This window comes from Thamnophis elegans, chromosome 14 (genome assembly GCF_009769535.1).
Source record: "Thamnophis elegans isolate rThaEle1 chromosome 14, rThaEle1.pri, whole genome shotgun sequence".
NCBI classification, from domain to species: domain Eukaryota; kingdom Metazoa; phylum Chordata; class Lepidosauria; order Squamata; family Colubridae; genus Thamnophis; species Thamnophis elegans.
Genome location: NC_045554.1, coordinates 2715649 through 2841366, shown reverse-complemented (window position 1 = coordinate 2841366; position 125718 = coordinate 2715649). Strand labels below are relative to the sequence as shown.

The window sequence follows — 125718 nt, the reverse complement described above, 5'->3', positions numbered from 1 at the left end:
GGGTGGATCTCCTCTAGGACTGACCGGTTAGATGGCCTTGCAATCCTTCTTCTTTTCCCCTCCATCGTTCCCAGCATGAGGCTCTTCTCCAGGGAGTCCTTCTTCCTTCTCATCAGGTGGCCAAAGCATTTGAGTTTCCTCTTCAGGATCTGGCCTTCTAAAGAGCAGTCAGGGTGGATCTCCTCCAGGACTGACCGCTTGGATGGCCTTGCAGTCCAAGGGACTCAATGCAGGAGTCTTCTTCTCCAGCACCAGAGTTCAAAGGCCTCCATTCTTTGGCGCTCAGCCTTCCTTATGGCCCAACTTTACGAAGGAAGGAAGGTTATATTGAGAGGGAGGGTCTGAGCATTTGGCCACCACACGTGCCCCCAACACAAATGACGTTGAACTGGCCTCGCCAGCCGCACGCATCCCAGCCCCCTGAGCTCAAACACAACCCCTAATGCGGCCCTCCATGCAGTAGAGTTTGCCCGCCCTGCTGCAGGCCATTGGTTTGCCAACAGGGTAGCATCCTAACACACCGCCACGCCTGAAGGAAGGCGCGAATTGCCCTTACAGTCACCGCAAGCAGCCGGAAGAGAGACTGCGGCTCTGTTGCTCGCCCGAGGCTTTGTCTTCCCTCCCTGCCCCCCTGGCGCAATTGCAGGGCTCCGGGAATCTATTAGGAAGCCCCCATGCCTCTTCCTCCAGAGGGAACGGTTGGCAATTCATCTGCCGATGTCAAGAGAACAGGTGGCAGCCGGGCACCTGGCCTTGAGTTCGCTTTTCCCATGATGAATAGGCTGTTTACTGGTTCTCGGGAGCTGCTGCGGCAGGCCAGCTCCGAACTATAATAACAAACCTCACTGCAACCTTCGGCTGCAAAGCAAAGGAGTGGGGGCGTGATGAATGGCTTTGCGTGGGGACAGTGGGGGGGGGGGAATTGAAGATCTCCTGCTAGACTGCCTGGTGCCCACCCCCTCCTCGGATACCCCATCCCTTGGAATTATCTTCAGCGCCAGTGTGAACCGCTCCGTCTACGATGGGTTGAGCTGTGGGGGGCAAAAAAGAACCCCGAGAAAGCCAGTAATCATAAAATTGAGGTCAATATTTCTCGCTGTGATCATCTCGCTGGCAAACCGATATGAATTATGGGGTCTTTCTTTTCCCCCTTCCTTCCTTCCTTCCTTCCTTCCTTCCTTCCTTTCAACAAGATGAGAATTTCAGGTGAGGAGAGATTTAGGAGGCAGCCAAGTTTTAAATCCCGTTTTAAAGTGCTCTTTGAAGAATTTCTGGACCTTCTGACAGAACGTGGTCCTTCACACTGTGATGCTTTCAAAGGAAGAAGACGGGCCCACGATGGAGCAGAGATTAATGGAAGGGCTTGGGAAGGGGCTTAAATCAGGGGGGGGGTCCAACCTTGGCGACTTTTAAGACTTATGGACTTCAATTCGCAGAATTCCCCAGCCAGCCATGCTGAGGGCCACGTTCTACAAGAAGATTCAGAAATCCTTCAAATGGGATCGTTCCCAGACTTTAAAGGGGGAGAATCATTAAGAGAGTCCATGTTCTTACCTTCATGGCGAAGGACAGTGTGTAGGTCAGCTAGCGTTGTGGCCTGCTGGCGGCCAGAAGAGCTGGCAGCAGAGTCGGACAGTGAGGAGGTTGGGGAGGAACATGGGCCAGTCCTGGGGGGGCGAGGAAAGCTCAGACGAGGGCTCTGCGTCGGAGGCAGAGAGGGAGCTAGACAGCAGTGAGGCAGAGGAACAGCTGGAGCCTGTTCCCAGTGTGCGCATCAGCAGAGCTGCCGGAAGACAAGACCGACTTAGAAAGCAGGGTCGAATTGGGAGTAAAGCCACACCTTGGAGGTGATTGGCCCCTCCCATAGGGAACAAAAGAGGAGCGAATGGGGAGGGGGCTTTTGCAGGAAACAATCTGTTCCTTCAGTCTGGAAAGGTCTGTTTGTGACTATAAGAGACTCTGTGCCAAGTGTGGTCTTGTCCTGCATTTGGAAACTAGTTATCTGACAGCTCTCCAAGCGAGATAAGGTTCGTCTTGATAAATATTCCACTGAAAGGCTGTTTGCCAAGCCGTGCTGACTGTGAATGAAAGGAATTCACAGTCGTGTAAATAAAAGGGTACCAAGATTTTGCTTCTTGCTTTCTAAGGAAGCCTGGGTCAGAACAGCTAGAAGGACTTTCCCTGTAGTGCTGCTATCGAAAAAGGCTGATTTCGTGGCTTCTCAGCTTCGTGAGTCGTGCTGATCAATCACATTAAAAATGTAGAAGGATGTATGAGTATATATGGTCCTTAAAAGGACCTGTCCCATCCCCAACAGGCTCCAGATGTTCTTCTGCCTCCCTGATGTCTGACTCCGAAGGCAGCTGATAACTGTCAGACGGCTCTGGCCCCCCTCTCTGCCTTCGACACAGAGCCCTCCTCAGAGCCTTCCCCAGACTCCAGGACTGGCCCAGGTTCCTACCCAACCCTCCTCACTGTCCGGATCTGCTGCCAGCTCCACTGGCCACTGGTGGGACACAACACTTGATGGGTTCCCATACTTGGATAGCCTATCTTGGCTAACTTTCAGCTGTCCCTGTAGTTCCACTTCCACCTAGTTCCACAATCCTTGGCGGATTGTTCCACAATCCTTGGCGGCCGGCCAGCTGCCCTTTCCTACCTGTTCTGTCCATGGAGTCAAATTACACACACATACTACCTCTAGTGCTGCAGCCACCCTCCCTGCCTTTGGGCCTCATCCTGCGGAGCGGAATTAAGATGCTACGAGAGTCTCCCGTCGTCTCGTCGAAGGATATTGTATGCTAATGCGTCATTTCCCCCGGGGCCCTAGCCAGAGACTTCAGGATGTGTGTTCTTGGGTCTGCATCTCTAATGAAGGCACATTGTTGGTTGTTTTCCCACTTGCGGAGAAAGCGCCGCGTTCTCACCCTGGCTTTTTGTTCTTATTTCAAGAAATGGAAAACCAGAAAAAACTTAAATTTTGCAGGATCCAATCTGGGTCGGTCGACGGGACCGGGAGGTTTTGTCTTCCAAGCTTTCGGACTAGTGCTGGAGCCCATCCTCAGGGAACCTCTCTCTGGCAGATTGTGCGCTAGTCTTTGTGTGGCATTTATACGGCTCCTGTTGTGTGTGGCCTTTTAGTTGTTGATTGGGGTGTTGATAGCCGGCTGTTAAGTCGTTGGCTGTTGTTTCATTGTACTTCCAAGCCTCCTACATAGTTGATAACCTAGGGGTAAATCAGCACTCTTGTTGACTGATGAGGGGCCTGTTTCCCAGGCTTCCATTACTTCCCTGGCTGTTTTTGTGCTTGCTCATCCGACAATCTTGGTAGCAGCAAAATTGAACGTATGTCCTTATTTGTTGCAATGCGAGGCTACCAATGATGAATAGACCTATTTTTTCTCAAGGTTGGGTGGGATGAGAAGGTCAGTTGGGGGTTAGGGTATGACACTGAAGGAATTTGTAACTTTTAATAGCAGTGACCTAAAATTTGATGTAAAAAACCGCCGAGGCACTAAGATCCTCAGTGCCTAGAGAGACACACGTAGAGAGAGAGAGACACTTAATCCTTCAGTAAGGAACTCTTATTATCCTCTCCAAATGTGTCTTCCACGCTTGATGATTCATTGAAAAGCACGGAAATCTGTGCCTTGCATCTCACACTACAAATCCAAAGGTAAGTCAGATAAAACAGCTCGGCGGATTCCCATAGGTGTCTTGACAAAAAACACAGCGGTATCAACATAGCAGCGTGTAAGTCACAACGCCATCAGGGCAAATGGCATCTGACACACATTTAGACGGTGTGCTCCCCCCCTTTTTCAACCCTCCCCCCAGAACACCCAGCGACTATTCTGCTCACACCTAAGGCAGGGACCTCTTTATTTTTATCATAAGAAAATTCCAATAGGAAACAAACGCAGCAACACAAACAATAATTCTTACTTTTATTGATGAGGGGTTTATTGTTTCTAATCATTTGGAACATTAGAAATGAATAGATATAAAAGATATAATACAGGGGTGTCCAAACTCGTGACCCAACAGTATATCGTAAGAGCCGAGCACAGTGGGTAGAGTGCAGCACTGCAGGCTACTTCAGCTGACTGTTATCTGCAGTTCGGCGGTTCAAATCTCACCAGGCTCAGGGTTGACTCAGCCTTCCATCCTTCCGAGGTGGGTGAAATGAGGACCCGGATTGTTGTTGGGGGCAAATATGCTGACTCTGTAAACCGCTTAGAGAGGGCTGAAAGCCCTATGAAGCGGTAGATAAGTCTAACTGCTAACTGCTATTGCTATTTAAGTACTATTGCTATAATTGATCTGTTACATAGGTTTTCACCAAGAAGTCATTCCTCTAATTTTCAAGGTTCCAACTTTGTAATAGAGATTTATCACCTTCTTATGGAAGCCATAATAATAGCGTTCATTGGATGTTTTTGTCCCAAAGGTGCTTTTTCAAGAGGCAACTGGACTCTCTTTTTCTTTGGAAACATTTTGCCTCTCGGATGAAGAAGCAAAATGTCTTCGAAGAAAAAATAGAAAGTCCAGTAGCCTCTTGAAAAAGCATCTTTGGGTGACTTCAATGACTGAAAATCTCCATAGACCTTGGTTATTTTCATTGAACAGGAGGTGTCAACCCAGCTGCAAGAGCTGAGCTTGATTAGTAAACAGAAATATGACGGCTTGTTTAACAAACTATGGGCAAGATCAATCCTATAATACGGGTTTGCAGTCTGTTTCACTTTGAACCATGCGACCGAGCCTCCCATTGTCTTCATCTCGTACTCATAAGAGCTGAGGTGGCGCAGTGGTTAGAGTGCAGTACTGCAGGCCACTTCAGCTGACTGCTCTCTGCAGTTCGGCGGTTCAAATCTCACCGGCTCAAGGTTGACTCAGCCTTCCATCCTTCCGAGGTGGGTGAAATGAGGAGCCAGACTGTGGGGGCGATATGCTGACTCTGTAAACTGCTTAGAGAGGGCTGAAAGCCCTATGAAGCGGTATATAAAGTCTAACTGCTATTTCTATACTTCATGGGTGCGGAAGTGTCTCGATGCCTGGTGGCCACACCACGCAAAGCTAACTTCCACCTCTTCTTTTTATTTTGTAGCTGGAGATAGAACTTCAGATGCTGAAGAAGCAAGCCTTCACTGTGGAGCCCAGCAACTTCCTCGCCAAAGGAGAGCTGGATACGCTGAGGTGAATGTCCTCCTTTTTACTCATAGTGATAGAGCTGAGGAGAAGAGATGGAGTTAAGTCTCTTCCAACTCCATGATTGCTCCTAGGAGAACTTCTGCCCCAACCTGGGGATCGATATAACGTTCAGTATATCATAATCAGATACTGATTATGATTACAGTAATGATAATAACCGACATTCAGGGAATAGAATAAAAAGTAGAGCAGAATAGAATAAGGAATAGAATAGGGAATGGAATGGAATAGAATAAGGAATAGAATATAATAGAGTTAGAGCAGAATAGAATAGAATAAGGAGTAGAATAGAATAGAGAATGGAATAGAATAGAATAAGGAATGGAATATAATAGAGTTAGAGCAGAATAGAATAGAATAAGGAGTAGAATAGAATAGAGAATGGAATAGAATAGAATAAGGAACAGAATAGAATAGAATAGGGAATGGAATAGAATAGAATAGAATAGAATAGATAGAACGGAATGCAATAGAATAAGGAATGGAATAGAATAGAATTAGAGCAGAATAGAATAGAATGAGTAGAATAGAATAGGGAATGGAATAGAATAAGGAATAGAATAGAACAGAATGGAATAGAATAGAATTAGAGCAGAATAGAATAGAATAAGGAGTAGAATAGAATAGGGAATGGAATAGAATAAGGAATAGAATAGAATAGGGAATGGAATAGAATAGAATAGATAGAACAGAATGGAATAGAATAAGGAATAGAATAGAATAAGGAGTAGAATAGAATAGGGAATGGAATAGAATAAGGAATAGAATAGAACAGAATGGAATAGAATAGAATTAGAGCAGAATAGAATAGAATAAGGAATAGAATAGAATAGGGAATGGAATAGAATATGGAATAGAATAGATAGAATGGAATCGAATAAGGAATGGAATAGAATAGAATTGGAGCAGAATAGAATGGAATAGAATAAGGAATAGAATAGAATTCTTTATTGGTGCATATGGTCTCAGTATACATAAGGAGAATAAAATACATTCATCAAGAATAAAAAGATACAACCCTTAGTGATAGTCAAGGTTATAAGCTATCAAATCGTAGTAGGAAACAAATAAAAAGGATAGAAATTGAAAGATACAAAAACATGGTTATAGTCATAAATGGGAAGAGAGAGGTACCAGGAAGGAAGAGAAGAATAATAGTAATACAGTCTTAGTAAATTATTGACAATGTTGTGGGAATTATTTTTTTAGCAGAGTGATGGCATTCGCGGAGGGGGGGGGGAACTGTCCTTGTGTCTAGTTGTCTTGGTGTGCAGTGCCCTATAGCGTCATTTTGAAGGTAGGAGTTGAAACAATTGATGTCCAGGATGTGAGGGGTCTGTAGATATTTTCCCAGCCCTCTTTTTGACTCGTGCAGTGTGCAGGTCCTCGATGGAAGGCAGGTTATTAGCAATGGCGCTTTTTCTGCAGTTCTGATTCTCCTCTGAAGTCTCTGTCTGTCTTGTTGGGTTGCAGAGCCAAACCAGTGATGGAGATGCAGGTGACAGACTCAATATCAGTATAACATCAGTATATCATAATCAAATACTGATTATGATTACAATAACGATTGTTGTTGTCCTTCTGGACCCACAGCTGACTTTTGACCACCATCTCTCAGCTGTGACCAGGGGGGCATTTGCCCAGGTTCGCCTGGTGCGCCAGTTGCGGCCCTACCTGAATCGGGAGGCCCTCACAACAGTCACTCGAGCCCTTGTGATCTCCAGGCTGGAATACTGTAATGTGCTCTACATGGGGCTGCCCTTGAAGAACATCCGGAGACTTCAGCTAGTCCAGAATGCGGCCGCGCGAGTGATCATGGGCGCACCACGGTTCACCCACATAACACCGATCCTCCGCGAGCTGCACTGGCTACCTGTCGATCTCCGGGTGCACTTCAAGGTCCTACTCACCACCTATAAAGCGCTCCATGGTAGTGGATCTGGCTATTTGAGAGACCGCCTTCTGCCAATTACCTCCCTTCGTCCCATAAGATCGCATAGAGTTGGCCTCCTCCGTATTCCATCCGCCAGTCAGTGCCGACTGGCGACTACCCGGAGGAGAGCCTTCTCTGTTGCGGCTCCGACACTATGGAACAATCTCCCCGTGGAGATTCGTACCCTCACCACCGTCCAGGCCTTCCGCACAGCCCTCAAGAACTGGCTAGCCCGTCAGGCCTGGGGATAAGTCTATTTTCGCCCCTCCCGAATGTTGAGTGAATGTTGAGTTTTATTGTTTAATTTACTTTTGTTCACATTTCTTTTTGTACTGTCCTACACTCCCTTTCCTTTGTGATTGTAAGCCGCCCTGAGTCCCCTCAGGGAAAAGGGCGGCCTATAAATGTCCAATAAAAAATAAATAAAAATAAATAAACGATGATAAGCAACATTCAGGGCCTTGGTAACTTTTCCCACTGCTGTCATTTCAATAGACAAAAGCCACATGTTCAAGAACATCAGTAACGTGACAAATGCCATGGGATCCTGCCCAGGATCCCGCTTCCACCCCAAACTAGCAAGGATCCCAGACCGAGATTAATGACTTTGGAAGCCAGAGAGAGAGAGAGGCCTTACCGAATCCACAGGCATCCTTTGTCTCTTCCAGTTCTGCCATCCCACTAATTAGATGAACTCGGATGCCACTTATAGATGATGGATTACTTTCTCAATTTATGGCGTGCCAAGCTGACAGGTAGATTGCCTCTCGAAATAAAATTATCCGGCTTTCATTTTGAGAGTTAGTAGGGCGGGGGGGACCCTTCTGAAGCAGCAGGAGTTCGGTGAAAGAGTATACAATTTGCACCGCTCACATTTTAAACTTTGCAATAGTGGCGGATATCTGTAGCTTAAGTGTAGGACGTGCTGGAGAAGAAGACTCCTCCTGCATTGAGTCCCTTGGACTGCAAGGCCATCCAACCGGTCAGTCCTGTAGGAGGTCAACCCTGACTGCTCTTGAGAAGGCCGGATCCTGAAGAGGAAACTCAAAGTCTTTGGCCACCTGATGAGAAGGAAGAAGGACTCCTTGGAGAAGAGCCTCATGCTGGGAACGATGGAGGGCAAAAGAAGAAGGACTACAAGGCCATCCAACTGGTCAGTCCTAGAGGAGATCCACCCTGGCTGCTCTTTAGAAGGCCAGATCCTGAAGAGGAAACTCAAAGACTTTGGCCACCTAATGAGAAGGAAGAAGGACTCCCTGGAGAAGAGCCTCATGCTGGGAATGATGGAGGGCAGAAGAAGAACTGCAAGGCCATCCAATCGGTCAGTCCTAGAGGAAGTCAACCCTGACTGCTCTTTAGAAGGCCAGATCCTGAAGAGGAAACTCAAAGACTTTGGCCACCTAATGAGAAGGAAGAAGGACTCCCTGGAGAAGAGCCTCATGCTGGGAACGATGGAGGGCAAAAGAAGAAGGACTGCAAGGCCATCCAACCGGTCAGTCCTAGAGGAGATCAACCCTGGCTGCTCTTTAGAAGGCCAGATCCTGAAGAGGAAACTCAAAGACTTTGGCCACCTAATGAGAAGGAAGAAGGACTCCCTGGAGAAGAGCCTCATGCTGGGAAGGATGGAGGGCAAAAGAAGAAGGACTACAAGGCCATCCAACTGGTCAGTCCTAGAGGAGATCAACCCCTGACTGCTCTTTAGAAGGCCAGATCCTGAAGAGGATACACAAAAGACTTTGGCCACCCGATGAGAAGGAAGAAGGACTCCCTGGAGAAGAGCCTCATGCTGGGAACGATGGAGGGCAAAAGAAGAAGGACTACAAGGCCATCCAACCGGTCAGTCCTGGAGGAGATCCACTCTGACTGCTCTTTAGAAGGCCAGATCCTGAAGAGGAAACTCAAATTCTTTGGCCACCTAAGGAGAAGGAAGAAGGACTCCCTGGAGAAGAGCCTCATGCTGGGAAGGATGGAAGGCAAAAGAAGAAGGACTACAAGGCCATCCAACCGGTCAGTCCAGGAGGAGATCCACCCTGGCTGCTCTTTAGAAGGCCAGATCCTGAAGAGGAAACTCAAATTCTTTGGCCACCTAAGGAGAAGGAAGAAGGACTCCCTGGAGAAGAGCCTCATGCTGGGAAGGATGGAGGGCAAAAGAAGAAGGGGACGGCAGAGGAGGAGGTGGCTGGATGGAGTCACCAAAGCAGTTGGCATGAGCTTCAATGGACTCTAGAGGATGGTAGAGGACAGGAAGGCCTGGAGGAATGTTGTCCATGGTGTTGCGATGGGTCAGACGCGACTTCGCAACTACCAACAACAACAGGTGTAGGATGAGGGTGTACATTAAGCTGCAATTTACAAGGATGTATTGCTCGGCCGATACTCAAGAATCTAACCAACTAAAGTTCAAACCTGAATCGACACCAGATCAGGGTCAACAGACTTCAAGGAGTGTTTGACTTGGGTTGCTCGTGGCAACGCAAGGATTCCAAGCTTCTGACATGTTTAACTCCACCATCTAGCTTTGCCTGCCCTTCTACACTTGGGTTCCTACAGGGCAAATCCAACAAATCTTAGCTCCTACACCATGGGTCGGCAACCTTAAGCCATTGGGACCCATTTCTCGCACAAAAGAAAACATCGGGAGCCACACAAACCCTTTCAGTTCCTGACTATTTCCCGAGCAGCCACAAAAGTAGCGTATGTAGTCGAATTGCGCATTCTTTTTCCTTCTGAAACCTCTCTTGGATTTATCTACGGTTGGCCTACCGGAGGTCAAAAGGCTCAATAAATCGCATGCCGGCGGGTGTCGCACATTGGCGGTTGAGACGCATATTTTTGAGTGACAGATGGACGAAAGGGCCACATGCAGCTCCAGAGCCACGGTTTGCTAAATCCTGTCTTACGCCCTACTAGCAGATGTTCTCCAAGCCGCTCCATGTTTCCTAAAGCAGAAAATGGCTTCTTCCCTCTCCCAGCAGTGGAAAAAAAAAAGAAAGACGTTGTGTAAATTCTCACCCATTCGGCCCTCCCAATAGCTATCTCTCCGGCTGGTGCTTCCCGCAGTTTACATTCGTGGCGAGATAGTTGATGGATGATTTAAAGGCCAAGCAATTCATCGCTCATCAACTCCCTGACATGCTTTCTGCTTTCGTTCCGTGAGACCTGAAGAGGAATTAAAATGCGAGCCAACTAGCTCTTACACATTATCATTTGTGGTTTGGGCATCATGCGCGACATCTCAGTGTGCAACCACTGCGGGGGACGTGGCCACCCTGTGTCTCCCCTCCCCTCCCCTTTTCCTTCTGCTTCAAATGCTGGAAGCTTTCCATTCTTTCCGGTTGGCACTGATGGGCTTCTTCATGTCTTCTTAGCTATCTCCTCCTGTTAGGCCATCAGCCTTCCTTGATTGATGGCGGTTTGTTCCCTTATTATTTTTCCTGGCTGCCTTTTGAGCAGAGATAAATAAGGAAGCACCGATAAGGAATGGCATGAGATCTGTCGGTAGGGTAGCCATCGATGAGATTTCAGCAGGAACTCCTGCTGTCGTGTGCTGTTTCCTGAATAAGGGAGGAATGATAAAGGGAACCGCTCCACAAATGGGTAGACAAACCCTCCTAAAAGCGATGTGCAGAATTTGATAGTTCTTCTGAAGGGGCATAGCCGAGCCCATGGTGTAAAGGAATGGGTTTCAACCTCGGGAATTACCATAATAAGATCAGTAGACTTCAAATTCCAGAATTCCCCAGCCAGCATGCTTTGCTTACATTTCCCAGCAAGTATCAAACATCAAAACCACTGGTAAAATTCAACTTTGTTTTACTACAGGTTCTGTTGGCGTGGCTTGGTGGGCGTGGCAGGGGAAAGGATACTGCAAAATCTCCATTCCCTCCCCACTCTGGGGCCAGCCAGAGGTGGCATTTGCCGGTCCAACTAAACCCAGAATCCAGATTCTGTTCCTTCTGGGTTGTGTGATTCAGGGGTGAAATCCAGCAGGTTCTGACAGGTTCTGGAGAACCGGTAGCAGAAATTTTGAGTAGTTCACAAAACCGGTAGTGGAAATTTTGAGTAGTTCGGAGAACCGGTAGCAGAAATTTTGAGTAGTTCGGAGAACCGGTAGCAGAAATTTTGAGTAGCTCGGAGAACCGGTAGCAGAAATTTTGAGTAGTTTGGAGAACCAGTAGCAGAGATTTTGAGTAGTTTGGAGAACCAGTAGCAGAAATTTTGAGTAGTTCGGAGAACCGGTAGCAGAAATTTTGAGTAGCTCGGAGAACCGGTAGCAGAAATTTTGAGTAGTTCGGAGAACCGGTAGCAAAAATTTTGAGTAGTTTGGAGAACCGGTAGCAGAAATTTTGAGTAGTTTGGAGAACCGGTAGAAGAAATTTTGAGTAGTCCGGAGAACCGGTAGCAGAAATTTTGAATAGTCCGGAGAACCGGTAGCAGAAATTTTGAGTAGTTCGGAGAACTGGTAATAGAAATTTTGAGTAGTTCGGCAAATGCCACCTCTGGCTGGCCCCTAGAAGGGGGTAGGAATGGAGATTTTGCAGTGTCCTTCCCCTGCCATGTCCACCAAGCCCACAGAACCAGTAGTAAAAAAAGTTGAGTTTCACCACTGTTGTAGTTCCAAGCAATAGACAGTTGAAGCCAAATATTCTTTCCCACTGTCTGAAGTTGTTCCTTCCTTAATTACTGGACAAGGCTGGAGATCAACCTCTTGCCATGATCATCTTCCTTCCGTCCTGGAGAGATGGTTTCCAGGGTGCTCAGGTAAATTAATATCGTCTCGCCTTCCACGATTAGTAGGGGATTTTGCAGGATACCTTTGGAGCTCCGCCCACCTGCTGGACCCATTGTGAGTAGACATCAATTCAACCCTCTCCCAATAATTGAAGTGCACCAGCTGTTATCAGCAGGCACAATAGAGCTGAGGACCAGCTATTGTTTCCCCATTTCATCTTCCATCCATGGTTCCACCGGAGACTCATTCTGATGAAAAGTAGGACGAAAGAGGATGCACACTTAGAAATTGCTGTTGGGAAACTGGAGGGAGGAGTCAAGCAATGGCCTAGCGCGGAGCCTTTGAGTAAGCCACATAAGGCGCCAGTTTGATTCTCCTCCCGAGATCCATGAATCCCTATCCGGTCGTTCCTAGGCAAAGGAGGGCAGTCTGGGGCAAGATTCTTGTAACCTAGGCAATAAGCAATAAAGTTACTGATTTTATCTATTCACAACAGGGAGGGATGGCATTCAGCAGGTTCTGACCAGTTCTGGAGAACCGGTAGCAGAAATTTTGAGTCGTTCGGAGAACCGGTAAATGCTACCTCTGACTGACCCACAACCCCATCTATTCTCTGCCTCCTGAGTCCCAGCTGATCGGGAGGAAATGGGGATTTTGCAGTATCCTTCCTCTGGAGTGAGGAGGGAATGGGGATTTTGCAGTATCCTTCCCCTGGAGTGGGGAGGAAATGGGGATTTTGCAGTATCCTTCCCCTGGAGTGGAGAGGGAATGGAGATTTTTGCAGTATCCTTCCCCTGGAGTGCGGAGGGAATGGAGATTTTGCAGTATCCTTTCCCTGGAGTGGGAGGAAATGGGGATTTTGCAGTATCCTTCCCCTGGAGTGAGGAGGGAATGGAGATTTTATAGTATTCTCCTGGTGTGGGGTGGGAATGGAGATTTTATAGTATTCTCCTGGAGTGGAGAGGGAATGGAGATTTTGCAGTATCCTTCCCCTGGAGTGGAGAGGGAATGGAGATTTTGCAGTATCCTTCCCCTGGAGTGGAGAGGGAATGGGGATTTTGCAGTATCCTTCCCCTGGAGTGGAGAGGGAATGGAGATTTTATAGTATTCTCCTGGAGTGGGGTGGGAATGGAGATTTTATAGTATTCTCCTGGAGTGGAGAGGGAATGGAGATTTTGCAGTATCCTTCCCCTGGAGTGGAGAGGGAATGGAGATTTTATAGTATTCTCCTGGAGTGGGGTGGGAATGGAGATTTTATAGTATTCTCCTGGAGTGGAGAGGGAATGGAGATTTTGCAGTATCCTTCCCCTGGAGTGGAGAGGGAATGGAGATTTTGCAGTATCCTTCCCCTGGAGTGGAGAGGGAATGGAGATTTTATAGTATTCTCCTGGAGTGGGGTGGGAATGGAGATTTTATAGTATTCCCCTGGAGTGGGGAGGGAATGGAGATTTTGCAGTATCCTTCCCCTGGAGTGAGGAGGGAATGGAGATTTTATAGTATTCTCGTGGAGAGGGAATGGAGATTTTGCAGTATCCTTTCCCTGGAGTGGAGAGGGAATGGAGATTTTGCAGTATCCTTCCCCTGGAGTGGAGAGGGAATGGGGATTTTGCAGTATCCTTCCCCTGGAGTGGAGAGGGAATGGAGATTTTGCAGTATCCTTCCCCTGGAGTGAGGAGGGAATGGAGATTTTATAGTATTCTCCTGGAGTGGAGAGGGAATGGAGATTTTGCAGTATCCTTCCCCTGGAGTGGAGAGGGAATGGAGATTTTGCAGTATCCTTCCCCTGGAGTGGAGAGGGAATGGGGATTTTGCAGTATCCTTCCCCTGGAGTGGAGAGGGAATGGAGATTTTGCAGTATCCTTCCCCTGGAGTGCGGAGGGAATGGAGATTTTGCAGTGTCCTTCCCCTGGAGTGGGGAGGGAATGGAGATTTTGCAGTATCCTTCCCCTCCCATGCCCACCAAGCCATGCTGTGCCAACCAAGCCGTGCCCACCAAACCACTAGTAAAAAAAATGAATCCCACCACTGATTCACAAGTGATTTTGGGTTGTTTTCACCTGATCCTTGGCTGTGTGTTGGATGTAGTTTTTTCGTTTCTGCCCACTGCCCCGATGCCCAGTTCCTTCTCTGGTCTCTGCCAATATTCCCATTGCTAAATATATATATAAATATATATATTTTTGGACCAGGGAGGTACACACCAAACTAGTGCGAACCTGTAGCTGCCTACCTACATGAACATTGGATGGTTAAAATCACACCCACACCCACATACACATATATTTGCACAACTCACACCCGCAATGCAGCCCCTGGAGAATTCAGGCATCCAGGTTAATTTCCACCTCCCTCAAAAAAAAATGTGTATTCACATCCAATGCACGAGAGGTTTTATATATGTGTGTGTATATATATATATATCTTTTGTCTTCTGTTTCTTTTAATATGGAAAGTAAATTATCTTTTAAGGAAGCTTAAAAGACTTTATCTACATCTCTGCCCACCTAGCCCCCTCCTCCCCCTCTCCCAATCCTGCTTCGGAGAACAAAGCGTTCTTTTAATCACACTTTTTCTTTTATAGCGGTTATATGTGAAAATTCTCTTTCTCAACATTATTACTTCTGAGGAAACAACACAAAGTAATATTAACGCTGCCAGTCCTTCACCTCCACCTGGCCTCCCATAAATCACATTAGCCCCTCTTGGTGATGTCCGTAGCGAGAGGCCGCTTCGGGCCTTTGATAGCGTAACAGGTTCTTTTCCACCCAGGAGGATGAAAAACTGTTTCTGTTGGGTTATTATTATTGTTGTTTTTTAAAAATTTGCCGGGAGTTAAAAGGAACATTTTGAACCGGAATAAATAAAAAACACGCGGTAAATCCTCCCTGTCAGCTACGGATTTGGAAAATGGATGGTTTTGACTAAGAAGAGAGCAGAGCCGGACGAGACCTTGGAGGTCCTCTAGTCCAGCCCCCCCCGCTCAAGCAGGAGGTACCATTTCAGTCCAGTCACTTCTTGAAAACCTCCAGTGATGAAGCACCCGCAGCTTCTGGTGGCAAGCAGTTCCACTGGTTAATTGTCCTCACTGTTAGGAATTTCCTCCTTAATTCTAGGTTGCTTCTCTCCTTGATTAGTTTCCACCCATTGCTTCTTGTCCTGCCCTTGTGTGCTTTGGAGAATAGCTTGACTCCCTCTTCTTTGGGGCAACCCCTGAGATATCAGAAGACCTGCGTTTCTCGCCGTGACTTTGCAACAGACGAACAGAGTGACAAGAGTCGGAAGGGACCTTGGAGGTCTTCTAGTCCAACCCCCTGCTCAAGCAGGAAACCCTACATCACTTCAGTCAAAGGGTTGTCCAATCTCTTGTTAAAAACCTCCAGTGTTGGAGCATTCACAGCTTCTGGAAGCCACTGTCTATTGGAGATGTTCAATCATCCAGCTCAGAACTCAAGAAGCTCCTTAATTCCAGCTTGCTCCTCTCCTTGATTAGTTTCCACCCATTGCTTCTTGTCCTGCCCTCAGGTGCTTTGGAGAATAGCTTGACTCCCTCTTCTTTGGGGCAACCCCTGAGATATTGGAAGACTGCTATCATGTCTCCCCTAGTCCTTCTTTTCATTAAACTAGACATGCCCAGTTCCTGCAACTGTTCTTCGTATGTTTCAGCCTCCAGTCCCCTAATCCTCTTTGTTGCTCTTCTCTGCCCTCATTCTAGAGTCTCCACATCTTTTTCACATCATTCCAGGTGTGGCCTTACTAAGGTTTTTATAAAATGATACTTAATACGTCACGTGATTTTCATTTTATACTTCTGTTTATACAACCAAGAATTGTATTAGCTTTTTTTAAAATTATTATTGGCTGCTGTGGGGCTGATCAGAAAGCCACGTTCTTCTCCGGTTTCTGAGCCACCTTTAATGGCCCTCGTTTGAGTCTTCGTTTCTCCCTCTTGATGTTCTTCAGAGCGCCCAGGAAAGCACTATTGGCGAGTCCTCGCTTAGAATAACAGACTTGGAAGGGACCTTGAAGGTCTTCTAGTCCAACCCCCTGCTTAGGCAGGAAAGCCTACGCCACTTCGGACAAATGGATATCCAAACATCTTCTTAGAAACTTCCAGTGTTGGGGCATTCCCAACTTCTGGTGGCAAGTTGTTTTTAATTGTCCTCACTGTCAGGAACTTTAGTCCTAAGTTGCTTCTCTCTTTGATTAGTTTCCACCCATTGCTTCCCATGATGTAGGAGGGAGGCTGAGCCTGAAAGTGGGGCCATTGTTTCTTGTCCTATCAGGTGCTTTGGAGAATAGCTTGACTCCCTCTTCTTTGGGGCAACCCCTGAGATATTGGAACACTGCTATCATGTCTCCCCTGGTCCTTCTTTTCTCCATCAGCTCTGATGTTCTTTAGAGGCTCCAGAAAAGCACCATCGAAGACTCACTTGTGGATCTGAGCAAAGCCAGTGCCATTAAATGGAGATTAGATTGGACTTCATCCCCCTCCCGTAGGGCCTTTCCTGTGTTTTCATAATTAAACCTTCATTAGCTTAATTAGCCCTCTTGAGGTTCAGAGGAGACACATTATTTCAGGGACGTGACACAGCTGCATAAAATCACCTCCCCAACGCAGGTAACTTGAGTTTCCAGGAGGATTCAGCTTGAGGGTCGCACTCAACTTCTGGAAAGCCTGCTTAATTCCACTTGGGTGAGAAACCCCGGGAGGTTAAAATGAGCATCCTGACTCCAGGTTTTTCACAAAAGAATAGAATAACAGTGTTGGAAGGGACCTTGGAGGTCTTCTAGTCCAACCCCCTGCTTAGGCAGGAAACCCTACACCACTTCAGACAAATGATTGTCCAATCTCTTCTTAAAAACTTCCAGTGTTGGGGCATTCACAACTTCTGGAGGCAAGTTGTTCCACTAGTTAATTGTTCTAATTGTTCTAAGTTGCTTCTTTCCTTGATTGGTTAATTGTTCTAACTGTTCTAAGTAGCTTCTCTCCTTGATTGGTTAATTATTCTAATGGTTCTAAGTTGCTTCTCTCCTTGATTGGTTAATTGTTCTAATTGTTCTAAGTTGCTTCTCTCCTTGATTAGTTTCCACCCATTGCTTCTTGTCCTGCCCTCAGGTGTTTTGGAGCATAGCTTGACTCCCTCTTCTTTGGGGCAACCCCTGAGATATTGGAAGACTGCTATCATGTCTCCCCTAGTCCTTCTTTTCGTTAAACTAGACATATCCAGTTCCTGCAGAGTAAACTACAATATCTAAATTCACAAGGATGCAAAAAAAACCACCACCCGTTAAGGGCTAATTAAGACAACGTCAAATCTTTCTCTTCCAGGTTAAAGGTTGAGGAACTGGAAACTGAGCGAAGGAGGTTAGAAGAGGAGAACCGATCCCTGGAAGCAAAACTGGAACAAATCACGCTTCAGGTAACGTCTTAGGATGCTTGATTTGTCTTGATGAGAGGGACCGAAATATTGTCCATATTTTATGCTCTTTTTTTGGGGGGGGGGTGTTTCCTCCTGAGATTAATTTCAAGAAGCCGAGTCTTATCTCATGCTATTGAGAAAATTACAAGAGTTTACCATGCCTCATATTTACCATAGGGATGCGGTAGCTCAGTGGCTAAGACGCTGAGTTTGTCGATAAGAAAGGTCGGCAGTTTGGCGGTTCGAATCCCTAGCGCTGCGTAACCAAGTGAGCTCCCGTTCCTTGTCCTAGCTTCTGCCAACCTAGCAGTTCGAAAGCACGTTAAAAATGCAAGTAGAAAAATAGGAGCCACCTTTGGTGGGAAGGGAACAGCGTTCCGTGCGCCTTCGGCGTTGAGTCATGCCAGCCACATGACCACAGAGATGTCTTTGGACAGCGCTGGCTCTTCGGCTTTGAAACAGGGATGAGCAGCGCCCCCTAGAGTCGGGAACGACTAGCACATATGTGTGAGGGGAAACTTTACCTTTCTTACTATGCTTTTCTTAGGAAATTGAATGTTCTAAAGATTCTTGAATATTTTCTGTTGCTTGTATAAATGAACTCTTTTGTGTTCAGATGTCTGTAAGTTGTTTCTAATGTCCATGATGCAGTTGAATTGATGGAGGGGCCTCCATGGATGCAGCTAGGAGCAGCATCCCATAATTTCTTCCACAATCTGCCTTTGACAGGCTGTGACGCCTTAATCATGGAGCGAACTACCTGCTGGTTTAGATTTGAAAAGGTGGAATTGCAGGTTGCTGCTTCTAAGAACATTTGCTCTGTCTGTCTGTCACACAACACACTTTGTAAGTGACAAAGGATGTTGTAAGGCAGATAAAAGCAGATGGCTGGGTTCACATAATTGACTAGGTGTGGTTAGTTTTAATCTTGGTTAGGTGGTGATTTTTTGGTGGCCTAATATCTTATATGAACTCAGACCAATTTGTTTACGACTCAATGTTGCTTGCAAACCCAAATTTGGCGCACAGAAACCACACAGATCTTCTGCCTCCCGCATTCCAGAATATTCTTGAACAAAGGTGTTACATCTTCCCTAGTTATCGCTCGAAAATATCTTAAGTCCCTACCGTCAGGTTTCCGAAAAACCCTAATGGATTCATGAGCCTCAAGCCAAGTTTCAAAAGAAAACCACTCCTTTATTAGGAGCACCATTTTGGCAATACCCTAATGCAGTCAGATCTAAGCGTCATTTGAATTATAGCTGAACTTTACTCCTGTTTCCTCCCTTCCCTCAGTCTGTGACATAAATCACATTCACCAATGAGGTGTACCCCTCCCAAGTCTGCTGCGGTAATCTGAGATCCGACTCAAGCGGAAACTATGCTTGGAATGTGCTCCCCCCCCCTTTCCTCACCATGGCAACTTTATGAGTTGACACCTATACCTGTCTGTACCTTCTATGTTAACACTCCTTTACTCCAGGGGTCTTCAAATATGACAAAATCTGGCTGAGGAATTCTGGGGAGTTGAAATCTCAAAGTTGGCCAAGTCTGCAGACTCCTGATCTACTCCGTAACACTTTTATTCAATTTATTAAAAAGGACATTTTTTTATAACAAATGGATCTACATCCCCACCATCTCAACCAGTCTGGAATATCGGAGGCGAATATTGGCATCACCCTGTTTTTTCTATTCCAAGAAAAGACAGCAGGATCCAAGGAAAAAGTTCCAGAGGGATACGAATGGGATGCAAGATCTTCTCCTGGTCTTCTAATCTTCTTGCTGCTATTACTTACGTCTTGTATGAATACCTCCTTAGACCTCTTACAGGGGTGCAACTAAATCTCTCCTTCCTAACCTGCTTACTCTACTCATGTAGACCTACGGACATAGTCAGGGGTGTTGAACTCAAGGCCCACGGGCCAAATCCAGCCCACGGGGTGCTTAGTTATGGCCCACAGGGCCACCCTGGGAACAGTGAAGGAATGCCCCCCCCCCAGTGCCTCTGCCAGCGAAAGCGGGCTCCCGGGCTCCGTTTTCAGCTGCGAGGGCCTCCTGCAACCTTCTGCACGCAGCCCTCCCAAGCTCCTTTTTCCCTGGCAGAGGGTTGCAGGAGACGTTTGCAGCCGAAAACCGAGCCTGGGAGCCCGTTTTGACGGGCAGAACTAAGTTCGACACCCCTGGACATAGTCTTGTGTTTGTATCCAGAAAAATCAGGTTGTCAGGGTTCTGAGGATGCCCTAATTAAATCATGAGCCTCGAGCCAAGCTTCAAAAACAACTGTCGGCAGGTACCCAAGTGAAGCCAGCTCTGTCCCCATGTAATATACGGCCCAATTATGACCCCGTTCCCCCCCACTTATCCCAGAGTGTCTTAAATCACAACAGAGCACTTTTGCATGCTGTAGAGATCACGCCCCTCCGGATGTTGCAGGTATCCTAGGATACAGCCTTGAGAAAGGTATGCGTGGAATGTGCTTCTGGTTGTGGCTGCCGTGCTGATCCGTCAGTCCCCCCCCGGCCTATGGCAACTTGAGAGCAGGCCAGGGATGCTTTGCCAGTTGACACAGGCTAGTTTTCATTCTTACCCATCGGAACTGACTTCCATGTCATCCCAGTAGCTTACAGAACAATTGCTGGTTATCCACAACCCTGACATGTGATGCCTACCGTCTCGCATGTTAGAGGATTGGGAGGTGGGCTGTGGTCACACCAAAGGGCTTTCTCTTCTGGTTTGCCGCTGCTTGTCCTTGTTGAGAGTCTCATCTCATCTTCGGTACATCCACGTTACACCTATCCTCCGCGAGCTGCACTGGTTACCGATTGGTCTCCGGATACGCTTCAAGGTGCTAGTCGTCACTTATAAAGCCCTTCATGGTATTGGACCTGGATACTTGAGAGACCGCCTGCTGCCAATTACCTCCCAAAGGCCTTCTCTGTGGCGGCTCTGGCCCTTTGGAACGAGCTCCCCGCAGACATTCGGACCCTCACCTCTCTCCAGGCCTTCCGAAAAGCCGTTAAAACCTGGCTGTGTCGGCAGGCCTGGGGTCGATGAGTTCCCTTCCCCTCTCGAATCGTGTGGCTGTTGGTTGTTTTAAATTCCCTGTACTTTTTGTTGTAGTTTTGTGTTTCCCTTCCCCTCGTTGGGCTTGTGCGCCGCCCCGAGTCCCGTTGGGAATAGGGCGGCATATAAATAAAATGAACCTCGAAAATGAACCTCGAACCTTCCAGAAGACCTTTGATAATCTTGTCCGTGCTGGTGGCCCCAGCAGCTATCGCTGCTCAGGGAGTCTCATCTATGCTCCGAGCACGACTTTTATCTCAGGTCTGCTGAAGTTAAGCGAACATCCTCGCATTTGTCTGTTCTGGATGAGCGGCCGTATATATTCCTTCTCGGCCAAGTGTAATTTTGTAAACCTCCGCGCCTTGTTTTCCGGGCTCAGAAATCTTTCGACCATTAAACCTCTTTTTGTGAAGATGGATATCGTGCTGGTGGTTGTGCCTTTTGGCCTTTTCTCTACGTCCCCTGGTCTTCTTTGCTTCCAGATTTATTTCCAAAATCTGTACTGATGGACGAGGGCTCATCAGTCAAGGGCTCTGTGTTAAAAGTGTTTTGCTAAGCATAATTCATAACTATGAGCCACAGTGGTGCAATGGCTAGAGTACATTACTGCAGGCTACTTCTGCTGACTGCCGGCTGCCTGCAATTTGGCAGTTTGAATCTCACCAGGCTCAAGGTTGACTCAGCCTTCCGTCCTTCCGAGGTGGGTAAAATGAGGAGCCAGATTGATGGGGGGCAAGAGGCTGGCTCTGTAAGCCACTTAGAGAGGGCTGTAAAAGCACTGTGAAGTGGTATATAGGTCTAAGTGCCAAGTGGGAATGAATGAATGAATGAATGAATGAATGAATGAATGACTGAAGGAAGGAAGGAAGGAAGGAAGGAAGGAAGGAAGGAAGGAAGGAAGGAAGGATGGGTCATGGTGGCGCAGTGGTCAGAGTGCAGTACTGCAGGCTACTTCTGTTGATTTCCAGCTGCCTGCAATTTGGCAGTTCGAGTCTCACCAGGCTCAAGGTTGACTCAGCCTTTCGTCCTTCCGAGGTGGATAAAATGAGGACCCGGATTGTTGGGGGCAAGAGGCTGGCTCTGTAAACCGCTTAGAGTGGCTTGTAAAGCTCTGTGAAGCGGTATATAAGTGCTATTCCTGGCCCTTCCTTCCTTCCTTCCTTCCTCCCTTCCTTCCTTCTTTCTTCCCTCCCAGAGGTTAGAATGCAGTCTTGCAGTCTAACTCTGCCCATTGCCAGCAGTTCGATCCTGACTCAGCCTTCCCTCCTTCCAAGGTCAGTAAAATGAGGACCCGGATTGTTGGGGGGGCAAGAGGCTGACTCCGTAAACCGCTTAGAGAGGCCTGTAGAGCACTGTGAAGCGGTATATAAGTGCTCTTGCTGTTGCCATAACTCATTCCTAGTCCCACCAGGACGACAAGGGAGGTCACGATTATTCCCATTTTACAGGTGGGGATCTCAGTCTGAGAAGACAAATGACTTGTCAACGGGTGGATCTGTTGGCCAAGCTGGAGTTTGACCTTCAAGCGAAGAAACGATTCCTTTCCTCCAAACCCTTTGGAGGAAGAACGGATGCCCGCCGCTCGCCACCATCACGTCACTAAGGGACAAGCCCTACCCTGGGAACACGTCCCGCCATGACGCCACTTCTTTTAAGCCTTCGCTTGGAAGGAGACCACCGAGGGCCCTCTCCATAACCCCATTTTATCCAGCGGACACGTCAAGATATGTCTTTCTTATGGCTCAAAGACTTGGGCAATCTCCATTTCAATCAGTCGTTGACTTGATAGCACCGAAGAGAGGCGTGTGCCTGCAACGTACATCTTAAGGACATTTGTTGAGCTACTGGCTGGGGAACATCAATTTGCACTCATACAGGTGGTGGTGTGGAGTTTGGGGGCCGGAGTATTGTGTGGTGGGAGTCTTTATATCTACCCCCCACCGTATTAAATAAAAGGTTGATGGTCCCATCCAGCAATAGGCCTTGTAAGATTCATGTGCTGGTTTTATTTTATATATAACGGGACAGATGCAGAAGGGAACAAAGGGGGACGAGCCATCTACACAGAACACAAACGCACCTGCAAAACTCACGCTGATGGAGCTTCCTCTTTCTTTCCTATGTAACAGCCGCTTTCCCGTTGAGAGCACAGGTCTCGTTTGCATTAAATCCACCCTTAACCTGCTCAGAAGGCTCTCGTGTTTCTTCTTTCTCCCAGATGTGCCACACATGGAATCCTAGGACTGGAAAGGGGACCTCAGAGGTCTTCCAGTCCAACCCCCCTCCCCCCCTGCTCAAGGCAGGAGACCTTATACCAGTGATGGCAAAACTTTTCGGCACCGAGTGGGTGCTCAGTTGGGCTGGGCGTGCATGTGCAGTTTCCTTCCTTCCTTCCTTCCTTCCTTCCTTCCTTCCTTCCTTCCTTCCTTCCTTCTCTCTCTGCCTCTCTCTCTCTTGCTTTCTCCTCCTGTTCCATCAAGAAGGGCTTCATTTGATTTCAGACACTGCATTGATTTTTGCCTTGACACCTATTAGAGGTGAATCAAATCTTTCTTTTATTGCCAATTCCCAGAGATTTGGGGGAAGGGGAGGGAGGGCGGTGGTGGGGGACGCAAGGAATGACAGCTCTGCTCAAACAGGGAATCGAGAGCTCCGGAGTGCTTTTGCCAAGCAACGGCTTAGCGGTGAAGCCTGTCACCTGTTTCTCCTTTAATTGGGTTGCCGTCTTCAGAAGGGAGATGAAAGTTGCGGGTTTGATGTTTTGATGCCCAGGTCTCCACGGACCACTTTAGAATAGCTCTTAGTTCCTCTGCAGGTTACAAGCTCATTTGTTTCACGTTTCATATCATGTCCTTGATAGGAGAAGGTGTCCATCCCCTGTTTGAGAAGTGGAATGGAATAGAATATTGGAATAGAATAGAATAGAATATTGGAATAGAATAGAATATTGGAATAGAATAGAATAAGGAAGAGAAGAGAAGAGAATATTTGAATATTATTATTTATTAAATTTTATTGTTATTTATTTATTATTTATTAAATTTATAGGCCGCCCAATCCTGAAGGACTCCGGGCGGATAGGATAGAATAGAATAGAATATTTGAATAGAATAGAATAGAATATTGGAATAGAATAGAATAAGAAATAGAATAGAATAGAATAGAACCGAGAATAGAATAGTGTAGAATAGAACCGAGAATAGAATAAGGAATAGAATAGAGTAGAATAAGGAATGGAATAGAACAGAGAATAAAATAGAATAAAATATTTGAATAGAATAGAATAGAATATTGGAATAGAATAGAATAAAGAATAGAATAGAATAAAGAATAGAATAGAATAGAACAGAGAATAGAATGGAATAGTGTAGAATAGAATAGAATCGAGAATAGAATAAGGAATAGAATAGAATATTGGAATAGAATAGAATAAGAAATAGAATGAAATAAAGAATAGAATAGAACAGAGAATAGAATGGAATAGTGTAGAATAGAATAGAACCGAGAATAGAATAAGGAATAGAATAGAATAAGGAATAGAATAGAATAGAGCATAGATAGAATACAGTGTTCTTACTGAGGCTTCCCAAGAGCACGAAGCAAACTCCCGGTCCTGACAAAAAACCTTTTTATTAATTGACTGTGAATTCGGCTCATACATCCAGTCTTTTGAGGGAGGATTTACAGTCACAGACCTTCTCTGGCTTGGAGAGCAGCCAGGCCGATATCTGCAAAACTTGGCCAGGAGCCTCGGAGAGTCACGAACCAATGAAGCGAACTGATTGTCTCCTGCAAACTCCACTCCCCTTTCGCTCCTCTTTTACTTCCTCATTCATTGTCCACCTGTGGTTTTACTCTCAAGCCAACCCTTGTTCCTTAGCTATTCCCTAATCAGCAGCAATTCTCACAAGGGGGGGTGGCGAGAAAGGTCGTAACACGGGGCAAAATGCACTTCATGAACGTATCGCTTAACGGCAGGCATGTTGGGCGGAATGGGGGTTGTGCACGGAGGACTCCCTTCATTTGCGCTCTAAACGGAGATGGGACTATAAGATTGCGACGGCCGTTATCCAGACCTCTTTTCCTCCAGTTTTGTAACTGGTTGTCCGCTGTGACGCACGCACGCTCCCGGTGCCTTCCTGGTCTGCAAGAGAAGGAGAGAGAATAAGAAGAGGCTCACATGATTTAACCTGGCTTTTGAATCAATCACCCGCTAGCAGCCGTCCAGAAAGAGGACGCCGGAAAGACTCAAATTGGCCCTTCAGGGCTCGCCGCTTCATTTCATTTCGTTCCTTTTTATTTCGTTTCTTCATTCTGTTTGTATCCCGCTCGTAATCTAATTGACTCACGGCAGTTCATTTGCTTCCAGGGGAATCTAATTCAAGATCCATATTCACTCCTAAATAAAATAAAAAGGTTCCGGGTCCCCCCTCCCTCCTTCCCGAGTCATCCGGGGGCCTCCTTCGTTGAAATACAGCTCGCTGCTGACACCTTGAAGCCTTTCCCCCCCCCCCCACACTAAATATCTCATTCTGGTCTCACCTGCAACTTCGGCATCTCACGCGGCTGGGAATCGACGTAGGCACTCTCACCTTGCTAAAAATAATCTGCCGGTGGAATTTCATGGCTCTGGAGTAGGTGTGGAGGGGAATATTAATCTTCAGCTGACATACAGGGATGGAGCTGGTTGGAGAGGCCTGTTGAGGTTCCTCAGGCTTGCCTTCCGAAGTTGTGGGTGCTCCCATCACCGGAGGGTTTTCGGAAGAGACTAGGCAGCCCCTTGTCGAATAGTGGGGGTGTCAGGGCCTCTGTCAATCCCCAGCAAAGAAAAACCCAGATTTAAAGAAAAGGTATTATTTCTAGGAAAGAACTGAATGCAGCAAAGATCAGGCAAGATCTGAAGCAACATACGTGCGAAGAAACACATTGAAATAAACCCAGAGCTCAACCCTCTGGAAGGCACCCAGAGTTCAATCATCGGCCAGGAAGGTGTTTTGGGAAACTCTCCATACTCCTGCTCCATGCATGCCAATCCCAGGAAGGTTGGCCTTGAAGGTGGTAAACAACCCAAGCTGGCCTCTCTGAATCCAGGCCTTCTCATCGCTTCTCAGAAATTCCATTCTCACCTCCTGCACGCTTCCCCTCCCAAATACTCAATGCTCCCCCCACCCCCATTTCCATAGCAATAGCAATAGCAGTTAGACTTATATACCGCTTCATAGGGCTTCCAGCCCTCTCTAAGCGGTTTAAAGAGTCAGCATATCGTCCCCAACAACAATCCGGGTTCTCATTTTACCCACCTCGGAAGGATGGAAGGCTGAGTCAACCCTGAGCCGGTGAGATTTGAACAGCCGAACTGCCGAACTAGCAGTCAGCTGAAATAGCCTGCAGTGCTGCATTTAACCACTGCGCCACCTCAGCTCTTGGCAGCTGGCAGCAAGCTTGAAAGAAAGCGAAGATGCGGGCTGTGACAGTAGGGTCTTATGCTCAAGCAAAGGGTAGGACTAGAAGACCTCCAAGATCCCTTCCAAACTGTGTCATTCTGTTATCTTTACCTGTCCCGCTAAGTTTATGGAATGATCTGATATTCAGCTCCTTCCCGAGTCTGGGTTGAGTTGAAGATTTTTTAAAAAAAATAGTTGAGTGGTTAGAAGAATTAATGGTCCACTGTTTGTTTTTCCTTCTGTCTCGCTCCAAGCTTGGTATTAGCAAGTGATGAAACCGATATTGATGTTGGTTGAGAGCAAGTCTGAATAACCCCTGATTGCCTTCGGACTCTTGGCTTGTGACAGACAGCTTGAATTATGTCTGGGGGGCTCCGTCCACCTCCTCTCCACCACCACCCCGTCGTCTCTTGCCACCCCCTTGGTTACTGACACCTCACTGCAGGCAGCATCGATTTTTCCTTCATCCCTATAAAAGTTTGTCGCGTGGATATTACTCACTGCCCAGATCTTTGCAGCTCATAAAAATATATATATACATCTCAGGTTACTGGAAGACCAGAGGTTTTGTGAGTCCCTGGGTGGTGGCACCCCGTTGTACCCTAAAACTTTGTCCAGAATTGAAAACCACGGAGCTTAACAGGGGAAGGGGAAGTGAAACCATTGAAACCGCAGGGGACTGTGGGAGAAGAGCAGGGAAAACTGGGGTGTCAAACTCAAAGACCGGGGGCCGGATCCCCCCCGCGGGGTACTTAGATCTGACCCGGAGGGACACCCTGGAAACAGTCCATTTTCGCTGGCAGACCTCTCGGGCCACCACAGGCACCCCTGACACAAGTGATGTATAGCTGGCCACCCCCCACCCTGCCCCCCACCCCGAGGTCAAACACAACGCTGATGCGGCCCTCAATGAAATCGAGTCTACATCAAGGCTGCATAGCGATAAATCCAGCAGGGTAAATCTAGGAGTTTTGGAAGTAGAGGATCCAGTTAATGAGTCCAGAAAGAATGCAAGGAATCTTGGGAATTTCAAACGTCGGCACTCCAAACTTCAGGAACTCAATGTTTGTCCCCGACAAAGCCCCCCCCCCCCCCCCAGCGTCTCCTTAAGTCTCATTCCACAGGTGTGCCTTGTGAAGATGGGCCGGGACACTCTTCTCCCAAGTAGCCTGTTCAGTCTGCGCTGTTCTCGCCTTCTCTCCACTCTCCGTGCTCTCGGATCAGGAGGAGGTGGCCCTTCAGGTCCCAGGAAGGTTTTAAAGTCAGAGGCACGTTGGTTTAACGGGCTCCGTATGCTTCCAAAGGAACTCGGCGTAGTTGGGACAACTTCTAGCGTGCTTGCAACCAGTCGATAGAATGAAGAACTCTGGTTACTGCTCAGAAGCATCGGCCTGAATGAGATGGCGCGGGAAGTAAGCAGCCGAGGTGGCGCAGTGGTTAAATGCAGCACTGCAGGCTACTGCTAGATCAGCGGTTCAAATCTCACCGGCTCAGGGTTGACTCAGCCTTCCATCCTTCCGAGGTGGGTAAAATGAGGACCCGGATTGTTGGGGGCAATATGCTGACTCTCTGTAAACCGCTTAGAGAGGGCTGAAAGCCCTATGAAGCGGTATATAAGTCTACTGCTATTGCAGCATGGTCTTGAAAATTTCCAACTTTACGAACAGTACGTGATACACAATAATTTATTTTGCCATTGCAAGATACTCTGCTTTGGTATCCCTCCTGACATTTCCCAGAATATTATTTTAGCTGGATTCCCATCCAGGAGACAATTACCTTCATCCTCTTTATCACACCTGTTAGAGAAGGTTGCAAAACCACACGGTAATACATATTATTAGGCTTTTTTTTTTTCCCCTTCTGATGCCGGATTGAAAATATGCTTCCGGGGATTGCTTGCAGTCTTCTTTCTTTGTTTGTCTAGTACGAGATATTTTTATGATTTTTCTCTTGTCTACCCGACTTTTCAAATCCGTTGAGGTTGTTTTGCAAGGAGCTGTAGATTCCAATCCGAGCAGTGGCTGAAAGAAAAGGTTCTTTTTTTCAACCAAATAATTCCTGCGTTTCAGTTTTCAATCACTTAAGACCCTGCTTGAAAGATAATTTTTTTTTCCTGTAATATCTTTACGGCAGGAGTGTCTTAAGCTTGGCAACCTTAAGATGCTGACTGGGGAATTCTGGGAGTTGAAGTCCACAAGTTTCAAGGTTGCCAAGCTTGCACACATCTGCTTTATGGTGTCAGGTGATACTAGATTAGAATTGAAAAACACACGGCACCATTCTCTGTGCTAATTTAATAGACTATTGTACAGCGTTCTGACCCAGGCTTCCCGAGAGCATGAAGCAAACTCCTGGTCCCGACAAAAACCCCTTTTATTAATGGACTGTGAATTCTGCTCCTTCACATCCAGCAAAGTCTTTCAAAGGAGGATTTACGGTCACAGACCTTATCAGGCTTGGAGAGCTGCCAGGTTGATATCTGCAAAACTTGGCAAGGAGTCTTGGAGAGTCCCGAACCAATGAAGCGAAATAATTGTCTCCTGCAAACTCCACTCCCCTTTCGTCCCTCTTTTATTTCCTCTGGGAGGGGCCATTCACCGTCCACCTGTGGCCTTACTCCCAAGTCGAGCCCTATTCTTTAGCTGTTCCCTTCGTCTGGCAACTCTGCGCATGCGCACACTGGGAACAGGGTCCAGATGTTCTCCTGCCCCACTGATGTCTGACTTTGAAGGCACCTGATAACTGTCAGATGGCCCTGGCCCCCTTTCTGCCTCCAACACAGAGCCCTCCTCAGAGCCTTCCCCAGACTCCAGGATTCGCCCAGGTTCCTCCCCAACCTCCTCACTCTCCGAATCTTCTTTCAGCTCTGCTGGCCACTGGTGGGCCACAACATACAGGTAGTCCTTGAGTTACAACAACAAGTCGTCCTTGGCATACAACAACAGTTCGTTTAGTGACGGCTCTAAGTTACAACAGCACTGAAAAAAGGTGATTTATGACCGTTGCAGCATCCTTGTGGTCATGTGGTCAGCCTTCAGACAACCGACTCATATTTATGACAGCATCACACGACCCTCCTTTGCGACCTTCTGAGTTGATGGGGATGCCAGATACATCTTGACAAACGTCTCAGCTACAAAAATGTCGGGTTCGGTGGTGGTTTGCACATTGAGAAGCACCTGCAACAAAAGTCCTTCTTTCAAGGTGTCCTTCTGGGTCAGCCTATCAACACTTATCCCGTGTGTGTGTGTGTGTGTATGCCTCGCACACGCACACAAGCAGCTGCACAACCGACCCTCTCTCCTGCTTTTGAGAATTAGAACAGGCTGCATGGCAACCAGGCATGGGCTCAATCAGTATGCACTGATGCAAACAGGCAGACGGTTGGAACGAGAGCACCTTGGTTAAAAGATTAGGTTGATGAGGACTAATTACAAATTATCAGGAGCTAAAAATACCCAGCAGGGGATCAGAGAATTGTTGGGTTGTTGTTGTTTTTTTTAAAAAGAAGGAGGAATATAAGCAGGGGAACAGGGGAGGCAGGCATGGGGCCTCTCCGACAGACCCTTCCAGAGAAGGATTTATTTGGATGGACGCGTTGAGGTCTGCGTGTTTGTCCTTTCAATTAATACCTTTGCCTTTTGTACGTCGTGTTTGAGGGGCTGCCACAAAGAAGAGGGGCGTCAAATTATTCTCCAAAGCACCAAAGGGCAGGAGCCTTCCCTTCCCTATCCTACCCCACTCTACTTTACTCTATATCCTTCCCTACCCTACTCTGATGTACTCTACTTTGCTCTATATCCCACCCTACCCTACTCTATATCCTTTCCTACCCTACTCTATATCCTACCCTAACCTATCCTACCCTACCGTATTCTATATCCTTCCCTACCCTACTCTACTGTACTCTACTTTGCTCTATATCCCACCCTACCGTACTCTATATCCTTTCCTACCCTACCCTACCCTACTCTACTCTACTCTATATCCTACCCTATCCTACCCTACTCTACTATATATCCCACCCTACCCTACTGTATATCCTTCCCTACCCTACCCTACCCCACCCTACCCTGCTCTATATCCTACTCTACCCTATCCTACCCTACTCTACTATATATCCCACCCTACCCTACTATATCCTTCCCTACCCTACCCTACTCTACTATACTCTACTCTATATCCCACCTTGCCCTACTCTATATCCTTCCCTCCCCTCCCCTATATCGTACTCTACTCTGTATCCTACCCTACCCTACTATATATCCCACCCTACCCTACTATATATCCTACCCTACCCTACCCTACTCTACTCTACTCTACTCTACTCTACTCTATATCCCACCTTGCCCTACTCTATATCCTTCCCTCCCCTCCCCTCCCCTATATCGTACTCTACTCTATATCCTACCCTACCCTACTCTATATCCTATCCTATCCTACCCTACCCAACCCTACTCTACGCTACTCTATAGCCTTCCCTACCCTACTCTAGTCTATATCCTACCCTACCTACTTTACTATCAGAATGGTTACTTCTGCAGTGTGCACCAGCAGGTACTACTAATAATTGAGAAGGCGAGACCCTCTGCAAAACAGAGCACGGGAATACAGTAGATATTTCAGTTATTTCTGAAATTAGGCTTCCCATAAACCAGTCCTTTAAGTCCTATTCGTTCAGGAGATTACTAGACGGTTATAATCTCTCTCCTCAAGGAAGGGGCACTGAAAAGACTTGTGACTTGCGATTGTTTTTCACGCTTAACGTTCATTGCAGCACCTTCATGGCCACTTGGTAAAAAAAACCAAACCATTGGCAAAAGACTCATATTTATGACGGTTGCCATGTCCCGGGGTCACGTGATCCACTTCTGCAACCTTCTGACAAGCGAAGTCTATGGGGAAGCCCAATTGATTTAACAACTGTGTTACTAATTTAAATACCGCAGGGATTCCCTCAACGACCGGGGCAACGAAAGGTTGTAAAGTGGGGCAAAGCTCACTTAACAGTGGTCTCGCTTAGCGACAGAACTTTTGGGTGGTCGTAAGGCGAGGACCACTGCATATCTTGATGCTTACCCTGTGTTTCTCGTAGTGCTTCCCTTGGCAGAGAACAAAATTGTGGAAAGCATTAGGGCTAAAGCTCTTATTCCGTGATCTTGTTGCTTTTGATTTTCTATTCCTCTGGTTTAAAAACACGTTTTTTCTGGTCTTGCCTCGTTCTTTCTTGTTCTTTCTCAACACCCCACCCCCACACCCCAAACCTAGGCAATATTTTCCGTTCTCAGGTTGTGTTGTCCCTCCTGTCGGTTAAACCTTTCGTAATAAGAATTCCTCCCACATTAATCGTGGAACTTAGAGAGAAGATTTGCTCTGTTGACCGTCTGCCTCCAAATCTTGTGCGGCCTGAGAGAATTGACAAATAAAATAAAAAGAAGAAGAAGAAGAAGCGGAGATGTATCAAAGCTGCGACAGAATGAATGAAAGCTTCTGGTAACTGTAAACGGGGAATTGCTTGTTTCCAATTCTGCCGTGCACCAAAGAACACCGTTTTCTTCCATCTTGGATCCCCTTCTGAAGGAGCGGAAGTTCGATCGAACCGGTTGTTACAGTATGTGACAGCCACCTCTGGACAGAGGTGTCAAACTCAATTTCATTGAGGGACGCATCAGGGGTGTGTGACCTGGGAGGGCGTGGCCAGGGGGGCATGGCCAGCATGACAGAACTCGAGCACCTGTGGCGGCCTGAGTGCTCTGCCAGTGAAAACGGGCTCCTGAGCTCTTGTTTTCTGCTGGGACAGCCTCCTGCAGCTCTCTGACAGCGAAAATGGAGCTCGGGAGAGCCACGCATGGCCCTCACAAGCTCCACTTTTGCTGAAAAAGAGGCAATGCAGGCTGGTCCTTCACTGTTTCCAGGGCGGCTTGGAGGACCATATCGAAAAACCCTGCGGGTCGGATCTAAGCATCCCCCTTGAGTTTGACACCCCTGTTCTAGGACGACTCCCAGACTTTCTGGGACCTGTTTTCATAGAAAAATTGTCTTCCACCGACTGCAAGTGGAGATGGTCTTGTGCAGGCAACATAGTTCCTGAGTATGTACAGATTATAGGTCTGGAAGGGACCTTAGAGGTCTTCAGGTCCAACCCCTTGCTCAATCATAGAGTCATATGGCTGGAAGGGACCTTGGAGGTCTTCTAATCCCTCCCTAAATCATAGAATCATAGGGCTGGAAGGGACCTTGGAGGTCTTCAAGTCCAACCCCTTGCTCAGTCATAGAATCATAAGGTTGGAAGGGATCTTAAAGGTCTTCTAGTCCAACCTCTTGCTGAATCATAGAATCATAGGGCTGGAAAGGACCCTGGAGGTCTTTTAGTCCAACTCCCTAAATCATAGAATCACAAGGCTGGAAGGGACCTTAAAGATCTTCTAGTCCAACCTCTTGCTCAATCATAGAATCATAGGGCTGGAAGGAACCTTGGAGGTCTTCTAATCCAACTCCCTAAATCATAGAATCATAGGGCCGGAAGGGACCTTAAAGATCTTCTAGTCCAACCCCCGGGCCTAAGACAGATATGGAAGATTAGTTGAACCCGTAGTTTATGAGACTAGCACATAAACGCCCGTCGCTCCTTTGCTTGCTGGCGCGCATATTTTATTCTTCCGCGTTCTCCTGATTTAATCTTGGGCAAATTATAACAACGTCGTTTGTATCTTAGAATATGCCGCTCTCCCTTTGATGCTAAATAATAACACGGTTTAGTAGTAGCTACAGGCAGACTTAATAATAATTTTTTTTTAAAGTGTCTCCTCTTTTGAGAGGCAAAAAAACGGGCGATATGATAATTTCATTGGATTAGTGTCGGTTGAAATTGAAGGAAGGTTTAACCATTTTTCTCAAGCCGCGTTGCAGATGCAGAGGGGGGGTGGGAGGCACCTTCCGAGCCAAATAGAAAATTAGATAAGAATGTTAATATCACAGTCACTTCGGGCAAGATGTTCAGTCACAAGTCTTTAGCGCGCGTCGCACAGTGGTTGACAAAAAAGGCCTTTTGTGCTTTCATCCCTTCTTCTCCGTGGCGTTTAAACAGTTGCTCATAATACTTCCAGCAGGCTCTCTCTCTCCAAGCTTCCGTCCTTAGAAGCCAGCAGAGATGTTGACGTCGTAGAATCGACGTTCTTTAATGCCAAGTTGTTCTGAAGGACCTTCACAAGGAGGGGTGGACAGGCCGAGTCTTCAGTGCCATCCTTGGAGATACGATTGAGATGCCTCATTTTGGTGCAGCCAGCTCTGTCTTCGGGTGGTGAAAATGTTAGCGTCTCAGCTGGCCAGATTTCATTGGCAGCCCTTCAACTACAATCCTTCGTAACCAAAAGTTACAAGCCAAAGGTTCTGACTGGATGGTGGGGAATGGAAGGATTCAGTCAAAAGTGAAGAAACTTCTTGGATGAGAAGCGAGATGTCTTCAAAGGAAAACCAGAAAGTCCAGTTGCCTCTTGAAAAAGAACCTTTGGGGCAACCATGATCTGGATGACTGAGAATCTCCATAGACCTTGAAGAAGAAGTTCTGAAGAAGCTTCTTGGATGAGAAGCAAAATGTCTTCAAAAGAAAAAACAAGGAAGTCCAGTTGCCTCCTGAAAAAGAACCTTTGGGGCAACCATGATCTGGATGACTGAGGACCTCCGTAGACCTTGAAGAAGAAGTTCTGAGGAAGCTTCTTGGGTGGGAAGCAAAATGTCTTCAGAGAAAAACCAGGAACTCTAGTTGTCTCTTGAAAATGCACCTTTGGGACAACCGTGACCTGGAGGACTGAGAACTTCCATAGGCCTTGAAGTTCAAGAAGTTTGGAAGAAGCTTTTTGGATGAGAAGCAAAATGTCTTCAAAAGAAAAAACAAGTCTAGTTGCCTTCTGAAAAAGCCCCTTTGGGACAACCATGACTTGAATGATTGAGAACCTCCATAGACCTTGAAGAAGACGTTCTGAAGAAGCTTCTTGGATGAGAAGCGAAATGTCTTTAGAGAAAAACCAGAAAGTCCATTTGCCTCGTGAAAAGGCCCCTTTGGGACAACCGTGACATAGAGGATGGATAATCTCCATAGACAAAAAAGTTACAACTGTACTCAGAACTGTTATAAATATAAGCCAGTTGCCAAATGTCCAGATTTTGGTCAGATGGTTGTGAGGGACATTGCAACTGTTGTAATGTGAAGTTCGGTTTTTCAGTCACTATTCTCAATTTGTATCTTCAGAATGGTTCTTAGTTGAGTGCTTGGAAGTTGGAAGATTACTGGAACTGTTTGTCAACACTCACTTTACTCTGCAGAGGAAGACTTGGAGAACCTCAACTCAACGATCATACTATTGATCTGCCTTCTGCTAGGAGTACTTAAGAGATTCGGGGGGTTTTTTTGCCCTGAAGTTCTTCTTCTCTTTAGCATTCCACTTTATGTTCAAGATGGGCTTATTTTCTCTGAATGAAGATAACTTTTTCCATTTGAAAAAAAAAGGAGAGAGAAAAAGAGAGAGAAAATAACATTCCTGGAGGCAACCTTTGAATAGCTCGCAAAGAGCAAATCCGCTTTTGAGTTTGCAGAAAGTCTGATAAGATCATTGTATTTCCCTCTGCAAATGCAGCGTTGGAGTCTTTCCTAATGAGTTTTTAGCTCTGCCTGACAAGTAAATTCAATTCCCCAAGTTGCAGAGGGAGAGAGAGAGAGAGAGGGAGGGAGGGAGGGAGAGAGAGAGAGAGGGAGAGAGAGAGAGAGGAAGAGAGAGTTATTTTTTCCCCCTCTCTTTCAAAGGCCCAAGTCAACCTCAAGGTTTGAGAAGATGGTTGCTTGGACACCAGTTCATTGATGGGTAGTTATCCCATTCGGGTTTTGGACCGGAAGAGCTGAGGTGGTGCAGTGGTTAAATGCAGCACTGCAGGCTACTTCAGCTGACTGCAGTTCAGCAGTTCGGCTGTTCAAATCTCGCCGGATCAGGGTTGACTCAGCCTTCCATCCTTCCGAGGTGGGTGAAATGAGGAGCCGGATTGTTGTTGGGGGCGATATGCTGACTCTGTAAACCGCTTAGAGAGGGCTGAAAGCCCTATGAAGTGGTATATAAGTCTAACTGCTATTGCTGTTGCTATTCTCCCCCTCATTCAAAGATCCTTTATGAATGAATGCAAGATAGTCCTCGACTTACGACCACCGCGGAGTCCAAAAGTTTAGGTTTGCTAAGTGAGAAATGTGTTGAGTGAGTTTTGCCCCATTTTGCGACGTCTCTGGAGGCATGCGTTAAGTGAATCACTGCAGCTTGCCTTTGGAAGTTGCAGGAGCTTCATCCCTGGAAGCTTTCAAGAAGAGACTGGACGGCCATCTGTCAGAAAGGGTGTGGGTCTCCTGCCTGAGCAGGGGGCTGGACTAGATGACCTACAAGGTCCCTTCCAACTATTCTATTCTTACTCTTACTCTACCTCTACTCTACTTTACTCTACTCTACTCTATTCTATTCTTATTCTGTTCTATTCTAGTTGGTAAATTAATAACACGGTTGTTAAGTGAGTCTGACTTCCCCATTGACTTTGCTTGTCAGAAGATCAAAAAAGGGGTCACATGTTCCCAGATTCTAGGGGGCGGTGCTCATCTCCATTTCAAAGCCGAAGAGCCAGCGCTGTCCGAAGACGTCTCTGTGGTCATGTGGCTGGCATGACTCAATGCCAGAGGCCCACGGAAGGCTATTCCCTTCCCACCAAAGGTGGTCCCTATTTTTCTACTTGCCTTTTTTACCTGCTTTCGAACTGCTAGGTTGGCAGAAGCTGGGACAGGTCATGGGAGCTCACTCCGTTATGCGGCATTAGGGATTCGAACCGTCAACCTTCTGATCGACAAGCTCGGTGTCTTAGTCACTGAGCCACTGCGACCCCTAATCACCCTAATTGCTCTTTTTGGCACTTTTTCCAAAGTCTCAACAACATTTATTTTTTGGTAATCTGGCGACCCAAATTGGATAGGCGATGCACTTCTCAGGAGAAAGATTTTAGCCTGCTGGAGGAAGATTTAGCCTTGTCTCCTCTTTCAGCCGCTTTCTCTCTTTTCTTCCCTCCATCCAAGCCAGACTTTACTTTCGTGTGGAATTAAACGTTTGCAGGGTGCAATTAACGGCTTGGTCATGTCCTACTGCAGCAGTGGAAGAACGAGCAAAAAAAAAAGAAAGAAAGGAAGGAAGGAAGGAAGGAACCAGAATTGTAGTCACGCTCCGATGCGGTGCCTGCACCCAGCCCCGTGGAGGGTGGTTTATATTTCCTAGATTATTTTGTGTATCTTCTTGAAATCGCCCTCAGATGAAATTCTGGCACTTCAGCCATCCCTCCAGGCGATCAGCACAGAGCAATTTCAGTCCCCGGAGAAGGACGGCTGTGTCCTGGCATACAAAGCAGAGAGCCAGGAGCTGCACAGGGCTCCTAATGACGAGCTGAGATAAGGGCAGGAGAAGAAGCGAAGGGACGGCGGGATCCGCCTAAGTGAGATGCATCGACAGTCAGGGCCAATAAGGCTGAAGAGATGCAACGGTGGAGATCAAAGGCCTTTGCCTCCGAAGCCTGGGGTTACAGTGGTGAAATCGAAACTCCCCCCCCCTTTTACCTGCTCTGTGGGCGTGGCTTGGTGGGGGGGCATGTAACTGGGTGGGCGTGGCTATGTAGTCATGTGACTGGGTGGGGGGTCAAAAGGCAGAAACTCACTTTAACAACGTCCTGCTGGAGCAGGGGGTTGGACTAGATGACCTCCAGGTCCCTTCCAGTCCTGGATTGCTGTGCTCCTTTCAAGGTGTCCTCTGAAGCTGTGTCTAGTGCCAGGTTTGTGGTCCTCTTTTTCCCTTCCTTTCTTCCTTCCTTTCTTTTCCTTCTTTACTTCTCCCTTTATTTCTCGCATCCCTTCTTTCTTTCTTTCTTTCTTTCTTTTCCTTTCTTTCTCCCTTCTCTCACTTTTTTATTCCATCCCTTCTTTCTTTCTTTTCCTTCTTTATTTCTCCCTTCCCTCCCTTTATTTCTCCCATCCCTCCTTTCTTTCTTTCTTTCTTTCTTTCTTTCTTTCTTTCTTTGTTTTTTTCCTTTCTTTCTCCCTTCCCTCCATTTTTATTCCATCCCTTCTTTCTTTCTTTCTTTCTTTCTTCCTTTCTTTCTCCCTTCCCTCCTTCTTTTCTCGCATCCCTGCCTCTTTCTTTCTTTTCCTTCTTTCTTTCTCCCTTCCCTCCCATTTTTTCTCCCATCCCTCCCTCTTTCTTTCTTTCTTTCTTTTTTTCCCTTCTTTCTTTCTCCCTTCTCTCTCTTCTTTCTCCCATCCCTCCCTCTTTCTTCTTTTTCTTTCCTTTCTCCCCTCCTTTTTTTCTCCCCACCTTCTTTCTTTCTTTCTTTCTTTCTTTCTTTCTTTCTTTCTTTCTTTCTTTCTTTCTTTCATAGCACCCCTGCACACACTCCCCCCCCATTTTCAGCCTAGCAGGCCTCAGGGAAGCCTCCTGGGAACAAAAACGGACCCCAAATGCTAAAAAAAAAAAAAGTTTTAAAAAAGTTCCTACCATCGCGTAGCATAGCTGATTGTTGGAACTTTTTTTATTTTATTTTGTTAAGCATTTTTTTTTTTAACTACTGGTTCGGGCGAAGCATTTCACCCCTGCTGTGGTGTAACGGACTTTACCGGTCCTTCGGATGCAAACTCGAGATGGAGGTAACGGAAATCCGGCCGCCTTTTCTGCCCCTCCAGCCCGTTTGCAAACTTCTGAGCAGCCCATCGATCTTCTCTAAGAGGCTTCGGATCGGTGGATATTGAACAAAAGTCACAGGGAAGAGAATCACGGCTTGGGTACCGATTGAAATAAAAGGTCATCCACCTTCGAAGGCCAAGACTTTTGGTCTCGGAAGGCCTGGCGGTGGGAAGGAAGGATCTTGAAGAATGTGCTGTCGAGAAGGAGAAGAACCAGCACTGTTGGCTCAGGGCTAAGACGTGGAGCTTGTCGATCAGGAAGCTCGGCAATTCAGGGGTTCGAATCCCTAGCGCCGCTTAACGGAGTGAGCTCCCGTGACTTGTCCCAGCTTCTGCCAACCTAGCAGTTCGAAAGCAGGTAAAAAAACTGCAAGTAGAAAAATAGGATTCATCTTTGGTGGGGAGGTCACAGCGCTCCGTGTGCCGTTGGTGTTGAGTCATGCCGGCCACATGACCACGGAGACGTCTTCAGACAATGCTGGCTCTTCGGCTTCGAAACGGAGGTGACCATCGCCCCCTAGAGTCGGGAACGACTAGCCCCTATGTGCGAGGGGACCCTTTACCTAATAGTATAAACCAGCCATTTCTATAATGACAAATCAAGCTAATCAGATAAACCCGAAACCGAAGTTTTCGTTTACTTCTCCACCTCAAGCACAAAGTCCAGGAGCGGTTTCCAAGTAGAAACAGAAGTACTCATCTTCTTTTCTTTAGAAGCCGAGGTGGCGCAGTGGTTAGAGTGCAGCACTGCAGGCTACTTCAGCTGACTGCAGTTCGGCGGTTCAAATCTCACCGGCTCAAGGTTGACTCAGCCTTCCATCCTTCCGAGGTGGGTGAAATGAGGACCCGGATTGTTGTTGGGGGAAATATGCTGACTCTGTAAACCTCTTAGAGAGGGCTGAAAGCCCTATGAAGCGGTAGAGAAGTCTAACTGCTATTGCTATTGCTATTTTCTAGTCCACCACGTGGCTTCTCCGAAGCCGAGTGTTCCTTTAAGTGCTTGTTGTTTGTGCCTCTCATCTGCTTCACGCACAAGACCTGATTTTGAAAATGGCAGGTCCCTGAAGAGTCGCCGGATCTCCACGAGCCAGTGACCCAGTTTTGCAGGTTCTCTCGCGAGCTGCTTGGGGTAAATGCCATCCATGTCAGACAAGCCTGTTCTGGAAGCGACTCTAGCAATATTTAATTGCAGGGGGGAGGGAGAGGGTGCCCAGTCCTCTGAGCCTTGCTGTGTTTCTCTTAACCAGTGTTTCTCAACCTTGGCGACTTTAAGTCCTGTGGACTTCAACTCCCAGAATTCCCAAGCCAGCATAGCTGGCTGGGGGATTCTGGGAGTTGAAGTCCATAGGACTTAAAGTCGCCAAGGTTGAGAAACACTGCTCTTAACTTGTCCCAAAAAGTGCTTTTTTTTTTTCAAGAGACAACTTGGCTTTCTTCTTTTTCTTTGAAGGTGTTTGGCTTCTCATCCAAGAACCTTCTTCCCAACTAATTCTTCAAGGTCTATGGAGATTCTCAGTCCTCCAGATCATAGCTTTGTCCTAAAGGCAGGGGTGAAATCCAGCAGATTCTGACAGGTTCCAGAGAACCGACACTAGAAATTTTGAGTAGTTTGGAGAACCAGCAGCAGAAATTTTGAGTAGTTTGGGGAACCAGTAGTGGAAATTTTGAGTAGTTTGGAGAACTGGTAACGGAAATGTTCAGTAGTTTGGAGACCCAGCAGCAGAAATTTTGAGTAGTTTGGAGAACCGGTAACAGAAATTTTGAGTAGTTTGGAGAACCAGCAGCAGAAATTTTGAGTAGTTTGGAGAACCAGCAGCAGAAAGTTTGAGTAGTTTGGAGAACCGGCAGCAGAAATTTTGAGTCGTTTGGAGAACCGGTAGCGGAAAGTTTGAGTAGTTTGGAGAACCAGTAGTGGAAATTTTGAGTAGTTTGGAGAACCGGTAGCGGAAAGTTTGAGTAGTTTGGAGAACCAGTAGTGGAAATTTTGAGTAGTTTGGAGAACCGGTAGCGGAAAGTTTGAGTAGTTTGGAGAACCAGTAGTGGAAATTTTGAGTAGTTTGGAGAACCGGTAGCGGAAAGTTTGAGTAGTTTGGAGAACCGGCAGCAGAAATTTTGAGTAGTTTGGAGAACCGGTAACAGAAATTTTGAGTAGTTTGGAGAACCGGTAGCGGAAAGTTTGAGTAGTTTGGAGAACCGGTAGCGGAAAGTTTGAGTAGTTTGGAGAACTGGTAATGGAAATGTTGAGTAGTTTGGAGACCCAGCAGCAGAAATTTTGAGTAGTTTGGAGAACCGGTAGTGGAAATTTTGAGTAGTTTGGAGAACCGGTAGTGGAAAGTTTGAGTAGTTTGGAGAACCGGTAACAGAAATTTTGAGTAGTTTGGAGAACCGGTAACAGAAATTTTGAGTAGTTTGGAGAACCAGCAGCAGAAATTTTGAGTAGTTTGGGGAACCAGTAGTGGAAATTTTGAGTAGTTTGGAGAACTGGTAACGGAAATGTTCAGTAGTTTGGAGACCCAGCAGCAGAAATTTTGAGTAGTTTGGAGAACCGGTAACAGAAATTTTGAGTAGTTTGGAGAACCAGCAGCAGAAATTTTGAGTAGTTTGGAGAACCAGCAGCAGAAAGTTTGAGTAGTTTGGAGAACCGGCAGCAGAAATTTTGAGTCGTTTGGAGAACCGGTAGCGGAAAGTTTGAGTAGTTTGGAGAACCAGTAGTGGAAATTTTGAGTAGTTTGGAGAACCGGTAGCGGAAAGTTTGAGTAGTTTGGAGAACCAGTAGTGGAAATTTTGAGTAGTTTGGAGAACCGGTAGCGGAAAGTTTGAGTAGTTTGGAGAACCAGTAGTGGAAATTTTGAGTAGTTTGGAGAACCGGTAGCGGAAAGTTTGAGTAGTTTGGAGAACCGGCAGCAGAAATTTTGAGTAGTTTGGAGAACCGGTAACAGAAATTTTGAGTAGTTTGGAGAACCGGTAGCGGAAAGTTTGAGTAGTTTGGAGAACCGGTAGCAGAAAGTTTGAGTAGTTTGGAGAACTGGTAATGGAAATGTTGAGTAGTTTGGAGACCCAGCAGCAGAAATTTTGAGTAGTTTGGAGAACTGGTAGTGGAAATTTTGAGTAGTTTGGAGAACCGGTAGTGGAAAGTTTGAGTAGTTTGGAGAACCGGTAACAGAAATTTTGAGTAGTTTGGAGAACCGGTAACAGAAATTTCGAGTAGTTTGGAGAACCAGCAGCAGAAATTTTGAGTAGTTTGGAGAACCGGTAGCGGAAAGTTTGAGTAGTTTGGAGAACTGGTAATGGAAATGTTCAGTAGTTTGGAGACCCAGCAGCAGAAATTTTGAGTAGTTTGGAGAACCGGTAGTGGAAATTTTGAGTAGTTTGGAGAACCGGTAGCGGAAAGTTTGAGTAGTTTGGAGAACCGGCAGCAGAAAGTTTGAGTAGTTTGGAGAACTGGTAGCGGAAATTTTGAGTAGTTTGGAGAACCGGTAGCAGAAATTTTGAGTAGTTTGGAGAACCGGTAGCAGGAATTTTGAGTAGTTTGGAGAACCGGTAGCAGGAATTTTGAGTAATTTCTGTTTTCTTGCAGATGTTTCCTTCCCCAACATCAGTGCAAAGCCGACTCCTTCTATCACTGATGATGTTCCCTAGTTAAGTAGTGAAACATGTTCAAGAAAGCAACCTCAGAAAGCACCACGGACCCCACAGTTCGACCCTCAGCTACAAATATTCTCTTCTGTTATTGTCTCTTCCTCTTGTCTTCTTTGTCCTCTACAGAAGACCCTTGGCTGATGAAATAGGAACAAGAATGCATGGCGGACCTCATAGAACTAACATTACCCAGTTATATTGTCTAGCATTTTCCCCTTGTCCTATCAGGCTACCACGGGGCCAGTTGACCGCTGAAATCTGAAATGCTCTAGTTTACATCCCTATTTCCAGAATTGCTTCTCTCCTCCTCATCTCTTGGTCTACTGTAGCACACGGTCTGTTGATAGCGATAGTTGGAAGCCTTCCGGCACAGATTTCTTCCCTCTCTCACTTCTCGGAAAGACAACTAGATTTCCATGTGTGAAAACGTTCCTCCCCACGAGTTGCCATTTTTCACAGCTTTAAAGGTGCATCTCAAGAAGCTTTTGTCTTGATGCATCCAGCCTAAGCTTTGTCAAACAGCTGGAGGCGCAGGAGACTGCTGTGGATGAATTGTCCGCACGCGTGCTACAGGATTCTCTATGGTTTGAACATCTGCAAAGATAATAAGCAGGGGATGGATTGGTTGCGTTGCCCAGGGGTTGCCCAGGCCATCTTATTTTCCTCTTCTGGGGGAGACCATTGTGAATCAGGAAGGTGGTGTGGCCTTCCACTGGAGCTGGTAGAAGAGTCGGACAGTGAGGAGGTTGGGGAGGGGCATGGGCCAGTCCTGGAGTCTGGGGAAGGCTCGGACGAGGGCTCTGCGTCGGAGGCAGAGAGAGGGGGCCAGAGCCATATGCCAGTTATCCGCTGCCTTCTGAGCTAGACAGCAGTGAGGCAGAGGAACAGCTGGAGCCTGTTTCCAGTGCGCGCATGCGCAGAGCTGCCAGAAGAAAAGAACAGCTCAGAAATCAGGGTCGACTTGGGAGTAAGGCCACAGGTGAAAGGTGATTGGCCCCTCCCATAGGAAATGAAAGGATCGAAAGAGGAGGGTTTTTTTTTGCAGGAAACAATTCATTCATTCATTAGATTTGTCTCAGGAGTGTGAAGATCTGTCTGTGAATCTCAGAGACTCTGTGCCCAAGTCTTTCCTCGCACAGCGCCTCATTTGGACAATATTTAGATGGCAGCTTTCCAAGCTAGATAAGGTCTGTGGTCATAAATACTCCTTTGAAAGACTGTTTGCCCCGCCTTTGCTAAATGTGAATGAGAGGGATTGAGTAATTGAGATGGTTCTGTGGGCATGGCTTGGTGGGCACGGTGTGGCTTGGTGGGTGTGGCAGAGGAAGGATACTGCAAAATCCCCATTCCCTCCCCACTCTGGGACCAGCCAGAAGGTGGCATTTGCCGGTTCTCTGCATTAAATTCAAAGTTTCCTCTACCTGTCAGAACCTGCTGGATTTCACCCCTGCTTCTGTGACCTCCTGACTGAGCACTTTGTCCTGGGATGTTCCTGACCAATTCCCTTCTGACGCTTTCGATCTGAGGGTGACTTGTAGTTGACTCCTACGAAGCAAAATTGCACCAGGCCAAAGGATTCTGAAATTATTCTCCACTTGGAGCGCTTATTATTTGAAAGTCCTCTTTGGTTTAAAAAAAATAAATTCCTCCTTTGTAATGGTTTCTAACCTATCTTCTTTGAAACTTGCTACAGAAGATGAGAAATGATTCGTCTGGGGTTTGGTTCATCTCCACCTTAGCTTGATTATGCCTCGGTTCTGTGAACCTCAGAGGAGCAAGTGCTCCAGACCTCATTTACAGTAATGGGATGTGACTGTGACTCTCTAAGAAAACGATTTTGGGGTTACTCTGAGCTTGTCGGTGAAAGCAACAGCTGAAAGATGGAGAAAGCACAACTTAGATGCTTAATACAAATGATTGGCTAATCAATCAAGACTCCATAGTGCACCGCCTGGTGGGAGGGCTAATGGAGAAGGTGCCAGGAACACACCGCATGGGGACCATAACAGGGAAGCTCTTCTTGGCCTTGAATTCTCACAAGGATGGACTTCTTGGCCTCTCTTTCCTCCATGGGCCACTCGGCATCTCTTTCCTCCTGCATGTTGTGGAGAAGGCACTCTCCAAGATTCCCTAGATCAGTGTTTCTCAACGTTGGCGACTTTTAAGATATATGGACTTCAACTTCAAGAATTCCCTAGTCAGGAGAACGTCTTCCTCTTGGGGTAAAGAAGCTCGTGTTAACAAATGTCTGGTGGCTTGTAGACTTGCCAATAACTAGCCAATGTTCTCTTCCTAAGCTCTGTCCCAATCAAAGCCCTTCAAAGGATCTCGATTGTCCTCTCTTAAAGACATCATCTAAGGAATGTGTCTATGAAAGTTCTCAGTCCTCCAGGTCATGGTTGTCCCATGGTTGCTTTTTCAAGAGGCAACTGGAGACTCTGGTTTTTCTTCGAAGACGTTTCGCTTCTCACCCAAGAAGCTTCTTCCAAACTTCTTGAACTTCAAGGTCTATGGAGGTTCTCAGTCATCCAGGTCATGGTTGTCCCAAAGGTGCTTTTTCAGAAGGCAACTGGACTTCCTTGTTTTTTCTATTGAAGGCATTTTGCTTCTCACCCAAGAAGCTTCTTCAGAATGTCTTCTTCAAGGTCTATGGAAGTCCTCAGCCGTCCAGGTCACGGTTGTCCCAAAGATTCTTTTTCAGAAGGCAACTAGACTTCCTTGTTTTTTTTCTTTTGAAGACATTTTGCTTCTCATCCAAGAGGCTTCTTCCATCATCCAGTCAGAGCTGAAGAAGCTTCTTGGATGAGAAGCAAAACATCTTCAAAGAAAAACCAAGTCCAGTTGTCTCTTGAAAAAAGCACCTTTGAGATATTTAAGGAATATTTAACCCTCTAAACGGGTCTTTCTCCACCCAACTTCTAATATGCAAAAGAACCTATCCCTAAAGTTTGCAACCGCAGAGTGAAAAGGGCAGCAAGATTTGAGTCCCCCCCTTTTTTTTTGCAGATGTTGACAATTTTGTTTCCTGCTTCCCAATTCATCATGACCCACTAAGATCTGGAGATCTTCGCTGCCGAAATCAACACGGGAGGGGGGGTTTCTGCTGTCAGTCCTGATGGACGACAGTCTGTTATCTGAAAACCAGCTATCAAAAATGCGTCTGTCACTCAAATCTCCTTGACAGGTTGTCTTCTGCATCTGGAGGGACCCAATTAAGATCGCCAGGGCGAAGGCCACAAGTTTGCCGCAGCACCTTTGACACCTGGGTCACTTCTGCTGTCATGCCTCTCTCTCCTTCCCAATCATCATTCTTAAGAGCCCTGGGTGGTGTCCTCTAATATTTCTTCCTCCCTTCTTCATTAAGAGTGAATTTTGGCTTCTTTTTCACCGAATCGTGTCTGTCTACTGTTTATAATACCGGCTTCAATTAATCTGTATTGAATGTCCTCTGGCCTGCAGGGTAAACTAAAATCCCCATGGACAACAGGAATTAATTTGGGCTTATCGTCCATTGACCTTCCTTCTTTTCATTAATCCAGAATAAGAGTCGGAAGGGACCTTGGAGGTCTTCTAGTCCAGCCCCCTGCTCAAGCAGGAGACCCTATATCATTTAAGACAACTGAACTGTCCAGTTTCTTCTTAAAAACCTCCAGTGATGGAGCACACTCAACTTCTGGTGGCAACTTTTGTTCCACTGCTTAATTGTCCTCACTGTCAGGAAATGCCTCTGTTAGCGTTCCAAATAACATCCAAAATTAAATCAGATTCCAAGGCAAAGTATTCCTCAAAGTTCCAATTTATGAAGAGAGACATGTTGGCACATTTGGGAAAACCCAAATCTGAAGGCTTCCCGGTTTTCCCCACCCAGCTGAAAGTTCATGATCTTGCCCCCCACACCCACAAACCCATCCCATGTTCCTATCTCTTACTGCCCTGCTGGCAGTTCCACCCATCCAGTTCTGGTCAGGTGCAGAGGTGCAGAGACAAAGGATGACCCTGGCTTTCTAGAAAGAATGTTGTTATGGCTACATAACATCTAACTCCATAAAATCCCCTCTCCCGTTTCCCCACAATAGAAAATGCATAGCAGAATAATAGAGAGTGTGGCAGGCCAAAGATCCAGAAAGGAATATGACTTCAGGCCTGATAGTCTCCTTAGTTCTAGGTTGCCACCCTCCTTGATTAGCTTCCACCCGTTGCTTCTTGTCCTGCCCTCAGGTGCTTTGGAGAACAGGTTGACCCCCTCTTCTCTGTGCCACCACCTTAGATATTGGAACACTGCTAGTCCTTCTTTGCATTAAACTAGACAATTAAACTTTTTCCTACTCAGTACCTAAGCCAAACTGCCTTGGAAAAACCTTTCAGGGTTGAAATCAGTGATGAACTTCAAAAATTTTCACTACCGGAAACATGGGTGTGGCTTGGTGGGCGTGGCAGGGGAAGGATACTGCAAAATCTCCATTCCCACCTCATTCTGGGGCCAGCCAGAGGTGGCATTTGCCGGTTCTCCGAACTACTCAAAATGTCCGCTACTGGTTTTCCAGAACCTGCTGGATTTCACCCCTGGTTGAAATAGCAATAGCAGTTAGACTTATATACCGCTTCATAGGGCTTTCAGCCCTCTCTAAGCGGTTTACAGAGTCAGCATATCGCCCCCCACAGTCTGGGTCCTCATTTCACCCACCTCGGAAGGATGGAAGGCTGAGTCAACCCTGAGCCGGTGAGATTAGAACCGCTGAACTGCAGATAACAGTCAGCTGAAGTAGCCTGCAGTACTGCACCCTAACCACTGCGCCACCTCGGCTCTTGAAATATTGAGTAAGAGACCAACATATGCAGGAGAATCCATATTTACAACCCTGAATTTTATCCTCAAGCTTAGTTGGAAGACTTCTTTCGTAGTAGCACTCCTCCTCTGGGTGAGACGGTGTTTCCTACAACTGGTTAACGCTGGCTAAGTAGTGTGCAAGCCAGTTTATGTATTTGCGTAGAATAAAGTCAACCCAGTGGATTGTTCAATTCCCCCCACAATGTTGTCTTCAGCCATTCTCTTCTCTTCTGAAGGCCATAACCAAGCGACGCGTTCATAAATACTGCCAATGAGTCATTAATGACCAGAAAACACGAGTGTGTGAATATACTGTGACTCACCAGGCCCAATTTTCAAGTAATGGCTGGAAATAAATGATTGGATGTAATCAGATCATTACGATAGGGTTTTTTTTTTTTTCCTTTCCCGGGGAAGACGTCGGAACAACTCCATTAAAAATAATCATCTGGGGCTCATTTGAAGAAAGATTCCTGAGGATCAAACAGCCACTTCAAAGGAACTTTTGCCGAAGGAGAAAGTGTTACGCGGGTTTGATTATACAGGGAGAGATTTGGCTGGCCGTGATATCGCCATGTTTTGTGTTTTGATGATGGCATTAAGCTGTTTTTCCAGGTCAGCTCACAGTTTTCCGGCGTCTTCTGCTTAATTCGAGAGCTGTCTCTCTTCATTACGGGCACGTGCCTCCAGAAGTCCGAGATCAATTGCCAATTATGCCGCTTAAAATGGGGAAAATGAAAAATACTTTGAGGGGCAGCTGAAACCCTTGAAATAAACTCTGGACGGCGGATCTTACAGGTCAGAATTGACCACTGCGGGAAGACGTTGGCCATAGATGGGTTGGTAATTACTTCCGATGAATGCAGTAGATCTTGAAAAATAAAAAGGTGTAGAGCAAAACAGATCAACCAATAAAGGAGAATATCTGTAGCTGAGGGTTGAACTCGGGATCAACCAAGTAGTTATCACACAGACTATGTAAAGATTGCTTGAGGTCAACCCTTCTTGTGGCCCAGAATTGGGAACCTAGATTGGTTGGTCAACTATGGATCCAACCCTTCTGATGCATCCAGTAGAACTTGAAAAATAGAAAGATGTAGAATTAATAAAGGAGAATATTTGTAGCTCAAGGTTGAATCAACCAAGTAACATCACACAGAGTGATCTCAAGATTTCTTGAGGTCAACAGTTCTTGTGGCCCAGAATGGACAACTGTAGGAAGACGTTGGCCTACATTGGTCGGCCAACTATGGAGTCAACTCTTTGGATATAATACAGTTACAATGGCACTTTAAAAAAGCAATTTAACTCATGACTGGCATCCTGGAATCATATGATCACCATCTGAGTCCTTCCCTTGACCTTTTCGTCAAGCAAAATCAATGGAGAAAGCTGGATTCACTTAATGACTGCATGATACACTCAACTGCCGTGATTCAGTTCACAAACAGGGCAAAACAAAGTCATAAAATTGGGCATATGGACATTCCAGTCCCAATTCTGGTCGTAAATCGAGGACTCTCTGTAATTCGTAAACCGGAGGATTTCAAAGTCTAAAATAATTCCATGGCGGTGATCACCTGGGAGTGCGGCTAAATAAATACAAAACAGATGTTTCCATCTGTTCGGTCACTTGGTTTAAATTTAAATTTGTGGTCTCGGATTGATGCTCACAGAAAGAAGAATGTGAGCTGGGGGGGTTTCGATTTGTTTGTTTTCATATTCAAAGGAGCCTTGATATATTTCTTGCTTCGTCAAAGATTCAGTTCTGTGGGCGTGGCTTGGTGGGCATGGCAGGGGAAGGATACTGCAAAATCCCCATTCCCTCCTGATCAAATGGGACTCGGGGGGCAGAGAATAGAAGGGGGCATGGCCAGCCAGAGGTGGCATTTGCTGGTTCTCCAAACTACTTAAAATTTCCGCTACCGGTTCTCCAGAACCTGCTGGATTTCACCCCTGTGAAGCCCCATCCGCGAGACGCAGGCAGCACACAAAACCATGCCCCCTCCGGTCCACGGGAAAACGTCTTTCTCCACGGAACCGGTCGCCGGTGCCCAAAAGAGTTTGGGCTGGGGGCGCACGCTGATCTAAAGGACCCATTCATTCCCCTGTGGGAGATTCTTCCAGAGTCTCTCTGCAACCCGCCTCCCCCCCTCCTCTGAATTTAGCCACACTGTGAGGTTATTGGCTCTTTTCTTTTCTGAGCTACATTAATGGAAGAGGGAAGGCTATTGATTTAGCCTGGCTGTTGTGTTGCTCATAAATATGCATGAGGCTCCGGGGCTGTTTAACCGTGCTTTTTAATTCCCCTTGCATTGCTGACTCTCTCAGCTGCCAGCGCTGGGTGAAGGCCCTCGCTGGCATCTTGGGACGCTTCCAGGGAGGGGATTAATCCGAAGTCTGTCTTTTTAATATATATGTGTGTGTGTGTGTGTGTGTGTGTGTATTAGTGCTGATAAATAAATAAAGGGAGACTAGTATAGATCTATTTCAAGCTATTTAGCTCTCATCAGCTAGCCATACCCTTGCTGGGATTCGAACCTGTGCTGTATTGCATCTTAGGCAGATGTGTTAACCACTAAGCCACAGAGTTCGACTCCTTATCAGCTGAGCCGGGGTGATAGGTATCTATTTAGAGTTACAACCCCCGGTATGCCCAAATATGGGAGGAAGTTCACTACTTCCATTCCATATATTTGAAAAGGACTTTGATTTCTCTTCAGCCTCTAAGCGGTTAAAGTGGTGTTAGGGGCAGCTGGCACTTCTGCCTTGATGGAACCCTTGCAGGGAGTACTCGCTTTAGCGACCAACCGGCAACTCGGTCGCGATGTGGGAAAACACACGGACAAGAATAGCGAGACATTTTTGACTTGTTGTACAAGTGAAAGGTAGTGAACTCACGTAGCGACCGCAGCTCGGTTGTTAAGTGGGAAAGCAGGCAGCCAAAACTTAGGTTAAGTTTTTAGTGACCACACTTGGGATTGGCAGCTTGGTCACTGAGTGGGAAAACATGGCTTATGGTAAGGGCATCGGGCAGTTTTGCCTTGCTGGAATGACAGGGAGTCCTCGCTTAGTGACCACCCTTGGGATTGGCAACTTTGTCGCTACGTGGAAGATCTGCAATCTTTACAGTTTTCCTTCTGCCTTCCCTGCAGCGCTGCGTTCGCCCTGCACATCGCAAGCAAAAATGCATCTTGTTTGTGAAGCGCAAGAATGAAGAGCCGAGGTGGCACAGTGGTTAGGGTGCAGCACTGCAGGCCACTTCAGCTGACTGTTATCTGCAGTTCAGCGGTTCTAATCTCACCGGCTCAAGGTTGACTCAGCCTTCCATCCTTCCGAGGTGGGTGAAATGAGGACCCGGATTGTTGTTGGGGGCGATATGCTGACTCTGTAAATCGCTTAGAGAGGGCTGAAAGCCCTATGAAGCGGTAGATAAGTCTAACTGCTATTGCTACTGCTATAATTCCATGAGCAGGAGATGCTGCACCCGTCCCAAATGCGAGGATTAGACACAAAGCTATTTTTTTTTTACCACTTCCATATCTTTCTTCAAGGAACACGGTGGCTCTGTGGCTAGGATGCTGAGTTTGTCGATCAGAAAGGTCAGCGGTTCGGCGGTTCGAATCCCTAGCGCTGCATAACTGAGTGAGCTCCCATTACTTGTCCCAGCTTCTGCCAACCTAGCAGTTTGAAAGCAGATGTGAGTAGAAGAATAAGGAGCCACCTTTGGTGGGAAGGTAATAGCACTCCATTGTGCCTTCGGCGTTGAGTCATGCTGGCCACATGACCACGGAGACGTCTTTGGACAGCGCTGGCTCTTCGGCTTTGAAACAGAGATGAGCACCGCCCCCTAGAGTCAGGAACGACTAGGACATGTATGCGAATAGGAACCTTTACTTTTACCTAACTTTCTTCACTATACAAGGCAGTCGGTAAGCGAAGATTGCGTACAAGTGGATCCCCAGGAAACTCTTCTGATGTAAAAGAAGGAAGGAAGGAAGGAAGGAAGGAAGGAAGGAAGGAAAGAAAGAGGAAGGAAGAAAGGAAGAAAAAAGGAAGGAAAGAAAAGGAAGGAAGAAAGAAAGAAAAAAGCAAGGAAAGAAAGAAGGAAGGAAGGAAAGAAAGAGGAAGGAAGAAAGGAAGAAAAAGGAAGGAAGGAAGAAAGGAATTAGAAAAGGAAGGAAGGAAGGAAAGAAGAAAGAAGGAAGGAAGGACGGAAGGAAAGAAAGGAAGGAAGAAAGGAAGGAAGAAAAAAGGAAAGAAAGAAGGAAGAAAGAAAAGAAAGAAAGAAGAAAGGAAGGAAAGAAAGAGGAAGGAAGAAAGGAAGAAAATAGGTAGAAAGGACGGTGGGAAGGAAGTAACAAGACAGACAGAGGGAGGGAAAGAAAGAAAAAAGGAAGGAAGAAAAAAGGAAGGAAAGAAACAAAGGAAAGAAAGAAAGAAAGAAAGAAAGAAAGAAAAAAAGAAAGAAAGAAAGAAAGAAAGAAAGAAACTGTCATTCGGGGTTAAAAGCCTGGCCGGATATTAATCCTATCAGGGCTTCCTTTTGTAAACCCCGCTTGGATTTATCCTGGTAATCCGGAGTGAAGCCTTGGGGTCAAACTCGGACCGATTGGGGAAGTGCAGCAGGGAGCATGTTATCTCCAGCCACCGCTTTGTGCGTAGCCAGGCGTAACACCTGTCCAGATGCTGATACGGGTTTCCTTGCAAGGAGATCTTTCCCGAGGCTGCAAAGTCTTCGGGACCCCATCCGACCTCCCCTCCTCCCCTCTAATCCCCAAAACCTGCCCTTTGCTGACCGGCCTTGCCGGCTTCTGAGCAGCTCATCATAATAAGCTGCCAACAATTATTCCGAGAGGAGATTTGTTATGCCCGGAGTTATCGGTGGCTGACTTCCCGAGAGAGGCGGGAGGAATCGAACAAAAAAAAGACTTTGCCATTGCTCTTTTTATTTTTTTTAGAAAAATAAATCAGCCTGTATCCCCAGCACACATGCAAATTTTGCAGCAGCCCCCCCCCCCAAGGAATAGCAATATAGCAGTTAGACTTATCTACCGCTTCATAGGGCTTTCAGCCCTCTCTAAGCGGTTTACAAAGTCAGCATATTGCCCCCAACAACAATCCGGGTCCTCATTTTACCCACCTCGGAAGGATGGAAGGCTGAGTCAACCTTGAGCCGATGAGATTTGAACAGCCGAACTGCAGAACTGCAGTCAGCTGAAGTAGCCTGCAGTGCTGCATTTAACCACAGAGCCACCTCAGTGGTTAGGAAGATAGAACCATGGGATAAACTTTCTATGAGTTGGTTGAAAAGTAGATAAAAGTAGTCTGAGAACGTAGAATAACAGAGTTCGGGGGGACTTTGGAGGCCTTCTAGTCCAATAGCAGTAGACTTAGCAATAGCAGTAGACTTATATACCGCTTCATAGGGCTTTCAGGCCTCTCTAAGCGGTTTACAGAGAGTCAGCATATTGCCCCCAACAATCTGGGTCCTCATTTTACCCACCTCGGAAGGATGGAAGGCTGAGTCAACCCTGAGCTGGTGAGATTTGAACCGCTGAACTGCTGATCTAGCAGTAGCCTGCAGTGCTGCATTTAACCACTGCGCCACCTTGGCTCTAGTCCAGCCCCCTGCTCAAGCAGGAGACCCTAAACCATTTAAAGCAAGTGGCTGCCCAGTCTCTTCTCAAATGCCTCCAGTGTTGGAGCATTCACAACTTCTGGAGGCAGGATGTTCCACTGGCTAATTGTTCTTCCAATTAGTTAGGAAGTTTCTCCTTAGTTCTAAACTGCTTCTTTCCTTGATTAGTTTCCATCCGTTCCTTCTTGTGGGTGCTTTGGAAGATAGGTTGACCCCCCTCTTCTTTAGGGCAGCCCCTCAAATATTGGAAGACAGCTGTCCTGTGACACCCCCCCCCCCAGGAAGAGGATTATTTTTCCTTTGAAAACTGCATGATGGGTAAAAAAAAATGAGGCCTTCCAGTGCCTTCTGAGGACCAAAGGCTGGCTCCCTCAAAATAATCTCATTGCAGTTCTAAATCAGAAGAACAGAGTTGGAGGGGACCTTGGAGGTCTTCTAGTCCAACCCCCCTGCTCAAGCAGGAGACCCTGTACTATTCCAGACAAATGGTGGTCCAATCTCTTCTTAAAAACCTCCTCCTTATTTCTAGGCTGAATTTCTGGAGGACTGTAGAAATCCTCAAAGACCTTTCTGTGTGTCTATCCATGGACGTTCTCCAGAAGAATCCAGACGATCAGGGAAGGAGACTTATACCATCCTAGTCAAATGGTTGTCCCCTCTCTTCTTCAAAAGCTCCAGTGATGGAGCACCGACAACTTCTGGAGGCAACTTCTGTTCCACTGGTTAATTGTTCTCACTGTCAGGAAATTTCTCCTCAGTTCTAGGTTGCTTCTCTCCTTGATTGGTTTCCACCCATTGCTTCTTCCCCTGCCCTCAGAAGCTTTGGAAGATAGGTTGACCCCTTCTTCTTTGTGGCAGCCCCTCAAATACTGGAAGACTCCCATCGTGTCCCCCCCTGGTCCTTCTTTTCTCTAGACCAGTCAAACAAAGGCTTGTTGTGGGAACCCAGCCAGGAGATGCGAGAGAAGAACTGATGGTGAACATCTCCACACCAGCCATGCTGAAAAGCCAAGTTATGGATGAATGTCTCCCATCCCATGAAGGGAAAATGAAACCGTTCCCATTAAGAGCCGAGGTGGCGCAGTGGTTAGGGTGCAGCACTGCAGGCCACTTCAGCTGACTGTTAGCTGCAGTTCGGCGGTTCTAATCTCACCGGCTCAAGGTTGACTCAGCCTTCCATCCTTCCGAGGTGGGTGAAATGAGGACCCAGGCTGTGGGGGCGATATGCTGACTCTGTAAACCGCTTAGAGAGGGCTGAAAGCCCTATGAAGCGGTATATAAGTCTAACTGCTATTGCTATCTATCTATCTATATCTATATCTATATCTATATCTATATCTATATCTATATCTATCTATCTATCTATCTATCTATCTATCTATCTATCTATCTATCTATCTATCATCTATCTATCTATCTGGGTGAAATGAGGACCCAGACTGTGGGGGGGTGATATGCTGACTCTGTAAAGCGCTTAGAGGGGGCTGAAAGCCCTATGAAGCGCTATATGTCTAACTGCTATTGCTATCTATCTATCTATATCTATATCTATCTATATCTATATCTATATCTATATCTATATCTATATCTATATCTATATCTATCTATCTATCTATCTATCTATCTATCTATCTATCTATCTATCATCTATCTATCTATCTGGGTGAAATGAGGACCCAGACTGTGGGGGCGATATGCTGACTCTGTAAACTGCTTAGAGAGGGCTGAAAGCCCTATGAAGCGGTATATAAGTCTAACTGCTATTGCTATCTATCTATCTATATCTATATCTATATCTATATCTATCTATCTATCTATCTATCTATCTATCTATCTATCTATCTATCTATCTATCATCTATCTATCTATCTGGGTGAAATGAGGACCCAGACTGTGGGGGGGGTGATATGCTGACTCTGTAAAGCGCTTAGAGAGGGCTGAAAGCCCTATGAAGCGGTATATAAGTCTAACTGCTATTGCTATCTATCTATCTATATCTATATCTATATCTATATCTATATCTATATCTATCTATCTATCTATCTATCTATCTATCTATCTATCTATCTATCTATCTATCTATCTATCTATCTATCTATCATCTATCTATCTATCTGGGTGAAATGAGGACCCAGACTGTGGGGGGGTGATATGCTGACTCTGTAAAGCGCTTAGAGGGGGCTGAAAGCCCTATGAAGCGCTATATGTCTAACTGCTATTGCTATCTATCTATCTATATCTATATCTATCTATATCTATATCTATATCTATATCTATATCTATATCTATATCTATATCTATATCTATATCTATATCTATATCTATCTATCTATCTATCTATCTATCTATCTATCTATCTATCTATCTATCTATCATCTATCTATCTATCTGGGTGAAATGAGGACCCAGACTGTGGGGGCGATATGCTGACTCTGTAAACTGCTTAGAGAGGGCTGAAAGCCCTATGAAGCGGTATATAAGTCTAACTGCTATTGCTATCTATCTATCTATATCTATATCTATATCTATATCTATCTATCTATCTATCTATCTATCTATCTATCTATCTATCTATCTATCTATCTATCTATCTATCATCTATCTATCTATCTGGGTGAAATGAGGACCCAGACTGTGGGGGGGGTGATATGCTGACTCTGTAAAGCGCTTAGAGAGGGCTGAAAGCCCTATGAAGCGGTATATAAGTCTAACTGCTATTGCTATCTATCTATCTATATCTATATCTATATCTATATCTATATCTATATCTATCTATCTATCTATCTATCTATCTATCTATCTATCTATCTATCTATATATATATATATATATATATATATATATATATATATGTTTTCTGAGGTTATATATATATATCTGGGTGAAATGAGGACCCAGACTGTGGGGGCGATATGCTGACTCTGTAAACCGCTTAGAGAGGGCTGGAAGCCCTATGAAGCAGTATATAAGTCTAACTGCTATTGCTATCTATCTATCTATCTATCTATCTATCTATCTATCTATCTATCATCTATCTATCTATCTGAGTAAAATGAGGACCCAGACTGTGGGGGCGATATGCTGACTCTGTAAACCGCTTAGAGAGGGCTGGAAGCCCTATGAAGCAGTATATAAGTCTAACTGCTATTGCTATCTATCTATCTATCTATCTACCTATCTATCTATCTATCTATCTATCTATCTATCTATCTATCTATCTATCTGTCTATCATCTATCATCTATCTATCTATCTGAGTAAAATGAGGACCCAGACTGTGGGGGCGATATGCTGACTCTGTAAACCGCTTAGAGAGGGCTGGAAGCCCTATGAAGCGGTATATAAGTCTAACTGCTATTGCTATAGCTATTCTGGGTCCTCAAAAGGAGATTTTTAAAAAACCACATACTCAGGAATTCTTTGGCCACGCCTGGCTGGAGATGTCGAAAGTTGCCATCCCAGCGTATCTTAAAAGCGCCAGATTGGAAGGAGCCTGCTCTAATGCATTTAACAAATTAGCAAAATTATCTATTCATAAGGATATGTTTTCCTTGAGGGAAGAGGGGGAGGAAAAAAAAGAAGTGGGGGGGGGGAACTCACTCGGGTAGTTTGGTATATTAAACAGCCGCGCTCATTAATTTGGAGATTGGTGTTGTTTTAAATCTATGTTTTATTTAAGCCGAGAAGGCCCGCATCCTCTTCCTTGCATTGTTAATGCTTATTCCCTTTCGCTTTTTCACTAACAAGGGGTCTCGGGCAAGCGTTGGTGGATTTGCTGAACGGAGATTTCTCCCGAGATCCCCTCTCGGAAATCTTCTCAGAATAAATTCCAGAAATGAGCTTCATGAAAGATGCAGAATTAAATCTGACATGAAAGGAAGACAGGCTGCTGGGAGTTGGGGGTGGTTAAAAGTCTCTGGCTTGGAAGGGAGAAGGGATCATGTGGGGTCAATGGGATTTTGGCAAGTGTCTTCGTGGTTCACTGTTCCCGGGCATTAGGATTAGAATCCCAGAATCCTAAGGCCCTAGGGGACCTCAAAGGACTTGTCATCCAGCCCTCTGCTCAATCATAGAATCATAGGTCTGGAAGGGACCTTGGAGGTCTTCTAGTCTGACCCCTTGCTCAGTCATAGAAACGTAGGGCTGGAAGGGACCTTGGAGGTCTTCTAATCCAACTCCCTAAATCATTGAATCATAGGGCTAGAAGGGACCTTGGAGGTCTTCTAATCCAACTCCCTAAATCATAGAATCACAGGGCTGGAAGGGACCTTGGAGGTCTTCTAATCCAACTCCCTAAATCATAGAATCATAGGACTGGAAGGGACCTTGGAGGTCTTCTAGTCCAACTCCCTACTCAATCACAGAATCATAGGGCTGGAAGAGACCTTGGAGGTCTTCTAGTCCAACTCCCTACTCAATCATAGAATCACAGGGCTGGGAGGGACCTTGGAGGTCTTCTAATCCAACTCCCTATTCAATCATAGAATCATAGTGCTGGAAGGAATCTTGGAGGTCTTCTACTCCACCCCCCTGCTCAAGGCAGGAAACCATTTCAGAGTGGTTTTCAAGGGACATCTTCGTCCCTAAGTGTGGGGCACTGATATGCCTTAACAGGCAGTTGAACCGATGACCCCTAAGTCATTGTTGAATTCTCAGAAGGCCTCATAGAACACATCAACCCAGAGGGGAAGACAGTAGGACTTCCCTTGCTGAAGAATTCTCATCTCCCTTGCCTTGATCAAAGAAGACAGACCAGGACTCAAGGAAGTTGACATTTTGGGGGGGGGGAGGGGGCATAACATTGTCCCAAGGGCCCTGCCTGTTTCCTCCACCTCACTCTTCTCCCCCCCCCTGCTCCCCAGACCCATCCCCACAACCGCCTCCTTAGGAAAGCACACCAGCCTCTCTTACGATGGCTTGACACATCTTGACGCATGTTTTGTAAAAGATGCATTTTCCTCAAGATTGCAGGGAGGGAATATACAAGACAAATGATCAAAGTGGGCCGCTTTGTCAGGCCAGGCGTGGGTGGGTCTCTGCGTTTTCTCCGGGTTGTTGTGGGAAGCCATTTCGGCATGACAGCGCCTCATCGTTCAGAGGGCTTTTAGGGGGTCCCCTGGGCTGCCTGTCCTCCCTAATGATGGGAATTGGGGGGTTTGGTCAGCACGCTTGCCTGTCGTACGCAAGGGGGCCCCCGGGGAACTCTTTGGAAGCGTTTCATGTAAGGTTTTTTTCCCCCCTTCCTCTAATCACTATAACAAGCTTTGAGCAAAGAGGCAGAAGGAAGGCTCAGCCCTTCCTTTCAACTGTGTTTTTCGGGAGAGTGTTTATTTTTCTCATGGAAACACTGCGTGGCCGGTTAAAAAAATACGGGTCCTTCCAGTGCCTTCTGAGGACCAAAGGCTGGCTCCACCAAGATAACCTCATTGCACTTCCAGATCAGGATAACAGGATAACAGGGTTGGAAGGGACTTTGGAGGTCTCCTAGTCCACCCTCCGGCTGCCAAGGTTCCGACAGATGCCCCAATTAATTCATGAGTCTCGAGCCAAGTTTCAAAAGAAAACCAGTTGTTTATCGGGAGCAGCATGTTGGCATCTACTCCAGTGAGGTCAACTCTTCCCCACGTAATTTATGGTTCACCTTTTGACTCTACCATCCTCCGGAGTCCATTGAAGGTCACACCAACTGCTTTGGTGACTCCATCCAGCCACCTCCTTCTCTGCCGTCCCCTTCTTCTTCTTTTGCCCTCCATCGTTCCCAGCATGAGGCTCTTCTCAAGGGAGTCCTTCTTCCTTCTCATCAGGTGGCCAAAGTCTTTGAGTTTCCTCTTCAGGATCTGGCCTTCTAAAGAGCAGCCAGGGCTGATCTCCTCTAGGACTGACCGGTTGGATGGCCTTGTAGTCCTTCTTCTTTTGCCCTCCATCCTTCCCAGCATGAGGCTCTTCTCCAGGGAGTCCTTCTTCCTTCTCATCAGGTGGCCAAAGTCTTTGAGTTTCCTCTTCAGGATCTGGCCTTCTAAAGAGCAGCCAGGGCTGATCTCCTCTAGGACTGACCAGTTGGATGGCCTTGTAGTCCTTCTTCTTTTGCCCTCCATCCTTCCCAGCATGAGGCTCTTCTCCAGGGAGTCCTTCTTCCTTCTCATCAGGTGGCCAAAGTCTTTGAGTTTCCTCTTCAGGATCTGGCCTTCTAAAGAGCAGCCAGGGTTGATCTCCTCTAGGACTGACCAGTTGGATGGCCTTGCAGTCCAAGGGACTCAATGCGGGAGTCTTCTCCAGCACCAGAGTTCAAAGGCCTCCATTCTTTGGCACCTCATTTATCATTTAGATGTATCTAACTACATTTCCTAAATCGATCTGTCTTTTCTAAATCCAAATCTGTTGATTTAGAATCGGTTTTCTGAATCCAAATCTGTAGCTTCACCTTTTTTTAATTGCCATCCTTTAAAAAAAAAAAAAACGCAAAATCTGAAGCAGGAAGACTGCCACTAGGGCTCTGCCTGCGGATGAAGACAGCAAGAAATCCTAATGTACCTAATAAGACAGATCTAATAAAAATCAGATACCTGGTTTGTAGCTCTCGAAAAAACACTTCAGTTTCCTGCTTGTTAGGTACAACATTGAGAAGAGAGGCGGGGGGAGGAGAGATAGAGAAAGAGAGAGGAGAGGGAAAGGGAGAGAGGGGGGAGAGAAGTGGATGAGAGAGAAAGAGAAAGGGGAGGGAAAGAGAGAGTGGAGAAGGAGAGAGAGGGAGAGAGAGAATGAGAGAGGAGAGGGGGAGAGAGAGAGAGCAGAGAGAGAGAAAGAGGAGAGGGGGAGAGAACGAGAGGAGAAAGGGAGGGAGAGAGAAAGAGAGAGGAGAGAGAGGGAGAGGGAGAGAAAAGAGAGATGGAGGGAGGGAGAGAGAGGAAGAGGAGAGGGAGAGAGAGAAAGAGAGGAGAGAGGGAGGGAGAGGAGAGGGAGAGAGAAAGAGAGAGGAGAGAGGAAGGGAGAGAGAGGGAGAGAAAGAGAGAGAAAGAGGAGAGGGAGGGAGAGAAAGAGGAGAGAGGGAGGGAGAGAGAAAGAGAGAGGGAGAGAGAGAGGAAGAGAGAGGAGAGGGAGATAGAAAGAGGAGAGAGGAAGGAAGAGAGAGGGAGAGAAAGAGAGATGGAGGGAGGGAGAGAGAAAGAGGAGAGGGAGAGAGAGGGAAGGAGAGAGAGGAAAGGGAGAGAGAAAGAGAGAGGAGAGGGAGGGAAGGAGAGAAAGAGAGAGGAAAGAAAAGTGGTTGAGAATCTTCTGCCTGATGTATGTATGTATGTATCTATGTATGTATGTATCTATGTATGTATGTATCTATGTATGTATGTATTCCTTGCTTTTGATCTGCATCTTGAGCCAGGCTGAAGCTGCTCTTGTGAACCTCTGTTCCCCTGATGCTGCATCACACATCCTTAAATGCAACCCGTCTCTCTTGCGCTACAGATCCAAACAGCCCATCCCCTCCTGGTCGTCTTTGGTAAACGAGGACCCCCTTCTCCCACCCCACTGGTCCCTTGTGCATAAGCTTCAAAGAATGTTTTCAAAAATGCCAGCCGGGCAGGCAAGCAGACAAGCTACCCTTGGCTACTAACCGTCTTCCCCACAGCCAGGTTCTTGTGTCTAACCAGGATGAGAGCGGCTCGAGATGCGACACTAGAGGGCGCTGAACGCAGCTGGGAGAGCTTTAATCTCCACGCTTCTGGGGCTGCGCTGTGCCGGCTTAGGAAAGATGGAACGGAAAAGATTATTCCGTGGTCTGCCATTTGCTTGTTCTCCAAAGCCGAATGCTAAGCTTGCATTGCTGGCTAGAAAGGCCTTGGAGCATCGGTGTTTACCTGGGGATGGGCCCCTGGCTTGGTCCCCCGAGAAAAGACTCAAAAATATAAATGGCAATGTGTATATATATTTGCGGCTGATGTTAATGTGGCTGGTGGGTAGCCCAACAGAGGTGTACATTTGAGACAGATTCTGTTTTCTCTCTTGATACTTGAAGTTGGAGAAGCTCAGGGCAGCCTCCATCAAAGGAGGGTGAAAATCTGTCGGGTTTCTTAATACCCATTCTTTGGATCTTTTCTTTCACTCTGTTTTTCTCCTTTAAAGGTTTGTGTTTGAGATGGTCTTTCTGATTCATTGGCCATCTGCTGAGCAACACAGAGGTTGCAGGGTTTTGGCTAGAAGACCTCCAAGATCCCCTCCAGCCCTATGACTCTATGATTGAGCAAGGAGTTAGACTAGAAGACCTCTGAAGTCCTTTCAAGCTGTATGACTCTGTGATTGAGCAGGGGTTTGGACTAGAAGACCTCCAAGGTCGCTTCCAGCCCTATGTTTCAATGATTGATCTGGTGGTTTGGACTAGAAGACCTCTGAGGTCACTTCTGGCCCTATGACTCTATGATTGAGCAAGGTGTTGGACTAGAAAACCTCCAAGGTCGCTTCCAATCCTGTGACTCTATGATTGAGCAAGGTGTTGGACTAGAAGACCTCCAAGGTCCCTTCCAGTCCTGTGACTCTATGATTGAGCAGGGGTTTGGACTAGAAGACCTCCAAGGTCACTTCCAACCCTATGATTCCATGATTGAGCTGGTGATTGGACTAGAAGACCTCTGAGGTCACTTCCGGCCCTACGACTCTATGATTGAGCAAGGTGTTGGACTAGAAGGCATCTGAGGTCCCTTCCAGTCCTGTGACTCTATGATTGAGCAGGGGTTTGGACTAGAAGACCTCCAAGGTCGCTTCCAGCCCTATGTTTCAATGATTGAGCAGTGGTTTGGACTAGAAGACCGCTAAGGTCGCTTCCAACCCTATGATTCCATGATTGAGCTGGTGATTGGACTAGAAGACCTCTGAGGTCACTTCTGGCCCTACGACTCTATGATTGAGCAAGGTGTGGGACTAGAATTCTAGCAATTTAAGTCCACACTTCTTCAAGTTCAAGGGGGAGAAACGCTGGTTTAGATTCTTCCTGAGTATGTTCAGTGGAAGGGATTTCACCGTCTCCCCAGATGAGTTGATTGAACTTGAGTTGGTTTTAGGAGTCAACATCCATCAGGGATTCAGTCTCCTGAAATGTGAGAACGTAACACCGTGTCCTGCATTTAGGAATGATAGTGACGTGCTCTTGACATTTGAGTGACCCTTCTCCATGCTACTTGACTCAATGCTATCAGATCCACATTGACGGTTTTTTCCCCTCTGTCAAGGCCAAACTTAGTTAGCAGTTAGACTTATATACCGCTTCATAGGGCTTTCAGCCCTCTCTAAGTGGTTTACAGAGTCAGCATATTGCCCCCACAGTCTGGGTCCTCATTTCACCCACCTCGGAAGGATGGAAGGCTGAGTCAACCTTGACCCGGTGAGATTTGAACCGCCGAACTGCAGATAGCAGTCAGCTGAAGTGACCTGCAGTACTGCACTCTAACCACTGCGCCACCTCGGCTCTTCTCTCTCTTTCTCCTGGGGAGACTTACTTAGCTCTCAGTCTTTTCCTCCTCACTGCCATTCCCTGAACCTGGAGATGACCTGCATGGAGTAAACTAGGTGTAAAGTAGCTATTTCCCAGACGGGCTGGTGCATTTGCCATTCCTCTGCATTTGCAACCGGCCCCGTCCCACGGGCACCCTTCAAGCAAGCTGGCTGGCCTTCCAGTTCCTTGCTTCTTGTCCATCCTCACGAGGTGTTGTGTTCCCCCCCTCCACTTCTGTGCCTTCCAGGGTTATCCCGATCCCAGCCGAACCAAAATACTCCATTTCTCCATGAACCCAGCCAGCCTGGCCAAGCAGCAGCGCCAAGAGCAAATGGGGCACCTGCAGGAGGAATGCCAACGTCTCCGCGAGAGGATCCGAATCTTAGAAGGTGGAGATGGGGGAGGAACCAGCAGCACCAGCACCAGCATCCCCCCAGGGAAACGGGAGGACGGCGCAAGTCTCCTGTCCCACCCCGAGATGGCTGGTAGGTACCTCGTTCTGCAATCCAAGCAGGCTTCACAGGTTTTGGGAGAGCCGTTTGATCCCATGCCAAATGCGGGACTTTCCAATGTGCTATCAGCCATGTTCAGCCCTCGGATGGTTTTGATAGGCATCCTGTTGAGTCTTTCATAAGCATGACAACTTCAAGAAGGGTTGACTTCAACATCCAGAATTCCCTAGTTATCTACTTTCCTTCCTTCCTTCCTTCCTTCCTTCCCTCCCTCCTTCCCTCCCTCCCTCCCTTCCTATCCCTTCCACCCACCCTCCTTCCTTTCTTCCCTCCCTCCCACCATCCTCCCTCACTGTCCTCTCCACTCACCCTCCTTCCTTCCTCACTTCTTCCTTCTTTCCTCCCTCCCTCCCTTCCTATCCCTTCCACCCACCCTCCTTCCTTTCTTCCCTCCCTCCCACCATCCTCCCTCACTGTCTTCTCCACTCACCCTCCTTCCTTCCTCACTACTTCTTCCTTCCTTCCTTCCTCCCTCCCTCCCTTCCTTCCTATCCCTTCCACCCAACCTCTTTCCTTTCTTCCCTCCCTCCCACCATCCTCCCTCACTGTCCTCTCCACTCACCCTCCTTCCTTCCTTCCTTCCTTCCTCACTTCTTCTTCCGTCCTTCCTTCCTTCCTTCCCTCTCACCTTCCCTCCCCCTCCACTCCCCCTCCATCCTTCCTTCCTTTTTTCTTTCCCCTCCCTCCCTCCCTCCCTCTCTCTCTCTCTCTCTCTCTCTCTCTCTCTCTCCCCGTACCTTTCTCATTTATCTATCCAAGGTTGTGTTTTTTCCAATGCACTCCCCCAGCCTTTAATTGATTTGAGCCCCTGTGTTGCGTTAGCACAGCTTTTCCGTTTGATTATGCATTTTTTAACCTCTTCTGCATGACCCCCGGGGGCTTCTGGCTATTGGACGGTACAGGCATGCAATTCATAAAGTCGATGGCTGAAGTGCACGCCGGCAATTGAGTGGCAAATGGTGTGTGTGTAGCAGGGAAGTCAAGGACTACTTGACCAGTGAAATGGTATGAGGAATGTCACGGGTTTGTTTTAATTGATGTGTAAGTTGCTCCTCAGATTTCTGAGTGGAGGATCACATTCTTCAGCTCCGCTGCAGAGGCTGCAGCCATAGAAGTTCATCTTTTATTGTGCCCAAGGTGTTAGTTATAATCCAGAGCAGTTCAACATTTAAAGTTCGGCAGATTATAATTACAGCAACAAAAAATAATCAAAAAGACATTAAGGACGGCACTGGTGACGGGTTGGTGTAATAATTTCTTGGCCACTATTTAAACCTTCTCCTTGAATACGATTGTGCCATGGCTAAATGGGGCTCCAAGCAGAGGTGGATTGCTATCAGTTCGCACTGGTTCAGGCGAACTGGTGGTGGAAATTGGGCCTGGGTCACCAAACTGGTAGGGACAGCAGGCTGGCCATGCCCCTGAATCAGTTCCCCGGTCCTTGCTGCTGTTGCCAGCAACATGGTTGCGGAGGAACCTGGGCCAGTCCTGGAGTCTGGGGAAGGCTCTGATGACGGCTCTGTGTCGGAGGCAGAGGGGGGGGGGGGCGTTTGACAGTTATCAGCTGCCTTCGGAGTTGGAGATCAGTGGGGCAGATGAACAGCTGGAGCCTGTTCCCAGTGTGCGCATGCGCAGAATGGCCAAACGAAGGGAAGAGCTAAAGAACAAGGATTGACTTGGGAGCAAGGCCACAAGTGGATGGTGAATGGCCCCTCCCAGAGGGAATAACAGAGGAGCAAAAGGGGAGTGGAGTTTGCAGGAGACTATTAGTTCGCTTCATTGGTTCGGGACTCTCCGAGACTCCTCGCCAAGTTCTGCAGATATCGGCCTGGCAGCTCTCCAAGCCAGAGAAGGTCTGTGACTGTAAATCCTCCCTCGAAAGACGTTGCTGGATGTGAATGAGCAGAATTCACAGTCCATGAATCAAAGGGACAGGAGTTTGCTTCAGGCTCTTGGGAAGCCTCGGTCAGAATAGGTCTTGTTCCCAAACCAGGAATGTCATGTTTAGCCTAGTTCTAAGACACAACTGAGAGGGTTCTTGTGGTCTAGTGTTACTCCAACACACAAGTTGACAAGGCTGGTTCATACAACATGTCAAGTCAAGTCCAGAGGACCACACTAGATTTGGCTACAAACTAAAAAGCTAACATTTTTGAGCAATTGTTCTTATTGCACACACAAATAATATACTACACAACCCATAAAGTTGACAGTTTAGCCCATGATGGAACAGAATTGGATTCTCTCCCTCCCCCATCTTCCTTGGATCATCTTCTCCGTTGTAGACGATTTTGATATGACTATATAATTACCGGGAGTTGAATCATAAGTGTTTGGGTTTTGTCTTTTAATTTTATAATGGAGCCTTTTGTTCTCCATGCTGGCATCATGTTCTGGAAAAGAGATTATTATTAGAGATAGTAATAACACTGGGAGAAAGTTCAGATGGGGAGGAAAATATCCTGAAGGGGGAAAAAAAAAATCAACGAATGGATCCTACTCACAGTCAACATGAAAGGTTCATGGGCTAAGACACTGAGCTTGTCGATCAGAAATGTCGGCAGTTCGGCGGTTCGAATCCCTTAGCGCCGCGTAACGGAGTGAGCTCCCGTGACTTGTCCCAGCTTCTGCCAACCTACCAGTTCAAAAGGTTGTAAAAATGCAAGTAGAAAAATAGGCACCACCTTTGGTGGGAAGGGAACAGCGTTCCATGCGCCTTCAGCGTTGAGTCATGTAGGCCACATGACCACGGAGACGTCTTCGGACAGCGCTGGCTCTTCGGCTTTGAAACGGAGACGAGCACCGCCCCCTAGAGTCGGGAACGACTAGCACATACGTGCGAGGGGAACCTTTACCTTTAGCTTACAGTCAAGTCTCCTCTGAGGTCCATTGTAGGAGATCCATTTGTCATAGAATTCTTCACTTTTTTTTTTGAAGAAGGGGAAGCGTTTTGATCCTCCCGTAAGAAAGTTGAACGAACCCTATGCCTGCCGAAAGATCCATTGGATTTTTAAAAATAACGGAATGGCTCTGCTAAACCTTTGAAGGCAGATTGAATCTGCCTGTTGGCTGGACAACCAGTGAGTAGCCTAAGCGATGATTATCCAGAGAATTGGTTCCAGTTGGCATTCACCAGTGGGTCACTTATCGAGAACAAAAGATCAACCGATTTTGGTTGCTGCAGGTGTGGAATTAGCAAACGGACCGTATCAAAAAAGAAAAAAGGAAGGAAGAAAAAACCCACACTGGCCTACTTATAATTTTTTTTAAAAAGGTAGTTATTGCTATCACAGATCTTTCTCTTTCTTTTTTTTTCTTCTCCCGCGCCGACATCACCGTATCTCCTTGGTCTGAAAGAACGTCAACAGTGCATTTATAAAGCCTCAGGCTACGTTTCTTCTAAAACGTAAGGTTGCCATCCCTCCGGGCATCAAAAGGATGAAAGGGTCCTTGAAATTCAGCCTGAACTTTCGTGGCTCCTCGGGAAAAGGCTAAGAGAGAAACGGGACAGCAGGTTGATGAAAAGGCTTTCGACGCTTAAAAGAGTGCTGGAGGGACAGAGAAGAGGGAGACAGAAGGACGTAAATACCGGCTCAGTTGCAAAAAGAGTCATCGGATGAGATTCCTAAAACAAATTCTGGGTTTGGAGAGACAAAAAAAAATCACCCAGCAGTTAGAGAGGTGTTGTGGCCCAGCAGGAGCCGTTGGAGCTCCCACCAGACTCCGACAGCGAGGGGCCCTCTGAGTCGGCTCTGGAGGAGGTGGAGGACCCTGGACAGGGTTCCGACTCCGAGCAGGGCACAGAGAGACTGGTTGGCCACCAAGTGGCGCCTGAGCCTTGGACCAGTGGGGAGGAGACAAAGGAGAGTGATCCAGAAGCCAGCAGTGAGTTGTTCCTGGATGCACGCCATTGAAGAGCTATTCGGCGTCAGGAGCAATTACGCAATTACAGGAGGTAATTGTGCTCAGCTGATGGTCATTAGGCTCCTCTACAGACTATAAAAAAGACTCCTTGTGCCACGCCCTTCTTGCAGACGTCAACCCTTTGACTAAAGAGAACGTAACTACCTTGGCAGGCTGGATTGCTGCCAAGGTTTGTCTGAATTGTTGCCAAGGTTTGTCAGACCTGGAAGTCCGGTATCCCCCACCATAGAGTCTCCTCCTAGCACGGCGTCCTTTTTCCTCTACCTGTCCCAACCTTATCAATTGTGGAGCCGACAGCGAGAGGGACAAAAGGGCCACAGGCAGCTCCAGAGCCGTGGGTTGCCGACCCCTGGAATAGCATCTCCTTAAGACACCCACAGGCTGTCCTTCCATATGCTCCCTCCTTCCTCAGAAATTGCCGCATCACTGTAACCCATCCGCCTCCCCTTCCGTCGGGACCTTCCCTCCCAGTAAGGATTGACTCCAAATTTTCAGCTCAGTGCGGTGTTTCTCAAGCTTGGCCACTTGAAGATGGGCGGACTTCAAATCCCAGCATTCCCATGGGGGGGGGGACTGCCTGGCTGGGGAATGCTGGGAGTTGAAGTCCACCTCATCTTCAAGTTACAAAACCTGAGAAACATCGGTGTAGGGCCCTGAGTCTTGGAGGGACGAAGGTTCCTGTCTGTGTATTTGTCGCTTGTTCAACCGTTGTGCGGAAGGAAAGCACAAAGCGTTGGTTTAAGATGTAGGGAGGCAAGGTTGATGTGTCTATGGGGTGGGGGGGGGAGAAGAGGGCAGAGTTGGCACCAGCATCAAGGGCACAAAAATGTTTCTGAGCGTTTTCTTGACTCCTGCAGGATTGGAGGGCAGCCTTTCATTCCCGGCTCCCAACTGTGACGGGAACCGAAAGAATGTTTGTGATGGGGGATCACGGTGGGTTAGAAAAAGGCAAGGGGAAAAAATAAGAGAAATGTTCTTTAGAACTGTCATGCCAATCCTCCTGGGCTGGCTGAAGATCGTTTCTTAGCCCGAGGCAGTTTTAGGAGAAAGAATAACGAGCAGTTAAGGGACCTGAGAGGAGTCTTTTGTTTGTGTCCAAGAACTGACATCAATGGTGTCCCGTCTTCTCTCATCTTCCCCGTTGCCAACGCAGTCTCTCAACTAGGAGTGACTTTTGGGACAGAAGCCAGGCTGCCCCTCCAGTTTATATGTTTTGTCCTTTCTAAACCTGAATCTCGCTGACCTGCGAATCAGCTAGGATACAAGGGTACGAGGTTCTCTTCAACATTTAGGTCCTACAGACCCTTTGGTAGATGTTCCTCAACCTTCCAGGAGCAATGAAGAATCTCGGGGCTTTGAATGGTCCAGAGTTATGTCTACCCGCTCTAGGATTCTCAATGAGACCACCAACCAGAAATTGTGAGATGGTCCACCCCTTTTTTTTCAATTCCTGGGAATTTATGGTGGGTCCTCCTGTCTAGACCAACAGTCACAAACTGGTGGTCCATGGACCACTGGTACTCAGCGAGAAAATGTTGGTGGTCCGCAGAAAAAATTATTTGTATTTTTTTATATTGCACTAAATCAGGGGTCCTCAAACTACGGCCCCTGCCTAGACAGGAAACCCTACACCACTTCAGACAAATGGTTATTCAACATCTTTAAAACGTCCAGTGCTGGAGCATTCACAACTTCTGGAGGCAAGTCGTTCCACTGATTCATTGTTCTAATTGTCAGGGAATATGTCCGTAGTTCTAAGTTGCTTCTCTCTTTGATTAGTTTCCATCCATCATTTCTTGTCCTGCCTTCAGGTGCTTTGGAGATTAGCTTGACTCCCTCTTCTTTGTGGCAAAACCTGAGATATTGGAACAATGCTATCATGTCTCCCCTAGTCCTTCTTTTCATTAAACTAGACATACCCAGTTCCTGCAACTGTTCTTCATGTTTTAACCTCCAGTCCCCTAATCCTCTTTGTTGCTCTTCTCTGCACTCTTTCCAGTGTCTCCACATCTTTTCTACATCGTGGTGACCAAAACTGAATGCCGTATTCCAAGTGTGGCCTTACCAAGGCCTTATAAAGTGTTAGTAACCCTTCACCTGATCTTGATTCTCTCCCTCTGTTGATGCAGCCTAGAACTGTGTTGGCTTTTTTGGCAGCTGCTGCACACGGCTGGCTCCTATTTAAACGGTTGTCCACTAGGACTCCAAGATCCCTCTCACAGTTACTACTATTGAGCAAAGTACCACATATACCGTACCTGTGCATTTGTTTTTTCTTGCCTAAATGTAGAACCTTCCTTTTTTCACCATTGAATTTCAAGAAGGAGACAGAATTGAGAAAATGATGCAGGACAGCTGTGATTCGCCGCTTACTGTTAGGGATGATTGCCATCACAGGACAGTAGGATTAAAAGATGGGTTTGGGAAGGAATCTGGGAATGGAAAAGAGATGGGGCTGGGGTGGAAAGTGCTGGTTTTTAAAATTTAAACATGACCAGAGAGGCAAATTCTCATCTGCAAGCTGCAAGGAGCAATTTCTCAACTTCCCACGTTGAACGGAAGAGTCGAGACCTTTCTTTTCCGCGGGGCCTTTTCAATTAGCCACGATCCGCGGGGATTTTTTTAATCAGATGGCAGCCGTTCAAGTTTCACGTCTTCTTTTCTAGTGAGGTGCCTTGATGGTCGATACGGAGAGGAAGGCAGGAGATTCATCGAAGTTCTAGAGTTGGGATGAAAGGACTTCCCGTGAGGGTCTTGAGGAGATGCTCAATCATCCAGGCCCTGATTGTCCCAAATGTGCTTTTCCAAAATGGACTTCCTCGAGGGTTTTTTTTCCCCCCACCTTAAAAACATTTCGCTTCTCATCCAAGATGCATCTTCACCATTAGGTGGTTCTCCAGAACCGAAGAAGCTTCTTGGATGAGAAGCAAAACGTTTTCAGTGAAAAAAACAAGAAAGTCCAATATCTATAGAGATTCTCAGTCATCCAGGTCATGGCTGTCCCAAAGGGGCTTTTTTCAAGAGGCAACTGGACTTCCTGGTTTTTCTTTTGAAGACGTTTCTCTTCTCATCCAAGAAGCTTCTTCAGCTCTGCCTGGATGGTGGAGAACGGAGGGATTTCTATTCCTTGCAGACAGAGCTGGTCATTTGCGTTCTTTTTAAAGAATCGTTGAGACCACTTGGAGGTTTAACTGCAATAGTTCCAAGAAGTCTTCTCCCAAACATTTGCACCATTCGGGTGACCCTGAGGACACAGATAAACCTCCAAGTGGTCTCAACGGTTCTCTAAAAAGAACACAAATGACCAGCTCTGTCTGCAAGGAATAGAAATCCTTCCATTCCCCACCATCCAGTCAGAGCTGAAGAAGTGTTGTGGTCCACTAGCGGAGTTGGCAGCAGATTCGGACAGTGAGGAGGTTGGGGAGGAAGATGGGCCAGTCCTGGAGTCTGGGGAAGGCTCTGAGGAGGGCTCTGCGTCGGAGGCAGAGAGGGGGCCAGAGCCGTATGCCAGTAATCAGCTGCCTTCAAAGTCAGACATCAGTGGGGCAGAAGAACAGCTGGAGCCTGTTCCCAGTGTGCGCATGCGCAGAGTTGCCAGACGAAGGGAACAGCTAAAGAACAGGGGTTGACTTGGGAGTAAAGCCACAGGTGGACGGTGAATGGCCCCTCCCAGAGGAAATAAAAGAGGAGCGAATGGGGAGTGGAGTTTGCAGGAGACCATTAGTTCGCTTAATCAGTTCGTGACTCTCCGAGACTCCTGGCCAAGTTCTCCAGATCTCAGCCTGGCAGCTCTTCAAGCCAGATAAGGTCTGTGACTGTAAATCCTCCCTGGAAAGACTTTGCTGGAGGTGAAAGAGCAGAATTCACAGTCCATGAATAAAAGTTGTCGGGACCAGGAGTTTGCTTCACCCTTTCAGGAAGCCTCGGTCAGAACAAGAAGCCTCTTGGGTGGGAAGCGAAACATCTTCGAAGAAATACCAGAAAGTCCAACTTGCCTCTTGAAATAAAGCACCTTTGGGACAAACTTCTTTCGGGAGCCAAAGGATGGTTTGACCCGTCCCATCTGGAATGATCTCCCCATGGAGATTCGGACCCTCTCCACCCTTCAGGCTTTCCGCAAAGCCTTCAAGACCTGGCTGTTCCGGCAGGCCTGGGGCTGATGAGTTCCCAGCCCCACTCGAATTTGTTGTGACTGTTGATGAGTTTTTTAATCTGTTTTTTGTATTTTGTTGTTGTCTTGTTTGTTTTTCTGTATTCTCCCTTTCCCTATCGGTTTGTTAGCCACCCTGAGTCCCTTTGGGAATAAGGCGGCATACAAGTTTAATTAAACTAAACTAAACTAAACCATCTGCCTCTAGGTCATCCCCTGAAGAGGAGAATATGTAAACACAACAACAGATAGAGTGGATGGAGGGAGGAGTAGAAGGAAAGATAGGAAGGAGAGGAGAAAGGAGAGGAATAGGAGAAAGGGAAAGGCAGAGGAAGAATGGGAGGGAATGTAAGAGTAGGAAAGAGGGGAGGAATGGGAAGAAGAGGGGAAGGGTAAAGGGGAGGAAGGGGAAGGAGAGAAGGGAATGGAGAGGAGGAAGGAAGGAAGGAGAGAAGAAAGGGGGGTAGGAAGTGGGAGGGAAGGAAGGAGAGAAGAAAGGGGGGTAGGAAGTGGGAGGGAAGGAAGGAGAGAAGAAAGGAGGGAAGGAAGAAGAGAAGGAGAGAAGAAAGGAGGGAAGGAAGGAGGGAATGTAGGAGAGAAGGAAGGGGGAAGGAAGGAGGAAAGGAAGGGGGAAAGGAAGGAGAGGAGAAAAGAAAGGAGGGAAGGAAGGAAGGAAGGAGAGAAGGAGGGAAGGGGAAGGAGGGAGGGAAGGAAGGAGGGAAGGAGAGAAGGAGGAAGGGAAGGAAGGGGAGTAGGAGAGAAGAAACAAAGGAAGGAAAGAGGGAGGGGGGGAGAAGAAGTAGGACCATTGTAAGATAAGATGGATCTATGGGATGTTAAAAAAGCAATCTTCAAGTATATTGTTAACAGTAGGGGAAAATTGTTATAAATACATATTATTAATAACAGTTATGAGATCATATAATTGTGAAGGTATATATGAAATTGATAAAATAAAATTAAATAAAAAATAAAAAAACCATCTGCCTCTTGGCTCCCAGACCTCCAACAGGGCTGCAAAGGGAGAGTAACTCTGCAGCAACACGGGGAAAAACCCATTGAAGTCTAACTCTCGGCTTTTCCCCTGTCCTCGGCTGCTTATGTAGGAAAGGACCGGTTTCTGGAGGGGAATGAAAAAGGGAGAATGTGATCCCATTCCCGCGAAGCTCACCGCGAAGCGACAGCGCCTGCCGGTTGACGAAAGGACCCCACTCAAAGGTTCCGGAGTTGTCAAGCCGCGCGTTACGTGACTCCCGATATGCCGAGTTGTCACTTAGATCCGAATGTGGTGACAGCTGCCGCAGCAATTCCCTTTCTCATCAAGTAAACAAGAGTAACACATCTTCCAGGCAGTGGGATACTGGAGGCTAATTTCCATATTAAACGAGGAGAGGCCACATAAATCCCACAATTAGATTGATATTTTAATCAGAGAAAGTCAAGAGATGCATTGGCGGGTGGCCCCCCCTGGGGGTGGGGATGAGCAACGTGCCCCCTCCCTAAGCTCAGACTTCCAGGCGTGTGTGTGTGTAGCGTGCGCATGATTTGGGGTACACAATGACTATGCGGGACGACAATCAACGGGCAGGTGCTTTGAGGAGTGACGTCGGCTGGGTTTGAAGGCAGGTGGAGAGTCCATTGGTTTATGTGTTAAGAGCCGAGGTGGCGCAGTGGTTAGGGCGCAGTACTGCAGGCCACTTCAGCTGACTGTTATCTGCAGTTCAGCGGTTCTAATCTCACTGGTTCAAGGTTGACTCAGCCTTCCATCCTTCCGAGGTGGGTGAAATGAGGACCCAGACTGTGGGGGCGATATGCTGACTCTGTAAACCGCTTAGAGAGGGCTGAAAGCCCTATGAAGCGGTATATAAGTCTAACTGCTATTGCTATTGCTATGTGTGCCCGCCGGAGGGGCCGAGTAGGGAGAGGAAGGCGAGAAGAGCTCAGCTGGAGGATGAAGGCTGCAGGCCTGCTCCCCATCATCACGAGGAGCGTGGATAGAAAGAATAGACTGGCTCTGGGGTCCTTGGTGCTCTCTGAGCTGGGGGGTTTTCTTGCAGGCGTTTCATGGCCCAGCTAGGTAACATCATCAGTGCTAGAAGGGAGTGGGTTTTGTGGAGTGGAGGAGAACATGAGGCGGAGGACTGTGGGGTCCTTAATACTCTCTGAGCTGGGTGGTTTTCTTGCTGACGTTTCATGGCCCAGCTAGGTAACATCATCAGTGCTAGAAGGGTCCCTGGAGAGGAGGAGGAAAGTAGAAGGACTGTGGGGTCCTTGGTGCTCTCTGAGCTGCGTGGTTTTCTTGTTGACGTTTCATCGCCCAACTAGGTAACATCATCAGTGCTAGAAGGGAGTGGGTTTTGTGGAGGAGAACATGAGGAGGACTGTGGGGTCCTTGGTGCTCTCTGAGCTGGATGATTTTTCTTGCAGACCTTTCCTGACCCAGCTAGGCAACCTTATCAGTGCTAGAAGGGAATGAGTGGGGTTTGTGGAGAGGAAGAGGATGAGAATGACTTATGGGGTCCTTGGTGCTCTCTGAGCTGCGTGATTTTCTTGCAGACCTTTCCTGACCCAGCTAGGTAACATCATCAGTGCTAGAAGGGAGTGGGTTTTGTGGAGTGGAATCGGAGGAGGACTGTGGGACACTTGGGGCTTCCCCAGTGTTTCTTGCTTTCTTGCAGACATTTCATTACCCAACTAGGCAACATCATCAGGCCTCATGCAGCAGCGCTGATGATGTCACCTAGGTGGCTCGTGAAGCCTCTGCAAGAAAACAGCTGAGCTCAGAGAACATTCAAACATTAAAAGAGCCGAGGTGGCGCAGTGGTTAAATGCAGCACTGCAGGCTACTTCAGCTGACTGCAGTTTGGCTGTTCAAATCTCACCGGCTCAAGGTTGACTCAGCCTTCCATCCTTCCGAGGTGGGTAAAATGAGGACCCGGATTGTTGTTGGAGGCAATATGCTGACTCTGTAAACCGCTTAGAGAGGGCTGAAAGCCCTATGAAGTGGTATATAAGTCTTAACTGCTATTGCTATAGCTATCAAAGGCCCAAGAGGGCAACCCGTATCCACTCTATTAATAAACTCCTTTTGTCGCTTCTGAGGTCTTTCGTAGACTCTTCGGCTTGTCAAAGCATCACGGAAACTTCCCATTGCTCAAGTTGCCATGAATGGCCTGCTCTTAACTATGACCTTCAGCTTCGGGATGAATAAGCTCCCTTGGAGGCTGCCTCTGGTTGAGCTCTTTGAAGTATTTTTAAAAGTCTGTCCTGTCTGGAGAAAAAAACCTGATTTGAAGATGCTCCTTGGGTCTTCTTCCTGCGTCTAGCGATGCGGATGTTGACCACGAGGCTAACAAACGCATCAATAAAAGCATCTTTCCTTTCCACTTCAGATCTCAGCAAGCAGCTGCTTTCTCTGTTCTGGGATGGAGGACGGAGGATTTAATGAGTATATAGATTCATAAACGGATCCGAACAGGTTTTTATCTTGTGGCAAAAAAAAATAAACGACAAAAGGAGCGTCGAAATCAAAACGATTCGGGAAGAAATTAGAGGCTTTTTGTTGTCTTTCATGTAAATCAAACATAAATTTAAATAACGCTTTCCTGGAATCCTTTTTTTTTTTCTTACTAAATTGCCTAACTAAGCGATCCAACTTTTTTCCCCCCTCTCTCTCTCTGCCTTCTAAGAAAGCAAAAATAGCAAAAGGAAGTCTAGCGGAAGATTTAAAATAGAGGCAAATGCTGATCCAAAAGGATCTATTAATACAACCGAGATGTTAATGAGAGACAATGTAGGAATTTCTCTATAAAGCCTGCAAATGTTTATCTCCGAGTCTTGCAGATGTAAATTCTTCCAAAGTCAAACTCTGGGTACACATATGTCAAAATGCTTTCCCAGGGCAGATGGGCCCGTGGGGGGCATGAGTTGTCCCATGAGTGGCAGTTTGCGTCTTAGCGTTGAATTTATATATTTTACCAACAAATAAATAAAAAGAGACTAGTATAGATCTATTTCAAGCTATTTAGCTCTCGTCTGCTAGCCATACCCTTACTGGGATTCGAACCCGGGCTACTTACCTATATTAGGTAGATGTATTAACCTCCAAGCCACAGACTCTCCTTGCTAGGCCTCACCCGTGGCTTCCCAAGAGCATGAAGCCAACTCCTTGTCCCGACAAAAAACCCTTTTATTAATTGATTGTGAATTCTGCTCATTCACATCCAGCAAAGTCTTTCAAGGGAGGATTTATAGTCACAGACCTTATCAGGCTTGGAGAGCTGCCAGGCCGATCTCTGCAGAACTTGGCAAGGAGTCTCGGAGAGGCATGAACGAAGGAAGCGAACTGATGGTCTCCTGCAAATTCCACTCCCCTTTCGCTCCTCTTTTATTCCCTCTGGGAGGGGCCATTCACCGTCCCCCTGTAGTCTTACTCCCAAGTCAACCCCTGTTCTTTAGCTGTTCCCTTCGTCTGGCAATTCTGCACATACACACACTGGGAACAGGCTCCAGCTGTTCGTCTGCCTCACTGATGTCTGAAGGCAGCTGATAACTGTCAGACGGCCCTGACCCCCTCTCTGCCTCCGACACAGAGCCCTCCTCACAGCGTTCCCCAGACTCCAAGATGGCCCATGTTCCTCCCCAACCTCCTCACTGTCCGAATCTGCTGCCAGCACGGCTGACAACTGGCAGGACACAACATCGACCTTGTGGAGAAGGAGACCAAGGTATCCCTTTTGCCAGGAGAGGACGATGGAGGAAATATTACGGTTGCAAGTTCAGTTGAGGACACTGAGAAGAATGGCCAACTTTTCGAAGATGCATGGGGAGGGATGATGAGTTAGGAGGATGACTCTTCTCTTGTTTGCTTCTCCCTAACTATGGGAAGCAAAGAAGAATGGCTGAGGCTGAACTGTCAAGAGATGAGAAAAGTAACAAGCTTTACTGGAGGAAGAGAAAAAGAATAGCAATAGCAGTTAGACTTATATACCGCTTCATAGGGCTTTCCGCCCTCTCTAAGCAGTTTTCAGAGTCAGCATATTGCCCCCCAAAACAATCCGGGTGCTCATTTCACCCACCTCGGAAGGATGGAAGGCTGAGTCAACCTTGAGCCGGTGAGATTTGAACAGCTCAACTGCAGAACTGCAGTCAACTGAAGTAGCCTGCAGTGCTGCATTTAACCACTGCGCCACCTCTGCTCTATGTGATCTTTGGTTCTTCAGTTGTGGAGAAACCATTATGAGATGTCCACACGGATTACAAATCACACTTCAAAAGCAATTCCCTCAAACATGAACAGAGGGAAGACATCGAGCTGTTACTGCATTCAGTTTTGGTCGCCACGATGTAAAAAAGATGTGGAGACTCTAGAAAGAGTGCAGAGAAGAGCAACCAAGAGGATTTGGGGACTGGAGGCTAAAACATACAAAGAACAGTTGCAGGAACTGGGCATGTCTAGTTTAATGAAAAGAAGGACCAGGGGAGACGTGATAGCAGTCTTCCAATATCTCAGGGGCTGCCTCAAAGAGGAGGGAGTCAAGCTATTCTCCAAAGCACCTGAGAATAGAATAAGAAGCAATGGGTGGAAACTAATCAAGGAGAGAAGCAGCTTAGAACTAAGGAGAAATTTCCTGACAGTGAGAACAATTAATAGGTGGAACAACTTGCCTCCAGAAGTTCTGAATGCTCCAACACTGGACGTTTTTAAGAAGAGATTGGACAACCATTTGTCTGACGTGGTGTAGGGCTTCTTTCCTAGGCAGGGGGTTGGTCTAGAGGACCTTCAGGGTCCCCTCCAACTCTGTTATTCTGTTATTCAAACTGTTAAAACCATAGAGCTAGTAGAAGAAGGTCTGGCAGAAGAAGGCAACTCCAGAGAAGTGGTGGAAGGCCTGGGCAAGTGAAAAGCTCTTTCTTGGTCCAAGACTGAGCCAGAAATGGAGATGAAAGGCCAAGCCAGGAACTTCCTTGAAGGGTGGGAAACACCTTCTTCCCGCTGGCTTTCCAAATGTGGCACCACAAAGACCAGCTTAAATGGGAGATAAATAGCCTTGCTAATTATTGCTGGCCACAAAGGGGGGGATCTTCGTTTATTTAATCTTAAAAATGTCGAGCCGTAAAGGACATCTTTGTGCATTTTAACCACCCTGTTTATTGGCGTGTGAGGGGCTCCAGGAAAGCCCCCCAGGGTGCTGTTTTCCGCCATTCCGTTCGTCGCTCCCCATGTCCGTCATTAGTCTTTACGGCACATTTGTGGGCCTCCTTCACAGTTTTCAATGCTCCATTTGCTTAAGTCTCCGAAACGTGAAGCACAGGTAGCTTTTCCCTTCCCGGCACACGGCGCGTTGGTCCTTGGCACGCGCCTGTTTGATTGCTGATGCACCCAGAAGTTTAAAAAGTGGACGTGCCAGTATTGGCCAGACGTGGGCTGGGGAGCTGCTGAATTCTGTGTACAGGGGAGAAGAAGTGAAGAATGGAATGGAGTAGAATGGAATGTAGAAGAGAATAGAAATTGAAATGAATAGAATAGAATAGAATAGAGGAAGGATGGGAATGGGAATAGAGAAGAGAAGAGGAAGGATGCGATGGGATAGGAATGAGAATAGAATAGAATAGAATAGAGGAAGGATGGGAATAGAGAAGAGAAGAGGAGGAAAGATGCGATGGGATAGGAATGAGAATAGAATAGAATAGAATAGAGGAAGGATGGGAATGGGAATAGAACAGAATAGAGAAGAGAAGAGGAAGGATGCGATGGGATAGGAATGAGAATAGAATAGAATAGAATAGAATAGAATAGAATAGAATAGAGGAAGGATGGGAATAGAGAAGAGGAAGGGGAAGGATGTGATGGGGTAGGAATGAAAATAGAATAGAATAGAGGAAGGTGGGAATGGGAATAGAGAAGAGAAGAGGAAGAATGCGATGGGATAGGAATTAGAATAGAATAAAATAAAATAAAATAGAGGAAGGATGGGAATAGAGAAGAGAAGAGGAAGGGGAAGGATGTGACGGGGTAGGAATGAGAATAGAATAGAATAGAGCAAGGATGGGAATAGAGAAGAGGAGGAAGGATGCGATGGGATAGGAATTAGAATAGAATAGAGCAAGGATGGGAATGGGAATAGAACAGAGAAGAGGAAGGATGCGATGGGATAGGAATGAGAATAGAATAGAATAGATATTGGAATGAAGAATAGAATAGAGTAGAGCACAATAAGAATAGAGCAGAACAGAACAAGAATATAGAATTATAGAGTAGAGTAAAGTAGAGTAGAATAGAACAGAACAAGAGTATAGAATAGAATTAGAGAATAGAGTAGAGTAGAATAGAATAGAATACAATAAGAATAGAATAGAATAGACTATAGAATAGAATTAGAGAATAGAATAGAAATTTTTATTGTCATTTTAAAAGTATACTAATCAGCATACATTAAAATGAAATTTCATTGCATTCAGCTCTCAAAAGTTTAACCATTAGCTTTTGACAACCAAATACATGCACACAGGGAAACATCACAGTCTAATTTGAATGTATACATATACATGGTGGAGGAAAAAAGAATATTGTGAGTTTACAAGACGGGGAAAGGCATAAGGAACAAACCTGTCCCAGAATCTAGTCGTCCTTCTGTAGATACTTCAAAACCTCCTCCCAGAGGGGAGTGACAGAAACAGGCCGTGGAGTGGGGTCTCTCTCCCTCTCTCACAGTGCTTCGAGCTCTGAGCACATAGCACTTAAAAGCAATATCCTGAATAACGGGAAGCGAGCTTCCTGTAATCCTCTCCACTGTCCTCACCACTCTCTGTAGGGACTTTCTATCTGAGGCATTGCTGCCGCACTCTCCTCTCTCTTCCTCTCTCTCCCTCTCTCTTACTCTCTCTCCTCTTTCTCACTCTCTCACCCTCTTCTCTTTCTCTCTCTCTCCCTCCCTCCATCTCTCTCTTTCTCTCTCTCTCCCTCTCCTCTCGTTCTCTCTCTCCCTCCCTCTCTCTCCTCTTTCTGGAGATGGAGTTTGTTAAAAGGCTGTCAGTGCTGCCTCTGTAAACAGTGGCCAGGACAGAAGGAGAAAGATGGGCTCTTCTCATCCCACCCAGGAAATGCAAACACTGGTGTGTGTGCCCCCCCCCACGTGTGTGTGTGCAACCCCCCATGTGAGCCCCACCCCCATGCATGCATGTGCAAGCCCCCGCATGCTCCCCCTGCATGTGCACACAATCCCCCATTCCACCCCCCACGAAGGAGCAGCAGAGACCCGAAAACCAGCTGGGAGGCGGGCGCACATGCGCAGTTGAGCTGAGCTGTGGCAATGGCTCTGTGTGTGCCATCTGTGGCACGCATGCCATCCCATTCCTAGGATATTGTCTCTGGAGCATGTGCCATTAGTCAGCAGGCCGGTTTAAGGAGGCAGGGGGGTGGAGAGAAGCACACCAGCTATGAATCAGTCACCATTGGTGGTGGAGGCTGCAACGAAAGCTGGGAGGAGAGAGAGAGAACGAGAGGAGAGGGAGAGAGAACAAGAGGAGAGGAAGAGAGAGATGGAGGGAGGGAGAGAGAAAGAGAAGAGGGAGAGAGAAAGAGGAGAGAGGGAGGGGGAGAGAGAACGAGAGGAAAGGGAGAGAAAGAGAGAGATGGAGGGAGGGAGAGAGAAAGAGAAGAGGGAGAGAGAGAAAGAGGAGAGAGGGAGGGGGAGAGAGAATGAGAGGAAAGGGAGAGAGAGAGAAAGAGAGAGATGGAGGGAGGGGGAGAGAGAAAGAGAAGAGGGCGAGAGAGTGAGAAAGGAGAGAAAGAGAGAGGGAGAGAGAGGGAGAGAAGAGAAAAAGAGAGGAGAGGGAGAGAAAGAGAGATGGATGGAGGGAGAGTGAGAAAGAGAAGAGGGCGAGAGAGTGAGAAAGAGGAGAGAGAAAGAGAGAGGGAGAGAGGAGAGGGAGGGAGGGAGAGAAAGAGGAAAGAAAAGTGGTTGAGAATCTTCTGCCTGATGTATGTATGTATGTATGTATGTATGTATGTATGTATGTATGTATGTATGTATGTATTCCTTGCTTTTGATCTGCATCTTGAGCCAGTCTGAAGCTGCTCTTGTGAACCTCTATTCCCCTGATGCTGCATGGAGGGCGAGAGATGGAGGGAGAGAGAGAGAGAGAGAGAGAGAGAGAGAGAGAGAGAGAGAGAGAGAGAGATGAATAGCATTGAAGGCAGAGAAGGCAGCAGTGAGTAAAACTTGTCATTTTGAAAGTCATTAGTGTCCGTGAAATAATGTTAATCTCTTTAACACGAATACATTTTGTTCGCCTTGCGCCCTTATTGAATATTTCCTTCTGTCGATGAGCCTTGGCTGCTTCCTAGCAGATAACTGTTCATAAAAAAGAAAGAAAGAAAGAAAGAAATTGGTGCAGAAACATTTAAGCAGGCGCTTGTACTCGATCATGGCTGCAGTTCTCCTTTAAGTGCATCCAGGCACGGGCTGCTCCTGTTGCTTGCTGAAGATCTGGAAGGGAAGCCAAGATAGGGGGTGAAATGCTACAGGTTCGGGCCAGTTTGCCTGAACTGGTAGTTTAAAAAATGCTTAACGAAGGGGGGAAAAAAGTTCTGACAATCAGCTATGCTCCTGCAAAGCCTGTGAGGCCTGGTAGGCCAGAAACAGGGGTGCGGGGGTGCTGAGAAGGAAGGAAGGAAGGAAGGAAGGAAGGAAGGAAGGAAAGAAAGAAAGAAAAAGAAGAGGGAGGGAGGACCACAAACCTGGCACTAGATGCAGCTTCAGGAGATACCTTGAAAGAGGACAGCAATTCAGGGCTAGAAGGGACCTGGAGGTCATCTAGTCCAACCCTGTGCTCCAGCAGGACATTGTTAAAGTGAGTTTCTGTTTTGTGACACCCCCCCACTCACATGACTACATAGCCAGTATAATTTGAGGAACTACAGTTAATGTTCCAAGTACTGCACAACAGTTGATGGTTTATTTTGATTACAATGCCAGTCTTTTTTGATGAAAATGTCAGATACTATTTCTTTCTTTCTTCCTTCCTTCCTTCCTTCCTTCCTTCCTTCCTTCCTTCCTTCCTTCCTTCTTCCTTCCTCTCTCCACCGGTCCTTCCTTCCTCTCTACACCACAACTCCCTTCTTTCCTTCCTTCCTCTACCCTCCCCTCATTTCTTCCTTCCTTCCTCTCTCCACCGCAACTTCCTTCTTTCCTTCCTTCCTTCCTCTCCCCCCCGCTCCTTCCTTTCTTCTTCTCTCCACTGCTACTTCCTTTCTTCCTACCTCTCTCCACCACTCCTTCCTTCCTCTCTACACCACAACTCCCTTCTTTCCTTCCTTCCTCTACCCTCCCCTCATTTCTTCCTTCCTTCCTCTCTCCACCGCAACTTCCTTCTTTCCTTCCTTCCTTCCTCTCCCCCCCGCTCCTTCCTTTCTTCTTCTCTCCACTGCTACTTCCTTTCTTCCTACCTCTCTCCACCACTCCTTCCTTCCTCTCTCCACCACAACTCCCTTCTTTCCTTCCTTCCTCTACCCTCCCCTCATTTCTTCCTTCCTTCCTCTCTCCACTGCTCCCTCCTTCCTTTCTTCCTTCCTCTGTCCACTGCTCTTCCTTCCTCTCTCCATCGCAACTTCCTTCCTTCCTCTCTCCATCGCAACTTCCTTCTTTTCTTCCTTCCTTCCTCTCCCCTCTGCTCCTTCCTTCCTTCCTTCTTCTCTCCACTGCTCCTTTCTTCCTTCCTACCTCTCTCCACCACTCCTTCCTTCCTCTCTCCACCACTCCTTCCTTTCTCTCTCCCTCCCTCTTTCACTCCTTGCAAGTAGCTTGAAGTTCTCAGAAGGACCATGAAGTTCTAGGTTCATTTCTCCCTAAGAAAGGACAATGCTAGGACCAGCGAATGTCTGAATCGGGCTTTCCCTGCCCATAACTCTCCTTGAAGTGGGGGATAACCATTCTCCATAAATCTCTCCCCCTAACGCCAGTGGCTCTGTTGAGACCTTTGATAGGGTTGCATATATCTCCTAATTACTGTATAAACACCAACTAATTAAGTGTCTATAACATGCCCCAAAGTATGTTAAAGGAGAACGGCATCAGAATACGAATTAGTTAATTGTTAGCTTGATCCCAGGGTATAAACTCTGCCTGGAATCTCTAATTAGTCTCCCAAGCAGGGTCATCTCCAAGGCCAGGAGATCTGAACAGATACTCTACCTGTGAAGGGGGGGAAGTGATGGAGAAGTTGGATCTGGCCCTTTTTCCTCCTCCCTGGGATGGAGGGATGAGCCGCAGGCAAGAGAGCTGCGGGGTGCGAGAGGCGGACTCCCTTCCCACGCTCAGTCTGTTTCTCCGGCTCAGATCTTATCTTTCCTTGATAATACGGATAATCAAATCTGCATTTCCTTTTGGAATTTTCATTAAAATTGCAGGACCAGTGATTACACAGCTGCTTAATTTAAATCAGCGGGGATTTTGAAACATGCTCAGATATTTTTAAATACCGCTCTCACTTCCTTGTTTACAGTGTTATGATTAAGTGGAATTCTCTGTAGTTGTTTCCAAGCATTAGCCCCTAAAAAAATAAGAAGAAGAAGAAAAAGAAGGAGGAGGAGGAGGAGGAAGGAAAAAAATAAGATTTTTGCAGTTCCCCGGAAATAAACTTTTTTGTTATTTAACGGATTAACAAAGCTGGAAGGGACCTCGCAGGTCATCTAGTCTAACCCCCTGCCCAAGGAGGAGACGCTGCACCATTTCTGACAGATGACAGTCTCTTCTTGAAAGCTTTTTCAGTTTAAATTTTCTGGGAAGGGGAGAACGGGAGAGCAGTAGACTTGCAATACAGGTAACCCTCGACTTACAATGGTTTCATTTTAGTGACCGTTTGAAGTTACGCCGCCACTGAAAAAAGTAACTTATGCCCGTTTTTCACACTTAACAGCCGCCGCAGCCATCCCCACCATCACGTGATCCAAAACTCAAGATGCTCCCCAACCGACTCGTATTTATGACGGTTGCAGTGTCCTGGGGGGGGTCACATGATCCGCTTTTGCGACCGTCTGACAAGCGAAATCCCATGGGGGGGGAGCCGGATTCACTTAACAACCGGGTTGCTGACTTAACGACTTCAGGGATTCACTTCGCAACTGTGGCGAGAAAGGTCACGCGACGGGGCAAGACTCACTTAGCGACAGGAATTTTGGGCTCACCCGTGGTCGTAAGTCGAGGACTACCCGCAATCCTCGCAAGCTTGTGGAGGCTGGCTGTGAGAGGGTTGCGCAGCCTTGGTGTGGTTGTGTGGAGAGTGTGGATCAACTCGCCGAGAAGGAAGTCCTCCGCTAATTTGCACTATCTGGCCGAACGCAATGACGATGGAGCGATTTGCAGCTAGAGAGGCAATACGCTTCAAGGTGCTACTTGCCACCTATAAAGCCCTTCATGGTAGTGGATCTGGGTACTTGAGAGACCGCCTGCTGCCAATTACCTCCCACAGACCCATTAGATCTCATTGTTTAGGCCTCCTCCGAGTTCCATCCGCTGGCCAATGCCGACTGGCCACCACGCGGAGGAGAGCCTTCTCGGTGGTAGCTCCGACCCAATGGAACGATCTCCCCATGGAGCTTCGTACCCTCACCACCCTCCAGACCTTCCGCACAGCCCTTAGAATCTGGCTATCCCGTCAGGCCTGGGGCTAAAGATTGTAACCCGCCCGAATGGTATGAATGTTGCGTTTTAATCATGTACTGTCTTATATGTAAAAGTCTGTCTCCCCCTTCCTTTTGATTGTGAGCCGCCCTGAGTCCCCCCAGGGAAAAGGGTGGCATACAAATAAACAATCCAAATCCAAATCCAAAAAGGATTTTCTGCATTAATGCGGATTGGATTAGAACTTCAAGGCCTCTCCGAGATTCCTTAGAATAAAACCGTAACAGGTTATTTCCCATCTTCCTCCCGTAATCAAAGGCTAATCCTCCCCGTATAATTGAAATACTAGCAAAATATTATTATATCCCAGGAAAACTTCCCTGCAACCTCCACCTTCCCCCCCCCCTCTTTCTCGACGGCGGGCAGAGTTTGCCTGCAATGCTGCACTTTAATCTCTGGACGCTAGGGGACATAAATGGTCATAAGTTGGGGACTATCTGCATTTATGTATTATTATTTTGCTTCGTCCCAAAACATGCCACATGTGGCGTGCTAAATACACGGTGGCACAGTGGTTAGTACTACCTGCTAATTCTGCTGACTGCCCGGTGGGTCAAATGAGGACCCAGATTGTTGGGTGAAAGAGGCTGACTCTGTAAACCGCTTAGAGACGGCTGTAAAGCACTATGAAGTGGTATATAAGTCTGCTGTTGCTTGGGAGGGAGGGAGGGAAGGAAGGAAGGAAGGAAGGAAGGAAGGAAGGAAGGAAGGAAGGAAGGAAGCCATAGTGGTGTAATTGTTACAATGCAGTGTTGCAAGCTATCTCTGCCCACTGCCAGGAGTTCGATCCTGACCGACTCAAGGTTGACTCAGCCTTCCATCCTTCCGAGGTTGGTGAAATGAGGACCCAGATTGTTGGGGGCAAGAAGCTGACTCTGTAAACCGTTTAGAGACGGCTGTAAAGCACTATGAAGTGGTATATAAATCTGCTATTGCTTGGGAGGGAGGGAGGGAGGGAGGGCGGGAGGGAAGGAAGGAAGGAAGGAAGGAAGGAGGGAAGGAGGGAAGGAGGGAAGGAAGCAAGCCATAGTGGTGTAATTGTTACAATGCAGTGTTGCAAGCTATCTCTGCCCACTGCCAGGAGTTCAATCCTGACCGACTGAAGGTTGACTCAGCCTTCCATCCTTCCGAGGTTGGTGAAATGAGGACCCAGATTGTTGGGGGCAAGAGGCTGGCTCTGTAAACCGCTTAGAGAGGGCTGTAAAAGCCCTGTGAAGTGGTAGATAAGTCTTAAGTGCTACGGCTATTCGTATATGGCATTTGACTGAGTAGAGAATGACACTAAGAATTGATTGACTTCAATCTCTTCATTTGGTTTCTGGTAGCCAGCCACCCCGCCACCTGTAGCAAAGAATAATCTTTTGAGCAAAAGCGAATTTTTAAAAAAATACTTAATCTGCTTTAATTCCTGCTCCCCCCTCCTCCTCTTTTTCTCTTTGGTCTTATCATTTAGAAAGGTTTTTTCCCCTTTTTTCTTTCTGGAAGGGGTGGAGGAAGATCCAGCTGTTGCCATCCTTTCTCTCTCTCTCTCTCTCTCTCCACCTGGGACCAAATGAAGAATTCATTACATTTCAAATGAGAGCCTTTGCTGCATTACATTAGCATGTTTTAATCATCTTGCCACGATTCCTCCCTTCTAAAAAGTGTGAGGGGGGGGGGGGTGTTGGAAGAAAAATGAAGATTTAAAACTCTTGTCTTGCCGAAAGCAGACACATTGGCTTCGAAATGACTCAGTCAATAAAAGATGAGTTTTTGGAAATGCCTTCTTCTCTGCTGAAAGTGTTTGGGGAGGGAATGAGGTTTTTCTAAGCCCACTGTCAAAAATTAATAATACATGCAGCATGTAAGATGGTTTAGCCCCCTACAGCCTTGTACACGCATCTCTCTCTCACTTGTAAATGTGATATGACTATCAGGATTCTCCCTCCTTTATCCCAAAGGGATGTTATGTGTCGATGGGTGTAATAAACCTCTAGATAATTAGAACTTCAAATGAGAAGGACAAGCAGCAACAAGACGGATAGACACCCCTTGAGGTAGAGACGGGCGCATTGTTGCAAAAGCTGGGCTAGGGGCTGATCGTCGTGGCGAGAAACTATCTATGTGGTCGCTAACAGTGGCGAGGATTAGATGGCATGTAATCAATCAATTAGTCCCATTTAGCAATTCGCGATTTAGCGAGGGGCTGTCGGGAGAATCTCACAATCCATATTCTTCCCATTAATCAAGTTTTTTTAATGGCGTCACAGCCCAGAGAAGATTTACAACGTTTTTTTTTTTAATCTTCTCGCGCTGGAAAATATCTAGAAAACTGCAGCGAGGCGGTTTTAAACTACTAAAAAGAGTTGAAATGTTGTTCCGTAGCCTTCACGTTTCCAACTAGGTGCCCGATGTGTATTCTTAAAATGCAACGTCTTGTCTTCCCTTTCCAACTTTAATTTCTGTTGGGTTGGAAGATCCATGTGGGGTAGATGTTTTTCTGGAGGCAACTCATTCTACTAAAAATGGCCTGCTTTCCAAATGTTCATCAGTCATGGTCTTCAGTTTGTGGTCTTCAGTCATGATCTTCAGTCATGATCTTCAGTCTGTGGTCTTCAGTCATGATCTTGGGTCTCTGGTCAGCTTGTGGTCTTCAGTCTTCTGTTATGATCTTCAGTCTCTGGTCTTCAGTCTTCAGTTTGTGGTCTTCAGTCTTCAGTCATGATCTTTGGTCTCTGGTCTTCAGTCTTCAGTTTGTGGTCTTCAGTCTTCAGTCATGATCTTCAGTCTCTGGTCAGCTTGTGGTCTTCAGTCTTCAGTTGTGATCTTCAGTCTCTGGACTTCAGTCTACAGCTTGTGGTCTTCAGTTATGAACTTCAGTCTTTGGTCTCTTTGGTCTTCAGTCTTAACTTTGTGGTCTTCAATCTTCAGTCATGATCTTCGGTCTCTGGTCAGCTTGTGGTCTTCACTCTTCAGTCATGATCTTCAGTCTCTTGTCTTCAGTCTTCAGCTTGTGGTCTTCAGTTATGATCTTCAGTCTTTGGTCTCTTTGGTCTTCAGTCTTCAGTTTGTGGTCTTCAGTCTCTGGTCTTCAGTTATGCTCTTAAGACCAGTCTCTGGTCTTCACTTTGTGGTCTTCAGTCTTCAGTCATGATCTTCAGTCTCTGGTCAGCTTGTGGTCTTCAGTCTTCAGTCGTGATCTTCAGTCTCTGGTCTTCAGTCTTCAATTTGTGATCTTCAGTTATGAACTTCAATCTTTGGTCTCTGGACTTCAGTCTTCTGTTTCTAGTCTTCAGTCTGTGGTCTTCCATTCCATAATGACGAAGGCTATCAACATTATTCAATCCACAGTCACAATGTTTAGGCACTTGGAGTTCTCTGCTGCCTCTCATTCATCCATCCTTAACATCTCAGAAGAAAAGCTGCGTTCACAGTCTTGGCTGTGTCTCTTTGTTGTTCAAAGAACAGAGCAAGCCAGAAGCTAACCATTCTGGGCAGTTACCAAATCTGCTAATGCTGCTTTTGCTGGAAGATGTGTTTGAAGAGAATCAACTTTTCATTGTTGATTCAATCAGATAGGCATCTTCTGCCAGCCCAGTATCCACTCTTGTCTTTCTGTGCTTAAAAGAAGGCTACATTTTTCCCCACGCGGCATGGGGTAAATCAAGGACCAGGTCTTTCACCTGGGAAAAACATACCTCGATTAGCTCCCGTCTCCACATTCGGTTTCTTGAGCAATTGTCCTCTTCCATCTCGACCACACGTGGCTAGTCAATTCCAGTGCATGAGCCTGAGGGGACTCCTTCCTCGCCCCGTGGCATTTGTGGTATTTGACACGGTCTCCTTATGCCCACCCAGGTCATTTGTTCATTGCTTGATGTGAACCAAGCGTTCTGCTTCAGTTCAACCACGAAAGAGCTGCTGAGAAGACTGACAAATATCATTAATAATGATTCATGGCACAGGAGGAAGAGGACTTCGAAGAGGAGGAGGCCAAAGCAGAATTCAAACGCTTGTTTTTGTTCACGAGGGAAAATGGCAAGGATTCCCTGGGTCCTTTTCTTTCTAGCATTTGACCTCATGAGCAGGAGGAATTCGGGTTGAAGAAAGTTCTTGGTTCATATCCCTTCATCCACGTTGCCAACATCTTCACACAAAGGTGTTGAATGAATGGATTTGGAGATCCGGCGTCCAATACCGGCAAGGCGAAAATTGTCTTAATTTGATTTGAACAGTGTTCTTGGAACACTGCTCTGGGACTGGACGATACGTCGGATGGAAGGTAGTCTTCTGACCCAGGTGCTCCTTAAAAAGCAAAAAGTGGAGTCTTCGTCCCGGCAAAACCCCTTTTATTTACATTCCTTACATTCCTTTCAATTCCTTTCATTCAGCAAGGCTTAGCAAACTGTCTTTCAGAGGAATGTTTATCCACACGAACCTTATCTCGCTTGGCACAGAGCCTCTTATAGTCACAAACGAAATTATGTAGATGGATGGATGGATGGATAGATAGATGACAGACAGACAGACAGACGATAAAGAAATAGAGATGGAGATGATAGATGATTGATAGAGTATAGATGATAGAGAGAGAGAGATGATAGATAGATAGATAGATAGATAGATAGATAGATAGATAGATAGATAGATAGATAGATGATAGATAGATAGATAGATAGATATAGCTAGATAGACAGATAGATGATTTAAGAAAGAGAGATGAGAGATGATTGATAGAGTATAAATGATAGAGAGAGAGAGATGATAGATAGATAGATAGATAGATAGATAGATAGATAGATAGATAGATAGATGATAGATGAAAATAGGATGGATAGATAGATAGATAGATAGATAGATAGATAGATAGATAGATAGATGACAGACAGACGATAGAGAAATAGAGAGATGATGATGATAGATGATTGATAGAGTATAGATGATAGAGAGAGATGATAGATAGATAGATAGATAGATAGATAGATAGATAGATAGATAGATAGATAGATGACAGACAGACAGACGATAGAGAAATAGAGAGACATGATGGAGATGATAGATGATTGATAGAGTATAGATGATAGAGAGAGAGGAGATAGATAGATAGATAGATAGATAGATAGATAGATAGATAGATAGATAGATAGATAGATAGATAGATATGGAGAGAGAGAGAGAGAGAGAAATGATTGATTCTTTGTGGGAATTCATTCAGCTTAAATAAATATCCCTGTTATCCAAAATTCAGTTATCAGCAGAATAATATCCGTGTTAAGAGATGGACCACAATTTGCTAGACCAGAAAGGAAGCCTAAGCTAGAAGGAAACGAACTTTATCTACGTTTCCTCCGTTTGGAAGTACAAACTCAACTGAAAATTGCTTCCCCCAGGAAAACAAGGACGCTTCTCGCTGTGTCTCGGCTCCCTGTGTCCAACTACCGGATCATCCCATTGCCTTCCTTGATTAATCTATCAATTAAAAGAGCCAAAGCTTGCCACGAGAGCCGTAAATTAAACCAGGCTCCACATGGTAGCTATTAAAGGACACTTCTCAAAACATTCCCAGCCTTGAAAACGCAATTCATCTTCTCGTCCCACGTTCTGCCCACAAGAAAGTTGTTGCAAGGATTTTATTTTATTTTCTTCTACAGCTATCTGTAGGTGGTTTGTGGCTTAATTTGTCTATTCCCCCCACCCCTCGCAAGAGTTGTGGGGGGAGCAAGGAAGTCTCATCAATACTACATCTCTTTCCTCCCCCAGCCTGGATCCCGCCGGAGTGTCATCAAATGGTAATCTCCTTGGTAGATAATTGTACTTTTTCAGATCGTGTTTATGAGAGGTGACAAACGGTTTGCTGGAAAGAGATGTTAATAACATGGAAATGTCTCCGGCTTGAAAGCCGGCACAGAAATTATCTAATGCGTCTCTTGAAAAAGTCAGCCTTGCTTCTGCGGTTGGATGCAAGGAGCGAATCTTCTCATTTGCATATAATTTCAGGTCTGGTGTGTCATCTTTTGTGCAAAGCACGTGATTTCTTCTGCCACTGTGGAGCTTCAAGGCTCGTCCAAGGGGATTTGTCTTCTACTGATCTTTCCGTCTTTGGAGCTGAGAAACCGGGTGGATTTGATGTAGTTATTGGTCATCAAAGAAGGGGGTCAACCTATCTTCCAAAGCTTCTGAGGGTAGGACAAGAAGCAACAGGTGGAAACTAATCAGGGAGAGAAGCAATCTGGAATGAAGGAGAAACTTCCTAACAGTGAGGTCAATTAACCAATGGAACAACTTGCCTTCAGAAGTTGTGGGTGTTCCACCACTGGAGGTCTTCAAGAAGAGACTGGACAGCTACTTGTCTGGAATAATATAGTGTCTCCTGCTTCAGCAGGAGGTTGCCCTAGAAGACCTCCAAGGTCCCTTCCAGCTCTACTTGGATTGATCAATCTTTAGAGCTTCTGGTTCATTGGCCTTGGACCAAGCTTTCATGGTGGGAAGAAGAGCATCTTGGCTCAAGGTTGGTGGAGATGGCCTACTTTTCCCTCCACACCTTCTGAGCAAATGCATGGACAAGAGCTTCCAACATTAAGTCTGCGGCCTCCAGACAGTTTTGAGCAAAATTGAGATTTTAGAGAGAGAAAGTCGAGTTTCTTTAGAAGTCAACTTCCTCGCCCATTTTCTCTTGTAACCCACACCTTGAGGAATGTTGCGGTTAGTTCTTGTGGGCTGACAAACTCAATACCGGTAGTTCCGAACTTACAGTCATTTGGGGGGGGGTGTTGAATTTTTATTTTATACACATAAGCACATCAACAGAAACAAACACATAACTTAAAAACAACATAGGAACAATAAGTTCCATCGTATATCATACAGCAGCTCCAAATCGGTTTCTTTGCAGTTAGTGTTTTCCCTTCTATACATTTCTATCTTGCGTTCATAATCTCCTTATTCGTTATCCATTTTTATATACATTTCTTTATTTATTTATACTTAGCTATTTATGACCAAATATTATTTACCTATATTGTGCTTTATATTTTTATGTCATTTATTCTCTTACATACAGTTCTAGGTATACATTCACATAGTTATTCTTTTTCTTTGCCATTCTTATATTATTATTATTCCATTTAAAAGGTTATAAAGTATAATTTGGAATGTATTGTTTACCATCCTTCATACCTGCTATGGCACCACCTTATTTTCTCTTTCTTTTCTCCCTCCCTTCCTTCTCTACTTCCTTCCTTCCTCCTCTCCTTCCCCTTCTTCCTTCCCTTACTTCTCCCCTACTCCTACCCTCTGTCTTCTCCTTCCTACCCTCTCTTCTTCTCTCTTTCTCTCTTCCTCCCTTCTCTTTCTCTCCCTCCCTCCCACCTCTCCTTACCTCTTTCTTCTTCCCCTACCTCTCCTCCACATTTCACCTTATTTTCTCTTTCTTTTCTTTTCTCCCTCCCTTCCTTCTCTACTTCCTTCCTTCCTCCTCTCCTTCCCCTTACAGTCATTTGTATAGTGACTGCCACATCCCCCATTTAACCGGAATCCCGTTAAAACTCCACTAACCAGCTTCTGAATGGTCTGGTGATCTTCAGACCCCCTAAATTGAAGACCCTTCCTCATACCTTCAAGGCCTCCAATTGCCGAATGCAATTTCTAAACAGCTTGTCGTGGTGGTGCACATGTTTGAGAGTTAATTTAAAGGGCACTTTAACTGTATATCCACAGTGAGTCACAGCAGAAAACTCCAATTTGCCGTTCTCGCATTGGTTTTTTTTTATTATTATTAAATGAGTGGAATTTTTCTTTTAAAAAGAAATTGTCGGAGCTGAATGGCTATTTTGCTTACCTCTCCAAAGCCCCGTCTTTTGAGAGTTTGTCTGGATTTCTAGCCCTGTCACCTAGCAATTGCTTTTCCTATTGACGACTTAAAGAAAACAAACAGGGTGTATACCAGGGATAAAATGCGTCTACACAAAACAGTTGCCCGAATTTCTTCTCTTCCCTTTTTTTTTATTTCATTTTTTTCTTTCCACACAATATGACTACGGCGATAACATTAGAAAAGCTCCGAAGATTCGGAAAGCACACGGGTGACAATAAAATATACAATTGCATTAAATGCACATTATTACATGCACTTCGCTCACTATGCCCGAAGGGGTTTTTGCTAAGGAACAAAACAACGAGAATGTGTGTATGGTTGGAAGGAGCTGCGATTATAACCAACAATCTTCTACTCACAGTGTGTGGACCTTACAGCTTATTTCGTGTCGTACGTCGGTTCAAAATCCACCTACTTCGGTTTAATCGGGTGGCGTTGGAAGTTCCCAAATAACCTATTTCACTTATTTAAATTCCTCAACTAACAACAATCAGAGAGGATGGTGACGCTGACGCATTGGGTTCAAGTCACAATGTGCTTGTAAATCCGCCTCTTCGAAAACCATGGTGTAGTCCAGTTAACTTTGATTGACGTAATCTGTAGCTACAGTGGTCAGTGTGATTATTTGGATTCCAAACATCTATAAGTAGAGTGGATTCTATTTTTTCGTTCGTTTAACCCAGGGGTCCTCAAACTACGGCCCGTGGGCTGGATATGGCCCACCGAAGCCATTGATCCGGCCCATGCGGGACCATGAGGCTGCCCCAGGGATGAAATCCAGCAGGTTCTGACAGGTTCTGGAGAACCGTTAGCGGAAAATTTGAGTAGTTCGGAGAACAGGTAGCGAAATTTTGAGTAGTTCGGAGAACCGGCAAATGCCACCTCTGGCTGGCCCCAGAGCTGGGTGGGAATGGGGATTTTGCCGTATCCTTGCGAAGGGCACAATCCTTGGTAGAATTGTGCACCAAATAGAGCACCAAAACTGACCTCTTTCCGAATATCTCTGGGCCCGGAGAGATTTACCTGCTTTTTCGCCTCCTCTTAATAAACCCCAAAGCATCCGAGACCAGCCAGTCCGTTTCCCAATGATAAACTTCACAATTAGATCTTTCCTGCCCAATTTTGCCAACGTTTTCTAATAAAATCCCATTAATATTTAATGCGCAATTATTAAATATTTAAAAATTTAAAAGTGAAATAGTTTCTTTCTTTCTTTCTTTTTTTTTAAGCGTGCCTGGGATGAATAATTTACGGGCTGCAAATGAGCTTACGCAGGGGAGGGGTTTGTGGTGGCGGGGGGGGGGGGGGCTCTGCAACCTGTCTTTTCCAACTGCCTAAGTGAGGTTGCCCAGCGGCAGCTTCTCAGCTGGGTAGAGTTGTGGCAGGATCGTTCCCAGGCTGTCATGGCATGTGAGAATGGCCGTGGGAGACAGGGAAGAGATGCAGCCTACCAGAAGGGTTAGACAGTAATAGCAAGAGCCCTTAGACTTATCTACCGCTTCATAGTGCTTTATAGCCCCCTCTAAGTGGTTTACAGAGTCAGCCTCTTGCCCCCCAACAATCTGGGTCCTCATTTTACCCACCTCAGAAGGAGGGAAGGTTGAGTCAACCTGGAGCCTGGTGAGATTCGAACCACCAAATTGCAGGCAGCTGGCAGTCAGCAGAAGTAGCCTGCAGTACTACACTCTGACCACTGCGCCACCATGACCCTTCCTTCCTTCCTTCCTTCCTTCCTTCCTTCCTTCCTTCCTACCTACCTACCTACCTACCTACCTACCTACCTACCTACCTACTTGGCACTTAGACTTATATACTACTTCACAGTGCTTTACAGCCCTCTCTAAGTGGCTTACAGAGTCAGCCTCTTGCCCCCCAACAATCCGTGTCCCTCATTTTACCCACCTCAGAAGGATGGCAGGCTGAGTCAATCCTTGAGTCGGTCAGGATCGAACTCCTGGCAGTGGGCAGAGATAGCTTGCAACACTGCATTGTAACAATTACACCACTATGGCTTGCTTCCTTCCTTCCTTCCTTCCTTCCCTCCCTCCCTCCCTCCCTCCCTCCCTCCCTCCCTCCCAAGCAATAGCAGATTTATATACCACTTCACAGTGCTTCACAGCCCTCTCTAAGTGGTTTTACGGAGTCAGCCTCTTGCCCCCAACAATCTGGGTCCTCATTTTACCCCCCTCGGAAGGATAGAAGGCTGAGTCTATCTTGAACCAGTCAGAATCGAACTGCTGGCAGTCAGCAGAATTAGCCTGCAATACTGCATTCTAACCACCACAGCTCTTGGAAAGGACTTCAGAAAGGACTGAAGAGAGAGAGAGAGATGGCTGAAAACTGAGCTACAAGAAGACCCCCTCTCTTTCCCACCTCCTCCAGGATGACTTGTCCTTCAGTTTTGTCCTCCCCAAAGTCTTCTTGTTCTCTCTCTCCCCACCTCCCATCTCCCCCCGGTTATTCTTGTTGCTTGGCTTCGTAGTTCTGCCTCCTCGCCAATCTGGCGGCTTTCTTCTGCCTAAGCAGTATCGCCTTTAAAAAATGGTTTTCATAACGCGGTCTCCGGGAAGAGAAGTAGAACATGACAAATATTCCAATAAAGAGGGAGCAGAGACCCCCAGAACTGGGACTCCGAGGACAAGGTCAGAGGGCTCTCCCGAAGCACACCCAGAGGAGCCGTTGAGCATGGAAAGCAAACTCTTAAGTTCCAGCCGAAGGGCCAAAGGAAGGAAGGGACTTTTGGGGGCAGGCGCGAACGATTGACAATTAATGTGTGTCCTCAACTTGGAAATGCCAACGAGGAAACTGAAGGAATTAAAACCAGGATACAGAAAAAGGCCAGCTGGCTTCTTCTCCGAGGGCTACTCAGGAGAGTTGACCCTCCAAGATTAAGGAACGTTTCCTTGTGCGGTGCTCCTTCCTCCCACTGACGCAGGGAAGCGGCCTTTGTTTTCCTCTGCACATCTGCAAGTTGTGGCATTGCGCTATTCACCACGGAAGCCGCTCCATTAGTCTCGGCCATTATGCAAATAGAGAAGGCCAGGCTGACCTTTTCAATCAAGCCGGTGGCGACAGGGGAGACGAGGGAAATTGTGATGGCGGACCGGGCCCATCCTGCCTCCCGCGAGAGATGGGAAATGGAAGATTGCACCGAAGAAATGTAGTGTTGTGGCCCGCCAGTGGCCAGTGGAGCTGGCAGCAGATTCGGACAGTGAGGAGGTTGGGGAGGAACCTAGCCCAGTCCTGGAGTCTGGGGAAGGCTCTGAGGAGGGCTCTGTGTTGGAGGCAGAGAGGGGGCCAGAGCCATATGCCAGTTATCAGCTGCCTTCAGAGTCGGACATCAGTGAGGCAGAGGAACAACTGGAGCCTGTTCCCAGTGTGCGCATGCACAGAGTTGCCAGACGAAGGAAGCAGCTAAAGAACTGGGGTTGATTTGGGAGTAAGGCTGCAGGTGGACAATGAATGGCCCCTCCTAGAGGAAATAAAAGAGAAGCAAAAGGGGAGGGGGCTTTTGCAGGAAACAATTCATTCATTAGTTCGTTAGTTTATTTCAGGAGTGTGAAGATCTGTCCGTGAATCTCGGAGACTCTGTGCCCGGTCTTTCCTTGCACAGCACTGCGTTGGAAACTATTTATATGGCAGCTTTCCAAGCTAGATAAGGTCTGTGGTCATAAATACTCCTTTGAAAGACTGTTAGCCAGGCCTTTGCTGGAATGTGAATGAGAGGAATTCACATTCATTTAATAAAAGGGTTTGTCGGGACCAGGAATCTGCTTCGTACTTTTGGGGGAAGCCTAGCTCAGAACATGTAGCATCCATGGTTTCAATTAATAGATTTCACCAACTCTTGGTGCCTCTAATTTATATCTCTTGTAAAGGTAGGTGAGGAGGATAGGCTCCCTAGGGAACAATTAGATAAGAGAACACAGAGTCCACAGCTGAATAACAGGCAAAGAAAAAGACCAAGAAAATAACTGCCTAACTTCTCATCCTCGTGGAGACTCCTGGGAGGGGAGGAGTGGGGCAGGGTGGGCGTGGCCAGCCAGGGTGGCATTTGGAAGTTCGCCAAACTGGGCAGAATCCTAGCTAGGGGGTCGCCCAAGCCCGTGCGAACAGCCCACCCCTGTAGTATCTATCTTGACTTCAAAAGTTCTATAAACACCCCACGAAAGAAAACAATCCTTTTTTTTTTTTTGAAGGCAGTCTTTTGATAATGCCAACTGAACCTTTTCTTAGGCTTTGGAGCCTTCAAAATGAAGCCGAGGTGGCGCAGTGGTTAAATGCAGCACTGCAGGCTACTTCAGCTGACTGCAGTTCTGCAGTTCAGCGGTTCAAATCTCACCGGCTCAAGGTTGACTCAGCCTTCCATCCTTCCGAGGTGGGTAAAATGAGGACCCGGATTGTTGTTGGGGGCGATATGCTGACTCTGTAAACCGCTTAGAGAGGGATGAAAGCCCTATGAAGCGGTATATAAGTCTAACTGCTATTGCTATTGCTAAAATATCTTTGTTAGGCAAGATAGCAATAGCAGTAGACTTATATACTGCTTCATAGGCCTTTCAGGCCTCTCTAAGCGGTTTTACAGAGAGTCAGCATATTGCCCCCAACAATCTGGGTCCTCATTTTACCCACCTCGGAAGGATGGAAGGCTGAGTCAACCCTGAGCCGTGAGATTTGAACCGCTGACCTGCTGATCTAGCAGTAGCCTGCAGTGCTGCATTTAACCACTGCGCCACCTCGGCTCTGACAAGATGACAAACACCCTGAAGTTAACGTCTTGGGAGAGAGGGGAGGAAGAAGAAAGGAAAAGTAATTTATGATATTCGAGTTGTTTTTTACCCTGGTATCAGCCAAACACCTAGGGTTTTTATCTTTCTGGGCATTGATGGCAAGAGGAACTGATGTAATTACTGCTTATTACAATAGGATATTGGCTATGTAATAGTATACATGTGATTGTATGTTATGAAAATGTAAAATAAAAAAGTATATTTAAAAAAAGAATATAGAATAATATAGAGTTGGAAGGGACCTTAGAGGTCTTCTAGTCCAACCCCCTGCCTAGGCAGGAAACCCTACACCACTTCATACAAATGGCTATCCAGCATCTTCTTAAAAACCTCCAATGTTGGAGCATTCACAACTTCTGGAGGCAAGTTCTGTTCCACTGATTCATTGCCCTAACTGTCAGAAACTTTCTCCTTAGTTCTAGGTTGCTTCTCTCCTTGATTAGTTTCCACCCATTGCTTCTTGTCCTGCCCTCAGGTGCTTTGGAGAATAGCTTGACTCCCTCTTCTTTGGGGCAGCCCCTGAGATCTTGGAACACTGCCATCATGTCTCCCCGAGTCCTTCTTTTATTCCTGCAACCGTTCTTTGTATGTTTTAGCCACCAGTCCCCTCATCATCTTTGTTGCTCTTCTGTTTAATACCATCCCATTTTGTCTGATGTCCTTCACACAGGATTGCAAAAAATCCATTGAGTCTTTGAGGGAGCTGCCAACAAGATAAGCGAGCAGAGAGATTCCTTGTACGAATAAAAGCATCGTGCGAATTCTTGAGAAGACTAGAATAGACAGGGGTAACGTTAGAAGTGCGGTCTGCTGGAATGGGGTGGTAAGAGCGAACCAGGTGGAGATTGGTGGAGAAATGGGCCAAAACCTGAAAACTTTCATTGTATTAGCTTGTAATACAGCTGTAGAAATCGGACAGTGGAACTTTGGTAATTCTTTTCATGTGAAGGAGTAGCTCTCCACACTGATAAAACTGGAAGGAAAGAGAAGAAGAGGACCAGTAACCTCAAGGTGTGTAGACTCAATTACAGTGGTGGTGGGTGAACCATTGGAAGACCTAAAGGACCAGTTGGAGAAGATCTACTTGATGTAGTCACTAAGAATCAACTTGATCAATCTGAACTCTTCCCAATGGATGACTGATCAGCTGGTCTATCAGTACCCATCCATCAACAGGTAGATCTTCTCTGTCAGAAATATAGCAGCAGCAGTTAGACTTATCTACCGCTTCATAGGGCTTTCAGCCCTCTCTAAGCGGTTTACAGAGTCAGCATATCGCCCCCACAGTCTGGGTCCTCATTTCACCCACCTCGGAAGGATGGAAGGCTGAGTCAGCCCTGAGCCGGTGAGATTTGAACCGCTGAACTGCAGAACTGTAGTCAGGTGAAGTAGCCTGCAGTGCTGCATTTAACCACTGTGCCACCTCTACTGTGTAGTTCATTATCTGAGCTCTGCCCAGAGTTTGCTCATTTGGTCAGAAGTTTTGCCGTCCAATATTATATTGGACTAACTGGTTCTTAGGCCTGTTATAATAACGTTAAGTGAATACAAGGTGACGTAACTTCTGCAGAGAACTTCTTATTTACACACTTGAATGTGTACAGTGGTAGCTAGGTACTCAACTGCTTTAAAACTCATCAAACATAATACTGATGGATTTTGACATAAAATTTTTGCCCCGGTACTTATCATTTGTTTAGTACTCAATGCACAAGCTAGAATTTGTCAGTGTTGGCTGCCTTGTGTCTCACTACATTATTCCTTAAGGGGGGGAAATTGTTTGGTACTCATTGTTTTTGGTACCCATCGCAGCTCCTGGAACCAATTAACAATGAGTACCAAGATATGACTGTAATTACTTGTGCGTAGTGGTTTCCATGCCCCAAATAAGAAAACTCTGGCATTCTGAATTTTGCAGCACTTCTTCTAAATAATTCTCGTAGCCTGCAAAGAGTCTTTCTTTCTGTTCGTTTTCTCGTCCCACCCCTACCGCCACAATCCCTGCAGAAATCTTTTCGCTCAGAATTTTTTTTTTTGTAGATGCACTTGTATGTTTGAGCTCTGCTCTCAGATTTCTAATAATAGTCCGAGGGTCTGTGAAGTCCATTTCCAAAACTTTGCTTTTCCTATCTTGTCAGTCCTTCAAGTTGGAGACGGAGATAACTTTTAGGTTATTTTTTTCTCTCTTGCTGAAAGATACATTTCTTCTTTTTAAGGTTTTTATTTTATTTTATTTGGAACGAGAAGACTCCTGCAAGGGAAGAAGACGGGGGGGGGAAAGACATCCCAAAGAACGACTTAAAAGACGCTGAATTGAGTGGAAATGGATTCTTCTGCAAACGGAATCTTGCAAAGCACTTGTAAATTGTAAATTTAATGAATTTATATGCTGAAGGACTCTGGGCGGCTTACATAAAAACAACTCGAAAAGTAATACAGAAAATATAAAATAGAGAAGAAAGCAAGTTAAAAAACACATCATGCACTCAGTCTTAGTGGGGCTGGATCTCAGTCAAGATACCAATAGCAGTTAGACTTATATACCGCTTCATAGGGCTTTCAGCCCTCTCTAAGCGGTTTACAGAGTCAGCATATCGCCCCCACAGTCTGGGTCCTCATTTCACCCACCTCGGAAGGATGGAAGGCTGAGTCAACCTTGAGCCGGTGAGATTAGAACCGCTGAACTGCAGATAACAGTCAGCTGAAGTACTGCACTCTAACCACTGCGCTACCTCGGCTCTTCAAGAGGTCAACAGCCCCAGGCCTGCCAGAATAGCCAGATCTTAGTAGACTTACGGAAGGCCGAGAGAGTGGGGAGGGTCCGGATCGCTGGGGGTAGATCGTTCCAAAGGGCCGGGGCAGCTACAGAGAAGGCCCTCCCCCGAGGAGCCGCCAGACGACATTGTCTAGTCGACGGCACCTGGAGAAGGCCCATCCTGTGTGATCTTATCGGACGCTGGGAGGTGTGCGGGAGAAGACGGTCTCGTAGGTATCCGGGTCCTAGGCCATGTAGGGCTTTAAAGGTGATAAACAGCACCTTGAAGCGCGTTCGGAGACCGATAGGGAGCCAGTGCAGCTCGCGGAGGATAGGTGTAACATGGGTGTATCTCGGTACACCCAATATCGCTCGCGCGGCTGCATTCTGGACCAGTTGTAGTCTCCGAACACTTTTCAGGGGCAGCCCCATGTAGAGCAATCTCCGGAAAGTGTTCGGATTTCTCCACCTGCCATAATTCAGTGTTTTATTGTTTGGAATCCGTAAACAGCTGCGTATAAATAGCAGACTTTCAAAATCTGCTTAAAGATGACATGTTTAACTGTACCAGGAATGTCAGCTTCTATTTACTGGGAGATTCGCTGAAATCTGCAATTTGACCAGGGGGGTCTAACTTTGCATACAACTCTTGTGTGGAAGTCAGGGGTTTGGTGTTTAAAATAGAAGGCTCCCCTGGGCTAGGATGCTGATCCAATTCCTCTCCAGCTTTTTTTCCTCCCCGTCGTTTGAAGGTATGAAACTCTTCAGGGCAGTTTTAAGAAGCCGGCATACGGGTGGGGATTTCTGGAGACAGGTTGTCCCGTGGTGACCTCCAGACTGGATCAGGGTTTGGCCCACTTTCTGCTTTTTTTTTTTTTCTGGAGATCGACGGCGCGGTTACTGATTAAGGCAGAAGCTTGTTTCACTGTAGGGTTTGCTAGTTAAAATTCTGCTTTGAACGCAGTGACATTTTCATTAGAAGACAGGAAAAGCTTGTCCCGTGTTTTGGATTGTTGTTGGTTTATTTTTCTTTCCAAAATAGCTTGAATTATTCACTCTGGTTCGTGTAAGCGTGTGGGGGTGGATGGCTAGGACTGAACAGTTTTTGAAGGGCAGGTATTTCAAAACAGAACGTTAACGAGATGGGGACTTTGATGCCCCGGAAAACAGGACTATCTCTTTACCTTCACCCGTTTTGCCTCAAGGCCTTTCCAATCCATCTTGGCTTGCCTAAAAACACCAGATCAAATCCAATGTTGTAGCCCGCCAGTTGCCAGCGGAGGTGGCAGCAGATTCAGACAGTGAGGAGGTTGGGGAGGAACCTGGGCCAGTCCTGGAATCTGGGGAAGGCTCTGATGAGGGCTCTGTGTCAGAGGCAGAGTGGGGGCCAGAGCCGTATGCCAGTTATTAGCTGCCTTCAGAGTCAGACAGCAGTGAGGCAGAAGAACAGCTGGAGCCTGTTCCCAGTGTGCGCATGCGCAGAGTTGCCAGGCGAATGGAACAGCTAAAGAACGGGTCAGCTTGGGAGTAAAGCCACAGGTGGACGGTGAATGGCCCCTCCCAGAGGAGATAAAAGAGGGGCGAAAGGGGAGTGGAGTTTGCAGGAGACCATTAGTTTGGTTAATTGGTTCATGACTCCCTGAGGGTCCTTGCCAAATTTTGCAGATATCAGCCTGGCAGCTCTCCAAGCCAGATAACGTCAGTGACTGTAAATCCTCCCCTGAAAAAACTTTGCTGGATGTGAATGAGCAGAATTCACAGGCAATTAATAAAAGGGTTTTTTGTTAGAACAAGGAGTTTGCTTCAGGCTCTTGGGAAGCCTCGGTCAGAGCAACAATAATCTCATCTTCCCTCCACAAATAAATGGGGGGTAGGAGTCAAAAAGTCAAGAGGGTGGCTGTGATTGACCCCTCCCCTCCCACTACTCCACTACTCCCCCAATACCCCCTTTTCCTCCTCCTCCTCCTCCTCCTCCTCCTCCTCCTCCTCCTCCTCCTCCTCCACACTACTTCTACCCCAATGCCCTCTTTGACATATCTCCCTTCTCCTGTTCCTCCTCTACTTCTCCCCTAGCTAAAATTTCAACACAGAAAGCGCAACATGGATTGGATTTGTTTTTCAGGAGCTCTCCAATTTCATTCCAAAGCCAGTTAAGTTTTGTTGTTGTTGTTATTGTTGTTTAAGGGACCCAAATTACTCTCCAAATGTAAAGCCCATCCTGCTTAAATGAGGACTTTGCTTTTTCGTTAACTGGGTTTGGTTAAAAGCAACGAACTGGCCAGAGAGGATTGTTGCATATTCCTGCGTGAGCAGTAAAAGATCCACAATAGCTTCAGGTCACAACCCCGCCCCCCTCTGCTCTCCATCGTGGGCCCTCAGCATCCTTGAAGTTCAATAGACCGACCTCCTTGAGGGAGGCTTCCTGAGTTGGAATAAAAGCCAATGAGACTTTGGGAGGCCGCTGGTGGGTGGCGATGGGAGATCTTTTGCTAACGTCATCTTGCTTTTCAAATTTCCATGGCTGCTGACAAAAGACAAGCAATCAGCCACCCCCGGAAACATTTGAATGGCTTCCTTTGTGGTTCCAGAAAGCCAGGTTAGGCCTTCTAGGTATTCTGCCTGCTACGGAAAAAAAACGAGCCCTGGGTTTTTCTTTGTCCCGGGAGCATCAGTTGGAAAGCGGAGAATCCAAGTCCATCTCAGGGATGCTGTCAGCGTTCCAAGTATCATGCAGAATTAAATCAGAGTCCAAGGCAGAGCTATCCTTAAGGTTCCAATTTAACAAGACAGACATGTTGGCACATTGCTATGGAATCTCAATACTGGAAATGAACATCAGAATCCCACCCAGTTAAAAGTTCATGATCTCGTCCCCACACCCACAATCCATCACATGGTCCAATCTTCTTCTTCCACGCTGGCATCCACACCCAGCTGCTTCCGGTCAGGTGTCAAAGTGCGGAGACAAAGGATGACCTTGGCTTCTAGTAAAGAATGAAAACAATACATTCCACAATCCTACTCCTGTTTATTCCCCTCTCCCATCACCTATACTAATAATGAAAGAAGAGAAAGTGTGGCAGGCCAAAATTCTAAAAGGCATATAATTGCAGGCCTGACAGATGCTTTCCTGGGTTGTTTTGTCCAATGGGAGAGGATAAAGAAGCCGACAGTATCATGGCGTTAACAAGCAGATGAGAGGATGAGGAAAGGCTGGGTGAGATCTCACCATCTTCTCCCTAGACGAAGAACCTGATGATTCAGCTCTGTTGTGTGGCTGAACCATGTACCATTAACGGTTGAGAGAACTGGGTATGTGTCATCTAACAAAGAGAAGATGACAGTCTTCCGATATTTGAGGGGTTGTCACGGAGAAGAAGGGTCAACCTCTTCTTCAAAGCTCCTGAAGGCAAGACAAGAAGTAATGAGTGGAAACTTATTGAAGAGAGATCCAACCTAGAACTAAGGAAGAACCAGAACTTCATAACAGTGGAACAACTTGCCTCCAGAAGTTGTGGATGCTCCATCAATGGAGGCTTTCAAGAAGAGATTGGACAGTCATTTGTCTTGAAAGGTGAAGGGTCTCCTGCTTGAGGAGTTGGACTGGAAGATCTCTAAGGTCCCTTCCAAGCCTATTATTCTATATATCTATATCAGTCATTCCACAAAATGCCAAATAGTGGTTATAACTAAACTCTCTTTTCCAAGTAAAACTTCCTTACACATTTCTTCAAACTGGCCAACATTTGTTATCGGTGTCTAACGTTGCAGCGTAGAATGTTTTATAGTCCTCTGAAGAGAGACCAATGGTTTGTCGTTTCCCTGCCTTTGAACAAAATCTGTAGCAAGAAACAGTGGAGAATAGTCCTAAAATTGGCCAGCGTTGGGATCTTGCATGGTCAACTGGTCAGATCCCTAAACAAGATCTTGCTCATCGTTGTTGCTGTTGTTGTTATCAGTTGCAACTAGGGGCCAAATCCAATATAATACAATGATTACAATAAGATAAACCCAATTTCAATCATAAGAAGGACAACTTTGCTGAGAGAAGCTCGCCTAAACCCCAGAGTCCACGGTGGAGGAATGTCAACTCTGCAAGGACTTCCAAAATGCTATCAGAATTCGCACTGATCTTCAGGCGGTGGAAAGAGTGTCCTGTCAAAGGGGGCTGGTGCCCTCCAACCAGCATCCCCTGTTCAGCCTGTTTATAGATGCCAGGGAAAGAAGAAGGGCAACTGACATGGAGGGTGATGGGAAGCAGATGCCATGGATGGCAGCATCCCACAATCTCTTTCACACTTATGCTAATTTATCTCCAAGGTAGGAAGAAGCTGGTGATTAAAAGTCCATCAAAATGTCTAAACAATGCTGGGGGGGGGGTGGGGAAATGGGAGAACAGCTTAATTCTTAAGGACGTGCTCCTCAATCCCTCCTCCCATTCTTCTCCCAGCTATTCCCACCAGCTGAGTCAAGCCAACACGCCTGATACTTTTGGCGTTGAGAATTTGGACCGGAGAGCTTGCATTGTATTCTGAAAACAAATGCACAGTTGGGTGCCTGAAATGTGCCAATACCCCTGGCAGCTTTTGTCAGTGATTAAATCCCGCTCGGCACCAAAAATGGATTGTAGTTGTTTTTTTCTGGTAGAAGGAGCTTCTGTTTTTGGTCTACAGGGTCTTCATGCTAGCTAAAGAGGGGCTTGTTGTTTTAGTTGTGAAGTTGTGTCTGACCCATCGCGACCCCATGGACAACGTTCCTCCAGGCCTTCCTGTCCTCTGCCATCCTCTGGAGTCCATTGAAGCTCACACCGAATGCTTTGGTGACTCCATCCACCACCTCCTTCTCTGCTGTCCCCTTCTTCTTTTGCCCTCCATCGTTCCCAGCATGAGGCTCTTCTGCAAGGAGTCCTTCTTCCTTCTCATCAGGTGGCCAAAGTCTTTGAGTTTCCTCTTCAGGATCTGGCCTTCTAAAGAGCAGCCAGGGTTGATCTCCTCTAGGACTGACCGGTTGGATGGCCTTGCAGTCCTTCTTCTTTTGCCCTCCATCGTTCCCAGCATGAGGCTCTTCTCCAGGGAGTCCTTCCTTCTCATCAGGTGGCCAAAGCCTTTGTATTTCCTTTCAGGATCTGGCCTTCTAAAGAGCAGCCAGGGTTGATCTCCTCTAGGACTGACCGGTTGGATGGCCTTCTTCTTTTGCCCTCCATCCTTCCCAGCATGAGGCTCTTCTCCAGGGAGTCCTTCCTTCTCATCAGGTGGCCAAAACATTTGAGTTTCCTCTTCAGGATCTGGCCTTCTAAAGAGCAATCAGGGTGGATCTCCTCCAGGACTGACCGCTTGGATGGCCTTGCAGTCCAAGGGACTCAATGCAGGAGTCTTCCTCTCCAGCACCATAGAGGAACTAGGTGAATGCAACATGGGGAGGATATTGGTGTCAGAGAGTTAATTAATCTTCTGGTTTCTGTAGCTGATTAAGTTCATGGCAGGTTTTTCAAGTACATTCACAAATATACATTCTTGTAAATACTATTAACATTTACCTATGAACTATTAATATTTATCACTTAACTTCTTACAAATATAGAAAGCACAGTTGGAGTCACTTTCTTGGCATCTCATGCCCGCATTTTATTTTGCAACAACCTTACTCCTTCCATCTTCTCAACCTCCCTTCTTTGCCTTCTTCTTTCCTCCTTTCCCTCCTCCTTTCTTCTTCCCCTCTCTTTCCCTCACTCCTCCTCTCTTCTCCTCCTTCTTCCCCTCTCTCCTACTCTTATTTCCCCTCCCTTACTTCCTCTGCTTTGCCCTTTCTTCTTCTCCCTCTTCATCCTCACTCTTTTCTTCTTCCCCTCCTCCTCCCTTCTCCTCTTTCTTCCCCTCTCTCCTACTCTTACTTCCCCTCCCTTACTTCCTCTGCTTTGCCTTTTCTTCTTCTCCCTCTTCATGCTCACTCTTTTCTTCTTCCCCTCTCTTTCCCCAACTCCTCCTCTCTCCTCCTTCTCCTTCCCCTCTTTCCTACTCTTACTTCCCCTCCATTACTTCCTCTGCTTTGTCCTTTCTTCCTTTCTCTCCTCATCCTCCCTCCTTTCTGTTGTGGGCAGAACATTCCCTGAATGGCTGCAGATGTTCATCTGGAACCACCTCTGCCCTCCTCCTCCTCCTCCTCTTCCTCCCACAACCCGGTGGCCCAAATGGTGACATGGCCATGGAGGGGATGGGCGAGAAGACGTCACAGCCTCCGGGGAGCAAGTGTCTCTCCGTTTATTATGGGAATTGAACCCTTCTGGGCTGTTGTGTTGATAAAACAAGCTAGCTTAGGTGGCATCTCCAACTTGTGTTTAACTAAAGCTCTTCTCGGTAATTAATGGGGGGATAAATTGTGGCTTAATTACTCAGAAAGCACCTTGGGTGAAGGATTCATGGTAATTGTTGTGTATCCCCCTGAAGGATTCACTCCACTGGCAGCAAACTTTCCTAACGATAAAATGCCGGCTGAGTGGCAGCCAACACAGCTGCCTTCCCTTGGCCAAAAATATCCCAGAGAGAGAGAGGCATTCCGCTACAGAGTTTGCTGTTTTCGGTAGTTTGGAGATATATTCCCCCACCCTCTCATGCTTTTCCATACAAATTGAATTTGTTCTGCTGTTAACAGAGTTCCTAAATTTGGGGATAGAATAGAATAGAATAGAATAACGGAATGGAATAATTCAAAATAGAACGTAGAACAGAATAGAATAGAGAATGCAAAATGCAATATAAAATATAGAACAGAATTGGACAGAACAAAATAGAATAGGAAAATGCAAAAAGCAAAATAGAATGTAGAACAGAATAGAATAGAATAGGAAAATGCAAAAAGCAAAATAGAATGTAGAACAGAATAGAATAGAATAGAATAGGAAAATGCAAAAAGCAAAATAGAATGTAGAACAGAAAAGAATAGAATAGAATAGGAAAATGCAAAAAGCAAAATAGAATGTAGAACAGAATAGAATAGAATAGAATAGGAAAATGCAAAAAGCAAAATAGAATGTAGAACAGAATAGAATAGAATAGAATAGGAAAATGCAAAAAGCAAAATAGAATGTAGAACAGAACAGAATAAAATAGAATAGGAAAATACAAAAAGCAAAGCAGAATGTAGAACAGAATAGAATAGAGAATGCAAAATGGAAAATAAAATGTAGAACAGAATGGAGCGGAACGGAATAAAATAGAATACTTTATTTGGCCAAGTGTGACATCTACTGTTAATAGCAATAGCAGTGACACATAGACTTATATACCGCTTTACAACGGTTTTCACAGCCCTCTCTAAGCCGTTTACAGAGTCAGCCTCTTGCCCCCAACAATTTGGGTCCTCGTTTTACCAACCTCGGAAGGATGGAAGGCCGAATCCACCTTGAGCCTGGTGAGATTTGAACTGCCAAACAGCAACCAGCAGTCAACTGAAGTAGCCTGCAGTACTGCACTCTAACCACTGCGCCACTTCGGCTTAATTTACAAGTCTGTCGGTGGGATTTTGGGAGGGTTTCCTATGTGGTTAGGCCTAACTTCTGTCTTGTTCAGGTGACATTTTCCCCTTTGGTTTCTTCTCACTTACGTCCCAAGGGATCTTTTAGGCAAGATTTCCGGAATTTGTCTATCCTGCTAATAAGTCTACTTCCATCTTTAGACAAGGTAGCCTCGTCCTGGTTTCACGTGGCCCTTCGGTCTCACCCAACCTGCGCAGCTTTAGCCCTCGGTTCAGTTTTACCGGTGCCTTACAAAAACTCTTTGGAGCAACATTAATTCGCTTCTCCAATCTTGCTTTCTCCAACCTTATGCCTGGGGGGGGGGGGGGAATCTACTCCCCGCAACTTGGGAGTCCTCCTGGACCCACAGCTGACATTAGAGCATCATCTGTCGGCTGTGACCAGGGGGGGCCTTTGCCCAGGTTCGGTCACTCATGCCCTTGTTACCTCGAGGCTTGACTACTGTGACGCGCTTTACATGGGGCTGCCCCTGAAAAGTGTTCAGAGACTACATTTAGTCCAGAATGCAGCCGCGCGAGCTATATTGGGTGTACCAAGGTACACCCACATCACACCTATCCTCTGCGAGCTGCACTGGCTTCCCATTGGTCTCCGGATGCAATTCAAGGTGCTGGTGATCACCTTAAAGCCCTACATGACCTAGGATCCGGATACCTGCGGGACTGTCTTCTGCCACATACTTCCCAACGACCGATAAGATCGCACAGGGAGGGCCTTCTCCAGGTGCCGTCAGCCAGACAATGTCGGCTGGCAACTACCCGGGGGAGGGCCTTCTCTGTAGCTGCTTCGACCCTATGGAATGAGCTGCCCCCAGAGATCTGGACCCTACCCACTCTCATGGCCTTCCGTAAGGCTCTTAAGACCTGGCTATTCCGGCAGGCCCTGGGCTGTTGAACTCACGTTGAGTTCCAGCCCCGATTAGACTGGGTGTATGTTGTGGTCTTTTAAACTATGTTTTTGTGTTTTTCAATTTCTATTTTAATTGTATTGCTGTAAGCCGCCCGGAGTCCTCCGGGATTGGGCGGCCTATACATTTATTAAACATTCAAACCTCTGCCGATTTTTGTCATCTGCGGAAGGTCCTATGTGAACGATTCCTGACCACGCTAAAAAAAAATATTGTAATCTCTTTCCGCTTCGTTTCAGAATTAAAGAAGCAACTGGAAAGTGCGGAGTTGAAAAACCAGCGTTTAAGGGAGATCTTCGGAACCAAGATTCAAGAGTTTCGCAAAGTGTGTTACAAACTGACCGGCTACCATATTGATATTACGATTGAGAACCAGTACCGCCTCACCTCCATCTACGCCGAGCACCGAGAAGACTGCTTGATCTTCAAGGCAAGTTATATTTTTTTTCCTCTTCCGCTACACCAGGGGTAAGCAACCTGTGGCTCTGGAGCCGCATGTGGCTCTTTCGTGCCTCTGCTGTGGCTCCCTGTCGACGGTCGGCGCCACAATTTTGAGAGGAGCTTCTGATTAGCGGGGGGAGGGTGACGCGCCAGGAGGAGACTCTATGACAAGGGGTGGGTTTTCCGGTCAGCTCTACAATTGATAGGGTTTTCGGTTAGGACAGGTAGAGGAAAAAGGATGCCGCACTAGGAGGAGACTCTATGGTGGGGGAACCAGACCTGGTTGACTCCAGAATTGAACGGGGGGCTTCCGGTTAGGACCTTTGTGGCTCTTTGAGTGTTTAAGGTTGCCGACCCCTGTCCTACAAATATAGACATAACATTTCTGAGAAGATGGACAAGTGTGAACATCAACAGAAGGTTCTTTGGGATCTTGGTGGACTTGCTCAACTGATACCGATAAACCCATGAGACAGGTGTCTCCTTAGGGGGTTAATGTTGAGTTGTTCTTCAAGAAAACTCTTTGGTCTACCTTTCTCCCTTTCCTCTTGTCTGAATAGAGCAGCGTTTCTCAACCTTGTGAACTTGGAGACGTGTGGACTTCAATTTCCAGAATTCTCCCTCCAGCATGAAGTCCACACGTCTTCAAGTTGAGAAGGTTGAAGAACACTAGAGAATCGTTGCCGGATTCCCAAACCAAAACAGCAACAGACTTTGGACCTCCATTGTTTTGCTTTGCAAAATATGTCCTACACTGATTAAAAACCCTTTGGCCATCCCTTTTATCATGCCAAAAACCCACTCATGTTAAATTTGGGGTTTCAAAGCAAGATGGCAAGATTGAATCAAAGATTAAATAACAAAAAGTAGACATCATTGCCCCTCAACCATCTAGTTTTCATCGGAAAGTAATTAGTCGGACCTTCTAATAAAAGGTAAGTTATGCGGTTCCTGCAATCTTTTAGCTGGATCAGAATCGGAGAAAGCAGAAATTGTCTTAGTTCAAATACGACCCGCAAATTCCCAAGGACCGAATCCGACCACATTTATACCCAGAAAAAAGGGCAAATCCCTGGCAGAAAATGTAGGCTGGTGGTCATGATTGAAAACTTATTTAAGTAACAAATAACCCATCGCATTTAAATTAAGCAGTTCATCATCATTGTAAATACCACAACCAGCACCACGTCTAATCTGGTCCAAACAGCCAGGGAACCGGGCAGATTTTCAGAGCCTTACACATGTTGACACAAGGAAGTCACAACGGCTGCATCCTACAAGGTGACACTGATAGAGGAGATGCAGAATATATACGGATGACGCATCCGATTTTTTTTTAGTGCTGGAATCAGGCAATGATCTTGAAACACAATGAAGGCAGTGGTCGGTTCCTACCGGTTTGACTGAACCGGTAGTGGTTTGGTGGCCTGGGTCGCTGGAACCAGCAGTGACCCAGGCCTGCCACGCCCCCGAACCGGTTCTCCGGGTGGCACCGTAGGCGCCGTCATCGTGTTTTCTTTTTGCTTCTGAGAACAATTTGTATTGCAACGCACACGCAGCACACATCAAGTGTGTGCGTGGCGCGGCCATGAGCGAACCGGGAGAATCGACTGCCGGAACCCACCCCTGAATGAAAGGTGTTCATCTTTTGAACCAGGATATGGGATCTTGGTTAATTCTCAACCTTGGAGAACTCCAGAGGACAAATCTACTAGGGTGTCAAACTCAAAGACATGGGCTCGCATCCGGCCCATGGGAGGCTTAGATCTGGCCCGCGTGGCCGCCTGGAAACAGCAAAGGACCGGCCCGCCGTACCTCAGCCAGCACGCCACCCTCCCCAGCTCCGTTTTCACTGGCAGAGGGCTGCAGGAGGCCATCGCAGGCGAAAACGGAGCCCGGGAGCCCGTTTTCGCTGGCAAAGCACTCGGACCATTGCAGGTGCCCCCGACAGGAGTGATGTTAAGCTGGCCACGCCCTCCCTAGCCTCCCACTCCCAAAGTCAAACAAAACTCTGATCCGGCTCTCAATGAAATCGAGTTTGACACCCCTGTTGTAGACGGACGTCATGTGTTATCTGTGTTGAAAAATAAGTGCAGTGGCTATTGTGAGTTTCTGCTGTGTGAACCTACGCCTTTGCTGCGGCTCCCTGCCTCTTGTTGCGTTAAAATAAATAAATAAATCTGAAAGTGGTCCTCTAATACGTTTCAGCCGGGTATGAGAGGCAGGCAATTTGGTACAAAGTAATATATTAGAATTACCCCTGGTTTTGGCAGGTATAGTCTATTACGGTTGCTGGTTCATTAAAGGTCTTAGTTGGTTATAGATGTTTCTCTTATTTATGTAAGTGACTGTAACACGGAAAAAGCTCATTGATCAGTGCGGTGGCTCTGCTTATTAGCTTAGATTTGAAGAATTTCATTTCCCCCCCATAAGCCCAGTTGGATAACCAGCCTTCTAAATACCGCAACGGAAGAAAAATACGGCATTCAGCTGCAGGATTTGGCAGGATGTCTGCGTCCTATCAAAACTCGAAAGAAGCCTGTTTTGGAATGCAAATGGGTGCTCAGCCGGGATGGTTTTACCAATAAGTGACACATTAGAGGCTAATGTGAGAATATTTGTAGCTCAAGGTTGAAATGAAGGGTCTTTGGTACACTCTCTGAGCTGGGTGGTTTCCATGCAGACATTTCATTATTCAAACTAGGTAACATCATCAGAGCTAAAAGGGAGTGCAAGGCAAATGTCTACCACTGATGATGTTACCCAGTTGGGTCATGAAATGTCTGCAAGGAAACCAACAAGCTCCAAAGACACCATAAATAATAATCATCATCATCTTCTTCTTCTTCTTCTCCTCCTCCTCCTCCTCCTCCTCCTCCTCCTCCTCCTCTTCCTCCTTCTCCTCCTCCTCCTCCTCCTCTTCTTCTTCTTCTGTTTCTTCTGTTTCTTCTTCTTCTCCTCCTCCTTCTCCTCCTCCTCCTCCTCCTCCTCCTCCTCCTCCTCTTCTTCTTCTTCTTCTGTTTCTTCTTCTCCTCCTCCTCCTCCTTCTCCTCCTCCTCCACTACTACTTCTTCTTCTTCTTCTGTTTCTTCTTCTTCTCCTCCTCCTCCTTCTCCTCCTCCTCCACTACTTCTTCTTCTTCTGTTTCTTCTTCTTCTCCTCCTCCTCTTCCTCCTCCTTCTCCTCCTCCTCCTCCTCCTCCTCTTCTTCTTCTTCTTCTTCTTCTGTTTCTTCTGTTTCTTCTTCTTCTCCTCCTCCTCCTTCTCCTCCTCCACTTCCTCTTCTTCTTCTGTTTCTTCTTCTTCTTCTTCTTCTTCTCCTCCTCCTCCTCCTCCACTACTACTACTACTACTACTACTACTACTACTACTACTACTACTACTTCTTCTTCTTGTGCTTCTGTTTCTTCTTCTCCTCTTCCTCCTTCTCCTTTTCCTTCCTCCTCCTCCTCCTCTTCCACTTGCAAACTCTACTTCCTTCTGGCACTGAGGATGTCACCTACTTGGGTCATGGAATGTCTGCAAGAAAACCAAGCTCCAAAGACACCATAAATAATCATCATCATCTTCCTCCTCCTCCTCCTCCTCTTCTTCTTCTTCTTCCTCTTCCTCCTCCTCCTCCTCCTCCTCTTCTTCTTCTTCTTCTTCTTCTGTTTCTTCTTCTCCTCCTCCTCCTCCTCTCCCTTCTGCCACAATCATCTCATCTTCCAAACTCCACTCCCTTCTGGCACTGATGATGTCACCTCCAAGGGCCACGAAATGTCTGCCGGAAAAACCACCAAGCTCAGAGAGCTCCAAGGACCCTGCCATCCTCCTCTACTCTGCAAACCCCACTCCCTTCTAGCACTGAGCACCAAGGAGCCCACATTAGAACCCGTTATCTATTCTTAGCCGCTTGAAGATGTGCAGACTTCAGTCCCCAGAATTCCCCAGGTAGCCTGCTGGAGAGCTTTCAGATGTTGCCACCCACCTTGAACACTGCTTACTGCTCCTCAAGTTATCCCTGGGATCTCTGCACACAAAATAGCAATAGCAGTTAGACTTATATACCGCTTCATAGGGCTTTCAGCCCTCTCTAAGCGGTTTACAGAGTTGGCATATCGCCCCCACAATCTGGGTCCTCATTTCACCCACCTCGGAAGGATGGAAGGCTGAGTCAACCCTCAGCCGGTGAGATTTGAACCGCTGAACTGCAGATAGCAGTCAGCTGAAGTGGCCTGCAGTACTGCACTCTACCCACTGCGCCACCTCATGTCAGGCCTGCAGGCCATCTTTTCTTTTTGGGCTTCAGGCCTGCCACCCTTTCGACTGTGGGAAAATGGGAGAGGGGATCCTACGGAGTTGGGTGATGTGTAGCCATAACAACATTCTTCTTAGAAAGCCAAGGTCATCTTTGTCTCTGCACCTGGCCGGAACTGAATGGGTGGAATCTTGTCTTCACGTGAAAGTGAAAGATTGGACCATGGGGTGAACTTGTGGGTGTTGGGACAAGGGTCTTGAACTTTCAAACTGGGTGGGGAAACTGGGAAGCCTTCAGATGTGCCAACATGACCTCTCTAATAAAATGGAACTTGGAGGGAGCCCAACTCAGAGTTCTACTTCGTTGAGGGGTGTTACTTGGATCCCTGACAGGAGGACTTGTTGAAAAGTTAGGCTTCCTCCGACGATCTTCGCTTCTTCTTGGTCTCACCAAGCTAACACGGTTACCTGGTTTTGATCCGATGGTGATTCACTGACAAACAACTCTCAGCGAACAGTCAGGGAGCGGAGGTATTTTTAGAAGTGGAAGGGTTGTGTGTGTGTGTGGGAGGCAGGAACGTTTCTGGCAACAAGTCTATCGCTCCTTTTACAAAATAAAAAATCTTTATCAAGGTCCACCCTGAGTCATTCCTAGTATAATAAACTCTTTTTAGGAGCCCATTAATTAACAGCTGGAGTCTACCCCGGTGTTTGATTCACGTTTGTTTAAGGAGCTACTTGAAAAAGGTGGGGAGCCTGAAGAGAGAAAATTGAAATAAATTTTTTTAGCTGGATCACGGTGCCTGGCTTCTTAACCGGGGGGTGGGGGCTTCGGTGTGAAACAGCTTTATTTAAAGAGGACAAAATTAACAGAGCAAGGAAACATCTGTGAGACATTGACACACATTAATAATGTGCATTAACTTGCAAATTTATTGGGCAGGCCTGAAGGGATCACTTGTGAAGGCACAGCCATGGTTGGTAGCAGATCATTTTTCTTTCTTCCTCCCAGAGTTCATTTGCCATTTCCTGATGAGGCATACAAAATAAGCTTGGCTTATTGTTTGGCCCTCCGTGTCTCATTTCCTCCCCTGCTTGGAGCTTCACCGACGGCCTCTGAGGTTGCACAGAGAAGCGTGGCTCAACTAAACCCTCAGCATCTCAGAGGGCAGATTATAGGCGGCAGGATGGGTAGCTGCAGCTCTCACAAGCCATGGCGGCTGGGTCTGGAGGGAAGGGAACTTCAAAAAACCTGGAGGGCAATGCAAAGGGGATGAGGGAATAGCCTTGAGGGGGAGAGGAGGAAGAAGAGGAGGAGGAGGAGGAGGAGGAGGAGGAGGAGGAGGAAGAAGAAGAACACTGTGGAGTCCTTGGTGCTCTCTGAGCTTGGAGGTTTTCTTGGAGACCTTTCATGATCCAACTAAGGAACATTATCAGTGCTAGAAAGGAGGAGGAGGAAGAAGAGGAGGAGGAGGAGGAGGAGGAAGAACACTGTGGAGTCCTTGGTGCTCTCTGAGCTTGGAGGTTTTCTTGGAGACCTTTCATGATCCAACTAAGGAACATTATCAGTGCTAGAAAGGAGGAGGAGCAGGAGGAGGAGGAAGAAGAGGAGGAGGAGGAGGAGGAAGAACACTGTGGAGTCCTTGGTGCTCTCTGAGCTTGGAGGTTTTCTTGGAGACCTTTCATGATCCAACTAAGGAACATTATCAGTGCTAGAAAGGAGGAGGAGCAGGAGGAGGAGGAAGAGGAGGAGGAGGAGGAAGAAGAACACTGTGGAGTCCTTGGTGCTCTCTGAGCTTGGAGGTTTTCTTGGAGACCTTTCATGACCCAACTAGGTAACATTTAGTTGCTAAAGGGAGTGGGGCTTTCTCCCTGTTTACATACAAGTGGCTTGCCTCATCAGTGTCGATGGGAGTGTTCTTGGTGGGTCCTTGATTAGGTTGTGGTTGGTAGTTCTTTTAATTGGGGTATTGTTTATTGCTTGCTGATAATCTGTGCTTATCTGGTTGTCGATTGCTGGTCAGGAGGTGTTTTGGTCTCTCTGTTTATTTTACTTTTTTACTGTCTCTTTTGAATGGCATGTAGATCTTGTTTATCTGTATGTGCCCGTTGATGGCCAAGTCATCTCAATGCCGGGCTTCCAGGAACTCTCTAGGTTTTTTTGTCTTTCTTTTGAACGTGGCTTGGTCTAGGATGCTCACTGTCTCTCAGTTGAAAGTCTGGTTGAGTCTGTCCATGTGTTTCACAATTAAGGAGTTTCCATCATGTCTTCTGACGTTGGTATTCATGGGTGTGGATAGAAGGAAGCCAAGATAAAAACTTGAGTGTGGAGTAGGGTTGTAATCTATGAAGGCATCGTTGTCTGGGGAATTCTAGGAGTTGAAGTCCATCCATCTTAAAGTTGACAAGATTGACAGTCAGTCAGTCTGTCTGTCTGTCTGTCTATTTATCTATTTCTATCTAATTCTATCTATACATCTATCTTTTCATCCATCCATCCATCCATCCATCCATCTATATCTATCTAATTCTATCTATCTATCTATCTATCTATCTATCTATCTATCTATCTATCTATCTATCTATCTATCTAATTTCTCTATCTATCATCTATATCTATCTATCTATCTATTTATCTATCTATTTATCTATAATATTTCTATCTATCTATACATCTATCTATTCATCCATCCATCTATACCTATCTAAGTCTATCTAAGTCTATCTATTTATCTAAGTCTGTCTGTCTGTCTGTCTGTCTGTCTGTCTGTCTGTCTGTCTATCTATCTATCTATCTATCTATCTATCTATCTATCTATCTATCTATCTATCTATCTATCTATCTATATCTTGTATGTTGCCCATCTCGCCAAACACCACTCTTTTCTCCTTTTGAAACCCAGAAATCCTTCAGTACTTTTCCATTAGAAGCCATGACTAATGATCTAATAAAACATTACCTATTAAAGGAATTATTTGGTGCACCTTGTCACTTAAAAAGGAGCAGGCTACTAAACTGCTGGTGGTTTTATGATGGCGTTGATCACCCTCCATAGTCTGAATGACTAATCTGTATCCTAATGGTTCTCTGGTTATTAATCTGTATTTGTTAATATGTTCCCTAAGTAGAAAGCATCCAATTTGTGGGAGTACATATCAAAACAGAGCAGCACTTCAAACCTCTGAGGTCTAATGTGTTTGTGAATTCAGAAATATGTATAAAAAAAAATAGCGTTCGTGATACTAATTCATGTCTCCTAACTCTGTCTTTCATAAAGCCCAGTGATCTTGAATCTATTGTGCATGAAGTTTTATCTCCTATTAACAAGTATATCTAGATATATCTCTTCTTTTTTTTAAAAAAGAAGAAGAAGATGCATATCCACGGAGGCTGGAATGAAAAACGTACTGCTGTGGCCATGCTGTTAAAGTTTATATGCATGCAGAAAACATGATTTAGTAGCTGTCAAGCCCAGGAGAGCCTGGAGTTGTGTTTGTGGATTAAAAGAATAGCTTTATATCAAGAAAATAAGCATGCTTTAATTACTGTAAATGTCACAATTGGTAACAGAGACAGACAGACAGAGATGGATGGATGGATGGATGGATGGATGGATGGATGGATGGATGGATGGATGGATGGATGGATGGAAAGAGAGATACATACAGAGATGGATGATAGATAGATAGATAGATAGATAGATAGATAGATAGATAGATAGATAGACAGACAGACAGACAGACAGACAGACATGGATGGATGGATGGATGGATGGATGGATGGATGGATGGAGAGAAATACATACAGAGATGGATGATTGATTGATAGATGGATGGATGGATGGATGGATGGATGGATGGACAGAGGGATGGATGGACAGACGGACGGATGGATGGATGGAAAGAGAGAGATACAGAGATGGATGATAGATAGATAGATAGATAGATGATAGATAGATAGATAGATAGATAGATAGATAGATAGACAGACAGACAGACAGACAGACAGACAGACAGACATGGATGGATGGATGGATGAATGGATGGATGGAAAGAGAGAGATACATAGCAATAGCAGTTAGACTTATCTACCGCTTCATAGGGCTTTCAGCCCTCTCTAAGCGGTTTACAGAGTCAGCATATTGCCCCCAACAACAATCCGGGTCCTCATTTTACCCACCTCGGAAGGATGGAAGGCTGAGTCAACCCTGAGCCGGTGAGATTTGAACAGCCGAACTGCAGAACTACAGTCAGCTGAAGTAGCCTGCAGTGCTGCATTTAACCACTGTGCCAGAGATGGATGATAGATAGATAGATAGATAGATAGATAGATAGATAGATAGATAGATAGATAGATAGATAGATAGATTGATTTCACCAGCCAGTGTTCTCCAGATTTGTTCTGACCTCAGTTGCCAAAATTCCCAGTCTTCATATCTACTTTTCATTCTTCGAAGGAACTTAAATTAAATTAGGATGATAGAAAGTAGGGAATTAAAACAGTTAAGGACAGGGCATTTCCCCTGCCCCCTTGTTCTAATCAATCGCCAAGTCTGAATGTCATCCCCACCTTAATTATAATATCAATAAAGTTCTTCCCTAATGCAAATCTCCAATGATTTTGAAAATGGATTGCGTTTTAATTCTCTTTTGCTGGCTTTCATAGCCGGGAATCAGCCGTTGATGAAGGAGATGGATCCATTCCCCAGGAAGAGATATGGGTAACGCTCCCGGCATCCTTCCGAGCACTTAATTGGGTTTCTGATTCTGTTGGAAGAAGGTCACTGGAGCCTTGGGATGCTGCGTGATGCTTGAGCTTATTTGAAAATCTATCCGTTGAACGTAGGTGGAAGCGCAGCTTGAAATGTTCCTCTTGACGTTCGCTTCCGCTGCGCCCACATCCTATCTCTTAGAAGAAGACAGCCTTCTGTCCACCAAGAAATGGAAACCTGAGCTTTATTTGATTGATAGATGATAGATAGATAGATAGATAGATAGATAGATAGATAGATAGATAGATAGATAGACAGACAGACAGACAGACAGGGAGGGAGGGAGGGAGGGAGGGAGGGAGGGAGGGATGGATGGATGGATGGATGGATGGATGGATGGATGGAAAGAGAGATACATACAGAGATGGATGATAGATAGATAGACAGACAGACAGACATGGATGGATGGATGGATGGATGGATGGATGGATGGAAAGAGAGATACAGAGATGGATGATAGATAGATAGATAGATAGATAGATAGATAGATAGATAGATAGATAGACAGACAGACAGACAGACAGACAGACAGACAGACATGGATGGATGGATGGATGGATGGATGGAAGGAAGGAAGGAAGGAAGGAGATAAATACAGAGATGGATGGATGATTGATTGATTGATTGATTGATTGACAGACAGACAGGGATGGATGGATGGATGGAAGGAAGGAAGGAAGGAAAGAGATAAATACAGAGATGGATGGATGATTGATTGATTGATTGATTGATAGATAGATAGATAGACAGGGATGGATGGATGGATGGATGGATGGAAAGAGAGAGATAAATACAGAGACGGATGATTGATTGATTGATTGATTGATAGACAGACAGACAGACATATTATTTGTTTTGGCAAGTATCTAGGTTACATCAACCTTGGTTTGTGGGTAGCCTTAGTCTCATTTAGAACAGGGGTCACCAACCTTTCGGACCTCAGGGACCACTAAATTCAAAATTTTTAAATCCCAGGGACCACTAAGATGAATTAGGGACGGGATGGGGTCCTTCAGGCACTTAGCTTGGCTGCCTGTTAGTGGAGAGAAGCCCCCGTGCTCAACCCTAGCTTTGCTGTCCGTTGCAGCTGGGAATCTCAAATACGGCCAAGAATGAATGAATGTCCTGTAGCCAGCCCGGGTGCTAGATCGGCCCCCTGCAAACTCTGTCTTTCGAGGAGCCCGGCCGAAGTTTCACGCACTGCTCACTGAAGCGCTTGGACTCCCCGGGAGAGAAGGGGCTGGAGCTACTAAACAGGCAGCCATGCTAAGTGCCTGAAGGACCCCATCCCGTCAACGAGCGGGAGTAATTGCTTCAGTGGGCCATATCTGGCCCAGTTTGAGGATCCCTGATTTAATCCAATACAATGGTGCGTTTCAAAAAAAAATTGGAAGCTCTTCTGTAGGTGTGGCCTGCTTTCCGGGTCCACCGGTGGAACCTCTTCTAACCGGTTCGGTAGATTTGACGAACCAATTCTATCGAACCGGTGCGAACCGGTAGGAACCCACCTCTGGTCCAATATGAAAAAAAATGCAAAGATTATTCTGCAGAGCACCAACATTTTCTCACGGACCACCAGTGGTCCACGGACTACCAGTTGGTGACCTCTGATTTAGAACATCAGCCAGCATTCGTTGGCTGAGGGATTCTGGGAGTTGAAGTCCACAAGTCGTAAAGTTGCCACGGTTGGAGACACCCCCCCCCCCCCGTGACCTAGATTTCATCTACCAGCTCAGGAAACTTAAGTTCTCCTTTCTTGATAGGTTGAGTGCCAACCCGAGAATAGCCAGAAGGCACCCAATGGGATGCTTTGACTGGAGGTAAAATGGCTCCCTTTTTATAACTTTGCCAGCTGGAAGTTGCTCTGGGCCGTTCGTCACCTCATGCAGGAGGAAAACCCAGATTGGATCAAGCCCAATCCCTCCAAGCCTCTTTGTACCATCATCCCCAACCAGCGCGCTGATACCACCCGGTTTCGCCTGCCACAGCTTTTCCCCGGTTATACGGGAACTCTGTTTGCCAGTTGGCACTTTTTGCAAAATTTGTGATTTCGCTCTTGTCCAGGGGGGGGAACGAGCCTGTGCCACTTTCCTGAATCCCCAGCCCATTTGCCCTGAAAAGGTTTCAGTCGTGCATGTGTTTTTTCTTCTCCTCCTCCTCCTCCTCCTCCTCCCTCCTTGCGATGTGGCTTCAGCGTCTCGTTTTTTGATTGAGCACGTTCCCGGGGCCGCCGTCCCGCACCCTTGCACACACAATCAGAAATAACTGCGGAGCTCATTGGTGGAAGCGGCCAGCCGTGGCCAGATTGATTAGAGATTGCGGGCCTCGATTAAGTTCTCATTCTGGTTAATTACCTGTTATTTTGCTTTTTTTTGTGTGTGTGTGGGGGGGGGGGTATTTTGTTTTCAATTTTTTTTTCCTGCACGGTTGCCCCAAGATTTGGGCTCGGCTGGGCTCCGAAAGCAAATGCCATTCGCGAAGCAGCTTAACGTCTTTCCGTGAAATGAACGTTAACAGATTTTTGCAGGAAAGGTCAACCCTGCGAATGGTTTGTGTGTGTGTGTGTGTGTGTGTGTGTGGTGCCTGCCTTAATCCTCTGCTGCAAACAGGATTTGGCATCATGAATAACAATAGCAATAGCAGTTAGACTTATATACCGCTTCATAGGGCTTTCAGCCCTCTCTAAGCGGTTTACAGAGTCAGCATATCGCCCCCACAGTCTGGGTCCTCATTTCACCCACCTCGGAAGGATGGAAGGCTGAGTCAACCCTGAGCCGGTGAGATTTGAACAGCCGAACTGCAGAACTAGCAGTCAGCTGAAGTAGCCTGCAGTGCTGCATTTAACCACTGCGCCACCTCGGCTCAGAGTTGGAAGGGACCATGGAGGTCTTCTAGTCCAACCCTCTGCTCGAGCAGGAAATCCTAGACCGTTTCAGACAAATGTCTGAAAAGCCTGCAGTGATGGGAGCCCCCACTGCTTCTGGTGTTGAGCTGGTGTTGAATGATTGAAAGAAAGAGAAAGAGAGAGAGAGAGAGAATGATTGAAAGAAAAAGAAAGAGAAAGAGGGAGGGAGGGGGAGAGAAAGAGAGAACGAGAACAGCAGGAGGAAATGATTGACCCAGAACTGGATTTGATCTGTATTCTGGTCTCATCCCCGTTAGGAACTTTCTCTTCCATTCCACATTGCTTCTCTCCTTGATTTAAGTTCCATCCATTGTTTCTTGTCTTCTGGTGCTTTGGAAAATAAGTTGACTCTCCCCATCTTCTTTCTGGCAGCCCTTCAGATACTGGAAGACATGCTAACATGTCTCCCCTGGTCCTTCTTTTCACTAGACTAGCTAAGCCTAAATCCTGCAACCGTTCTTCATATGGTTTCATCCCCAGGCCTTGAATCCTCCTAGTTGCTCTTCTCCGTGACACGACAAAACCGCGCTCGACTAAAGCGCGCCCGATTAAACCGCGTCGCTGATGTCATCAACAGGGCGACAACAGCGAGCGCGGAGAAAGAAGGGCGCTTTAAATAGCGCTTTGAAAGCAAGCCAATTCAAGTTAAGGTAAGGGTTAGGGTTAGGGTTAGGGTTAGGGTTAGATTAAGGGTTAGGGTTAGGTTTAGGGTTAGGTTAAGGGTAATATAGGGTTAGGTTAAGGGTTAGGTTTAGGGTTAGGTTAAGGGTTAGGGTTAGGGTTAGGGTTAGATTAAGGGTTAGGTTTAGGGTTAGGGTTAGATTAAGGGTTAGGTTTAGGTTTAGGGTTAGGTTAAGGGTTAGGTTTAGGGTTAGATTAAGGGTTAGGGTTAGGTTTAGGGTTAGATTAAGGGTTAGGATTAGGTTTAGCGTTAGGTTAAGGGTTAGGTTTAGGATTAGGTTTAGGGGGTTAGGTTTAGGTGTTAATTTTAGGTTTAGCGTTTACAGCGTGCTTTTTTCTCCACGCTGTTGTCGCGCTGTGATGACGTCAGCTACGCGGTTTCATCGAGCGCCCTTTAGTCGAACGCGGTTTTGTGGTGGAACCACTCTTCTCTGCAGGCTTCCTAGAGCCTCTCAACGTCTTTTTTACATTGTGGTGACCAAAACTGGATGCCGTATTCCAAGCGTGGCCTTCTTTAACACGCCACGCGATCCCGATTCTATCCCTCTGTTAATGCAACCTAGGATTTCATGGGCCTTTATTATTTTTGCCAGCTGCAGAACAAAGGAGGAAAGAGGAGGTCCAAGTCCCTTCTTGGGGGAACCTTCTCACCAACCTCCCTTCCATCTCTCATTCTGCTCTAATCATTCCGACAAAACGTATTCCCTTCTGCCCATTGTCTCTTTCATAGCTTGGTCTCCTAGTGCCTGTTTTCACATTGTTCGTTTCCTTGCGCTGTTTTTTGCTAAACAATTTTCTTTACCTCCTGGTGGAATCGTAAGTGTTTTCTCTCCTTTTTTTTCCCCTTTTACTTTTCAAATTAGTCTGATCTGCTAAAAGAATAGTTTAATCTAAAAGAAAACCCAACAGAAAGATAATCCTCAAATCCCAGCGGACTAAGAACTAACAAAGATCTCAGTTGTAGCTCTGGATTGATTCTCTCGCGGAGGGCTTTTAAGCCTTTAGAAATTTCAGGTTTTCCGGAGGGGAAAGCGGGGGGGGGGGGGTTGAGTTTGCAGTCGGATAGCAAGGAGTTGAGGTGTTTTTTTTTTTATTTAATTTTATTTTTAAAAACTATGTGCCTGGTGGGGGCCTTTAGCGCAAGCAACACTAGGCTTTTTTTTCTCAGTTCCTTGAAGTTGAAACAGAATAATTGTCAGAGGTTTTTTCGAAGTTACTCTCTAATTTTATGGACTTTTAAAGAGGTGCATGTACCATCAAGACCCAAGTCTAGGGGGGTTTCCAACTTCGACAACTTTTTAAGACTTGTGGACTTCAACTCCAAGAATTCCCCAGCCAACATTCTGGGATTTAAAGTCCACATATATTAAGGTTGAGAAACCCTTGATTTAATGCTGGCTGGGGAATTCTGGGAATTGAAGTCCACCCCTCTTAAAGTTGCCATGTCTGAGAAACACTAAACTAGGTAACCCTTCTGGTCCTTTCCAACTCTATCATTCATGGCTGGCCGGGGAGTTCTAGGAGCTGACGTCCATCCCTCTAAAAGTTGCCAAGTTTGAGAAAGCATAAATTAGGTGACCCTTCTGGTCCCTTCCAACTCTATCATTCGTGGCTGGCCGGAGAGTTCTGGGAGTTGAAGTCCACCCCTCTTAAAGCTGCCAAGTTTGAGAAACACTAAACTAAGTGATCCTTCTGGTCCTTTCCAACTCTATCATTCATGGCTGGTCGGGGAGTTCTAGGAGCTGACGTCCATCCCTCTAAAAGTTGCCAAGTTTGAGAAAGCATAAATTAGGTGACCCTTCTGGTCCCTTCCAACTCTATCATTCGGGGCTGGCCGGAGAGTTCTGGGAGTTGAAGTCCACCCCTCTTAAAGTTGCCACGTTTGAGAAACACTAAACTAGGTAACCCTTCTGGTCCTTTCCAACTCTATCATTCATGGCTGGTCGGGGAGTTCTAGGAGCTGACGTCCATCCCTCTAAAAGTTGCCAAGTTTGAGAAAGCATAAATTAGGTGACCCTTCTGGTCCCTTCCAACTCTATCATTCGTGGCTGGCCGGAGAGTTCTGGGAGTTGAAGTCCACCCCTCTAAAGCTGCCAAGTTTGAGAAACACTAAACTAAGTGATCCTTCTGGTCCTTTCCAACTCTATCATTCATGGCTGGCCGGGAGTTCTAGGAGCTGACGTCCATCCCTCTAAAAGTTGCCAAGTTTGAGAAAGCATAAATTAGGTGACCCTTCTGGTCCCTTCCAACTCTATCATTCGGGGCTGGCCGGAGAGTTCTGGGAGTTGAAGTCCACCCCTCTTAAAGTTGCCACGTTTGAGAAACACTAAACTAGGTAACCCTTCTGGTCCTTCCAACTCTATCATTCATGGCTGGTCGGGGAGTTCTAGGAGCTGACGTCCATCCCTCTAAAAGTTGCCAAGTTTGAGAAAGCATAAATTAGGTGACCCTTCTGGTCCCTTCCAACTCTATCATTCGTGGCTGGCCGGAGAGTTCTGGGAGTGAAGTCCACCCCTCTTAAAGCTGCCAAGTTTGAGAAACACTAAACTAAGTGATCCTTCTGGTCCTTTCCAACTCTATCATTCATGGCTGGCCGGGGAGTTCTAGGAGCTGACGTCCATCCCTCTAAAAGTTGCCAAGTTTGAGAAAGCATAAATTAGGTGACCCTTCTGGTCCCTTCCAACTCTATCATTCGTGGCTGGCCGGAGAGTTCTGGGAGTTGAAGTCCACCCCTCTTAAAGCTGCCAAGTTTGAGAAACACTAAACTAAGTGATCCTTCTGGTCCTTTCCAACTCTATCATTCATGGCTGGCCGGGGAGTTCTAGGAGCTGACGTCCATCCCTCTAAAAGTTGCCAAGTTTGAGAAAGCATAAATTAGGTGACCCTTCTGGTCCCTTCCAACTCTATCATTCGTGCCTGGCCGGAGAGTTCTGGGAGTGAAGTCTACCCTCTTAAAGCTTCCAAGTTTGAGAAACACTGGATTAGAAGGGTACCACAGACCCTGAAGCTGATCTCAAGGGAAAGGAGGTTGATAGGCAGAGAATTTGTGGGTTCCAGCAGTGGCCTCTGTGCCATGGAGATGTTGTTGAAGTCCACACCTATTTAGGTGGCCGAGATTGAGAAATGATGCATGATATGCAGGTCCACCAGCTGCCTGGCTTCAAGATACAACCCAGGAGCAGGCCATTTTTTTTTGCCTGCAACCTGTGTCCCTGGCTTTCTCTATCCATGCTCTCAAATGCTGCTCTTCTTGGTCCTCTTGAACAACGGGAATTGGAAGGTATCTTCTAGTCCAGGGGTCTCCAACCTTGGCAAGTTTAAGACTTAAGACTTCCAGTGGGAGTTGAAGTCCACAAGTCTTAAATTTGCCAAGGTTGGGAGACCCCTGTTCTAGGCCAACCCCCTCCTCAAGCAGGAGACCCTACAGCATTCCAGACTAATGGTTGTCCAATCTCTTCTTGAAAGCCTCCAGGGATGGAGCCCCCCACAACTTCTGAAGTCAAGTCATCCTGCTGATTAAATTGTCCTCACTGTGAGGACATTTCTCCTCTAGTTCTAGGCTGCTCTTCTCCTTGATTCGTTTCCATCCGTTGCTTCTTCTTCTCCTCCTCCTCCTCCCTCCTCCTCCTCCTCCTCCTCCTTCTTCTTCTTCTCCTTCTTCTCCTCCTTCTCCTTCTTCTTCTTCTTCTTCTTCTTCTTCTCCTTCTCCTTCTCCTTCTTCTTCTCCTTCTTCTCCTTCTTCTCCTCCTTCTCCTCCTTCTCCTCCTCCTCCCCTCCTCTTCCTCTTCTCCTTCTCCTTCTCCTTCTCCTTCTCCTTCTCCTTCTCCTTCTCCTTCTTCTTCTTCTTCTTCTTCTTCTTCTACCCACAGATGCTTTGGAGAATCAGTTGACCCCTTCCTCTTCTTTGGGGGCAGCCTGTCATCTACTTGAATTGTGTCACCGCTGAGTCCTTCTTTTCGTTACACCACGCCTAACCCAATCCCTTCCACCGTCCTTTCTAATGGCTTAGCCTCCAGTCCCCTAATCATCTTTGTTGCGCTTCTCTTGATTTTCATCCATGGCCTCTGCCTAGATACCGGCTAATTCCTCAGAGAGAGAGAGATGCTCAGAGTGTGTCCGTGTGTGTGTGTTTGCTTCCATCCCACACGTCCATGCTCCATTCCTTCCTCAAGTGCGCGTAGAGAGAAGGGCTTAGTCCTACCACCCTGTGTAATAGGCGATGTTCCCACAGCATCTTTTCTATCTGGGATGAGAAGCGGTATCAGTGCCGCACAGCCAGCCAAAGAGAAATCCTTTCCCTGGACCTTTAATAAAGGTTTTACGCCCCAGTGGCTTGTGTCTGTGAGTGCGTATGTGTGTTTGTTGTTGGCTTTTTTTCCCCTTCAACCGCAGCCTCTCTCGTCTTTAGCTATCAAAGAGCATTAACACATCGTGTGCAGGTGGAACATTCCAGAAAAAACATCACCCAGGCAATACAAACAGAAGGTTTTTAAAGCAACAAACACACAAGAAACCCACTCCAGCTAAGGGAAGGCTTTATATAATTTAGCTTTTCTGAAGACGACGTTGTTGGGTGGTGAGGAGATCTGGAGACCGTGTGTGTGTTTGTGAGGGAGAGAGATGGATTGATTATTGAGTCTTTTCTTTGGGCAAACGTAGTGATTAGGAGATTTTTTTTTTTCCTCAGGTGCCGCGCGACCTTGCTTGCAATCCCTTTAAAAGCCTCCGTTCCTCGGCAGAGTTTTGGAGAGAAAGCCGATTTTTATTCTGGAAGCGAGAGATCACGCAGCCTGATTGTAATGTGCATTAAATCCACCGAGACCTCCGCTTGGTATCTGATCAAAAGCTGGCTTGATCTTGAGCGAATAGACTGTTATTTTATTTCTGCATTCTTGGGCTGGAAATCGATTTGCCCAATGAGTCCTTGTTCCTGCGTTTGCCGTACTCCGGTGCTCTTTTGAAGTTCGGTCAATCAGAACAGAGCTGGAAGGGACCTCTGGAGGTCTTCTAGTCCAGCCCCCCCTGCTCAAACAGGAGACTCTATACCATTTCAGACAGGTGGCTGTCCAGTCTCTTCTTAAAGAGCCAAGGTGGCGCAGTGGTTAGAGTGCTGTACTGCAGCCACTTCAGCTGACTGTTATCTGCAGTTCGGTGGTTCAAATCTCACCGGCTCAGGGTTGATTCAGCCTTCCATCCTTCCGAGGTGGGTAAAATGAGGACCCAGACTGTGGGGGCGATATGCTGACTCTGTAAACCGCTTAGAGAGGGCTGAAAGCCCTATGAAGCGGTATATAAGTCTAACTGCTATTGCTATTGCTGTTAAAAACTTCCAGTGATGGAGCACCCACAACTTCTGGAGGCAACTTCTGTTCCACTGGTTCATTGTCCTAATAGTTAGGAAGTTTCTCCTTAATTTCAGGTTGCTTCTCTCCTTGATTAGTTTCCATTCATTGCTTCTTGTCCTGCCTTCTGGTGCTTTGGAGAATAGGTTGACAACCCCCCTCACCCCTCTTCCTTGGGTCAGCCCCCCCCCCATATATTGGAACACTTCTACCTTGTCATCCCTAGTCCTTCTTTTCATTAAACTCAACTTACTAAACTCACCTTCATTAAACTCAACACCACCCTGTTTGCAAAATGCTCCACGAAGCAAGGAGTTGAACAGCTGAAGAACTGTTGACTTAATAAGAGTTGAAGTAATGAAATGTCTGCAAGAAATCAGCCAAGCTCCGACAGCACCAAGGACCCCTTGGCACAAACTCTGGTATGGACAACCAGCTTCTGTCTGTGTGGAATCATCCTAAGAAGCCCATTCAGGTCAATGGAGTGTGATGGATGGTCTGTTGGTGTCCTTCAGAAGGGGCCAGGAGTTCTTCTGATTTCTTCCAGCAGCAAAATATTTCATCAGTTAGCCAAAGGAGACGTTGCTTTTGGATAATCAGTGTGTCAGGGTTCCAAATAGCATCCAAAAGTAAATCAAGAGTCCGAGGCAAAGGATTCCTCAAAGTTCCAATTTATGAAGAGAGCCATGTTGGCACATCTGGGAAAACCCCAATCTGAAAGCTTCCCAATTTTCCCCACCCCACTGAAGGTTCAAGATCTTGCCCCCACACCAGGGGTGGGTTCCTTCAGTTCTAACCTCTTCTATTAGAAGAGGTTCCAAAAAATCTACTGTGCCATTTAGAACCGGTTCCAGCTCCCCCCCCCCCGCCCGCCCATCCACACCATGCTTTCCCCGCCCGCCGCTCACTGATTGGCTGGCTCACCAGTCGTCCCGCCCGCCTTTTAGAGTCCTATCTAAACTTTAAAGTCTTAAAGTTGTCAAGTTGAACACCCCTGGGGGTTTTCTTTTCTAAAGGGTTAGGGGTGCAAGGGTCTTGTAACTTGACAGCTTTAAGACTTGCACTCTTCAATGCCAGAGTTCCTGAGCCAACATG

General features: G+C 46.5%; 1 protein-coding gene across 1 annotated transcript; it reads left to right on the top strand.

Annotated features, from left to right (window-relative positions):
* Positions 1 to 4700: 4700 nt before the first annotated feature.
* Positions 4701 to 107139, top strand: LOC116517813 (mitotic spindle assembly checkpoint protein MAD1-like). Its single transcript, XM_032230989.1, has 6 exons — positions 4701 to 4727; positions 5111 to 5199; positions 17209 to 17299; positions 61388 to 61625; positions 106484 to 106674; positions 107032 to 107139. Exons 1-6 carry the CDS (start codon positions 4701 to 4703, stop codon positions 107137 to 107139), a joined length of 744 nt encoding a protein of 247 aa, XP_032086880.1.
* Positions 107140 to 125718: the final 18579 nt, after the last annotated feature.

Bases quoted from the DNA above. Each gene is read 5' to 3' on its own strand.
- LOC116517813 (XM_032230989.1), top strand. From the start codon at position 4,701: ATGGGCAAGATCAATCCTATAATACGG. The intron at 5,200-17,208 runs GTGAATGTCCTC...TTTCTCTTCCAG, and splicing joins GGAGAGCTGGATACGCTGAG to GTTAAAGGTTGAGGAACTGG. The intron at 61,626-106,483 runs GTAGGTACCTCG...GCTTCGTTTCAG, and splicing joins GTCCCACCCCGAGATGGCTG to AATTAAAGAAGCAACTGGAA.